This window comes from Sphaeramia orbicularis, chromosome 24 (assembly GCF_902148855.1).
Source record: "Sphaeramia orbicularis chromosome 24, fSphaOr1.1, whole genome shotgun sequence".
In the NCBI taxonomy this organism is placed as follows: domain Eukaryota; kingdom Metazoa; phylum Chordata; class Actinopteri; order Kurtiformes; family Apogonidae; genus Sphaeramia; species Sphaeramia orbicularis.
In genome coordinates, this window is record NC_043979.1 from 36,696,160 (window position 1) to 36,803,218 (window position 107,059).

Genomic DNA, 107,059 nt, shown 5'->3' on the forward strand with positions numbered 1-107,059 from the left:
TTTTTGATGACTTTTGGTGGTCTAATAATTTTTTCCGCGACTGTGTGTTATTATTGTTCCACTTGAGATCATATTGGTCTGTATGTGGCCCCTGATCTCAAATGAGATTTGGACTTTTCTCTTCTCAACTTGTCATCAATAAATCAATTGTTCTTAATAAGTTCAGTTTTATTCTCTTTTGCGCTCTTTATCAACATGTCCGGACGTATCCTCGTTTGTCGCACCGTGTACAGGTCCACGCTGTCCCTCCGTGGACTATCTGTCGTGTCTCTTTAAAAGGCGATCCTGCACAGGATCCAGGGGGCTGGCCTTGATCGACTTCCATGCGTGTGTGTGTGTGTGTGTGTGTGTGTGTGTGTGTGTGTGTGTGTGTGTGTGTGTGTGTGTGTGTATGTAAGTGTGTGTGTGTATGTATGTGTGAAGCGCTGCGTGGGGAGCAAATCGAGATACAGTAGTAACCCAGAGTGAGGTGGCAGTCTTATTCCACATCGACACTGACTTGCCCTGCATTCATCGTATCTGTGTCTTTATCGCAGAGCGCACCTGAGGAGTGGAAGAGAAAAGAGTCAAGATGGCATCTGGAAGAGGCTGTGGACAATCCGGGATCTAGACTCTTCTGGTTTTTAGAAACACGGAGCGCAAGTGACTGGTTGTGCAAGGTATTTCATTTAAAGTCTTCAGGGGGGTTTATGTTTGAGACAGAGATGGGCTTGAGGACTTTCTCCTATTTGAACCATTGATCTCCAGTTGGCGGATTCAGTTCCATTCACTCCACCAGTACGGGATTTTCTATGGCGCTCTCATTGATGCGCAAGAAGTGTTTGAATAGTTAAAATAAAAAAGCATGAATGTATTATTTTCCTGTTTAAACCACAGTTAACCCAAGTGTCTATTTACATATGTATGAACCTCATGTAGCATCGGTGTCCTGCAGTGCACCCTGTATGTTTATCAGATTAGACTGTATTTAAAGTGGCTTTAACCTAGTCTGCTGGATGTGTTTAGCCTTGTTTTATGTCTTCAACAGGCGTTTATAACTAAGTTGTCCGTGGCCCTGTTGGGACTTCGCTGGTGTGGAATAGCAACAAAGAACGGGAGCGCGCATTCATGGGACGCGACTTTGACAGCTCTTCATTTCTTGTCTTCTAACTTTATTACCTGGACCCGGGGTGAGATTGTGACTGGAGCAGGAGACAATGGCTGAGGCTGCGCTCCCAGACCCACTCCCGGACTTGGACGTGGTCATCGACCCGGACTTCGAGCCTCAGAAGCGGCCCAGGTCTTGCACCTGGCCGCTGCCAAGACCAGACTCGAACGCGGTGAAACCAGAGAGCAATGACACAGATATAATACCTGAAGAAGAGGATGATGAGGAGGACAGTGCCACCCCTACGGCCATCAGCATCAATGGCTCCGGCGTTGCGACAGAGGACCAGAGCAGCAACAGCCCCGTGGCCGATGGAGCGCTCTCCTCCCCCGGCCAGGAGAGCGGTGGCTCCCCGCTCTCTTCGCACTCTCCGACGGCCACCTCTGGCGCGTTGACACCCACCAGTTTGGCGACCCAGCAGACTCCGAGGAAAGCATCATCGCGCAGAAACGCCTGGGGAAATCTCTCCTATGCCGACCTGATTACCAAAGCCATTGAGAGCGCGCCGGACAAGAGACTGACACTGTCCCAAATTTATGACTGGATGGTGAGATCCATCCCCTACTTCAAAGACAAAGGAGACAGTAACAGCTCTGCAGGATGGAAGGTAAGAGTAGTCCCACCACCCACACAGCAAGCCCCCCTCCTTCCTCCATCAAAACAAAAACAAAAAGCATGTGGCTTGTAAACCCACTGGCGCACACACACACAGAGAGACAGAAAGGCGCGCACACAATTATTCAGCATACGCTTTTTTATGAGCGTCTGTTTGAGACGTGTGCTAGTCATTATACCTCTCATTATCATTTATATGGAAATGACAGATCCGACTGGTAATGCAGGAAAAATGTCATTTGGGGACTTTAGGATCATTCCCGTTTGAAGCGCAGAGGTTCAGCCATAGACACATTATTAAATCGACGCAAAGGTGACATTAAGAGAATGGTTTTAGAAGCGCATCACTGTGGAGGTCAATTACATCAGAAGCAGGTCTTTGTTCTTTTTTTCTGTATGTTTGCTTGTTTGACGCCTCTGATGAGTTATGTGCATAGTATCCTTCAGAGGCCACAGTCACATGGCTGGAATTAGTGCAAACAGAAACGTTGTAACCGGTTTGTCTGGAAACACAGTAGCCTATTTTGAGTGACGCAACCCACTTTAAGACTCAGAGAATGATACAATTACATAAGATAGTTTACTGAATAGCAGCTAATCCATTAATAGGACAAGGGATAACATAAACACAAGGACTTAACAATCAGTCTCTGTGGAAATGTGTGAACCCCCAGAAGATCTTGACTTCCCCTTGCAAAAAATCCACATATTACTAATATTGTCTACCTGTGGCTTCACTGATGTCACCAATCTGTTACTTCAGGTTTTTTGTGGTATGACTTTTTATTGAGTGTACTTTTCATCCTGTTACTGTAACCACAGTGGCATTGCTGTGTTTGCCGTTTGTTATGTAAACCTTGGCAGAGTTGTGTCAGTCTCCTGGGTCAGGTAGGCAACTGCCAAGGTTGCTGATCCCACCATGAGGGAATTACATAACGAGTGGGTTGCTGCAAGTTTGGATGAACTGTTAAAGGTAAAGCCTGTTTTAAAATGCTGCTCTGTCAGCCAAAAGACATATGGGGCCTGCAGAAAAGAGACTGAAAGAGAGGGAGGGGCAGAAGGTCAGAGAGCATAGATTAACACCCATCACAGGCTGAAGGAGTGGTCCTGTGGGGTGCAGTGCCTATAGGCCATATTTTGTCAGAGCTTCTCAAGTTATGCTATATGATATACTTGAGTAAAGAGCAAAGACAGAGGTTGTGCGCAACCCCCCCGAGTCAAGGCCGGGTCCACTGTCACCATGAAGAACTGTTACTCCTGGAATTTCGGGCATGAGGGCCAGGCTGTCAGAGGTCTAGTGTTACACATGGTCTGTCAGTAAATCTTGGCTCCAGCTCACAAGCAAGTCCTTTTATAGTTTTTCAATCCGTTGTTCCTATGTCAGACACTTACAAACAAGACTTATAAACGAGTATCGCATAGATGAAGCACACTGATCCTCAGTCTTTTTATAACTTTTCATAGGGTGATACCAGTGTCATACCGGCTAGCAGGATCTTTAGCATTAAGGCCTGAACATGTCACAAGCTGCAGTTCAGTTGTAGCGAGGAGCCTGTGAAATAAAAGATGACCCACAGAGCCAGGTGTTTAGAAGGCTACCTCTGTGTGAAGACTTTGTCCAAGCCCCTTCACTCTCCATTTCACTCTCATAAACTCTTAAGTTTCACCTCCACACAGAGCCGGGCTTGAACACCTACAGTTTCATGCAGCCAGGGCACCTTTGTTGAGGAGATTTGCTGAGCAAATCCTAGTAATCCCCATGGGTTTCTCTCCCAGGTTCCCACTTGCGTCATCCAGCTTCATATCTTTGTCAGTTAACCATTAGCTTTGGTTAAAGTAGGTTAAGACAGCCAAGCACAACACAAGGAAATCTTTTATCACATTAGACTGTCTTTAACCAAAAGAAGCCACTGGGTAGACTTTTAATGGTTTGGTCATTTACTTATTTTTACACAACAAAGACATTGAACAGTATGTCAACACCGACGTTGATGGGCATGAAAGCAATGGTCTTTCCTTTTTATGCTTGTGGTATTAAAGCTTAATAATATTATTTATGTTAAGCCGAATCTTAACAGGAATTGGATGTCTGGACAGATTCATATTTTTTGATTAGCTTTAACTCTTATCGCACAGTTTCTGATTCAAGTTAAAACATACATAACTATAGTTCAATATAGAATAAGTAATTTATTTGGTTTAATCTGTTTAAACAGCAAAAGCACATTTTACAAACTTACTGATATCGGCAGAGGCTGAGGTGGATATTAGGCCTCTCAATAGGCGTTACTGACTCTGAGGAAAAATACTAACAAGAATTATAGATTAATTTGAGTTTGATGTTTAGTGACACAGACTTCTTTATTAATTTCTTTGACTTAGATGCATCAGTTCAACAGGTGGCCAGTTTGTAATTATAGATTATTACTGAAACTCATGTTATTGCCACGGTAAAATATTTTTTAGGCTCCTTCCAGTCATCAACTGAGAATCCTTCTAGCTTTGTCAGCTAAGTGACAGAGCGGTCAGCCTTTTTTATTACCACAGATGATAACAGCCAAGAGTTTTCCAGCAAGTTCAGTCTTAGAGGGGCAGGTCTGATGAAATGTGTGCTAAGAGAAGCTTCGGAATGGTGGGGGAGTGACAGCCTCTATCTCAAAATAGCACCTGTAAACACGCCTGTAACACTGTGTGTGTGTGTCTTTCATCAGTGTGTCTTTGCATAAGCGAAAGATTAGGTGCACCTGTGCGTGTTAGTGTGCAAGTACACAGGCTGGTGTATTCATTTAATCATATATGTTTTGTGTGTGTGTGTGTGTGTGTGTGTGTGTGTGTGTGTGTGTGGGAGCTTGTACGTGCAAGTATTCTTGGATGCATGAACTTTGTGCTCCACTGTTACTTAACCCTGCTTTAACTGGCTTTCTGTTAACAACAGCTGCCCGTCACAGGCCAAGTCCCAGTTATGTCACAGTGAAACACCACCAAAATATACAGTATATGTCTATACACAACTGTGATATTCAGGTGAAGGGTTTTTTTAACAGCTGCACATTCTCACATACATAGTACATACAGTTCCCAATACGCAGGAGTTCTTAGGTTGCCATATTGCTTTAAACTTGACATACATTCCCACACAGACAGACATGCTCAGACATATACAGTACATTTGTCTGGTCATGTCTAAACTTATCACCAAGGTTCATGACTGTTAGTCTCTACTGCACATCTTAATTTAAACAGGAGCCTGAAAATAGTTTAACCCCCAGGTTTGACGCAAATCCTTTTTTTTTTTTTTTTTTAACATTTTGGTTAATTTTAGAAAGATGCATTTAAATCAGTATAAATGGTGAGCGAAGAACATTGTAAGCATATGCAAGTTAATACCAATACTATAACATGTAAAACAAAACAGCAGCCAATTTGATTACAGGTAGAAAATCGATGACTGGTTTTGTTGTAGATAGTATTAAGTGAGCAAATGCTTTGGTGGATGTGCATGTGTATAGTATGAAAGAAATGTAAGAGATAGGATTGTCTTGAAAAGGTAATGAATAGGTAATTAATGCCCTGATTAAACTAGAGCTATATTAATTAGTTGATTAATCAATCAATTGTCAACTATTAAATTAATCTCTAACTATTTTGATAGACAATTTATCGATTTGGGTAATTTTCAAAGAAAAAAAGTGACTTTCTCTGATCCCAGCTTCTTAGATTTTAATTTTTTTCAGTTTATTTACCTTCTCTGGCAGTAAAATGAATGTCTTTGATTTGTGAACCAAATAAGATGTCACCTTAGGAAATGTTGAAGACGAACCAATACTTTTCATAAATTTTGGACTATTTGTAACCAAACAGCTACTCATTCAATTGAGAAAATAATGAAGAGTTCAGTGAAAAATAAACTAAACTAAGGCAGCATGACCACAACACATGGATATTGTGGTTTGATGGACAGAGCACACGTTTTCTGTTGAGATCTGTCACCTCACATAGACAAAGAGCAGATGACGGTCATTGCTATTACCCTCATATACATAGACACAGGCCGTCGCCCCACCTTCCATACATTCCCCCATCTGACTTTGTCTGGAGGCGTATGGAAAACAGCCCTCATAAGGCCGCCGGGAATGTTGATTATCATTTTAATGGCCTAGCTCACCAAAAGTGTTGATTCTTTGGAGTCGAAATTATTTATTGTTCCTATCAGAGCAGACAGGGTTGACAAAAGGGACAGGGTTGACAGCAAGAAAGGAAAACAACATTAGTCTTTTCATTGGCTGTCCATCAATGCAGAGCAGGACAAGGCCTTTGTGTGCGATAAGTCTCATAAGGCAATCTAAGTGTTATTGTAGGACTAGTGGCTGGTTGACTAGTAGCTGGAATTTAAAGCTCAAACAGACATAAAGCGTGATCTGAAATTTACATGAGGTAACTAGCTGGTACAGAATTTGTAATTATATTCAGAAGAAAGTACAAAAGCTACCAAGATGGGACTGTGGATGTGTGCGAGTTTGTGTTTGCACTCAGGTACTCAGTACACAATCAGGAGGCCTCTCATGGAGCTGGCACGGTGCCACGCTGAAGGAACTGAAGCAAAAAAAGGCAATAAAAAGGGGAGTGGAGGGGGTCGAGGGCGTGAAGACAGTAGGAGGAGGAGAAGGGAGGGGGTTCTGAGGGAGTAAATTAACAAGCTTTGCTCCAAATTGGTGTATTACAACTACCCTCTGGCTGTGATTCCCAATGGAGGGGTTTGTGGGTGTGTGAGGCTAAAGGGGCACTGGGTTATGGGAACCCACCAGCTCTAGGCAAACCTCCAAATCTGAATAGTGCCACCCTGAGCAGTCAACCTCTACGCTGAGGAAAACCCCCAGGCTCTGTTCTTGTTCCATTTCCAATCAATTCACACATTTTTCTGTAGATGCCTGAGGAGCCTTACTCTAAAAAGAAAAAAAAATCATCTAAAAATCTGTGGTCGCTCGCATGTTTTAGCCATTTTATAAAATCACCAGTGAGTGGAAGTTCAGGCCTTTATTTGGCTGAATAAAAGTGGGCGTTGTATGTTTCTGTAAATCATCTATATAGATACATCAGAGCCATAATGTTTAATCCAGTCATAGCACATCGAAGAAACAGATTAAGACTGTAATAACAACCGTCTCCAAGACATGACAGCTTTGTTAAACTTTTTATAACTACGTTTAGGCATTTGAAAAATGACATAAGGAGCAAGAACTGCAGACTGTTCCTGTTGTTCTACAGTTTTATTAAACCATAAACAAACCACAAATTATGCATTACGTTTTCTTCCTTTTTGTCAGTGGATGCAATCGGTTAGATGAAAATGAAGAGTATAGAAACAAGGAAGTGAAAACAATCCAACCTGGCATGAAACACAAAATATGCTTCCTATCAATTTAAGTAGTTTTTAGTTTTTTTACAGACAGTATAGTGTAGTAGGGTGTTCTAGTTCTGTGGCTGCATGATAATGTTGCAATAGAATGAACCGTTCGCTCATATTTCTCAATGAGTTCTTTGCTTTTACCACAGTAACAAAGGTCTCAGTTTGAGTTCATCAGTCTGTGTCAGTAGGTGGTTAGTTTTTTCTTTTTAACTTGCTTGTGCCATTTAACATCCAAAGTTAGCCTGGGGGTAAATAAAGTGAGAATGCTTTCAGAATCCACCCATTTTTATGGATCTACTCCCAAATTTAAGGGGTTTGTCCTCCACTGTTCCACCAAGCTGCATGAAAATCAGTTCAGTAATCACTGTGTATTCCTGGTGACAGATAAATAAATTTAAATTATTACATAACCCCCTTGGTGGAGGTAATAAATTAAAACTGTTCGATAAATATGACTCATGATATATATATTTATTCATTTACTTTATGATTCCTACACTAATGAAATTACTCTTATTGCCTAAAATCTATGGGAGTCTGGGCATGTGAACTCCAGTCTCTAGGGGCAAAGTCCACCCCTTTCACTCCTCCTGTTGTGAAAAAAAAAGCAAATCCTTCAAATAACAAATGACAATCTAATACATATCAGTGGTTTGCATTAATACACAATGGCAACGCTTTATTGTGCTAACTGGGTTAGCAGGCCTTGGAAGGCCTTTTCCCCATCCCTCCATCTGTCTTTCACTGCCTTCAGATTTTTCTCACATTAGTACAGACTGTTAAACATGCAAAAAAATGTGTATTGCTTGTACTTGTATTTCTCCTCCTAATTGCAAATAACTGCCAAAAGGCCAGGCAAGAATGAAAGAAAGGAAACGTTAATTTTTGTTTCTCTCAGTTGGTTTCACATAATTTTCTGCATCCTCGCCATCTCAGCCATGTCACACTCTGCACGATCTGTTCTGCTCAGAGACACTTTTTCAATTATTCAATGCACTCGGGATGAATTCAGATCAGTGTATTAATTTTTAAGAGCCTGTTCTTGGCTAAAGGCTAACTCTTTCACAGTTTCTGTCTCTCTTTCATCGCTCTTAACTCTTCTTCTTTTTTTTGCTACCCTTTCCTTCTGTCTCTCAAACCATCCCTCATTATTTTCCTGCCAGCTGCCTCATTTGTCTGGATGTAAAATACTGTGGTAAGCATAAAAACAAGCCGTCCCCCTGTAGCCGGTTGCCATTTCTCTGAAGCAAATCTTTAGAAATCACTTGTGGTCTCTAATGAATGGAGACCAGTCTTGAGCCACTTCTCCCATTACGCGCCATACGCCTTTGACTCCTCGTTGTTTTGTGGCCATCATAGTAACACTACAGTGTTTTCTGAGACATTTGAGACAAATTGGCCATATTGTTGTTGAGAAGAAATTGAACATTGTAAAGGATATGAATAGTCATTAAGGCCCAGAGTTTTTTTTTGTGATAAATCAAAGTTCAAGACTGATTTATATGGTACATGTTTTAGAAAAAAAAACATTTATAATGTGGGAGATGGGAGACAGGATTTACATGTTGTGTGTGGCTGTATGTGTTGAACACACTGATTCTTGGGGTGGGCTGTGGCTTTATACTGGCATGTGCACTTTGGCTGTCAGCTGTTATGTCTCATGTACAGTCATTGAGAGCTCTTACAGCCTTATGTGCTCTTACTTAATCATATTTGTTATCTTCATTTTTGTTTTAAGGCAGCAGCAAAGAAGTAAGTCAACACACTAGCTGCTTTATTAGTCATCGTCCTTCTGTTCAACCCTAGTGTTGCAGAGAAAAAATAATATTCCACAGCTTGAACCTGACAGGTTTTACCGTTGTGTTATTTTCACAACTCACTTAATAACAAAGATGGAATTTTCCCAAAACATTTACTTTCATTTGTTCACCACTGTATAAAACGAGAGTTTCATTGTGTATCACAGTCTTTTCAGCACCTATTACATTTCTCATCCTGCTATCAAAGCACACTCACACTACAAAACAGTTGCTCAGCAGTTTATACAACATCAGATTACACTGATCTTTTGCAACGGTTCATGAAACTAGTGTTCCAGGCAGATAACCAAAGCAAAGTGTGCAACAGAACTTGCAGGAAGTCATTAGGAGCTGGTAAACTAAAATTCTGGTAAGCAGAAAATAACTACATAGTAATTCTGAAGTTTCTCAGAAAGTCTAAATGAAAAGGGGAACATTGGGAAATTTCAGTGCAGATCTTTTCTATTAGCCTAGATGAACACCCAACATATCAATTCAACATAAAGCAATAAAGTAAAGGGGCAGGGAGGTAGCCTTTAACTGCAGGACCATGTTTTAAGGTCCTTCCTGCAAAAATGCCCAATAAAAATGAGTCACTGACTTCATTCCAGTACACTCGAATAACTTTTAATAACTGTTACAGCTGTTGCTGTCCTGTTGTTAACTTTGACCTTTGACCTCCGTACAGAAAGATTAAGCAAAGGACACTTTTGTCTATGTAGGATCAATTATTAATTGGAGCAGAACGTTCTAGTTACAGTATGTCAAACAGAATAGGAAAAAACCAGTCCAACTGGAAAGTCGTCCTGTGGACATGTCGCTTCAAGATTTACCTACACCCCCTCGAGAAAGAAGAGATCAAGATTGAATAGAACAGTAAAGTGTATTTTCAAGTGTACATTTGCAAAAAAAAAGTGCTCATGAGCGAAAAAAAAAAAGGAGATTATTCCATTATGTGTCTGATAGCTGTGACTATACCAACAAAAGCCACCTATATTCATCATGCTCACAAATCAGTTTTTCACTTTCGCTGTGATATCAATCAAGTACTGTGTGTATCATGTGACTAAAACAGACAGAAAAGAAAACGTGGAATGCCTAAAAGCACTGTTTTTGTCAGTACAGTTCCATAGATATTGATGTAAGAACTTAAGTGATGTTGGTTATTATCAAGAAAACCATGGAAAATGGATAGATATCAGCTTGGAAATTAAACTCTTATGAGCTATTATTGTTGTTATCAATGTATTTGTCCAAACAAATGTACCTTTAGTTGTACCAGACATTAAAATGAACAAGAAATTGAAGAGAACAAGGGTGGTCTAATATTTTTTTCTGCCATTGTATATATCATTTACCCATTTAGCCGTCATCTATCCCAAGTTCACTGGAATGAATTAGTGGTTTCTCTATTCATTGCAGGTCATATTATTGCAATGTTGAACAATATTTTTGTAGATTGTAGAGTTTCCTTATTTCAAAGAGGCCTAGATGAGGCTCAACATGCTGAGTAAACAGTTCATATTTTCTATAGCATGCAGTCAGTTGGTTAATAATAATTTGTCACAATAAGCCTCACACAAGAACATTCTCTAAAATTTCAAGTTATTTTCGATTTTTCTTAAAACTAAAATAAGAGAGGTTGCCACCAGATGTGTGCTAATTGAATGAATGAATCCGACAAGCTACATTCTGTACTTAGGTATATGATATTCATGCATTTTTTAATATTTGCAAATCTAAGATGTATGTTTAATTGTGCTGGAGAGATAGAATGTGGACTGTGAAAACAAAATGTTTTTGTTATCCGCAAACAGTTCTCAACCACTCATAAAAATGTTCTCGTACCTAAGAAAAGAGCAAAAAAATACAACATAAAAACAAATCATAGATCCAAAAAGGCAGATTACATTTTAATTCATACATGATGGCCCATTGTCTCTGAAGTTAATATGTGCAGGCCTGAAAATGAATAATGATGAAAATATTTAGTTTATAGCAAACAGGAAATGGGCAGTTTAGCACAGGAAGTCCTACTGGGCAACAAAGAAATATGCTCTGGAGTACAGTTAATGAGTATTCCAATAACTGTGGGTGCACATAGGCATGTATCTTGTGTAGACTGTTAAGAGGTGGTGGGGTTACTGGTGTGTTTCCATAGCAACTGATAACTTGTCAAGCAGGTGGAGGGACGACCTGCAGTTTGGGTGACAACTGATAACAGAGTGACCTACTGAACGTATCTCCCCTCCCCCTCTCCTTAAACACATACACTTACACACAGTCAGTCTGCACATGCCTCACATTCTGGCGTTGCTTCTCAGTTTCTCCGATAACCACATTGCTGAAGTGGGCCCCTTCTTACCTCCTCCTCCTGCGTAATCAACTCGCCCATCTCCCCACCACCACCGCTAACACACACTGACACCAACATACCGTCCACATGCCCTCTGTTGTGTGTGTTGACCAGGAATCCAAGTGTGTCCGTCTCCTCTGTACCTCGCCATCTCTGTCAACAATTATCTGGCCGTAGATGACATGAAGTTGGCGTCTCTGAATTTGCCTCACCAGTGTGACTCTTAGCTTTTAAACATTAATTTGTTTTCATCTGAGCCTGTCTCTTTCAATTACACCACTCCACCTATCTGGCATCACTGAGTCTGCAAAGGACGGGTTGAGCTACTGTTACTGATTAACATTTAATTGACTACAATAAAGCTTTCTGTGGCAGAGGAGGGAGGCAGAAGAATGAGAAGAAGAAATGTTGGGGGTGAGAGCAACATTAGAGTGAAAGTGAGGCACCACTGGCATATCATGGGGGGGAAATCACTTTCATAAGTATCCACGTTTGCAGTTCAAACCGACATTATCTGCTTTTCCTGCACTATTTATTCACCCTCTCCCATCTCACACCCCTTGATCCACTTTTACTCCTCCTTTTCAGTCAGGGTTAGTCCAGATTGATGACAGCAGATTAAACCAGGATTACGTTAGATTAACTGTTTTGGAAGCTATAGCACATGCTAAATTAAGCTAACTCACCTTAGTCTGTCTGTCTGTCTGTGTGTGTGTGTGGTGTGTGTGTGTGTGTGTGTGTGTGTGTGTGTGTGTGTGTGTGTGTGTGTGTGTGTGTGTGTGCAAACATGTCATGCATTTCCAGATGTGTGAGTCACAGAATTTAATAGTTATTATCAAAAATCCTCAGGGATTATGATTAGTTGTATCAGTCAAGTGATAATGTGTTTCAGTGTTCTAGCCAGGAGGAAAACTAATTTTACTGCCACACTTTGACACATCAGAGGTTGCTTTTTTAAATTTTTTTTAAAGATGTATTCACACAAACACAAAGTAACTCCTACACTCTTATATTTTATTGGACTGCTATAATCTTAGTGACTTTGCTTCATTAAGATAATGCATTTATTTCCATCAATTTATGGACATTGCTGAACCAACTAAAGCAACCCCCGGATCCTAATACTGCCCCCATAGTCTTGTACAGTACACACTAGGCATGATGGGTAATTACTTCATCTGTCTCTGGAACAGGGTCTGTCTGGACTTATCGGACCACGTGACCTTTTTCCATTGAATCCACAGTCCAATCTTCATGTTATCAAACTGATGGCTGTTTAAGAAAGCTGCAGCAGTTAGGGTTAAAGAATGTGCTGCAGTTGAAGTATAAGCTACTGATCACTGCAGTAATTATGCAATGAAAGGCGTTCAAGTATTTGATCAGTTTGACCAGGTTGAGTGTATGTAATGTACAGGGGTTGGACAAAATAATGGAAACACCTTAAAAAATCAACGAAATATAATTTAATATGGTGTAGGTCCGCCTTTTGCGGCAATTACAGCCTCAATTCTCCGAGGTATTGATTCATACAACTTGTGAATTGTTTCCAAAGGAATTTTAAGCCATTCTTCAGTTAGAATACCCTCCAACTCTTTTAGAGACGATGGCGGTGGAAATCAACGTATTACTTTAATCTGTAAAACTGACCATAACTGCTCAATAATGTTGAGGTCTGGGGACTGTGCCGGCCATACGAGATGCTCAACTTCATTAGAATGTTCCTCATGCCATTCTTTAACAATTCTAGCTGTATGGATTGGGGCATTATCATCTTGAGGTGAAGGTGTTTCCATTATTTTGTCCAACCCCTGTATACTATGCAGTGTATATAAGAGGATTTTTCTATCTGCCATCTATTTCAAGATTGACTTAAACTTGGTTGAATTTCAGAACAGTTGCTGAATGTATGTAGGCGACATATTTCCATTTTCAGCTTTTTCACCAAATCCTCCAACTCCATCTGTCAGAATATGTTCACAACCGGTTCAGTTTTATACAGTGGCACACTATAACCAAAAAAAAAACATCTCAAGGCACTTTATAAGGTCAAGATCTTACAGTGTTATAGAGTAAACTCGTGATTCCAAGACTGTTTTTTGACTGATACCGGTACCAATACTGATATTATTTTCTGTTTCTTTCCTTTTATTTCAAGGCAATAAAGAAACCATCATGATGAAAAAGTAAATTAATATTCCAGAAGTGTTTCAGACCTTGAATTTAATCATACAAATTTATGAAACAACCTTTAATAACACACAACAAATAAACAATAGCCACTGCCATTCATATTTGATGTAAATGTGTTTCCGTAGAGTAAACTTAACAACTCACTGAAGGCAGAAAAGAACTGAAATGTTTTTTGAGCTATACTTTAAAAGTTAAATCATTAATGTGTTATCTTATAAAATTACAGGTAGACTGCAGTATTAGATAAGGCTTTCAAAGAATAATTCACTACACGGGGTGTGAGATGTTTTATATCACAGCCAGGAACAGCAGGAGGTTTTTATTAAACAGAAAAAGGACTTGATATGAGTCACGTTTCATAAACACAACTGCTTCACAGTAACATTTCACCTTCATCTAACTACCCTAACAAAGATTTTATGGCTGCTACCTTCAATTATTTGCATATAATTGATGCTTGAGCTCTAGACGCGGCTAAGACGAACATAATGAGCTAACATTTTGCCTAGGCTGAGTACAGTTTTACATACTCTGTAGGTTCCGAGTTATGGGTGGAAGCTTTCCAACCACAGAGGCAGCACTCCCAGATTTGATAAGCAAAGACTGAGAGTGCCATCAAGCAGCCATCCTGCCAGCCACCTGTTCAGCCCTGAACACACAGGATTCTCTTGTCTGTGTGAAATCCTATAGGTCAGAGTCACACATGCAAAGCGTGTCAGTTTCTGGTATGAATTACACAGCTCGAGATGTTGTTGCTGTACACATGCTGGGCTCCAATGTTCCACATCCTCCATGCTTCATTAAAACAAGGGAATGATGTTTTCAGTTCTTTCGGGGCATCTGATAATAGTTCCCATAAAGACCCCGCTGTGGTTCGTCGGCACAAAATTTCTCTTTTTGCGTGTTTGCCTTTCAAGGCCTGCTCGGATGTTCGAATGTGTGATTCAGAGTCCATTGTGTTGGTCAGCCTCGAGATCCCACACACACACACACACACACACACACCAGCCTCTTAGCACTAATCCCACTCTTCATGAAGTCACAACTACAGCCCAGGACTTCAGAGGTTATGTGAGTGAGTGTGGAGGCGGGTTACTCTGGGATGAAGGAAAGCCATTGTTGAGCCCGCTTTAGCCACTGAACACTGAAACAGAAAGACAAGGCGTATGGCGGCAGCTGAAGTTATGTCAGATAGTGAATGTGTTCATTTATGTTTGTGTATGATCTGTTGATGGAAATGTGCATGCACGTCATTTTCAATACATGAAAATGTCAAAGGTTGTTAAAAATAATAGAACCACAATGACTGCGTAAGTAATTATCAATTGCAGCTTCTTAAATTAAACTTTTATTCTTCTCTTTAATCTGATATTGAAACTGACATTTGGATAAAGGTTGAAGTTTAAGAAACAATTTAAACATGTTTTGCATTCATTTAACCACATAAATGCCTTATGAAGATCAAAATCTCTTTGAAAGCTACATAGATTTGTAGCAAGAATAAAACACAGTGCAAATGAACAAATTTTGTACAATGCAAATCAGTGAATACAGTATGTGGTTATGTGCCGAAAAGATTGAGGACTATTTAGGACTATATAAATTCAATAAGTATTCCAGTTTAATTTCTTAAGTGCCATAATGCCACAGAGACATATTTTCTTAATTCTTTAAAAGTGACATAAATCTCCCCCAAAGTATGCATGGAAATAATGCACACGTTAGCAATAATTAACATAAGCAGAAGTGACAGCTGGAGATGCATTTTATCACCTTTACAGCCTGTAATCTTTCTGATTACAAAGTAGATGTCAGATGATAGTTTTTATTAATTTAGTATCTTCAACTTATGACAGGGTGATGCAATACATTCATGCAGGAACTTCCAGTTTTCTGTTTCTTGTGACAGTTTACAGATATGGCTTCAACTAGGCCAAGTCAAAACCTAGATTACAAGGTCACTCTGGATCAGAGGAGCTGAGTCTCCTTTCTTTTCATTTCTGTCCTCCTGTCGTCTTATCTGTTATCATTTATGAGGCCTAGGTAAACCTTTGTGTTTGCACACCTGGGTTTTATAAGAGACAGTGGGGGAAGATGGGGGGTGGATAAGGGTCAGCAGATATGCCTGCAGAGCACAGCAGCAGATATGGGTCAGCCTAATAACTCTGCCCCTATGTTTGCTGACAGTGCACAAACGGGCTTGACCTTTGCCCAAATAATTTAGAGAAGTTTGTTTGATTGGGAAAAGTAAGACCTGAAGAGCTGACAGATGAATCTTGCAAAAGAATTTGGCCCTTTTAAGCTTGAAGTTGAGACTGTGGAGTTGGTGAAATCTGACTCCAAGCTTATGGGCAAGGGGCATACTGTATCTACCTTAAAGCTGACGAAGGGAAAGGTCAGAACTTGACTGCTGGCCCAGTAACCCAAAGAGAAAGGTTCTCTCTGACCTTTCACCCACAAACCAACGATAACTCGAGTTAAGCTTAGCAATGAACCGCTTCCACCTTCTCCCACATAGTCAGCAAGGTTGAAATTCAGCACGAATATGTGATGTTGAGGACTAAAACATAGATGGTAAATTGAGGATGTGAGAACAAGGTTACCAGGTCAAATCCTTGAACCATCTCCTTTTACACTTGTGAACCTACAGCTAGTTCTGGGCTGGTTCAGTCAGAGCTGATTCAACTTGAGAATTTTCTATAAACATTTCTTTAGAAGCTCAGATTTTTCTTCTTTATACACTGTCTCCCATAAATTGTGGATAAAATATTTGTGCCTTTTCTCATTAAATTAATGTGACAATGTGATTTATTCTTGATAGATGAAATATTACTGGGACTCAGTATGTAATCATTACACCTGGTCAAAGATTATTACGGATGTGTATGAATAGTAATACAAAGAGGATTGTGTCTGAAAGTAAAATTATTCCAACTTTATGGGCAGCAATGTGTTAGGCAGACTACACCAGCTCTTTAAACTGTGGTTACAAATTTCTAGTTGATCTTAATGGTCACAATAGTCTCACCACCAGCCCCTGATGTAAGTGGATGTCGGTTCTAGACCAGCAAATTGTTGGTGCTGCCTTGGAACCAATTTTACAGACCAGGAGCCAGTTCTTAGTTGGCACTGGTATGTGGATATACATTTATTGGTCAGTAACAGTGAAAGCAAGATGCTTCGTAAGTACTTAAGTGGTCTGCTTCAGTTTTTTTAAATGCTCATGGTCGCGATTTCTCTGTTTATTATATTTGCTCATCTGTCCTTCATCCTCTCTCAACACGTGCCATGCTTTTTTTTTTTTTTTTTTTCATGTGGGTAGCTGGGCAGAGAAAATGCCCAGTGTGTGTCTGGCTCTGTGCATTTCATTGCTTATGGGGGCATGAAATCGCTCCGAAGCCCTAAAGCACATCGGGCGTTGCTCTACCCAGACACAGAGCCTCCCTTTCTATTTCACACACACACACACACACACTCCTTCAGCCTTTCGTCTTCACCCTGTGTGGCGTTGTGTTTGTAGGCATTATGGGTGCGTGCATCTGAGATTCCTCTCTACTTGTAGTCCATCCCTTTGTTCCCACGGCGACCTTCATCCCAACCAGTGAGCCATCTGTCCATCAATCACTTAGTCCCTCTGTGTTGCCAAAGAGAGTAACTGATACCCAAAGCCACTGACCTCAAGACCTGTACGGACTTAAAATGGCTCCACAGCAAGGACAGAATGCAGAAAACACACATAAACACACACGCATACTGGCACAAACCAAAAAACACATACTATAAGTGGGACACAGTCAAGCAGACATTCCCAAGTGGAGATTTCTTATTTCCTTGCTCAGCTCCAGGCATTTGAATGTGGAGGGGGGCCCTGATATAGTGAGGGCTTTGTGTTCACTGTGAATATGTAGACACGTGTGTGAGTAGTACTGTACGCAGAGGGGGCTGGGCTAATGCAGGGGAAAGCCCTGGCCTCAGCTGTTGTTGTACATTTTCCCCCTGAGAGATCCTCACTTTCCCTGCATGGCCAACTTTCTCTGCTGCTTTCCTTTCTGAAGAAGCCTTCCAGGTTGCTGTGGCATGTGAGGCCCGCCAGCCTTGAGAGCTGAGGGAAAGAAAGTGGGCCTCATGTCTTTGGCTTCTCTCTTCCGCCATCTCCCTCCTTCTCTGAGTTCATTCTCTCAACGTACTGGAGGTGGGGGAGGGAAACGTACAGTGTTGGAGCTCATGTGATCTGGCTGGAGAGTCAAGAGAGTAGACAGTATGTGCTGTCCCACCCTGCTATGCTGTTACTATCTCTGCAACAGCCTCTACACACTATAGGCGACTGTAGCCAAGGATAATTAAAGGGAAAAGTGATCCACCCTCAAAAACTTTAACACAGTTTTAAATAAACAGCTGCTGGTAGTATATTTTACATCCTGTAGGCTATTTTTCATATTCCTTATATATATGAGGAACAGCTGAACAGGCTTTATGAAATGGTTTAATGCTGATGGAAGATAACACAGCTACCTCAAAATGTGTATGTGCAACAGTCATGCAGAAATTGACCCATTGTCACTTCTTATGTTACGAAGGTTAGGTCAACAAAATACATAGATTTTTCTCTGTAACTATCAATATTTTGGAAGTATCTGAACTAGACAAGTTCAGACACATTCTTCGTTGACTGTCAAAATCACGAGGAATAAAGGAAATCATTAACTAAAGTAGAAATACACAAGAAAGGAAAAAAATACGAAATTGTTGTGTCTAAGTATTCAAGTGTACTATTAAGCAACTTTTCTCGGGTAATAATGGCCGTTACAGTGGACCTAAAAGTAGCTTGTGCTACTTACATAAGTTAACCATGAACACCAGCCTGGATATCCTGCGGTAAACATGTTTGTGTGACCACATAAAAAGCAATTGTTTTTTTGCTTAACCCTTCTCATTAAGCAAATTTCAGGAGAGGTGAGACAAATTGTACTCAGACAGTTGTATAGAGGATGGGGTCCAGATGCTGTTTGACAATCCGACAAGTGTGGCCCCAACCTCCCGTTTCACCATGAGTGTATGGTCTGTAATCGTACATCATTCAGACTGGAGGGTCACACCAATCCTCCTCCCCTCTCACTTTTACAATACAGTATAATTATCCCCAAGCCCTCACTCTGGAGAGAGCTTAGCAGGTTGAGTGCTGCTCGTTTTTTGTTTCAAGTAGACGGGTCAATATTGGTCAGGAATCCATTTTCATATGAGCACTTGAGTCAATGTGTGCATTATTCATGAAGACCCATCGCCCCTGATCGGCTTAGCTGTCCAAGGAAAAAGAAGCGGGATGGTGGGGGGGAGGCGACATATATGGACCACCAGAGTGAGACAGACCCTCACTGACCACTGGGTCCTATGGGAGTGGATTGTTGAATATTGTTGTGCAGTGACATCACTGTGTGGTTGAAAGGCTTTTAGTCTGATTAATGTACAGTGACTGTTTGCATGTGTGTGCACCAGGATGTGTGAGGCAGATACACATCTGGTGTGTTTGCATATGAGTATACATAAGCAGCTACACCTACATCTTGTTCCATATTTTTGCATGTGTGCATGTTGAAATGTGTTTTGTGTCTGCACAGCCAATGATTCAAATCCCATCTTGTCCCCGGGCACCACATTATAGTGTTTTGTCTTTTCTCCTCTTCCTATAATCCATCATTTCCAGAGCGTTGGCTTAGTTGTGGGAGCTGTATAAGCCTCCATTTCTTTAAATATGGGTTAGTGTGCCTCACGCTGCTTCTCTGCACCTCGAAGCTGCCCCATTTTTTTCCTTCGCTTTGCATTATTCACTTTTTATTGTCTTGCTTTTGAGACTCTTTTTTCCTTCCTTCCCCCTTTTTTTGCTGCCACAGCAAAATGATAGCGGTGTGTTGTTTCGATCGCTTTTAAAACTGAACACAGTAGAACATAATTTTCTCTTAGAGAGTGGAGATAGTTTGGCTGGAGACTGATCTTTCCATCCTCCTCATTGCCAGGGATGCCCTCATCATTTCTGTCAAAGGTGTGGTGTCCGTGTGTGTGTGTGTGTGTGTGTGTGTGTGTGTGTGTGTGTGTGTGTGTGTGTGTGTGTGTGTGTGACTTATCGCAGTATCTGTGTCTTCAGGCTGTGCTGTGTTCAGATTAGCTCAGTGTCTCTGTTGTCCACAGCAACAGTAAATCTTTTACTTTTACTTTTATTGATTACTTTATCTTGCACAGTCCTTAACATGTACACTTATTCTCTCCATTTTCTGATAACACATAGCGTAGATACTGACTTCTAATAAACAATCATTTTACTTAAACGTCATAAAAATTGGTATTTTCTACTCTTTACTTTTTCCTACCATGCCTCTTTCTTGGCTTTTTGCTTTCCAAATAATTTTATCCTAAATGAATCTCACAGAAAAGGTGGTCCCCTGTTGCATCCTTAAGTGTGTATCATGCATACAACAAACACTGGCAAAAACTTTTGAAAGACATGAGATAAATCATGAAATAAATCATAACGTTTCAATTTAATTGGCTGACACTGAGAACTGATTAGTAATTTGGAGCTAAATCAAGGTTCATTTTTGTCCATCAATTGTTTACTTCTGTAGTTTCAGTATATTTTATAAAAATGTATCTTTTCACTCTTCACACAAGTATTTCTGCTTGAGTAGCAAGTATGTATTCTTTGGCTATCTTTGTTCCTAACTGTAAGTAAAGAACAAGACAGAGATTTCAGTGGTTTAGAAAGCTGCAAACTGTCAAAGTGGTGACATGTGAGGAGTGTTAGTTTCAGATGTATTACAGGGTTTCAGTAACATTCACACTTGTTGATCACCAAAGCTCAAGTTCAACATCAAGAAAGATATGCAAAACCTTGAGAGACAAATTTTTTTTTGCAATAAATCCAATCTTTTTTGTATCTTTTCAGTGGATGCTCATGGTGTTAAAGGCCCAATTCTGATGAAGGAAATGGAGCAGAGTTGTCAGGCTCAGGAAAACCCAGCATGAGCCGGGAAAGGAGCAAAGACAAATATGGGGGCACTAATCCAGTCTTTGACATTAGCCAGTATTAGCCTTCATCTGCCTGCAATTGTACAGCCATAAGACACAGAGGCCAAGAGCAAACGAGGAAGAAACAGCCAGTTTATTTTTGTCTGTCTGAGCCACGTTTTTTTTTCTCCTCAGTTTCTATTCATGCCTTCAGTCTCTGTCTCCCCCTCTCCCCCTTCTGTGTCTTTCTTTTGCTCATTTTCTGTGACTCTCATCTGTCAAGCTCACCCTTTCTCTCTCTGTCTGTCTCATTCTCTCTGCCCCTGTATGATTACTGAAAACTGTATGGAGACAGTGCAAGAGCTCCACGGAGAGCTGCTGATGCCATTGGCTGGCTGGCACTCCACCCCCACTCATGATTGGCCGCAGGCCTCAACGTAGGATTCAATCAGCTGGGTGGAAGTGTATGTAGGTCAGTGTGTAGCGATGTGAGCCATGTTTCTGTGTTCCCCTCCTCCACCACCTCGGTTTGGTGAACCGGCTGTTGTGTTAATTGGCTACGTTCCAACTTTCAAACCCGAGAGAATTGAGGGAAGAGAGGAAAGGGGGAATAAAGCAAGGAGGTTAAAAGAGGAAAGGAAGTTGAAAAGGCGAGGGGGGGAGGAGGAAGAGGGCAGAGGAGCGTTGGTGGGGGGAAGGGAATGATTTAACATGGGGTGCCCTGTTGCACTCAACAGTGCAATAGTACAGTGTGTTAGTCAGTCAAACACACACACTATCCAAACAGACAACTCCTGGCAAATATAGCAGTGCAGGGTATTTATTTTTTTCTCTGTTTGAATGTGGGAAGAGATGGGAGAGCAGAGCAAGGAGGGGGGTGCAGGATTATGAATAAAAAGTGGCATGAAAGGAGAAAAAAGGAAAAGAAGTTCGAGGTTTACTACTATTTCAGACCACGTATGCTAAAAGGTTTACCCTTTTGGCTTTTTACACAGACGCTGATCACAAGGCACAGCTTTGGACCACAAATGACTTAGATAGAGGGCCATTTGGTTATCTAATCTGCTTGGTTGTGACTTTATGGACACAGTAAACCCACTGAGTTGCAATGGATTTTGCCACAGCTATCCCACACATCCTCCCCCAGCTTTTAAAGTGAATACACCGCCCAAGGAGAAGCCTGCTGTACTCAGCTATACCAGTGAATAATTCACGCTAACCCAAATTCTTCTACAGTGCTTACTCCACTCCTAAGTGCTCCCACACACATATACACACCCAAGCACCCCCTGTAAGTGGTGGTCCCAAGGCGTTGCCCATAGTAGTCTAACCCAGACAAGCAGACTGTGAAAAGCAGACAAAATAAAGTCTTGTACACTTCACTTTACTACTCCCTCTGCACCCATGTCTGTCTACATACTTCACATTAAAAGCACCCCGCAGCAGTTTGTGTTCTCTGTTGCCCTCCCTTTCTAAGTCTGTCTGTCTCTATATCTGCACATCTCACCCTTTCACACCAGCCTGCATTTTCTTTTATTACGAACCCTTCATTTCATACCCTAGCACTCAGCACACATTGCATATTAGATGGAGCCCAGCCCAGATGAGGTAAAGCGCATTCTTGCCCGTCTGGCTGTCTGTATTTCCTTGTTTAAATCTTGTCTCCGTCTTGTTCTCGCCATGCCCTAGCTTTGAACTTATCACGGTGAGCGTTGGTGTCTCTGCCTCACCCACCCATGTTCATGCCCACATAGACACACAGTGGGTGACTTTAGCCTGACTTTACCCCCTTACTCAGCTAGCCACTGACCCAGTTAGCGTGGAATAGTGCACCAGACGGACAGCAAGCTTTTTACTCCAGGGCATGCTGGGAAAACTAAGCTAAAAACAACAAAAGATGCACATGCATACAAGCTTCCGAGAAAGCTTACTCAGAATCAGCTCTTGCAGACAATGGAGAGCGCAGTCTGCTTTTGTGTCATCAAGTCGCCCAATACTGGTTTGTCCAGTCATCACTCGGCATACAAACATACCTCGAAACATACACAGTCACGACTATACATATTTGTGTTTAATGTATCAGCACTAAGAGAAACACAAACCGTGAAAACATATAGAATGTGGAACACCTCAAGCCTTAAGCACATTTTAGACCAAATATTCGCAGTGAGACAAAACTATATCAGAATATTACAGTGTGAAGTGACCTATTTCAGCTTGACTCACGCTGATGCTGTCAAATGTGAGTCATTTATGGGCCGCACCTTATCTGTCATCAAAAATACAGTATTATTGTCAGTCACTGACCTGAAGAAATCCTATCTCAATAGTTAGGGGTTTTATTTACTTCTGTGATTTATAGGAGACACCAAACTGTAAATGACATAACTCCTCCATGAATAGACAGGAGTAATTAGATATGCAACTGAACCCAGTAACTCACTTTGAATATGTTTTTGTCATAAGGTACTACAATGCTGCAAGAAGACAACGGGACAAGTACAAAGAGTCATTATGGAAACAATACACTGCTTCATCTATAGTTGCACCGGTGTGAATTGTCCAGTTTCAGTTCATCTTATAGATCTGTGGTCTGAACTGGACTTTAGTGACAATCATGCAACAAATTGGCAAATTAGAAGAAAGATCTCATGAAGACAAACCAGCTTAATTATTCCACATTCAAAATGACATGTTTTTTTTTTATTTTATTTTATGTTTCACAGGTTGCATGACACTCATTTGTTATCATATAACAACAGAGAAGACTCAGGTTTTCAGGTTTTGACAAACAGGCACAGGTTTTTGTTCCTTCTTAATCTCGTGACAAGCCAAGCAAGTAGCAGACCTACCAACTAATGTAACACTACCACCACTTCCCTTTTCCTCTGGTTATTTCAGTCAGTTTTAGAGGCTGAGTGGGACTGGCCGCATGTGCCATACCGTAGTGACTGGAGCAAGGTCAGCATGTGAGTTCAGAGGGCTAAAAGTCACAAGGATTCCAGTCTGACGTTACACCCTGAACTCTTACTTACTATAAGCTCTGTGCCATTAGATTAGTGTTGGTCCTTATCTTCATCTCTGATGCAATCTGCGTCGTAGATTCAGTGTCTAGAGCTATGTACTGTTTGCCACTTGTTGCATGACAAGCGTTCATGAGCAGGCCTTTCATTATTGTCTGCATGTGAGTGTGGGTCAAAGCGCTGTCAGTTAACTCTGACAGGAGAAAAAAAAACCTTTCACACACTGTAATGTCAGTTTGGTCTGTGAGCACATGTGAGGTTTTTTATTAGCATGTGGAAGCTCTGGTGTTGAGCTTACAATCAGAAAGAGGCCCGTTCTGTTGAAAAGCCTGTCAGCGCTTTCTTTCCCTCTCATTTTTTCCCCCTTCCACTCTTCTTTCTTCTTTCCTTTTCCCCCTCTCCAGTTTACAAGGCCTTCGCACACAAGCTCCAAAGGATTACCAGACACACCCCTTTCAGAAGCACTGAGCCCTACAGCTCCACAGCCACCTCACAGCGTGTGTGTGTGTGTGTGTGTGTGTGTGTGTGTGTGTGTGTGTGCGTGTGTGTGTGTGTGTCTGAAAGCAAGCATTTGAGCATTGGAGACCTCACACTTTCGACTCATTCTGCCTCCTCACAGAAAAGAAGGTTGAGGAGGGAAAACAAAAGGAGAGGTTGAAAGAGGAGAGGAAGGAAAGGAGAGGCAGATTGAGTGATTGCTGCTCACTAATACAGAGGGAACAGTGCCAGAGAGCAAAGTTTTGGCCCGCAGCCAGCTTGTGCCACCATACAGCTTTTGTGCAGAGAGTTGACTTAGAAAGGACCTTTCAGAGGAGAAAGACTGAAGGGATGACAGAAAATACAGAAATGGGCAATGAGAGAACGCCAGAGCAAGAAGAGAAGGGGCTAAATAGGAGGAAAAAAATCATCACAAAAGGGAAGCTGTAAGGGAGAGGACGGACAAATAATGAGAAAGGAGAAAAATGAGCGATGGGAGGAGGGTTTAAACCAGATGATGAGAGGCATAAAGACTCATTCATGAGCTTGTACAGTAGATTAAAGAAATGGGGCTACAGCTACACCCTTTTTCCTGTCTACACTTCCTTTCCTTCAGACTCAAACCTATTACATTTTAATTAATTTACATACAGTACAGACACTTTGGCATGCTTAGGCCTGCTGCAGTTGTTACATAATTGTGTTATTATATTTATTTGAGTGAAGAACAATTATATTGCATTACTGTGATAATGCGCTCCATTCACCTGTCGCCAGCTGGGTGAAACTAATGTAAATGTCATATTTCATCAGCATTTGAGATTTGACTGACACTTTTATAATATCACTCTCTTTTTTCAACCTGTTTTTTGTACATTTCAATAATACTATTTAAATTACTCTTTACAAAGCCTCAGCTTTATATGTACTTCATGTGCATTAATCCAATCCAATTCAACTTTATTTGTAAAGCACTTTAAAACAACTGCAGTGGACTAAAGTGCTGTACAGAAGAAAAATTAAAACCAAAATAGAAGTATAAAATATAGAATAGATTTAAAGACATAGAAACTGTACAAAAAAAAATAAACAATAGTAAAGCATGCAAAGTTTGTTATAAAATGAAAAGAAGATAAATTGTTAATTAATTACATGCCAGCTAAAACTGGATTGTTGTGACAACACAATAAGCTCCACTTATGTAGTTTCTTTGTTTTCAGGTGAGGTCAGAGGAAGTGCACTGATGTCACTGTGGCAGTAGCTGGTAATTCTGGGTAATGCTGGCAGCCGCAGCTTAGATGAAGTGATTACCTGCTTCTGTGAGACAATTGTTTCCTGTCATGCCAACACATACCTCAAAATAGGAAACCATTAAAACAGAATTTAAACACAGTAGACAGTTAGGGCTAAAAGTGTAATTTCACTGCACATGCATGCAAAAAAAAACACACAGAAGACAGAAGGCGTGGCTGTATGGTTGCTACTGGTCTATTAATAGGGGGTAATATAAATACGAAGTGCTGCATGTGTTGAAAAGAGCTTGTCTGGAGGGAGAGGTGATGTTGGGTGACGGGTGGAATCAGGACTCTGCGATTCAGTACAAGCCCACTGTTCACCTGACCATGAGTATTTGTGTTTGCCTGTATGTGCACAACATGCAAGGAAACATCAGTCACCCTGTGAAGAGCACTAAGTGTGTTTGTGTGTGTGCATATTGTCATGTATGAAGCACTGCACTAAGCCGTGAGCGCCTGAGAGAGCTGGGACAAAAACAAGGGTGAAGGGAAGAACAGGAGGGCCTCTCGTGTCCCCAATGAACCCTCTCAGCTCTGGTGTAAACTGGGGCCCGTATGCCCATATGTGTACCCCGAATAACCCCCTATAGCAAAGGGGTATTTAAGTTCACGCCGCCTTGGAGCCTAAAATAGCTTCAGAAGTCTGATTATGGTAGCCTGGTTAGAGTTCGCTAATGAAATTCCATCAGAGTCACCATGGTATTGAACTTGGCTTCAAGCAGCGAAGATGGAGAGGAGGTGCATGCCAGACGATGTATAAAATGATAACTTTTATTATATTAGGATGAATAATGAGTTTAATTTGCAGTTCTTATCTGTATTGCATTGAATAATATAAAACCTGAAGAGTGGGCGATGAAGAAATTAGGAGTGGCGTCTCTTGGTGGACACATATTTCAAACTTCATTCCATATTTTCTGGCATATCGTCCTCATTCACCCACAGACTTCCTGTCACTCTGTGTTCATTTAATAGGATGTCACAAGAGGAAAGTAAACAAGAAATGTCGAATGTTTTTTTTAAAGAGGGCTGGGAGTAGGTTTGGGGTTCTTTTCAATTGTTCATAGAGATTTAAGTGAGAATTTGTGTTTTTCTTCTATACTCTCCTTCACATCCTCCTAGACTTGGTTTAATGTGTGAGTCATGTCTTCTGACAGACAACCACATAGGCAGATACAGTCAGGTTTTACTAGCTTAGAAGTTACTGGTTAATTTGAGGACATTGACATTTTTCTGATGTAATTTTGTTGTGGAAAAATGTTTAAATCTGTTAGGAAAGACAGAAAGAGAAAATTCACTGAAGCTATGTAATGCTAAATGCAGAGAAGATATAGAATAAGAACTAAACATTTGCAAAGACAGTGCTTGTAAACAGGAAACACACACACTCATGCATACACATACATGGATGACTAAATGAGTCCGAGGGGGACGTGCAGATTTAAGCTGACAAAGCAGTGCACAGTTTGGCACCGCAACTACGTCATCATCTCCTTTGGCAATGATTAATAAGCTTAACAGAAACGTGCTCCACACACACATGTAGACCTGTGTAAACAAAAGCTTGGCCACTGACATTCGCACACGCACACACATAGATGCACAACCTCCAACCTCCAATGCAGTGATGTGCATATGTAATAAGGCATAATCATGTTAGACACACAAACGCATGCATGCACAGACACTGTTGAACTGGGTTAGGCGGTCAGACAACAATGGCTTAGCTCTACAAACCCACATTGCACAGAATCCTCTAGATTTATCTGCACGGCAACTGAGATCAGTTTCACAGGAAGTGATGCAATATTACAAGAGTATGGACATAGGACAAAGGCAAATACTGCAAAGTGGTTAAAGAAGATGAAATGGGAAGTGAAAATGACTCTAGAAATTTTGTCCTTGTGATATGATGTCAGTGCAGTGATGAAATATTGTACAAAAGGTCTGAGTTACAACTAATCTCTGGTAGTACTGTCTGCAAATACCAAGTTAAAATGTGCAAACACAGGTTGGGGTTGTAGAACAGGGGCAGATAGTGAAGTCAAGCTGCTGCTGTCCTTCCTTTTTGTCTCAGGAAGTCATGTGGCTCGTCAAATGGGCCGGGCTTTGATGAGTCTGAGGAGGAGGCTCGCTGTTGCTGGGAGAAAAACTCCTCCAAGGTGTGTGTTTGTGCCGTTTGTGTGTATTTTAACAGCAAGTGTGTGTGTGTCTCTGCCATTGGGAGTTTGTCTTGCAAAGGTTAGGACCTCACCCTGTGCTAAAGCATACACAGAGAATACACACTCAGGACACAGGCATACTGCCCTAAGAGTTTGTGTTCATGTGTGTGTGTTTAAAAAGCACAACCTCCCCTTTCCCCTTCTCCAGCAGCTGCTCAGCTGGTGTGTAGGAGGAAGAGAACTGACAGGCCTGAAAGTACTGACATCAGCAGAGAGTGAGACACACAAAATACACATACAGACAAACACAAATGTTTTCAAGAGCAAAGGTGTGCTGGGCAGATCAGGTCATGCACGCTAAACTGACCTACAGACACTGAGTCTAACAGAATATAGGGTATATTTAGAGAAAACAAACCACAGTCTTTTAAAGTGCACTGTGAACGCTAATAGCCCAGGGTTAAATGAATAGATTCAGACGTCTACGTGGTATTCATCTGGAGATTAAAACATAAAGATGCAGCACAATGATTATTATTCGTTTGGAAAAAACAGCACCGACATACATTACAGCTTTGTCTCTCTGTCAATGAGGATAATAATATACTAGACAGAATAATATCTAGTGTGATATACAGTAAGCTTGGATGTTATGGGGAAAATATGAAATGTACAGTTATATGTGTCACTGAGATTAACAAACTAGATTCACAGTTTTCACTAAACTGACACCAATTAATGTGATTCATCAAATTTTATAAATAAAATGATTCATTGCATTTCCAGCAGTCTTTACAGTGATGACAAAAACACAATTTTTGGATCATGCACTAATGAACAGTACCATGAGGCATACAACTATAGTGTTGTATCACTGGACAGAAGAATATTGTATAACATTATCAGTTACCATTACTGTATTTGTATGTGTCTGAGTATTTCATTATTTTGATCAGTATTTTATACTATTTACTAAATGCTGCTGACACTCGGGGACCTGAGTACAATGTTTCATTTCTGTGTATTCTATATGCTGAAATGACAAAAAAAAGAATTTGAATCTTGAATCTTGATTTAATAAAAAAAATATGCAGTCACGGAAAAATTATTAGACCATCCTTGTTTTCTTCAATTTCTTGTTCATTTTACTGCCTGGTACAACTAAAGGTACATTTGTTTGGACAAATGTAATAATAGCAACAAAAATAGCTCATAAGAGTTTAATTTCAGAGCTGATATCTGTCCATTTTTCATGGTTTTCTTGATCATAACCAAAATCACTTCAGTTCTTACATCAATAGCTATGGCATTGTACTGCCAAAAACAGTGCTTTTAGGCATTCCATGTTTTCTTTTCTGTTTGTTTTAGTCACAGGATACACACAGGAGTTAGTACTTGATTCCATAACCATTGTTTTTGATGACTTTTGATGATCTAATATTTTTTTCCACAACTGTATTTAATAATCCCTCATTTGACCAATATACTGCTAAACCGTTCAGGCTGGGAAGTAGATTTTTACAGGAGTTTAGATAAAAACATTGCAGTTTGCCTTTGCTTTCAAGTACATTTCTCTCTCTGTCATCATCTGACCACTCATATCTCTACCAGATGTCGTTCTAGTGCATCATAGTGCTCACAGACTTGAAAAAAGGTCACTGCTTTTAATACAACATGTAATGATGAAAAAAGGAAAAAGTCGCACAGGAATTATCCTTTGTGTCATGGTACAACGTACAGTAAAAATCACTGGTGTGTGAGTGTGTACTGTGTCTGTTTTTAGCACCATTAGAGTGAAGAGCCCCATGAACACCAGTGAGGCCCCAACACTAATCCAGACCAGATGTGAGCTCCACTGCTGCACCAAAACTCAAACCGCATACACCCAACACACATAAAGACACACATGCAAACAAGAAACAGCATGTCACTGCTCCAACACAATCAAGCCCCAACTCGATTTGCATCCTACTGTTTAGTTAGCCGACATGATTATGTGTAATGCTATTATCACCGTAATCTGTCTCAATGAGATCATAGCTCACCTTCAACAAAGTTAATTGAAGGGTTGAGAGGTAATAAAGCCACATACGTCAACAAATAGAAAATGAGTCGGCTCTTCTTCAACCTAATTTAACTCCTCTGGGTGTGACTTGGATACAATTCTGAGACATAAAGCAGAGCATTAGCTTTGTGACTTTATGTAATATGAAATAGCAACAGAGGAGACTGGAAACAAGGGCAAAGATAGAAAAGGAATGTCGTGCAAGAACCAGGACTGGAGACGTTATGGGTCATGGTTGGAGCCCATTACCACTCAACTGCGGGTCATCCCAAAAAGTAGGGTTTGTTGTGAAAATATCCACCCAAAGAAGCAGGACACTTGAGTGTCACGCACACAAGAGCAAAGGTAGATCATGGAGACAAAAGCCGATAACAAATGCTTGTGGATAGAAATATGAAGAGAGTAAATGAGTGGCAACAGTGCCTGAGTGTTTGGATGTGCATTTAGTTTTCACCACAACAAAAATGTTACTGAAACACTTTTCTCCACTAACAGTTGAGGAAAAAAAGCAATAGGATTTATATAGTCGTGGAAAAAATTATTAGAACACCCTTGTTTTCTTCAGTTTCTTGTTCATTTTAATGCCTGGTACAATTAAAGGTACATTTGTTTGGACAAATATAATGATAACAACAAAAATAGCTCATAATAGTTTCATTTCAGAGCTGATATCTATCCATTTTCCATGTTTTCTTGATAATAACCAAAATCACTTCAGTTCTTACATCAATAGCTATGGTATTGTACTGACAAAAACAGTGCTTTCAGGCATTCTGTTTTCTTTTCTGTTTGTTTTAGTCACATGATACACACAGGAGTTAGTACTTGATTGCATAACCATTGATTTTCTGATGACTTTTGATGGTCTAATAATTTTTTCCGTGACTGTGGGTGCACTACTTTCTCTTAGGGGAAAAGTCATATAACTTGAAGGACAACTGATTGACTTTAATTCATTTACAATTGTCATAACACTGACACCATGCTGTGTTAGGAAGTTTTATATGTTGTGCCCCAAGGTCATACTTAAATAATTAAACCTGTTCTTCCACAGAAGAACTCATAAATCCCATACAGACCTTTGCAATGTAATCCTAAATCAATGTCCTAAATTCACCTTCTGTTGAAGATGATATTTTGTTATGTGTAGGGGTACAGGGCAATGTGGTGTTAACAGAGGTAATAAACCTCAATCAACCCTCGCCCCCTCCTTCCTCACACTATGCCTGCACTTCTCTCCCTCCCACTCTGACCTTTGGTTGTCTGTCTTTACTTACACTTGAAGAATGGGCATTGAATAAAACGTATTTGATCTGCATGGCCTTTGTTTACTGTTCCCTTCACCTAAAGCGGAGTCTCTTTTAAGCGTCAGCTGATTGTCTCATCCAGTATCCAGCATTTTCAGTATTCTATTATCCGATTGCAGATTGACAAGATAAATGAATCAAAACCGAACTACTTTGGCTCTAATCCAGCTGCTTGTCTCTGTCTGTTGTCACCACTCTGATTGGTTACTTGTCATGAGTAATAGCGAATCGACACTGAAGGCCCCACGCTAACTAAAATTAGGCAGGTTTGTTTCAGAGGTAGATGTCGCTCAAGTTGCAGTGAACGTAAAAATCCTCCAAAGACATTATGGAGAATTAGTCCATTTTGGTAAAGCATTTCTTTTTTAACAGGACTTTGTGTTGTTATTATTCTAAACCCTTTAAGTTTTTGTTCTCATTTATTACTAATAATTAGGATCGGTTTCAGCCCTACAGTCGACTTATACTATGTTTCACTCTCCACATAAAAACACTGGAATCTTCTTTACAATTAAACTATACTACAAGGTTATAGATTCCAGTAACTGAAACTTTTAATGCTTAAAATAAATCTGTCTTTTCTACCCTGTTGCCCTTGAAATAGGTCTATAAGGTGAGGTGTAGATTGCAGGTTCAATTTCCATATTTCTTGTCACCCGCATAATATCATCCCACAGGAATAGTAACAATCTCATTCCTGATAATTATGAATGATTCTGCCCCTCCCCCTCCCTCCTCTGCGCCGCTAGTCCTCTATACTGCTCCTATCATACAGGAATGTGATTAATCACACCCTGCTAGTTTTAATAGTAAGAGTGCCCTCCTTTCTCTATCTTCGTCTTCCACTTCTCTTTATCTAAATCTGTCTTCTTCGGTGTTTCTCAATTTCTATCTCTCTCATACAGTTTGAAGGTCTCATTAATCACCTGCTCACATAGAAAAGCTCTGATGCATACCACTGGGGTCTTTAGGTGTGGCCTCTTATGCCTTATTATCCTTTTACTGATTTGCTTCATACACCACTATGTTTTTTACCCTCTGTGTTTTGGTGTGTATTAGAGTGCGTCTGTCATCAACAAGCCCATACGCCAGGATAAATACGATAATCGTTGCTAGCAGACTTGCCCTCTGGTCCCTCTATTTTTAGACGTCAGATGTTGAAATAGCTGGAGTTCTTAAAAAGGGCAGGCTGAGAGTCACCGCAGCATTGTCATAATGCCAGGGCAACGGATCTGCCCACCCAACCCCATAGAAAAACCCAAACAGCATTCATTACATACGCCACATAAATTATTTCATCAGCAGCACTTTATTACCAAATATACCTCAAGTATGTCGCCCTGGTTGGATTTATTGACTTGCAGATGGCTCACATCTCTTTAAGAACGGGTGCATTTTTTAAATTTTCGTGACGTTGAAAGAGCTTCACAGATTAAAATGATATTTTACTATGACAGGAGCTAATGTTTGGCTGTATGTGATTTATGGAAGTTCCCAATAAACAAGATTTTGTTTATGTCAAGGAGGTAACTATCTCTTTAATACTTCTTGCTTTTTTCAGGAGCGACACAAGGTATTCATCAGGTATTTCATCTACACTGTTGCACATAGAGCTGATTTTTTTTTTTTTTTTTTTTAATTAATACACATATATATTTCTGCACATCATTAATCACTTTTGAGCAGATTCAATGATCACATACTGAGTTCACATTATCTATCAAGAATATAATTCATTGTCACAATCATTTCACAAGAAGAGGTCAAATATTTACTCCAGTTTTATGAGCAACAGTGTATTTATGCATTTATTTATTTCCACATGTGTACATTTATAGGGACAGTACATAATAATGAATGTGCCAGTTTAGCCAGTGTAATCATTTTCAACTATTATACTTGAGCAGATGTAATGGCAACCTCAAAATACACAAAAATATATCAATAATACTGTAAATAACAGGGCACACTCCATTAAAGCATTTAAAATGCATTACAATGTTGGCATAAAACACAAATACTAGATAGAAACAAGGAAAACAATTAAATAGGATGAAAGGACCTTGATTTGACTCGTATTTAATTCACTTGATAACCAGAACAATGGATTTTTCAGAATAGCTTTTTATCAGCATATGTTGTATTTAGGTGTGGGTTAACTTTATCTCAAAAATACAACAATGATAAAACTGTGTGTTTGCAGATATTCAAAACATTAAAAAAAAAAAAAACACTTTCTGCTGCTTTCTCTTCCAGATCTGCTCCTCCTTCTGTCCTACCATCTGAATAAGTCTTCTTTGTCTTAACATAGATGTGTCTGTTGTCAGTGTACTCGTGAGTGTGTGTGTTCTTGGCAGGCGCTTTTGCTGCGTAGCTTAAGGACGCCGTGTCCTGGAACTCGGGTTGATAAAGCCCAGCAGGGATGTCCTGTGTTGTCCCAAAGCAAACCATACACGTCCCGCACCGAGCTGTAACGAACAGTCTTTGAAAACGTACACTGTGTTCACTACGTAAGCTGGACGTTCAGCTTGGATGTCAGTAATTTGATATATAATAGTAGCTTTTTTTGAGACCATAAGCATGTGCAGTGATTGATTTTTCTGCTGTTTCATGTTTTTATATCCATGTTTAATGTTATTTGTATGTCACATGTGCCTGTAGAATCGAGGTGACCTACCAATACTGATCAAAACACACTGACCCAATGAGGGGTAATGTGACTAACCATGCCTTGGTCCCAACACATGGCGATTGGCTCTGTGAGGTGGGATGGGTCGGCCAACTCCCCCACCTCAGGCCAACTGATTGGAGGAAATGTAAGAGTAAACAAGCAGTTCTTTGAGCATGTGGCCTTACACAACATTGATGCAGGCTGGGTAGTGTGAAAACAGAGAGGAGGAGAAAAAGAAGGAGAAGACATATGTGACAGGTAGAGCATAAAGAAGAAATAGAGGCGTTGATGATATGAGCGAGTTTTGGTGATCTAACAAGGTCACGGCTCATGAAGCAGTATGGTGGGGTTCAGTCCACTTTTAATTTAATTGAAAGAAGAGAATGCTCATTGAACAATAATAATAAAATTTGGGGGTTTCATTTGATGGTTTTAGTTTGTTGTTTTCCAGAATTGAGTCTGAATTTAGGTGTGTTTCTCTGTTTGTCTATAATCCCACGATGACATTAACTTATAAACAAAAATGGGCGTGAAAGGGAAGTAAGAACAGAAATATAAGCAAAATGAGGTGTAACAGGATTCAGTCTGCCAAGCTCCAGATCCCTGTCCAACGTACACACTCACTCACACACACACACACACACACACTCATAAATACAACTTAAGCACACGCAAACTGGGAAAGACATCCAGCTGCTGGCTGGGAAATGAACATATGATTGAAGAGAATGGAATGTTCTGTCTGCCGTCCAGAGCTGGAACCTAGGCCCAGTGTGTGTCTGGGTGTGCGTCTTTATGTGTATGTGTGTATGTGTGTGTGTGTTATTCTGTGTTTGTGTACAGTCGCAGTATAAATAACCGTCTTCTCTCAACAGCCTTAGCGCAGGCCAGCCACTGTGGGTATTTATAAGCTGCTTTATACATGTCAAAGGTCTGCATGTTTTCTGTACCTCCACCTCACTGATCACCTCTTTGACGTAACGAGGAGAAGCACTCAAGTTACCAACACATCCCAAAATAAAGAGACACTTTATCAGCATCTGCCATAGGGCTTGATTAATATTTATTTATTTACTGTAACATTTGTTTTCATTGTAGTGCCATAGAATACAACACAGTGACAACATACAGACACAAAAATACTTTACATACTTCTTTGTTTCTTCTGAAAATGTCTTGTTATTGATTCCCAAAGCCTACAGAGGAAACAAAGAAGTATTCCCATTTAAGGAGCTGGAATCTGAATTATTACTGTTATTTTTTGTTAAATGACAAATTTATCCATGAAAATTAAGCAGTTGATCATTGCAGCTCTACTTTGGTCCTTTAGTAATTTTTTCATGTATTGTGTGTATAGTATTAGACATACTTATGTAATGTATGTGTTATTGAATAGCTTATTTCTCTAATTATTTTTTTTATAATTACTAACAATACTCCTTTGTTGCTCTTGCTATTACATTAGTGGTTATTGTTTTTCTGTCGATCATTTGCTACGTGCTACCTGTCGTTTGTTTGCGCTAAGTTAATGTTTTTTGCACAATGTCTAAAAGAAAGAACACTTCAGGGTTGGACAACCATTATTCCACAGCTCATTGTCAGTCCCTCTTCTTAAATGGTAACTAATGTTGCACAAGTAGTCCGCTTGACCCACCAGCAGTCACTGTTGACATTAGACTCAGATTAGTGCTGGTTTACATAATGGCTGATAAAGTGCGGTTATGTTTGGCAAAGACTCACACATACACATATATAGTGTGTCAGTGGGTTGTTAAGTACACCAGAGGTGTGAGGCTCTGGTTGCCCAGTTTGTCCAATCATAGCAGCCGCAGAATGGTTAAATGGGCGGAGCTAAGAAGTATGAAGTGAGACCTGCAAACCTAAAGCACTTTGACCTTTGACTCAGCGCTGTCTCCTGGCTCCATGACACCATAACCCTCTGACCTAACGCCTTCCTGAAGCACAACATGCAAAGAGTGTTTGCTGAGTTTTTTTTTCTTAGCTGTGTTTTTCTTTTAGCTGAAGACAGACAGTGTTATGTAGGGCTAAACCAGTGTAATGTTTCTTTCATGCTCGCACAAAATAGGATCTAGAGAAAGTGAAACTGACTCACTTCATATGTTTAGGTTTAGATACGTGCTGTAGCTGGGTGATGAAATACACTTGCAATACCATGCACACCCTCCCTTTTCTGCACTGCCTGGCTACGCAAAGCAATTTCAATCCACCAATCACTGTTTGAGCCTGTAGAGCGCCATCCAGTTAGAGAGCACTTCTTAAATCATGTCGACCAATCAGAGAAGTGTGTTTTCTCAGTGACCTCAGGGGTTTGAGGTACATTACAGACTGTATAATCCTTTGGTTGGCTTCCTTAAATTATTCATGTTTACACACCTTCTATTTCAGGCTAAGATGAATGCAAATGTCCATGTTCCCACCTACACACCTTCAAAAATTAAGTGTCATAATAATGAGGGAGAAAGGAGAGGAAGAGATTCCTAGCGTGGTTACTGACAGTGATTAATTGTTCCCACATGTTGCTGACGGACAAAAAACCTCTGTGTTCCTGAGCTCGGGCTGCAGCTGGTGCACACACACAGCTGGGGCCTCTCTCATGGACTAAGTTCAGCTTCAGAGGGCTGACTTCAGAGTTATTTGGCTTTAAGAATGTAACATTGGTGAACCTGGATAACCGGTCTCTTGAAGAGTTCACAGTTTTGACCTTGTACTATCTCGACTAGTTTGACAGACCTCCAGCAGCTCACATTACATCACATCGATCATAGAAAATCCACAAATAAAGCATTTGATTTGAGATCGGATTAATCAGAAGTAAAACAGTGGAATGATATGCATGCTACCACTTAAAAATCATAAATAATATATAATAAACTAAAATTATATAAATAATAAATGTCACTGTTCGAATCAAGTGTAATTTTGATTTGATGAACATTGAATATGAACAAAACTGTTAAAATACACAATGTTGTTACGTGTTCTCTTGTTTTATTGTAATCTAATGATAAAATATGCTTAATTAATATGAAACAGTGCATTTATTTATTTCTAACCTACCTCAGTAACTATGGTGATAACTCTCATTTCATCGATTTTGCATATTAACCTAGTTATCTCACTTTGAAAAGGTTGACATAAAGGTGATTATTTAATTCTGTGCGGTTCATATGACTATAGAAACAAAAACAGGTTAGAAAAAAGAAACCATGAAGTCAAATGGAGATAAATCTCAACGATTCTCTCAGTGGTGTCAACAACGTCATTGTTGTTGCTGTGAGCTGTGGTAGGGTATGTGTGTGTTATGTAGCTCTCGAAGCTGCATAGTAGGAGTTATGAATCAGATCTGCTGCCTCAGTAAGCTGTTTTTATTAATGGACTTTGGGAATACCCAAGAGGAGCTATGGTAGTAAGCATATCCCACTCACATAGTGATGTGCCATGTATGCACAGAGGCATACATTCTGCAAATCACAAAAATAGCTCTGTTTATTCTGTTGTACTTACAGTATGCCCTGGAAGAGCTGTACCACAACTTCATTATGATATAAAAACAAACCAGCGGACTCACATTTTTACTGTGTGACATATGAAACTTACAAGTGACAAGGAAATGTAGCCATAGGGGAGACAACAGGCAAAGCATATTTCTCAGGTCTGAATCTAGAAAGTATAACAGCAGTGGGACGTTCCCTTCAAGCAGCCGCCTTAGAAAGTGAAGAAAGTGATTTGTTAAATATTATTTTGTTTGTCATTACTACCACTGACATTGCCGTGAGAAAGGAGATGATGCCAAAGAGATGAACTTAACCCATACCTAAACCTAAATGCAGGTATTTACAGCAGAAATGGTGGAAATTATGTCAGAAATCCTCAATAAAATATTTGGCAGTTTTTTACAAGCAATCATCACACGCAGCATAATACTGATCTCTAGCATGCACGTTTTTCTGCCTTCCCTCTTGCATCTTGCATCATTTTCTCACCATCACTCACACAGTTTCACTTGCCACCCCATTTTTTTTTCCTTTTTTCACTTTCCATACTTCGGTTGCAGATGTCCCTCTTCCTTTTATTGCTGCTCCATCACACAGAGTTAGACATATTCCTCTTGACGTTTGATGAATACAAGCAGTGGCACAGAAAGAGAAACATTATACAAGAGGCTTTGTCAAAGGAGGGAGTGGATGGGGTGCAGCAGTATGGAGGTTTAGGATGAAGCATGGGAGAAGGATTGATGAAGTGTAAAGTACTGGCAGGTAAATGTTTACAGCAGCAAGGAAAGGAAGGAAACTCACATGCCATTCATTCTGATTTTGCATTCAAAAGTGTTTTCTTTTCCTGTTGCAAAGTCCATCTTCTGCTATCATGTGCATCTCCCTGACAGCTGGAAACATTCAGAGTGTGTATATTTGTGTGTGTTTGTAAAATGTTCTGTAATAAGGCAACATTACGTCATGGCTTGAGAGATGCTGGCAGAGGATAAACACTGGTCTCTCTGGTATCTGTTCTCATCTTACCTCATTGCATAGCTTGCAAACCTGCACTAGCACACACACTTGGGAAATAAGCATTTGCGCACACATACACATACACACCATTCATAAATAAATGCACCTTTCTGTGGATTTTCCAATGCACACAAGTGGTCACAAAAAGCTGCAACTGAAACAAATGCATCTCTAATTGCAAAGTGATTACCTGTAAATGAAAACTAGGTCACAAGCAAATGACAAATGCCTAAGGTCACAGGTTCAGGTTGAGCCCAGAGATCCAACTTTTTTTCCTTGCCAATGTAGCGTTCAAAAATGTAACTTAAGCCTGCTCTTTCTCCTCCCTGATTGAACTGCCTTGACCAGAATAACAATCCAGACCAAATTGCCTGTAAACTGTTGCCCAGGAAAGAAGGGCCTGCTTCATGGAAAACAATATTGTGATTCCCACAAAAACGAGAAAATGTTGGCCCTCGCCGTTCTGAACCCAGAAATCTGTTCTCTTTTAGAGAGTAAAAATATACATAGGAGGAAAACAGAGAAGGAAAAATGTGTGGATGTTGTGGATGGCGGTTGGGTTGTTTATATGGGAGGATATAGCATAGCCCCAGAGTCCCTCAGGGCCCATAAGAGCTATGTGTTTGTGAAACAACAGAAACTGCGGAAGAGGGAGGGGGTATGGAAAGAGACGGAGGCAAATAATGAATTTAACAAGGCCTTCAGTTGGTTGTGTGGCACGAGAAAAGAAACGAAATAAGAGGAAAGGAATCTTATTGACCAACTGGCAGCTTATGCATCTTTGCACTTCTTAAGTAACCAGAAGACTGAGCGTGTATGTTTGTGTAGTGCATTTATGTGAAAAGGTTTTGCTTTGTATGGACATGCAGATGAAGTGATGTCAGAATTTTGAAGTCTTAAGTAACTGCAAAGTTTTCATAAGTACAAATCAATCGGATAGAATATTTGCTGCACATGCTCAGTTCAGTTTTATTTTATTTTGCACACATTATTTTTTCTAATGTGGCCAGTATGTGATTCACAGTCCTAAATTGTGTGCATGTGCAAAAGAACAATAACAATGATGTCACATGCAGGACGCTGTTGTGCTGAAGTAAACATGGAGGCCTCTTCATTTAGAACTGTGAAGCGAGTGACTCTGGCCATCGCAGAACAACTGTAACAAATATCCATCAAAAGTGAAAAAAAGTGACGTGAATTCTGATAGGATCATTTAGACTGAGGTTGCACTGCAAAAAATCAGACCAGTAGCACATATTGAAGTGGCTAAAATTGGAATACATCAATAAAATGATCTGGTTATAAGTTATGTGTGGAAAAAATCAGCCACTTTTGCCTGCTGTCTGAATGTAGACGTTATCCTGCAGACAGCCAGAATACATACATACAACATACAATACAGAAGCTGGGATAGACTTATAGACTTTGCCTCCATTATGATGTTCCTGTTGATTTAGTAATGTTTACATCGAACCCTTATTGAGCTGATTCTGCTCTCAAAACTTTTTGTCCTGATGAACATTTCATTTATTATCTTAAGTAGAACAGGACCTCAGTTATAAAAGTTGCATAATTACACACTTCCAGAGTTTGATCACTTAGAATGTGGTCTTGTAATTCAAGTCAGAAGTGAGACAACAAGTTATTAAACAAGGTTGTCATGTTGCAGTTTAATGTGTACATATATCTCTTTGTTGTGTTGCTCATTAGCAGGGGCTGTCATGTGCACAAGCTGCCCCTCAATGAGCCTCTCGGGTCTTCCACAAGGAGGGAGCACAGAGCTGATCAATGCACACCAGAAGACACAAACCACCACAGATACCCATGATCTGACATAGAATGCACTTCTTACACAACACAGGGGCTCTTTGTATGTGCCATTGATAACTGAGGCGATGCTTGATTATAGCCCACTGTCTGTCTTTTCTTTTTTTATACCCACAACACAAAAGCTAAAGCGGGAACAATGTCGACATCAGTTCTAAACATTGCTACTAGTTAATGTGTTTTTGTCTATATTTAATAGAAGAACAATCAAAACAATAGGCCTTTTGCTTTTTTTGTCTACCCAGCAAGATGAACGGTTTACATTGCTGCAGAGTCAGTGGTAGTGGGTGGTTAATGGATTGGAATTGTTGAGTTTAATGAGGGGTTTTCACTGAATGTATTGGCAAAAGGAAAGAAGGAATACAATGCAAGTCGATATTAATGACAGTTGTTTGTTTTATTGTTGTACAGGATTTTGCACACTTTGCTTAATAGTCTTTTTCCCTCTTTTTGTTTCAGAACTCCATTCGGCACAACCTTTCCCTCCACAGTCGTTTCATCCGAGTCCAGAATGAGGGAACAGGAAAGAGCTCCTGGTGGATGATAAACCCGGAGGGAGGAAAGGGTGGGAAGGCTCCTCGCCGCCGTGCAGTTTCCATGGACAACAGCAACAAGTACACCAAGACTGCTCGTGGTCGTGCTGCCAAGAAGAAGGCTGCCCTTCAGGCTGCAGCTGCCGCAGCTGGAGAAGGTGGCGCAGACAGTCCTTCAGGTCTTTCTAAGTGGCCAGGGAGTCCAACATCACGCAGCACTGAGGAGCTGGATGCCTGGACAGACTTCCGCTCCCGCACTAACTCCAATGCCAGCACGCTGAGTGGCCGCCTGTCACCCATCCTGGCCAACCCTGAGCTCGATGAGGTGCCTGATGACGAGCCCCCTCTGTCACCTATGCTCTACTCCAGTCCCGGCAGAGCACTGTCACCTGGCAATGCCAACACAGTCAATGGGAAGGCCATGCCGACAGAACTGCCCCGTCTGGCAGATCTCGCAGGCACCATGAACCTGAACGATGGACTGACTGATGACCTGATGGATGAGTTGCTGGATAACATCAACCTGGTGCCAACCACTACTGGACAAGCCCTTTCAAATGGTTCCTCAGGGTTCAATTTTGGGTCCAAACCCAGTGGGCTAGGCTCACCTTCTTCCACATCTTCTCCTTCATCCAACACATCCTCAAATAGTGGAAGTAACAGCTACACTAACTCCATCTTTGGCCCCCACACGACGGGATCCTCTCTGCGTCCATCCCCCATGCAGACCATTCAGGAGAACAAGCAGACTTCCTTTATGTCCCGCTTTGGCAGCCAGACATTACAAGACCTACTCAGTTCTGACAGCCACAGTGATGTCATGATGACCCAATCTGACCCACTCATGTCACAGGCCAGCGCCGCCGCTGTCATTTCTCAGAACTGCCGCCGTGGCCTTATGCTCCGAAATGATCCTGTAATGACCTTCGGGACCACTGGAGGAATTCAGTGTAGTCAAGGGGAAATGCTGCAAAGTAACAACCACAACCAGAGCTCCCTGAGGTCCTTGAATGGAGGCCTGAGCCTCACCAATGAGGCTAACACTCTGGCAAATGCCAAGCAGCATCTTCTGCTTTCACCTCTTGGAGGAAATGGGTCCTCTTCCATGCAGATCGACACCTCAATCTTCATGAATGGAACAGTTAGCAACAGTGGAGGAATCTGCCAGGATCGTTTCCCCACAGATCTAGACCTGGACATATTCAATGGCACCCTGGAGTGTGATATGGAGTCCATCATTAGGAACGACCTGATGGACACAGATGGTCTGGACTTTAATTTTGAGCCTCTGGCCAGTATGAACGGAGTCAGCAACTTCACAAGCACCAAGCAAACCTCTCAGAGCTGGGTACCCGGCTGAGAGGCTGAAGCTGGGATGGAGCAGAGCAGGTATAATATGTGTGGCTTAGTCTGTGGACACAGACTGAGAAAGGGGGACATATTAAAGCTTCAGTAGGCAAATTGAGGCTCCTGTTTATGAAAAGACTTGACCTTGAATTATTCTATCAAAGTCTGGATTTTCTAAATCCTGATTTGAGAGGAGGTGCACAAACTACTCAGACCACATGAGTTACAATGTGTGGAATGGTTCATTTAGAATATTGCCTACAAAATCATCTACCTTACACCCCCTTAAACTGTTATTTTTCTCTAATTTGGAGATCTGCACCTTGTCACACATTTCCATCGTTTCTCAGAGAGACTCATGAAAGCCTGGTAATATGGCAAAGTTGCAAAGAAGTAGGCTGGTTTTCAAATTAACATTTATTTAAAGTGAAAGTTCTCAACATTAAAATGGCAAGTCATATTTTTATTCCACTTCCTACATCAAGGTTGTGAGCAGTGATTTACTCTTATTTAACCATGTACACAAAAAAATAAAACATAGGAAAAAGTTCATAGTAGTTTAATCCATATTTATACCATGAAGCAAAAAAAGAGGCTTCCCTGATTTGACCTCGTGTGCGACAGTATGATCACATTTTGGTAAAACTCATTAAAAGCAGGTATATGTAGGTTAATTTTCATGTTGGTGCCTCTGACCACACTGCTGATGAAGATCTGGAGTTGGTCCCTGAGCACCTATGTATAATGTGCTAAATCCTGTTGCGAAAGCTAGGTGCTGTGTGTAGTAGCATTGATAAGATGCAGAGACTGAACTTCCCTACAGGGATAGTAATGCGAGTTAACCTTTAACCTCTCAACTTTTAATTATGTATTTTTTTCACCTATCATTAATCCCTCCACTATTAATGAAAATGTTCTGTAAATTGTGATCATTGCTGTTACTGAACCTTTATGAATCTTGTGTGTTTGACATTAAAACATCATTCAACCATAATAATCTTCTATCTTTCCTTCCTCTAGGTCTGAACTGTGTAGTGCAAGAGAAGATCAGACACAACATCCTTTTTGCCAAACCTGCCATCAGCACAACGTAACATACAAACCCTGTGTTTACAGAAGAAACTTCCTCTTGAGAGCTCCAGAGATGCTAAACATCAGCCCTCAAACCTCCTGTGAAACAGCAACAAAAACACAATAACAGCAAACTATCACAACAAACTCACAAACCTTAGAATTATGCAATTTTCCTTTCAGTCCCAGTCTGTTGATATCAGAGACAGTGCTCATCAGAAGAGGCTTCAGGTGGAGGATAAAGACTGCAAAGATGGAAGGAGTACACAGTGCAGTTGTTCCCAATGAAGATTTATTAAAGAAAAGAAAAAAGACAAAGTTAAACCAAGAAGTGATGTGGTGTAAATCTGATCCAGTGGTTTCCTGGGATGTGTTATGTTGAAAAGAAACTTCCCTGTGTTTTCACTTAGTGATTTTAAATGTTCAGTGTTTGTTTTTGGAATTTTCTGTTTTATCATATTCATTTTCTGCATCCTACATGTCTGTACAAAATAATCAATGTTTTGATGAAAAGAAAAGCTGGAAACAGAGTAAGTTACTTGCTCATTGGTTACGCATTCAGTACATACAATACACACATTCAGACATACAGTGACTACAATTTTCCCAAGTTTGTAAAACCTTAGGATGTAAAATTAATGCCATGCACTTCCAGTTTTGTTCTTATAAACTGCTTGAATTGAACTTACTGCAGCATCCTGAGGTTATATTATAATTAGCCGAATACTACAAACATATTTTGTGTATAACTAACTGTAAAAAAAAAAAAAAAGAGAGAGAAAAATACTAGAGGAAGAAAACCTCCATCATGGATATTTGTACAGTGCAGGGCAGTGGAAAGTTCAAAAAGGTAGCGGAAAATATTTTGTCCGTCTTAGTTTTCTTAGCTTTTGGTGAGTTCTATTGAGGTTGTTTATCACAGCATATTATGTAGCCAAAACGAATACCTGTGTCCTAGGGTTGTGAACATTTCCACACCATAACAGGTGCTATATAAACAGTGTTGAATCCTGTCCTGAGAGCAAGCCGTGCATTTTGTGTTTTAATTTTGCTTCTGTTTTTTGTTTTTTTTTTACCTATGAACCTGCAGAAGCCCAAAGCTGCAGCCAGGTGTAGCATGGCCAGGTTGAACCTGTAGACAGCGGCGGTAGGGCCAGGGGTTTTAGGCTCATTCCTCTAGAAGCCATTTGTTTCTCGAGTAAAACAATAAGCTATCTCTGTATATTGCCAAATTACTTGAAATAAACAGTAGGATATGCTGGCAGCCAAATCACACATGCACACACTTACACCCGTAACACATGCACATAGAAAAAAATAATACCAGGGATCTGTGTTAAGCTCTGCTGTTTTCTTGTCATGAGCTTGTGGGGCTTGTTATGCATATATAGAATCACTCAGGGGGGAAAAGGGAGGCTTCCCATTTAAGTAACATCAAGTCATATTCTAATGGTATTTACATATAAAAAAAAAAAAAACATTTCTAAGTAAAAGGAGAAATGCTGTGTGTTGTGAACTTGTAACCTGTGAACTTTTGGCATCATGACAAAGACAAGGAAGGAAGACAACATCAGGATTAAGACTTCATGCGGCCTGTTATTTTTCCATTATAACTATTTCTCCTTTTGTCAGACTCGTGACACACATACACACATCCCTCATGGACACGTCTGGTGCTCCTGCAGGTGACATTCTGGATCTCCTGCATACATGTTAATATATGTGTGTGTGTGTGTGTCCGCGTGTTTGTGCTAGTTAAGTTTATTTCTGTTGAATTAATCCGTCAAGGATGTGTAATCCTTCACTCTCCCTTATGGTGCATACAGCACAGACTGTATGCATGTATGTATTTATGCATTATGGATTGTGTGAAATGCATACGTATATACTCGCTGTATGTCCTTATATATTCATATAGTACTTGACCCTTGGATTTTGAGATACCTCTTAAGGTAAAGTTGAAGATGAAATGAACAATGTTACACACCAGGTAGGAGGGAACACTGTTACCAGCTAATGAATAAGTGAAGAGGATTTTGAAAATGATGGAAAGCACCATTGTTGTAGCATCTGGAGACCCTGGTGCCCCTTTTCTGTCTGGGGTAATGGCATGAAGGGTTTGCCCCCGCTGTGTATAATAGTGTACAGATGTGTGTATATCATTTTGAGACCAGGCAGTAGGAGTGTGAGTGCATGGTTGGCAAGAATGATCTACTGTGCTATCTAAGGTTTAGTGCATGACCTAGCTGTATCCCCTCGACCTTTGCAACGGTGCCGTCCCTCAACAGAAATTGTAATTCAGAGAAGCTCTGTGTTTTTAGGAATCACACAAAACACACTTTGGTCCTAATATTAAAAATCAGGGCTTACAGATCTGTGCTAGCACCATTCTCACAAATTAAGGGGTTCATTATTATGTGTGTCTACTTCTGCAGGAGGTACAGGCAGGGAAAGCCTCCTAATGATCATTATTCTGCCTCACACTTCTTTTGTTTTATTCCGTGTGGAGTAGGTTTACATGCCCTTGCTCTTACTGAGCAGTTCGTTATACCTTTGACACAGTAAGTGTCATCTGACATGGAACATCTGACATTTCATTTGGCAGAGGGATACCTGAGCCATCACTTTAACTGTACTAAATATTAGGAGGGCTTTACTCTCTCTGTGAACATGACTGACAAGGTGAATCCAGGGAGCGCTATAATCCCTCTCTGTTTAAAGAGGGGTTACTGATCTCTGATAAACTGCATAGGGATCACAATCACAGAGGGCTGCTCCTAATGCTTTGTATATTCAGTGTAAAATGTTCGAGGGGATAGTTTACACTTCCACATAACCACTGCGTCAGTCAGGCACAAATTCACTATTTGAAGTCAGAAGACTCTTCTTGTGCCCAACACACACCTGCAGCACAACATATGCAAACTTAAAGCTAAGAAAAGAAAAAAAAAAAAAACAGAAGTGACATACCACTAGATACCTTAATCACCTCTTGGATATTTCCTTTTTGTCATATTTTCTTCCATCCTTGTACAGAGTCCCAGGCCAGCTTCCCTCCATACGCTGAACTGAACGTTGCCCTTTGAACTTCGCCCTTTATTAATCTTGCTTCTTCTTGACTTGATGTTAGTGGGTATTTTTCCTGTGTATTCCATTTTGAATTGTAATCTAGTTTGTATAAGAAATGGTGCGCATGTAAATAAAGCTTGGTGAGGCTCCACACCCTTTTTGGCTCCTTCTCTCCTTATTCTAGAGGTTCTTTTTTTATTGCTGTTAAATATAAAATGGTTGTGTTGTTGTGAAATACATTAAGTTCACGGGTGCGGTGGAAGCACAGAGCTGCTGTTAACAGCTCATATTGCAATGAAAGGAATTTTCAGCCCAGTAAGGAAAATGTTACAGCTTTCACTTGCTCTACATGTGCTGTTAATTCAGAAGTTAACTTGCCATTCTTTTTTTTTTTCTCCAGAGTGGTGTGTGTCTAAGCACACATTTGCATGAACATGTTTAACCTCGCACTCCCCCCTAGCAGATAAATCTCTTTCTCGTGTCAGTCTGGAGGGATCTAAACAGCAAAACAACTCCTTGTTCTTCTCAAGTTCCTGGAAGTCCTCTTGCTCAATGTTTGTTTTGTGGAAGGCTGTATTAAGTGAAAGCAGACGTACAGCAACCCTCTGATACCTGACACTGGCCTAAGCACTTTTTCCTGGTTGTTGCGAAACAAAGTGAAGAGACGAAGAACAGTCATACATGTATGTAAGTAATAACACACACCCTGACCAGGCCGTTCTGCTGACACTCGCCCTCTTCAGGACCAGTATAGAAGTCTATTTTATATTGTATTAGCCTGTAGGTATGAGTGGCTATAGGTGTGCAAGTATTTTATTGACAGAAAATGCTAAACTTATCCATAAAAGGCTCATGGACAGTGGGAAAAGTATTTTTAACTAATACAGTTAAGTACAAAGTTGAGATGCTTGCACTGTACTTGAGTGTTTCCATTTTATGCTACTTTACATATTTATCTCATAAAGTTTCAGAGGGAAATACTGGGCATTTTACTCCACAAAACTGTCTGCATTGTCTCGATACTCATAAAAAACATTACACAACTTGATGCAGCACTAATCTATGACTAACCACAATAAATGAATTTCATAATCTAATAATATATAAAATATATTAAGTCAGCTCCTCTTTAATAAACCACATTAAAATGCTCTTACATGTATATAATAGTGATAAAAAACAACCTCTCCCCCTTGAACTGCCACCTTACCGTGGTGGGGGAGTTTGAGCGCCCATATGATCCCAGGAACTATGTTGTCGGGGGCTTTATGCCGCTGGTAGGGTCTCCCAAGGCAAACAGGTCCTGGGTGACGGGCCAGACTAAGAGCAGTTCAAAAGCCCCTATGAAGAAGAAAGATCTGAAGAATGTGACATCGCCCGGCATGGCGCAGCCGGGGCCCCACGCTGGAGCCAGGGGTTAGGACTCGAAAGCAAGCACCTGGTGGCCAGGCCTATGCTCACGGGGCCTGGCCGGGCCCAGCCCGAAGGAGTGACGTGGGCCCACCCTCTGGAGGACTCACCACCCACCGAGGGACAGGTAGGGGCCAGGTGCAGTGTGGATTGGGTGGCAGTTGACGGCAGGGGGCTCAACGACCCAATCCCCGGACGCAGAGTCTAGCTCTTGGGAGATGGAATGTCACTTCACTGGGGGGGGGGGGGGGGGGGGGGGGCGGAGCTTGTGAAGGAGGTTGAGAGATACTGTCTAGATATAGTCGGGCTCACCTCCACACATGGCTTGGGCTCTGGAACCCAACCCCTCGAGAGGGGTTGGACTCTCCACTTCTCTGGCGTTGCCCGCGATGAGAGGCGGCGGGCTGGTGTGGGCTTTCTCATAGCCCCTCAGCTCAGCCGCCATGTGTTGGAGTTCACCCCGGTGAAAGAGAGGGTCGCGTTCCTGCACCTCCGGGTCGGGGACAAGTGGCTCACTGTTGTTTCGGCTTACGGGCCGAACAGCAGCGCAGAGTACCCGGGCTTCTTGGAGTCCCTGAGAGGGGTGCTAGATGGTGTGCTAGTCACAGTTTGTCCATAACGAATACCATGTTCGAACACAGGGATGTCCATAAGTGCACGTGGCACCAGGACACCCTAGGCCAGAGGTCGATGATCGACTTCATTGTCATGTCATCAGACCTCTGGCCACATGTTTTGGACAAGAGAGGGGCAGAGCTGTCAACTGATCACTACCTGGTGGTGAGTTGGATCCACTGGCGAAGGAGGAAGCCAGACAGACTCGGCAGGCCCAAACATGTTGTGAGGGTCTGTTGAGAATGTCTGGCAGAGACCAATGTCAGCATGGTCTTCAACTCCCACCCCTGGGAGAGCTTCTCCCAGATCCCGGGGGAGGCTGGGACACTGAGTCTGAGTGGACCATGTTCTCCACCTCCATTGTCGAAGTGGCTGCTCGGAGCTGTGGTCGCAGGGTCTCCAGTGCCTGTCGTGGCGGCAATCCCCGAACCCAGTGGTGGACCCTGGAAGTAAGGGATGCCGTCAAGCTGAAGGAGTCTTATCGAGCCTTGTTGGCTTGTGGGACTCACAAGGCAGCTGATGGGTACCAGCAGGCCAGGCGTGCCTCAGCCCGAGCGATTGTGGAGGCAAAAAGTCGGGTCTGGGTGGAGTTTGGAGAGGCCGTGGAGGGGGACTATTGGTCAGCCTCAAGGAAATTCTGGCAAACCGTCCGGCGCCTCAGGAAGGGAAAGCAGTGCACCACCAACACTGTTTAGAGTGGAAGTGGGGAGCTGCTGACCTCGACTGGGGATGTTGTCGGACGGTGGAAGGAATACTTCGAGAATCTCCTCAATCCCACTGTCATGTCTTCCATGGACGAAACAGAGGCTGAGGTCTCAGAGGTGGGCTCGTCCATCACCCAAGTGGAAGTCATCGAGATGGTTGGCAAGCTCCTCGGTGGCAGGACACCAGGGGTGGATGAGATTCGCCCTGAGTACCTTAAGTTTCTGGATGTGCAGGGACTGTCTTGGCTGACACGTCTCTGTAACATCGCGTGGCAGTCGGGGACAGTACCTCTGGATTGGCAGACCGGGGTGGTGGTCCCCCTTTTTAAGAAGGGGGACCAGAGGATGTGCTCCAACTACAGGGGGCTCACACTCCTCAGCCTCCTGCGGAAAGTCTATTCCAGGGTACTGGAGAGGAGGATCCAACCGATAGTTGAACCTCAGGTCCAGGAGGAACAATGCGGTTTTCATCCCGGTCGCGGAACACTGGACCAGCTCTACACTCTCCATCGGGTGCTCGAGGGTTCAGGGGAGTTCGCCCAACCGATCCACATGTGTTTTGTGGATCTGGAGAAGGCGTTCGACCGTGTCCCTCGTGGTATCCTGTGGAGGGTAGTTCGGGAGTATGGGGATCGAGGCCCTCTGCTTAGGGCAGTCCGGTCCTTGTATGACCGAAGCAGGAGCCTGGTTTGCATTGCCGGCAGTAAGTCAGACCTGTTCCAGGTGCATGTTGGACTCTGGCAGGGCTGCCCTTTGTCACCGGTTCTGTTCATAATTTTTATGGACAGAATTTCTAGGCGCAGCCAGGGGCCGGAGGAGGTCTGGTTTGGGGACCACAGGATTTCATCTCTACTTTTTGCAGATGATGTTGTCCTGTTGGCCTCATTGAACCTGGACCTTCAGCGTGCCCTGAGGCTGTTTGCAGCCAAGTGTGAAGCGAGTGGGATGAGGCTCAGCACCTCCAAATCCAAGGCCATGGTTCTTGACCGGAAAAAGGTGGTTTGCCCTCTCCAGGTTGGTGGAGAGTCTTTGCCCCTAGTGGAGGGGTTCAAGTATCTTGGGGTCTTGTTCACAAGTGAGGGAAGGATGGAACGTGAGATTGACAGACAGATCGGTGCAGCGTCTGCAGTGATGCAGTCGCTGTATCGGTCAGTTGTGGTGGAGAAGGAGCTGAGCCGAAAGGCGAAGCTCTCGATTTACCGGTCAGTCTACGATCCTACCCTCACCTATGGTCATGAGCTTTGGGTCATGACCGAAAGGACAAAATCCCGGATACAAGAGGTTGAAATGAGTTTCCTCCATAGGGTGGCTGGGCACACCCTTAGGGATAGGGTGAGGAGCTCAGTCACCAGGGAGGAGCTCGGAGTAGAACCACTGCTCCTCCACATCGAGAGGGGCCAGCTAAAGTGGCTCGGGCATCTGTTTTGGATGCCTCCCTGGGGAGGTGTTCCGGGCGAGTCTCACCACGGAAGGAGACCTTGGGACCTTAGGACACGCTGGAGAGACTATGTCCCTCAGTTGGCCTAGGAATGCCTCGGGGTCCCCCCAGAAGAGCTGGAGGAGGTGTCTGGGGAGAGGGAAGTCTGGGCATCCCTGCTTAGACTGTTGTCCCTGCGACCCAGCCCCAGATGAAGCAGAAGATAATGGATGGATGGAAAAAAACAACCTAACAGAGCCGTACTTCAAGCATATTAGAATGATTTTTTCATTAAGGTGTTCCTGACTCCTTTAAATAATTCTTATTTTCTCACAGATCCATGAAGTTGTTTTGAGAAACTGCCCTTATATGACTTTACTTGTTGTTGATGTTCAGGCTGACAGATTAGTAATAATCTGTGCCAAAGGGAAGGAATGGAAACCAGTTTTTTTTTTTTTATGTTAGTCAGGAAACAGGTGTTGTGAGAGAATCTCTGCACTGGTAATATGTTCTTCTAATTCTGACTCTTGGCCAGTTCTTTATTCGGTTCTTCTTCATAGATCTTTTATCTTAAGCATTGTTTTCTAATCAAAACACTGTGTCGACTGTTGAAAAGAGCCACTCTGCGTAATGACTGTTTTTATTCCAACTCTAAATACTTTTACCTGATGACATACTTAAAAATACTTTAACTTTTTCTTGAGTTCAGAATGTACTTTTTTTCCACCTCTGTTCTTTCAGAATGTTTGTCACAAATTATGACTGTGATGATGGGGCTTACAAAACTGAAATGTGTCATATATTGTTATGAAAGATGCATAAACATGTCTTCCTACAACCTGACCTTTACAGAGATGAGTCAAAGAACTTATATTTATACTTATACATTCTGAATGAGTGCAGCATCAGATGCATGCCTTCAAGTTTCAGCATTGAACAGAAAACTATAGAGAACAATACAATCACTTAATTACTTAATGCTAATTATATATTTTAGTATCTTATTTTATTTTACTTTAGGTGTGATTGTTTTTTATAAAATAGATTCAAGTGTCTGCATTTTAATTTTAATGGTACAAGAATATTTAACCAGACTCATTTACAATTTAGGAAGTACACTATTGTCCATGAAGTTGGAATAAAATGTATTTATCTCTTCTCATGAACTGATTGTGACAATGTGATTAATTCTTGATAGATAAAGTGTAACTGGGATCATTCCAACTAATCAAAGTTAATTGCTAATGTGTATAAATAGGAATAAAAAGGAGTGTGTCTGAAAGCAAAATTATTCCAACTTTATGGTCAACAGTGTATAACTACCTGCACTGGGAATGTTATAGTCAGAGGGGTAGATTTAAAGGGGTATGGGGTGGTATTTCCCCATCAATATGACCATGACATGCAGTGCGTGAACAGGCAGGATGAAAACAGGAGGAAAAAAGAGGAACACATCTGACATTTGGGCATTTTTGTCAAAAACTGCTAAAACCAAGTAAGTACTGAGTCACTAGCATTAATGCATTTCTGCTTCACTGTTAGAAATCTTGCTTGCTTGCTAACTATAGCAGTTTCCTTCCCATAAAACCTTGCTAACTGGTTGAGAGCGGCAGACAAATTGCTAGTAATACCTGCAGCAGCTGTGATTTATCAACAAAGTGAGACATTAGAGTTTGACTTTTGGAATTTCTTTAGGCTTTGTATGATCGTATAAGTGTATAAAATATCATCTAAAATATGCATCATGAAAATGTTTAAGCATAGTTTGAGACTTAGATCTAGAACTATGACATTTTTCAGATGAATCACTACTGTGTAAGCAGCTACAGACAGTAAGATCTGTTACTATGCTGCAATACAATATTATGTGTCAGCTTATTTACGCCTATCCATTACAACTTACAAATCACAGTGGATCTAAAAAGGTACAAAACATTTAGTAACTGGCATAATATTGTTAAAATTGCACTTAATTCTCTTAACACATTTCAGGTTCATATTTGTTCAAGTTATTCCATTTTTTGTGAAAGTATCGTTTTACTTTTTTACACTAAAAAAATTGGAGCCGTCATAATTCATAGTAGTGTTTTTGAACCTTGGGGTCGAGACCCCACATGGAGTCACCTGGAATTCAAATGGGGTCGCCTGAAATTTCTAGTAAGTGATTAAAAAAAAAAAAAAAGATATATATTTCATTATAATCAAAACACCACACACTTTTCCAAATAAAAATCAAGTTCAAATAAAATGCAGGATATAATAGCTGAGAGGACATATCTTGATTGACTTGATCATGTGACCGCATGTGTTACTACGCTTCAACCTGCCTGGACACAGTCACAGTCAGAAAACCGGACCGATCAGAGAATGGAAAGATTTCTTTGCCCGCCTGGCCCTGCTAAAACATCTCCAAGAGAAAAATGTCTCCGTTTTGAATGTCTGACGTCGCCAGAAATTTGACACATCACATCACAGAAAGAGATGTTCAAATGGGGTCATGAGCCAAAAAAGATAGGGAACCACTGATTTATAGGCTATTATGATCGTATTTGACTATTTTGAGCCTCTTGAGATCAAACTGATCTGTATGTGGCCCCTGAATTAAAATAATTTTGACATCCTTGACTGTTAACGCCTCAGTGTAATTTCTGCATTTCACAAATCCATCCCATGGACCGGACTGGATCCTTTGGTGGGCCGGTTTTGGGCCACGGACCATATGTTTGACAGCCCTGCATTGGAGACATATGAATCAAAGTCACCTACTGTGTAAGTAAATCACTTTTGAAATGTTTCATCGTTCACCCTCTAACTAAGTAGTCTGAATGTAACCGAAGCTGTGCTGTCATATACAGTCTGCAGCATTCATAACCACATGTGTTTGTCATTACTGCCAAACCCACGTTACGCATCAGGTACTGTACCTAATGTGGCCCTTTCATTCGCACTCAAATGTACAAAAGAACCACAAACAAACAGAAACTCCTTTCTGTTTGCTCTGTGTCTTCCAGCTCTCTTATGAAGACGAGACATTTTCGAAGGGATAAAAAAAGTTTGGCAGTAGGAAAGAAACCGCCTTTGCCCAGCTCAGGCTTGACTGCAAACTCCAAAATATTCAGACGTGCTTTATGGCCGAGAGAGCAGGCTCACCACAAATACCAAACTCACATTTCAATAGCAGCTCCCAGTCAGCTGGTCACTTGACTGACTGAATGTCTGGCCAGGCTGTAGTCACACCAGTCTGTGCGAGGTCAATGAGGTTACTGAATGGATGGAAACTCTCCTTCACTTATCTCTTTTCTACATTTGCTCTGCTCATATCCAGACTCATGAAATCCCCCTTGACACAAAACAACTAAAAATGACTTTCCTTTTTTTCCCTTCTTCTTGGGATTTGTTTTCTATAAAAGTAACAGTTATGGCTTTTCAGAGTTATGTATGAGTGACACTTGATATTACACCAAAGTAAATACCAATGTTTTTCCAGACTTTCTCGTTTTTGCTGGTTGTGTTGCTTGTTGGTTTCATGTCATGTCATAACCCAGTGACTGTGGCCTCTCCATCTCCGCCCACGTTTTTGTGTTTTATTCGCCTCTGCCTTGTTCCATGTCAGTGGGCTCATATTTGGTAAATGTCATTTTGGTTTTTCATACAAGAAGCAATTAACCTGTGCACTCAGAGCTTATTGTACACCACCAGAAATCATCATGTGAACAAGCGACAAAGTGTACACTGTGTGTTAATTAACCATGTGTTGGAGAACATGTCTTGTGGTTTACATCGTATATCACCAGCTCTTTTCTCCAGACAGTTAGTCACCCCCTGTCTTGTTCTTGTACTCCTGTGTGATTCATTTTAAAGGCATTTTGATTTTGCACAAAAAAAAATTATGATATTTGTGAATTATCACAAGTGTGTTTTATGGGAGTGTGTGTTTAGTAGAGAGGATGAATCATCAGAATCTTGTAAATGACATAAAATGTCCACTTTAAGAAATAAACTGTATTAATGACAATTCTCAATAAGATGTAACATTTTAAATAAGAACATCTAGAAGCTTTTAAAAATGATATTAAAAAGGAAAAAACACACATTTGCTATTCATATTAATATCATGTACAAAAAAGTGTCAAATTGTGGTTTGTGAAGAAAATAAGAGGTGGTTTAATAAATATAAATCATTCTTTCTTTATTTCATGCAACGCTGTCAGTAGTTTACGACATAATGGCAATAAGCTTAATTTTATTTATTTATCACAAGTCACAAACAAGGAGCTGAACTGATATGTCTCTTTTTGTACTAAAGGCTTATTATAGGTTGTTTTTATGTATTGTATTTTTGGTGAACCATTCAAGTCACATATTCTGATATTTTGTTAGACTGCCTTTAGCATTTAGTACTGTATTCATTTTTTGCCAAAGTCTTGAATAGCTGATGGGAGAGTCAGACTGTTGTGTAAAGGCGGCCTTACACTGTGCGAGTTTAGAGACGATTTCTCACCGTGCGACTATTTCTGGGATTGGGCCCGATGTGCCTCTAATCGTGTGTCGTGCTTCGTGCAGTGTACATGGGGTAAAGAGAAGCGATTAGCACCTCACGACCACCTCACGACCAGCAATCGTGTGTTCGCAAGGAAAACGGAGCTGTTTGAAATCCTGCTCGCTCCTCGTGAGTGTATCGTACTGTCAAAGCAGTGCCACGAACCGATGTGCCTCAAATTCTCACACTGAGCATGCGCGAACACAGACGCGCACAGTAGCGTACAAGCTGACAGTAGCTGGCTGTTGTCCTAGTGCAGTTTAGCTTTTGCAGCTTACCTCTAGTTCCTGCTGTAGGATGACAGCCCATACTGTCCACGTCTGGCCAACCAATTCCTGCACCAAACACATCGTTGTCTTTTCTTCTTTTTTGATTCCTCACAGATAATGGCACATATTACCAAAGCAGCTCGTTGGTTTTTGTTTAGCACTACCATTTCGTGACTCACGCCAATACACAATCGTCTATGCACTTTTACAGATTCCTTGGTATTTTAACGTTGTATTTCCGGATACAACACTCAAACGTGTCGTGCGTCCTGTGGCGTATGGTCCTACAGTGTGAGCAGTCAGGTCGTATACGAGCGTCGGTCCGTGCAGTGTGAGAACAGGAATCGTGAGTCTGACTGTACGACTGATTCGCACAGTTTGAGATGGAGCTGCGTGCAACGATCGAAATAATCGCACAGTGTATGGCCGCCTTTAAGTGTTCTCCAGCATATCTCAGAGTTTAAGGTCTGGACTGTAGTGGCCAATCCATCTGTGAAAATGATGTCTCATGCTCCCTGATCCACTCTTTCACAATCTGATCCTAATGAATCCTGGTTTTGTCATCTTGGAATATGTTTGTGTCATCAGCATAGGAACAAATCCACTGATGTTCAGACCTGGTCATTAATATATTAGGGTTCACTTGGCCTCATTTTATAGACACATAACGTTGATAAACCTAGGCCTGACCAACTGAAGCAACCCCAGATCATAACACTGCCCTCACAGGCATTTACTATAGGCACTAGGCATGATGGGTAATCACTTCATCCATCTCTCTTCTCACCCTAATGTGTCCATCACTTTGGATCATGGTCAAGCTGGACCAAATCATCATTTTCTTTTCTATTGGTCCATGGTCCAAGCTTTATTCTCCATAGAGAATTGATGGTTATTTGAGAAATGGCTTCTCACTGTTGTTAATTCAAACATATCAATCACTGCAGTAATTATCCAGTGGAAAGTGACTTTTTTGTGACAAGTGAGCATCATTCAACTCAATACAAAGATTCCCGCTTCTTTGTGTTACAAGAAAGAGAGAAAGAAAGAAAGAAAGAAAGAAAGAAAGAAAGAAAGAAAGAAAGAAAGAAAGAAAGAAAGAAAGAAAGAAAGAAAGAAAGAAAATGAATCATGTCTTTTTCTTCTCCCCTTAAATCCTGTCAAAACAAAATTCATGACCCATGACTACACTGTCTTTATAATCCTAGTGTCTTTACTGACAGGCAGCTCCTTGCTCCACCTTTCAGTTTATCCATTCATAATTGCTATGACCAAACAGTCTGTTTGATGTGGTCAGACAATCCACTTTGTCTGAACCATAACAAGTGCTTAAGCATTAATAACTTTGCAATTTGGCAAAGCCAAAAGACAGACTACAGCCAGACCAGGCTGACCACTAATGCGGCTTCCAGTGACATTAGTTATAACAGGATGGAGTACAGGTTGGTCCTGACAATTACAGAGTATAATAGGTGACATCTATCTATCTATCTATCTATCTATCTATCTATCTATCTATCTAGACTGTCAATGGTGTGCACACTGCATGACTTACTAATGAGTGGTGAGTCATCTGGATGTGGTATAGAGTTCAAAGTGTAAACAAGATGAGCATGTGATGGATCTGTTGCGATATAGCCATTAGTGGGCTTTTCACCCCCCCAGCAGTGACACTTCTCTGTTGATGGATGTGCCAGGGCTTCTCTTTATCTCCGTAGCTCACCTCATGCCAGATCTCTATACCTTATCTTAATCCTGCACACATACACGCAAACATGCACAAACACACATTAATTGCTGCCGGCCACATGAGGACAGATCCATGACAGTAGGAGACCTGAGAACTGAGCAGTCGTAAATGATACTGTGTGAGTCTATGTGTGTGTGTCTATCTGTGTGTGTGTGTGTGTGTGTGTGTGTGTGTGTGTGTGCGTGTGTGTGTGTGTACGTATATGTGTGTGTGTGTGTGATTGTCTGTTTGAGTGGCGTGCATGTGCGTGCTAAGTGCTGCAGTGGAATGATGTCATCTCTGTAATGGCACACTGGCACAGAGCGGTTAAGCATTGTCCCACAGCACCTCCATTCACAGGCTGTGATCAGCGTCATCAAGGCAGATTATAGCTCAGACTCACAGCCTGTGGTGGGACAACAGATCTCTTCACACTGTGCAGACTTTTGTAATTACAGATGTACATACTGTACACACAAATGCCATCTACCAGCAGAAGAAAAATTATCAGTAATGTAAGAAATGATCTAGGCCTGGGTGATAATTTGATTTTAGTTGCCAATTAATTATTCTAAACAATATTTCAGTTAAGAATGTAATTATCTTATATTTTAGATCACTAGTATAGTATAAACATATGATACATACAGTACACCTAATAAAGAATAAGAGCATTTATTGGCATTAACATGGAACACACAAATAAAAATTGCATTTCTTTCAGTATTTTATGCTTTGTAATATATTTCGCCTGAATCGAGATGATAAGATAATTAGATGCACCTCAAATAATTGCAGTAAATCAATTACATAAAAAATGTGACAGGTAGGAGTTTTATCCCCCCAAAAAAATTTAATTGATGGATAGAAATTTACTGCATCTCATCTTCTTATCTTTCCTTTCTTTTTCGTTTGGGAAATTACAACGCAGTGTATGTATCCATATGGGCACATCACAAGAAAGAATGTGTGAGGATGTGATGCACACTATTGGTGTGAAAACTGAGAGGCAGAGGTGAGGTGTGATGAAATGACAGAAATAGAGTTAGGAGAAGAAGTGAGAAAGAGTCAAGTTAGAACAGACAAAAACAGTCTGAGGCAGCAGAATGTTGAAACGGACAATAAAAAACCATATATGGTACATTTTAGTATTTTTTTTATTAATTATGAAAAGAAACTGCAACAGAAAATCTAGAAGAGGGACTATTTGTTACAAGAATAGCAACTGTAGTGACTTGTTCTTTGTTTTGTTTTTTTATATAATGGAGGAAAAACATAATTGCTTTACTAAAGTGACAACAATCCCTTCCAGACATGCATCCTCTTCCATTACCTGAGTTTCAACTTCATGTATGAATAAACAAAGCAATTTTATGTCACGACGACAATCTTGTAACAATGCTGATTTCAGCAGGATGTCATGACTTTCTTCTCCTTCAAAGGTCAATATCAGATGCTGACCCACCTTCCCAATAGCCGATGCATTCCTTTTTCAAGAAATAGTATGTTTCCTTTTTCTGTTTTCTTCTTTGTTTGTTTAAAAAAGAAGAAATGAAATTAAAAGATAGTAAAATAACATCTTTTGTCAGACTTTTCTCCAGTGCATTATTTATAGAAGCCAGAAGTCTGTTTTCTGTCTTTTTTTTTTTTTTTTTTTCCAAAAAGTTCAACAATTTCTAAAGTAAATATAACCTAACAAATCACAAGCAGGTTGAGAAAGTCTTGAAATGACTAAGTAAGTTTTATTTTCATGAGTTACTTTCAAAACTAGAACAATATTTTTGTCATAATGCGAGTGTTTTTTCAGGTAATATCCCACCACAAGTAGAAAAGCTTTCTAAGAACCTGTTAAAATGAATTATGATTAGTTTCACTCCTATGCAATATGTTTCCAACATCATCTTTTCTAGATCACTGTGGTTTTCTCATTTTTCCCATATGATGTAAAGGTGAAGAAAAACATCACAAGTGGATGTTGCAGACTCAGCTCTATTTCACTCTGCCAAGATGTTCTGAAATAAAATTTAAGAAAAATTGCATAGATGAAATCATCATCTTAAACGTGGACAAGGGAAAACAGATAAGAGGTTGTGTAGAGAAATAGCAGTGGAGGCTGATGGATGTTGCCGTATTTCTTGTTATCCACCTATGGTGAAGGTTTGCCATGGATTTGAAATGATTTTGCTCTTTCCTTCTCAATCGATGGGGGTTTGACAATTAATGGGATTGAACTTAGTAACCCCACACAGCAGCTGTGCAGGAGAGAACTGTTAGAAGAGGGAAATCATTGCGTTGATTGATGCTTTTCATTTGTCACATTGATTTGTTTTGGATTTGTGAGAGCTTGTGATGTAATGTGAGATACATATACATATATATATATATATATATATATATATACAGAGAGAGAGAGAGTTATTTCATTTATACATTGTGATGCATTTAGTAATAAAATCAAGTGATGAAAAATTTAATGAAATCATGCATATAACACACTGGAATGTTATTAGTTTCTCTTTCTCATAATAATTCCCCCAGTTGTGCCCCTACACCTTTTTCACGCCTTCCTTCCATTCTTTCTCACACCTCTTATATCATTCCCAGTATGTTTTTTCTCTTATTTCTCCACTGTCAGCCCCACTTGTCTTCAAAAGAAGACTCACAGAGAGACAGAGAGAGAGGGTGATGCTCGGTTAGATGCGAGGAGGGAGTGAGATGAGGTGGAATAATCTCACAGGCTGTCCAACCCTCATCTCCTTTTATCAAGACCACATATATATATGGAGTCCATCTCTTTCACACACCTTGGATATGTCATTTCCCCATGTGAGTAGGCATCATGCTCACTTGCACTCGCTGCTGTTGCTGTATAAGCTCACTAACCCCCATCTCATTCCCATCCCCCACCAGCCTGTGGGGTTAGAGTATTACCTCCCACTGTGGCATGTGGTTGCATGTGACTGTATAACGTGTGTGTAGTAGGTCATGGGGAGTAATATATTATAATGTACTGTACCGAGCTGCCTTTATATGGTGGAAGATTGTTCGTGAAGAGTCATGTCATGGAACAACCCTGGAGATGAAGCCACAGCGAAAAGTATCAGTATGTATGTGTCATGCAGTTACACATGTACCATCCTCCACTAACCTACATGTGGATGTGTGATGCTGCAGTGTGTATCCATTACTCTAGATTAAAACCAAACCTATCTTCATCCAGGGAGTTTTATAGCAGCAGTTTAACACATTACCCCCTTGTTTACATCCACTAAATGTCAGAAATGACGTCTACCTGATGATCTGATGAGCATCCACATTATCAACATAACACTGATGCAACAAAGAGTAGAAATAGAGATACCATACCTTAAATCAGGGGTATCAAATATACGGCCCATGGGCCAAAACTGGCCTACCGAAGGTTCAAATCTGGCCCACAGAATGAATTTGCATAGTTACACTGAAAAATTCCACTAAAGTGATTCGTATTGGAAATGTCTGATAATAAGTGCACAAGCCAACATAATATACAGTCGTGGAAAAAATTATTAGACCATCAAAAGTCATCAAAAACAATGGTTATGCAATCAAGTTCTAACTCCTGTGTGTATCGTGTGACTAAAACAGAAAACACGGAATGCCTAAAAGGACTGTTTTTGACAGTACAATGCCATAGCTATTGATTTAAGAACTGAAGTGATTTTGGTTATTATCAGGAAAAACACGGAAAATGGCTAGATATCAGCTCTTAAATTAAACTCTTATGAGCTATTTTTGTTGTTATCATTATATTTGTCCAAACAAATGTACCTTTAGTTGTACCAGGCAGTAAAATGAACAAGAAATTGAAGAAAACAAGGACGGTCTAATATTTTTTTCCATGACTCATAGTTTTTGATACTTGAATGTGAAAATGTTATGTTAGAACTTTGATATTATGTTAATCTCTAAAAATGCCACAATAATTTGTCATTGCAGTTACTAACAGAAGACGTGTTATTGTGATCTTAAGTTGTTAATGTTGATTTATACATTTGAAAAACGGGTGTACTGGTGCACCATAATAATGTTTTATGGATATATTGGTGCGCTGTCAGTATAGACCACTAACCCACCCCCATCACACACGCACTTAGACATACCTAGAATGTCAAGGTCACAGTGTATCACACATCCATATATCTTCTTTGCACTGGCCTAAATGGAGGGTAGGACACACAAAGACACAAAGAAGCAGTCAAAAGTATTGCTCTGGGCGTCTGTGTGTGTGTGTATGTGCACATGCATGTGAGTGTGTATTCATTTGTGCATGTGTGTGTGCCTTGAAGTGAATTATGGCCTGCACTCACCATTAAAACCACCAGGGAAAGCACATACATAGCTTCATTACTCCCTTTCTCCATCTTTCCCTCCCTCTGTCTGTCCATCCCCTGTTTTCTCCATGCGTTAAGTAATGATGGCAATGGAGTGTTGGCTGGCGAAACAAAGAAGAGCTAATCTACCATAAAAAATGAGGCTTTGGGGAGGTGAATCAGTGTCCAATCTGACATAAATTTAACATTGTAGGATCTTAGTTATTGCGACCAGAGGGCCTGCATCTCAACAGTCTCAAAAATGTGCTTCGAGATGCATAAAATCTGACTAAATCTTAGAAATCATGGAGATCTACACAAACAGGCTGAATGGTAACGTACCACATGTGACCCACACACCACTTTACAGACCAGACACTGCCTGGTTCTAATCAGTCTGGTCAAATATAGGAGGAGAGGACGCTTTGAGAAATGAGCCTTAATGAATTTAATAAGCAATTTATGTCTCTTTTATGTCCATATCCTCTACATATTTATGACAGCATGCACATATGTGTACACTTGCATATGTGTTTTTGTTTATGTGAGTGTGACAGTGAATAATTTCCACCCTTCTCTTAAAAGTCTCTCGCTCATCTGCGTTACATATGTGTTTATGTGCGTGTGTCCTGCTTGACGTGTACATCTGTGTGTTTAAATGTTTGTGCATGTGTGTGTGCATGTTTGTCCACTGACACTAAAATTTGTGGCTTCGGTCTGCAGCTTTGTTTAGGAAGACTGCAGAACCCCTCGCATGTGAGGAAAACACACCACAGATCAACAAAAATACCTCCGTGTTATGAGGTTCATATTATGTGAGTATGTATATTTCTGCACATTTATGAATGCTGCTGACGTACTCCAGTAAGGGATCTTAACAGTTTAAGATGTGGAGAGTTTTTTGTTTGTGTTTTTCTGTGTATATGCAGGATAAAACTGAGGGCAGGCAAAAAAAATGCACCGCCATTAATCACAGGAAGATCTTGAAAAGACAGACTGTAACAAAAAGGGGGATGCAAATGCAAACACACAGAAAATAAGGGAGGTTTCTTGCTGGGGAGGTGGACGGCCAGTTATGACAGTGTGGTCTTTCGCTGGCAAATATCACCCAAGAGGGATGGATGATCCTCACAGTGGAACAAAGGCGATCAGGTCTGGGGGATGGGTGATGGCAGGACAGAGAGGGCCATACAGATGGTGGTGATATAGTGTGTATGTGGCAGTTAATATAGTGCAGGTTAGTAAAGGGCTCCATAAAATGCTCTGCACAATACCTCACTATTTTGATACATCGGCTTGTCCTTTTACATGTGGTTTCAGCCTCTTTTTATATCTGTGAGATATTTTTACAGTTTTAACATTTGTTGACGCTGTTTACTGGACGTTTAGCTTTGGTTTTAGACATGTGGTTTGAGCTCAACTCATGTGGCTGAGATGGGAATGCTCTGTGTGAGCCAGGGACAACTGTGTCCTGTATTTTTTTTTTTTTCTGTTTTGTGTTCCACTGGGCAAAGTCTTCTTGTGTTTATCTGAAAGTACAGTGGAGGTCAAAGGGGTTGTTTCCATATTGATATGCAGAGGAAAAATGTTGCACAGTTCTTGCATGCTAAGCTTGATAATAAAGTAAGTCTATGAATTAGTAAAATGTATCATGATACTGGGGTATTCAGTGATACTAGAGGCAAAATCTAATTTCATGAAAAGATCCTTATTATGAAGAACACCTTATTGGATAAAATGGGTGAAATATTTGACTTTTTATGCGGAGCAGTGCAGTCTTCATTTGCTTGCTAATATCAAACGTGATAACATTACATTTTGTGCAATCTGAGCAAAGTAGATATTTACCTACGTGAGTAAAGAATAAAAAAGGTGATTGCAGGATTCTTTACGTAAAAAATGACAATGTTTTTAAAAATAAAAATATATTTGTGTATTATTTTTTCTTGCCTTATTAACAGCCCTAATACAGATTTGTGTATTGGCATTTCTCTACAATGTGATATTTTTTTCCACAGTAAACCACAGTTCAATCATCAAAAAGTCAAACACATTAATTCATTGGACTGCCCCTAGCTTTGGTTATACATTCGCATCGTTTATGCCACACAATGCTTGCCGCAATATTAATTTCTGTCCAGAGTGGAATTAATTTTCGACACAATCTTGTACTGATGATGAGAGAGTCAGATCACTGCTCGAAATCTTCTCCATTACATCCCAAATATTCTTATTGGAGTTGAGGTCTGGACTCTGGTGGTCAATCCATGTGCGAAAATGACATATCTTGCTCCTTGAATTAAGTCTTTCACAATCTGATCCTGATGAATTGTGGTATTGTTGTCTTGAAATATATTTGTATTATCTAGGAAGAAAAAAATCTACTGATGTTTAGATCTGATCCCTCAGTATATTCAGGTTCAGATGACCACATTTTATGGACACATAATGTTGTGAACTTAGACCTGACCAACTGAAGCAACCCCAGATCATAACACTGCACCCACAGGGTCGTACTCTAGGCACTCGGCATGATGGGTAACTATATCTGTCTCTCTTTTAACCCTGACGTAAGAAAGAAAGAAAGAAAGAAAGAAAGAAAGCAAGAAAGAAAGAAAGAAAGAAAGAAAGAATTACATCTATCTGGCCAAAAAAAAGCAGAGGCTGATCTTCTGTGTCATGAAATAGTTCAAACAAAAGCAAATAAAGTAAATTTAACTGAGTTTGACATGTCTTGAATTCACTCCAATGAACCTTTTTACCTCTAAATGACAAAAAAAAAAAAAAAAAAAAGATATATATCTTTACAGTTATGTGTTGGAAGGTTCTTCTATAATGAAGCAATTCCTATTTTCTTTCCTTCTAAGAAACAACAATAAAAAAAATATATATATATGTATATATTATTTGACCATTTTGTCACTCAAATGAGCAATGCACATTCAATCAATGGAGAGGGTTAGTTATTGTCAAACGTATGCAAAAAGACACACACAGGCCCTCAGCGGAGTGTGACCCTGATAAACACACCAAAGCCTGAAAAAGAACAGAATCTGTTAAAGAGTGAGGCAGGCACTGATGGCCTTCACCAGCTCCCATGTGTGTGCCTGTTGAGAAAAGCCTTTTGTGAAAGAGCAGACCTTGTTGTGCACTTATTAAACTGATTTTTTTTATGTTGGAGTGAGTCAGTAGCTCTGTGTGTTTGTGGATGTTAACAGTATGTGCAATCAGATGGCCTTGGTGAGAAGTGCTGAGAGGACTGCGGCAGAAAAGGAACACAGAGGCAGGTCAGCACCAACAGCCATCAGTTTGTGGAAACAGAAGTAAACTTCATCGAGATGAGGCCAAGTTGCCTGCATTTTGATTAGAAGGTAAAATAAGATGGACATGCGTCACCAGGATCTGTCACTCTTGGCAATCTGTGGCCTATTGTAACACTAAAAATACCCTTGTATTTTTAATGTTACATTATCATGTTCCTTTTATTCCTTTATTTTTAATTTCTGGAAAGTATTATTATTATTATTATTATTATTATTATTATTATTATTATTATTATTATTATTATTATACCCTACAGATTTTTTTTTATGTTGATGCCAAAAACTTACTTTTCTCCTGTTAATTTTTGGCACATTAGGCACACATTTGTGATGTCTTGCCGTAGCATGATTAACATCATGAATGACATCATATAGATACTTTTATTCATATTGTTACTTTTATTCATCACTTAATTTTATTTAGTATGTTTAGTGTCACTTGAGTGCACTTGCAGGCCCATATGTTTGACGGTTTGCGTGTGTCTGCTTTATGTCTGGGTGAGGCTCCTAAAAAGCTCATCTATGCGTAATATGAGCATGTGCGTGATAGATATTCATGTTTTCCATGCACACAAAGGGAGACGAGTGATAAGACGACGACTGTCTGCCTGGCACGTCTGCTTTATTTGGATGTCTCTGTACATTGTTGCTTTGCTCGACAAACTGCAGTAAAGTTACGTGCCTGAATGTTATGGAAATATGTTTCATCTTCTGTACACAAATATGGACAGCATTGCATAAGAAAACCACTGCTAAAAAAAAAAATGCTTAGATAAACAGTCCCGCCTGTCCTTCTATAACAAACTGTCAGCTAATCTAACCAGTCAAGTAAAAAGCACTGCACTGTCAAGCAAGTAATTGTGATATCTTTTTATCTGCACGAAATCTGCAGAACACAAAACTGCTGTCTTATTACCGAACCCTCTTTGAAGATTCTAATTCACCTTGGATTTTCTGAATAACGAGTACAAAAGCTGAATCACTAATAAAAAGTCGGGACATGAGATCGTTTTTTTTGTTGTTGTTATTGTAGTTGTTTTATGTCAAGGTACAGCATTTCTTTAACTGTCAGAATAAAGCAAGATGCTGAGTGAGAATAAAACTCAAGAATGGCTCACCACTAATTCCTGTCATGTTTTAACATCAACTTGCTGTCTCATAAAAAAAACTTTGCTTTGCTCAGATGGTTTCTTAGGTCACTGCTGGAAATGCTGACTTGAGAAAAATGTGTATGTCAGAAAAAACAAAGCGATAAGATGAGATGTAGAGCAGAACAGATGTACTGTATTTTATTTAAAAGGAAACAACTCTTGATTACTTGCATAAAAGGAAAAAATTCACCACAAAACAACAGTATTATTAACTTAAGAGCACTTATTGGCTTTTTCTGAATTTTTAATTACATCACATTGTCTTCATGAGCTTGCTTAGTTACCATGGTGATGGTTCAGTTGTCAACCCATGTATGCAAAAGAACAATCTCAAAGACGACTTCATCCACTAATGAAACTGTGATGCACAGTTGATAGATTTACAAAAACAGTGACCGTTGGATCAAGACTTTCCCCTTAACCAAACTACTATTTGTGTCAATTTCTTTGATGGTAAAAAGTATAAGAATGTACAATAATCAGTGTCATATTTACCACTGCAAAGTGTTAATTCCAATTTGATCACAAAAAAACATTGATCATGTCAGACTAATGTGTATGCCATGCAATTGATAATGGCTGATTATAAAGTATACACAGAGAGATGATGAGCTTTTGGGAGGGATAGTGAACAGATGATGCAATGATATGGCAAACAGGTTAAAGGAAAAAGATGAAGCAGGAACGGCAGATGGAGAAAGTGAAGGCAAATTCAAGAAGGGGTCAGAGTGTGACTGAGTGAGTAAGAGAAACCCCTGTCCTGCAGGTTCAGCGCTCTCTGTCAGTTTAAGCTGTGGCCAGAGATGATCCAGTTGCCAAGGATACACATCACCTTCAAGCAGGACGATGGCTCTCACAAATCAATCCATTCAGTGCTGTGACGTGAGCAGCAGTAATAACAGTGACGTGGGTGTACTATGTGCTTGTGTATGGGACTGTGTTGAGGGGAGTTTCATCCTGACACCCACTGAGTCTTTTTCCCTACGCCGTGGCATTCCTGATCTTGCTCCACAGGTTATCTGAAACATATACACTCTGACTATAACACAGTCTGCTGCTTAGCATGTTAGTGCCAACTGTCCTGGCAGTAGGTTTCCCCCTCCCTTAGTGACAATGAAATCACAGAGACCATCTTCCTCCTCCCATTGGCCGGTAAGCTCCATGGTGATGCCCTGTGATTGGGCATGCCCAGCATGCACTCTCGGCCAATCAGGTTCACTGTATCCAAGAGACTGAAGCATGTAAGGCTATTTAAATCCAACCAGAGCCACAAGATTGTTCAGATGTATATTTCACAGTGTAAAAAATAAAAAAGCTAGGAGGGAAAAGGTTTATGAGTGGACGAATGTGCAAATCCCGACAGACCTGATTGGTGTTAAAAGTGGTTGGCCCATCTTGACGTATTACAGAGACCCAGAGCGTCGCGTGAGTTGAATGAATGAACTTCTCATCATGTACTCCTGCTAAACTCTGAGTTTTTGATAAAATCCTACATCGTGTTGATGCTTGACCTGCTATAGATGTTGTTTGAACAGTACGGAGATGGCACAACTGAAGGTAAATGGACAGAAGAAGTAAAACCTGGAGGTCTTTTTTCCATAGTGTCAAAGGGACAGCCAGATATGGGTCATTTGTGGTGCACCAGAAGCCGGATTGTTGAGTCAAACACCAACTTGCAGCGGCGTCCAGCTAGAGAGCGAAACTCTCTGTGACGAACGTAGTGTAAGTTTGCGGCCATTTTGTGTCCACTCATTTTCTGAAACGTCATACTTTCTCTAACTACAAGATGGTGGACTAATCCAGTAGTCAGGTCGCCTGCAAAAAATCTTTTAAAAACCAAAACTTTGTGATTTTAACATGTTTAACGTGCTGTAAGTCATAAGTCTACTACATAACTGCTGATGTAAAACAGAATAGTTTACTATGAATGGTAAAGATTTATTTTGTGTTGAACTTCATTTCCAGAATTTGTCTGGGGCAGACAATACTTCCCCTCATTTCTAGATGTCTCATAGAAAAATATAATGTCAAGAGAACATATTTTGAGGCAACAAAGAATGGGGACAAGAGGTACAAAAAAAAAAAAAAGGACATCAACTGCAGCAAGAGTTCTGAGAACTTCTGAGGTGAAGAAATGAATAGATATATATTACATATTCTCTTTTCCATGTTTAATAATTTGCAGTTTCAAGACTTTCTTGGATCTGAAAAATTCACAGATGATTTTTGGTGACTGCACATTTTAAAGTGCAACTGAATATAAATGTAACATGACAAAACCCACATATATTTTCCTGATCTCGCTCAGTGGAGTTATCTGTCAGTGCTGTGACTTTTGTTAACCAGCTGTATCTGTGATGTTACATTGCCATCACATTGCCACCTTTCTGTAGCCATATATCTTATTTGATTGAAATATATGCTGCTATCTACAACAGAAATAAAAGACTAAGTTACTGTTGTTTTGTAAACTTGCAATGGGCAAGATGTAGGAACTCATGTACACATTGTAGAAACTCAGAACTAATAAACAGTTGCATTTTCTCTGTCAAATGTGTGTGTTTCACTGTGGAAGATTGTAAGAATTTATTTCATTTACAGTCATAAAATATCATTTTAACTCTCCTAGACCTAAACAGCTGCCAGTGACCAAACACATTTACTGATTTAAATTGTTAAATAACTTTTGAACCGGGTAAAAAGCAATTTGTCATTTTTTCAGTGACATCAGGCTTGTCTTATTAGAATGTCCACAGGCTCTGTAGTGAACATGGAAACAGAGTCACGTTCTGCAACATTGATTCACCAATAAAACCCACGTGGTGTAACTAATGACAGCAGTTGTAGACACTTGTTTTTATGATCAGGTAAAGATATATTTTGCTGAAAATGTCAATTTCTCTTTTTTTCTGAGTTTTTCTGAGTTCTGATACAATAACCTTTGAATTCACTCATTTATGAACATTTACACAGTAAATAAATTAAATATAGGAAAATAGTGATTTTCACTGGGAAAAATGCAAACTGCAGGAAATAATATTACAAGAAATTGTGATGAATTGGGAAAGGTACATGTAGAGAAAAATTGCATTTGAAGTTGCCACAATAATTCTAGGTATTTAAGGGTTAAAAGTCAGCTTACTTTAATTTGTTTAGAGTTTATAATTACCCATTATCAGTTGCATGGCCTCCTACACACACATTATGCTTCTTGACATACTTTTTACGTTACAAATTAGAACTCAGAATTAGTCAGGAAAATCGATCCTAACAAAATAATAATTTTTTTTCCCAAACGATACACTGTGATACACTTAATAAACCTACCTCTAAGCAGCTCTCGCCGGCGGTGACTTAATCCTGGTGATGATTGAACGCATAGCACTCTGTTAGTAGGTGCATAAATACATTTTCCATTAATTATAATCATTAACAGTAACTAAACGTGTTTCTATAACTAAACTTTCAAAATGCACCACTCAGGTTGATGGGTATATCTTAAGTTATCACATTATACATTATGATTTGTTGGTCAAATTTACCAACTCCCACAAACTCGTTCATGTGCGCCATTTAATCTCGCGAGACGTCTTCTTCTTCCGTCTCGTGCACGCGTCCTCCTCGAGTTAGCTTACCGCAACTCCGAAAAGTTTACGGTGTTGAATAAACTTTTTTTGTCATTATTTTACATTTTTTTGTGGAGACGATCTTTTTGAACTAGAATAACCCCTTCTCTGTCCAACCACACGGACTGAACTAGGGCTGACAGTAAGTTTTATCGTTTTCTACTCTGTTTTATACAAGATGTTCATTGATGGTGTTCATGTTTCTTCATCCTCTCACCACCAACATCTGTGATACCGTAAAATCAGGGTAAAGTATGTATAAAATATTAGTTATCCTTAAAGTGAGTCATAAGCACTTTAGGTGGCTTTGAATGAAAAGGTTCTTTTCTTTCTGCGGTTTGTTGTCTAAGCAGCCCACAGCGGCGTTTGGTCACCATGGAAACGGAGCGTGAACGCGCAGAGAACACTCATTCACATCGAAGTGATCAGATCAGCCATGATGAATGAGATATTTTCTGTAAAATGTGTAGTTTCAAGCAGTGATCTTTAACCAGCGGGTACTTCTGTATCTGTTAGAAGGAACTTGAAAAGAAAAAACAGCTATAATTCTACCAGCATAGGAAAAAATCGAACAACTTTAAAATTGATATTATGCTGAATCTTTTGTAAATACATCATTAGTACATGAAGTAATATTATTTCTATCATATTACAGCTGTCAGTACAAGAAATCAAAATTGAAATCAAAATGCAATAAATGTTTCCATAGATACTGAAGTTGCCTTTAGCCACGGCCATTTCTTATCACAAGCTATTACAGATACTCTGCATAAAATATCAAACTAATAGACTGCCAAATGTAAAATGATACAACTGTTATAAAAATAAATAAATAAATAACTATCATAATCATAATGTTACCAATTGTTACTAGTATAAAAAAGGAGCTGTAGAGTTTATAATCAATATGCAGGTAGATTTTAGTTTTTCAGTAATTTATATGAGCTTATTTTATTGCACACTAAAGATGCACCCTGCAAAAATAAGCAAAATCACTCTGACTTCAATGTGAGTAAGGAATTAAATTATTAACTGGATTTTTACTTTAGCCAGATGCTTCACTTTCAGACTACAGTCCATAGTATATGAAAGGTAACAGAGGATCCTGAGGATTTTATTTTCCCATCCCTGAAAATATCTCTTTCTTGTATTGCAGTGTTACAGTCATTACAGCTAATTTTGGATCACAGAGTGTGGTTAATGAAAAAAATGCTTGTTCCACTTCAAATGTTGTTAATTGCAACCAAGGAGTGAAAAATAGTAATTAAAAACTTTCTGTCACTGTATAATTTAGTCATCCAGTGCTCCAGTATTGCATTAATTCAGCCCTGCTCATTTTTGACTTTTCCAGGATCTCCAATCAGTGACAAACCTTGTACCTACTCACATAATGAAATCAAACCCCTGAAGCAATTTCAAGACTGTCGTAGCAAATGACACATGGGCCTAAATGGCCTCTGCAGAGGGGAACCAAGAGATTTGCAGCCCCTTCATCCCAACGCAGAATACTTTAAGGAAAACGAGTGCAGAGATAGTCAGTGAAGCCAGGCAGTTGCTGCGAGTCCAATCCACCCAGCGGCCATTTACTCCCAGAGATGGACATAGGGAACTTTTTGGGAAGAGCTCTGCTCGTGCTGACTGTGACAACAGGCCTCCATCCACCTTTAGGTTTGTTTTAAATTTGACTTCATCATCTTTTAGACTGCAGGTTCCCAGACTGGTTGGGGATTACTTGTAACCTGTAGAAATAATGAGATACTTTTTAACCTTGCAGTCTCCATGCTCAAAATTTTGATGCTCCTGACTCCAGACCAGGATCAGGGACTCGTCTCTCACCCCTGAACCATGTAAGTTTCTTGATGCTAATAATATAGGTTGACCAAGAGTGGATTTTGAAGTTGTTGATATAATAACAATGGATTGGCGCAGGAAAATGGCAATAGCTTCTTAGTATTTACACATACACACAATTTATAATGTTGAATTAACAGTTTTTCACTTTATTAGCAATAAACATCTAAGTCAATGTAATATAGAACATAAATTCAATGAATCTAAAGTAAAAGGGAGTAATACATTATTGAATTGTTTTTTGAGGGTTTTTTTTTTCTTCTCAAATTCAGTAACTCCATATAAGAAGCTAAACATTTGCCATCAGCCACTATCAGTCAGTTCTACCAGTAATGAGAGTTTTTTTTAAATGTCCTGTCAGCACGAATTAGTCCAACAAACTGACTAAACTGTCTATCTCTACTTGTGGTAATTAATAATTAGATTAAAATGGTATTAGCAATACACTCAGAAATGCATCTGTATCAAATGAAAATTAGGTTAAATGTCATAAACAGGATAGAAAGTAAACGCATATATGTCAGTTGGTGCATTTTATAACAGTTTGAAGGCCGGTCTGGTTTTGGTGAACAGGACTGTAATTTTGATATACAATACAAAACATTAATGAATGGGTAATTAAAATGGTATGTCCCCTTTGTGGACATGATTTTGTTGATGATTTTAAGGTCAGCCTCATTGCTCACACCATTGTATGATATTTATTTGTGCTGTGCTAGAAGCCGAAGTTTCCTGCCCCCTGTGATGCTGAGGATGCATTCAAGGTCTTTCCTAAACCTCCTACTGACCCTCTGGAAGGAAAGAGGGGACTGGCAGGGACACGGGCCCGCCTGCTCCGGGCTGGATCACTCCCCACTTTGCCTCCTGTTGAGGGACATGCAGATGGTGAGGAAGGGGAAGAAACATTTAATATTTGAATGCTGGATCATGGGAACAAAAATAGTATAAAAAGAAGGTGTCTGTATGACAACAAGTAGTGCAGATAAAATATCCCTTCCAGAATGTATTACACTGTATATTTGTTGAAAAAAAAGAACCCATCATTTATTTCACTCGTTTCACTGCTGTATATCCTCTCCGCAAATCACAGAGCAAGAGCAGTTTTCTCAAAGAGAAAATGAATGGAGCCATTCACATGTTGACATTATACCTGATTTACATTCTCTGCGCCTGGCCTGGGTGAAAAATTTACTGCTGCTGTTTTGAGTTGAAAAGGAGTGCTCTCTCTCTCTTTCTGTCTCCCTCTCTCTTAAGCATTAGCTTACAAATCTCTTCTGCTATTTCAACATTAAAACAGCTGATGGGGTTATTCAAAAGAATTTATTGAAATATGAAGTCTGTGATATGTTCGCAAGCACTTGAATAGTTGAGTACAAAGTGACACTTGTTCTTTATTGCAGTGGAGGTAGAAACATTACCACAGCGCATAGCAGCAATATGTAAATAACTACTTTCCATATCCTTTCAATGTGTCTAGTGAAAGAGAAACTAAATTCAAGGCCAGGACAAAAGCAGCCATCAGCTAAGCAGCTTCCCGTTACAGACCACACTGAGGTCTGCAGTGGTCTCCACAAACCCACTCCATGCAGGACAGCAAGTGAAAGGTATGCTTTCTGCCCCTCTCTTAGACTTGCATAACCCTTTCTCCTCTTTACTCTGCCCTCCTACCATCTCCTGCTCCCTCTCTATGACCACAGTGTCAGAACAACAATGAGTTGAAGATTTATTAGCACACAGAGGTTGCAGTGGCTGCCATTACTACATTCCATTTTTGTCTTTGCATTTTCTACTTACCTGTTTTTGTTGCCACACTGTGTTGAATTTAGAGAGCTTATTATGTCTATTTGTGTCTTGGTTTACATACTAACCTACCCTTACATAGAAACTGACATTTACAATAATAAGCACCTAAGTAAGCTGATTTATTTATGTAGTAATTTTAAGAGATTGGTTTTGCACTTAAATCTTTAATGTGAAAAAAGTGTCCTCTGTACTAAAAGTGAACTCTCTGGAATCTACTTTTGACTGGTTAGTAAATAAAACATGGACAAACATTAAAACTAAGTTTACACTTAATTATTAATGTTTTCTAGTGTTGATGGGGACATTTGTAAGCTCTGTGAATACTGCATTTATGGGTCCTGTAGTTTAAATATGGACCATTTGAAAAATACACAAATTTAAGGATTTCAATTTTTATTGCTAATAACTAGTGCTGTCAAATGATTAAAATTTTTAATCAGATTAATCACAGGGTTGCTGTGGATTAATTCCAATTAATCACGATTAAATATCATTCATTTTTAATCTATCTTAATCGTGTTTCATTTTGCAGGAGCAAACAGACTCAAGAAAGAAGGGAATATATATACACTTAACGTGTTTAATCAACACCTTCAACAAAACAACTTGAAACAATTGTTCCATCTGGGGTTTTTTGTACTCAGATTTCCCATCCAGAGGGCCAACGTGCTGTTTAGCATCTTCCATCTTTTGTTTGTTGGTTCTGCTGCCTGTCACTGCTGGATCAACTGCCCATTTGCACTAACTAACTCTACTTGGACAAACTGCCCCAAATGTGTTGGCAGAGACGTTCAGAGTCATTCTGCGCTGCAGATGGGTTAATTACGTTAAAATTTTTTATCAGGTTAATCATGATGATAGATTAATCCGCATTTACGCATTACTTTTGACAGCCCTACTGATAACAAAAGTCATTTAGTAACTACATAACCCATGAACATTTTAAAGCAAAAAACCTTCAAAGCAATAATTTACATGTTCCGCAACCAGTAGCCCTTACATATGTTCAGGTTATAGTGCCGAGTTAAATATATGAAGTCACTAGTTGCACTAAGTAATGGATAGAAGAAATTCCTCAACTTGAAACACTTGACCCCATTTTAAGACATTATACACTTTACTGTACTCTATATCTTGATCATGTTACAAATCCCACTTCTTGGCAAGCTTCATTCCAAGTGAAACTACCTCTATCTGTCACTACTATCATGTGTCAGCTTTTACACCTTCACAATGTAGAGAGGCTAAAAGCTCTGCTTTTTTCTGCCGACCTCATCAGCTGCATGTCAGTTGAATATAACTCTTGGCGTGAGGTCGGGGGCTGTCGTTAGAATCCATCCGCCTATTGATTGGGTGGAGCAGCCCGGGCTGTGGAGGGGGGACAGACCATAAAACACTTTTGCAGGAAATCTGGGCTATCACCCACAGTCCATACCTCCTTCCACACAAGCCAAGTTAACACGCAGTGTTTTTAGAACTTGTTGCTGACAATGGCTTCCCAAGAGATCAGACTGTGGTCAATGCATGAATAAGGAGAATACATTTAAACACTTTGCTTCTTGATAGGCGTGAGGTCAGAGTTTTTGATGCACTCATCTATAATGCTGCTACTCAAAAGGTGCGTTAGACTGAAAATCAGACATAGCCGAGCCAGAAGTACACTAACTGCGAGTGAAAATAGACACAGCATGACAGATTAATATGATGAGTTGGATGAGATAAAAAGATAGGGAAGATTAGACATCCACTAGATTCTTTTTCTCCAATAAGCTGGAGCTTTATAGCTCCAAATGGCTCTCTATTAGATTTGGGTACCCATCTGGGCAAGGCTGGCAGCAGCGTGTGTTGTGACTGCAGTGCACTGGCCAGGCTTAAGACAAGGATGAGGTCATGTCTCAGAGAATGCAGTATCACACAAAGAGGCCTTATTATCAGGCTCTTAATCCTATCATACAAAGCCAAGGCCCCCTCCCTGACATTCACTGCAACATGCCTTAGCCAGTGTTCCCTGCCGCATATGCCCTGTGTGCCAGTTTATACCAATCTCTAAATCTCCATCAGTGAAAGTGGGGGTACTGTATTCTTATATGCATATTATTTATAAGTATTGGTAGTTTATTCTTATTTTTCTCATTATTAAGCGCAAACACATTCATCTCTTACGACATCTGTCTATTTCCTGAAATAAATAAATAGGTATTTTGAAATAAAGCTGTTGAGGTTGAAAGCACAAAGAAATATTACATTTGGCCTTTTGTTCTAATTTCTCCACTTCATACAGTCTTAATGTTGTGTGTCTTTTGTGGGAATGATTGTACTTCATCATAATGAAATTTCATTTGACTCATTCTTTAATGTGAAGTTAGTGAACCAAACCTTTCACTGATTGAGATGAAACGAATGACTCACCATGGATCTTGTGTTTATCTCTTCATATTGAAATCAGGTTCTACTTTATTGGACAAATGTGTTGGACACAAGATTTTTTTTCAGTGTATTTTCAATAAACAGAATAGTTATATAAAAGCAGACATGCACTGCTCGTGGGGACAGGACAGTCAGACAATACAGGTAAGCAGACAAATGTAAAGGACAGCAGACTTGACAGTGACATGAAGAGAAAATGTAGCAGATGTACAGGCAGCAACCCACATCACACTGATAGCATGAGAAGGGTGTGTGTTTTTGAAGGGTTTTACAGTAATGCTGTGGAGACAGCTCACAGTGACAAAGCATGAGCAGCTGTAACCAAAGCCCACAAAGCTAACACATTAGTTCCTGTTGTCTGTTTGGTATTCCAGTTTGTGATGCTCATTGCATCACAATGCATGTGACAAACAGTAAATAGAGACAAACTTGCACATGTACCTGCGTAATGTTAGCCTCATAGCATAATTGCTGTCATATTTTTGGGCCAAAAATGTGGTATCTGCATAACTTGACTCTCCTAACACTGTTGCTTAATTTTTCATCACTGGAAATGACCTGAAAAAATATGATTTAAACAATTATGCTATGAGGCTAACGAGAAGCACAAATGTACCCTTACAAAACACACAGAGATAACGGCACCTGTACAGGCCTCAACCACTGTTGCAACAGTGACACCAAGTGGCGAAATAGGAAAGTGCATGTCCTAATCTCAGGAGAGTGTATAAATTGTATAGCTTTCTGTGAAGACGTTGTTGGGCACTTCAAACTTAAATACGTAATTGTTATCCCTCATTTTATATGTTGACTAATTATTTTAAAACCATATGAACTGATTTGATTTGTCATTTCAGTTAAACTTAACAAACCATTCTGTCTTTTTAAACATCTGCAATAACCAGGATATTTGTTGGTTTTTGTGTTTCTTTGTGCCAGCAGGAAAATAACTGAACCAGGTGTTCACCTCAGAGTTAAACCCACTGGGTGCAGAGATGGAGAGCGAAAAGGTTAGTTTAGCTATATTTGTTGAGCCCAAATTCAGAACTACTATAATTTCCATGTTATGTAGAAATAAAAATGTATTTACAATTTTGCCTGATGTGATATTACAATTTTTCTCCAATATAACCTATTTTCTAAGGCATCTATAGCAAAACTAAACCAGAATGTTAAATATCAAACCACAGTATACACTACTAAGTTTAGAAATGTTATTTCAGGATGAACGTAGACACTTTTTTCTGTATCTGGAAAAGACTCGCTATGTGTCAAACTTTGATTGGGGTGTTGTTGCTAAGGGCCTTTTTGCTCCACAAGAAGCAGCCAGCCAATAGCTGAGAGAGCTGTTGGTTCGGGCTACCACAGTTTCCTGCATCACACCAAGCAAAAGGGTATGCAGATTTTCTTCAAAAAAAGGTACACGGTGTGTGAGAGACTGAACACAGCTGCATGCATAAGCTTGCACGCACAAGTGTTTGATCACACACACACACTTGCTTGCCCACACTGAGTCAAGACAATGTCACATCAGCAGAGAAACAAATCAGAGGAAGTGAAGCTGTAGCTGGTGACCTTTCATTGTGGCATCAAACTTCCTGCTGCTTTATTTTAAGACAGTGAACTTATGAACCATGATTGCTGCTCATGTTCACTGTCTGTGAACAGGTGGTAATTGGCTAACTGCAAATGTCTCTGCACATTTCAGAGCAGAGGAATGGAGGCAAAAGCATAAGCACAGGGGAGGGTGCAGAATCACTGGTGTGGAATAATACGATTGCTCCTCTTCTCCAACAACTGGAGACGGCAGGTAAAGTGGGTAATGAAAAAAGGACTCTTATGATTGCAAACACATGCATCTTCTGAGACATATGTTATGTTTCATTTTATAGATTCATTCTATTGTCCCAAAGAATATATACATCAGTTTGGAACACATTCCATCCATGATTACTTACTTTCTATAGCACATTCTTTTTTCTGATTGAAGAGCTTTTCTTTTTAGCACCTCATCAGTATTTTTCTTATAGTATTCAAGCCATCAGACTGGAAATGTATTTTAGCTGTCCAGGATAACCATGCATAAAGTCTAAAAATGCATTGTCATTTCTACCACCGAAGAAATGCATACTAAAAATTGTTATGTTTGGCATCTGTACAGAACTGTCCTAGTCTAAAACTGTAGTCTGGCAGCCATGAAATGAAATCTATGGCTGTAAATATTTTAACACTCTACAAATTTAATGGAAAATTCATTTGAAAGATAAATATTAAATATTTATTGTACCAAGTGCCTTCTGCCTCATGCATAAAACACCTTTCGGATTCAGTGGGAAATTGCAGTGCAGTGTTGAGTGTGAGACTGTAGCCAACCTTTTTTAGACATGGCCAAACCCTGTTATTTATGCAGGGAAAACATTTATTTTACCTCAAAAACAAGGAAAAGACTCCACCCATTCTCTTCCTCTGCGTCAAGATTGTAGCTGCCTGTTGCAGAATTGTTTCCTTGCATCTGACCATTGAAACTCAAAGCTTCTTCTTAGAACAGGGAGGGGAATGTTGTTTTACTGCTGACCAATTATTCATGGTGAGGATTTAAGCTCCAGTTCTTTATACAAACAAAAGCTTCTTGTAGCATAATATAGTGTATTTTGCATTACACAGAATATGACTTATCTGATTTGCATAGAACATTATGTGTTAACATTCCCAAGTATGGGTTTTCATTTTACATTATTTGTTTTGCTTTGCCCTGAACTTGACATTATTTTTTTTGCAATTTCTGCTTTCTGGTGATGCCAGGCAGTCCTGAAGGTTCAGTGGATCGTCTGTGTGAGCTGTGTGTCCGTCTCCATGGCACCTTGGCAGAAGCAGACATGCTCGGCCGACGCTGTAAGAGGAGGTCAGGGATTCTGCGAGCACTGTTCCGCCTCATCGACCTCAACTCAGCCCAGCTCAACCTGCATATCGCCAAACTCTGCCTCGCTGTGAGTTTGAGTATCAGCAAGTCTTCCACTAAGTCTGTAATAGAAGGGCATCTGGGGCATTCAGTTTCTTAATACAAAAGTTGTGAAGTTTTGGTATTTTCCTCCACAGCTGTGTGTCAGTGGGAACAACCTTCTCAACATCTGTAAGCTTGTATTTAAGATCAGCCGCAGTGAAAGCAATGACATCCTCTTCCAGAACAACTCCATCTTAGGTAAACAACATTTTACCTAGCTCAATACCAAGCTCTTGGGTATAAAATAGTTCCTTAGAGACCATCTGCGTCTATCCAGTTGTATTTTGTTTTTAGTTTTCGAAGCCTCTATTCAGATACAAGGCTAATGCAGATGATTCAGTCACTACAAGGCATCAAAAGAGAACATGCACTTTCTTAGTTTAGGGGTCAAATGATACTCTATGGTGCAAATACTGCTTCTTTGTTGTTGCAGTATTTTGGGTGTAAAGATGGTAAGTGTGGTTCTGAATGAACTAAGAAGAAAACAAAGAATGATAAGGCCTTACATATAAAAGTAATATGTACTGTACCAAAAAGATGAATAGGTGCAAAGAAATGTTCCCAATTTCCGTTAACAATATTGTTCCTTGTCGTTACTGTTATCCTTCTCAATGCATCATAACATATATTTTCAATTCTAGATTCATTGCTGGACATTCTGTGTAATGAGGATGTGTCTACATGTGGAGAAGCTCTGCTGTACTGCATTGGAACTCTGAAGTTTCTCTCTGGAAACAGCGTGATCCTCAGACTCCTGTTGGACAAGAACTGTGTTGGTGTGGCACAGAAAGTCATCCAGAAGCTCCACATGGTAGAAGATGCCCACTTAACCATAGCAGGGCATATGCTCGTACAGGTGTGTCAGAGACTCCACTCTGGTGAGAAGGGTACAGCTTAGTCAGGATATATAGTGTTTATGGTGATTTGATTTGGTAAATTTAGAATCACCTTATACAAAAAACACAGAAGTCTCTTGGATGAGAGACTAAATGTTTTCAAAAGAGCTAAACCAGTCCAGTTGAACCAAGAAGAATAATGACCTAGACAAATGAGAACCTACACAGACAAAAAACACACATACATCACAGTACATACTGTGCAAATACAATGTGGTTTTTAAGAAAATGTTAATGTGAGAAGGAAGTTTTTAGTGAGGTTGGAGTGAGTGTAATATCACTAGCTAGCATTTTGATAGGTTAGGTCAGGGGTGTCCAATCCTAGTCCTCGAGGGCCGGTATCCTGCATGTTTTAGATGTATCCCTCTTCCAACACACCTGATTCAAATGATAAGCTTATCATCAAGCTCTGCAGAAGCCTGATAACGACCGTCAGGTGTGCTGGAAGAGGGAAACATCTAAAATATGCAGGATACCGGCCGTCAATGACCAGGATTGGACACCCCTGGTTTAGGTATGCAGATCCTATGAGAAATCTCAGTAGACTTTGTGTTGTGGCCGTAGGGAGGACATGTCCACCTTGTGTATATAAATGTTTTGACATGGGTTAAGTCTATTGTGTACCACAAGGACTTTCCCTGGATGTCACTACATCACAACAGTTGGTTCCACTGGGGATTGAATCCAGGACCTTCTGCATGTTAAGCAGATGTGATTACCACTACACTATAGAACCACATTAATCATTGCTTGGGATTGTGAAATGACATGTTTGAGATGTACAGTGGCACTAGCCCAGAGAGTGATATCATTAGTGTGTCAACGATAAGGAACACAATAATATTAAAAAAAAAAAAAAAGAATTGTATTTATTGATGAATGTGGAATTTCCAGCGGTTAGACAAAAATGTTTTTGTTTATGTCTAGCATGTAAGCTGCTCCAAGAGTAATGTTCTCTGCTGGCCTGGATACCTAAGTCTAAAGCACACCCTAATTCTCTCCAACAGAATGATTGCTGTTAACCACACAAAGGTGGTCCAAGCAAACACTGTGGCTGGCACTTTGCTTGATATCTAATGTAACTTATTATGCTGTTATAAGAGGAAAATAAGAACACTATGACTTTCCAGAAGGTTCATTACTGCCATGTGTCAGGAATTACAGTTTCCCTCTTGTGATAGAATGATTAATGTCCATGCTGAATAGTTTCCGGTCGCTCTGCTGCATGGCGTCCTGTATAGGCCAGTAGCCAACCTCACTGAGCATGACTGCCATTGTGTGCGGGATGCAATAGTACAACATCAAACAGGATATAGACAATACTGGCCTGAATGCAGACACTACTGTATGTATTCCTATTCTAAACTGTTTTCATCTCTCTGTTGGATACTGACCACCTTGTAGCTGACAGCAATACTGAGAAACCTTGCTGATCACCCTGAATCTCGCCCATCCTTCGTCGCCTTCTCTGTATTATCAGAACTCTGTGTGGTGTTGCACCGACACTACAAAGACCAGGATGTCTGTACCAACATTTCAAGAATATTCAGGTACCGCACATGCACTGGATTTCAGTTAAGGTTTATTTAGTTTCAAGACATGTTAAGTAGTTTTATAGTGAGAAATTGACTAGTTTAGTTTTTATTTCATTTTAGAGTTAGTTTTTCACATCATGATTTATAGAAGCTAAAGAAGGAAGGATGAAAGACTGCATGACATTTTATTTATGAACACCATGGACCAAATGAAAATCTTAGATTTTGATTTTACCTGAATTTATTTCATTTTTTTGTTTGTGAAAACTGCTAGGCTTTATTCTTTTATTTCAGTCATTGAAGCAATTTTTTTTTCACTGCTTGTAATACTTTTCATCTCAGTTTGTGTTATACATAACCCTGGATTCAATGCCTGACTTTTGGTTTGGATTTGCTCTTTAGTATTATAGATTTCTTACTCTGACATGACTTTTTCTGTGTCAAGCATTAAATGGGGTATTCAGGTCGCCATGTTATGAAATATATTTGTTATGTAGGGCAGATTGCAGGTTGTAGGACTAACAAAGCTTACGCAGTGTGAATAATATTACCAAAGGTGATAAAAGCAACAATATTAGGCTTCATTCCAGACCTACTTATGAATTGCCAGTGTTGATTTATATCTCCATATTTAGTCAGTGCAGTGAAGCAGTCAGTGAGTGGTTGCTGATATTTTTTGTTCACTCTGTCCCTCAGTAAACTCTCCTCTTACTCTGAGTGCCGCCTTGCTCTGGCCCAGACCCCCGGCTGTTACCAGCTATTTATAGAATTGCTGAGCAAACATCGCCAAAAACAGGTGAGCCACCTTTATGCGTGTGTGTGTGTTTTCTGTGTTTATTAGAAAGAGGTGAAAACGAGTTTTTCCAGTTCTGTGATCAAATTCTACTGAGCGTGTTTACCCTGAGAGCAAGTTGTTTATGCACATCAAGTCCAAGCACATCCATGGGACATTGTGAGCAGGTCAGGCTCGTGTCTCGCTCCATGCTCTGCTATGACTGAGTGTTTTGACATTTAATCATCCCAGGAGAGTCTGAGTAAATAGGGAGGAAGGAGAAAAAGACAAAAACAAAGGAGGTTAGATGGATTAGATGATAGAGCAGAAGTGGAGAAGAGGGACAGGCCCTCCTATATCACATATGACAGGTCTGTGTCCCCTCTCATATGGCCAATGAATACACACCTTCTAATACATACATACTAGCCTTCACACACACACACACACACGCACACACACACACACACACACACACACACACACTCCACAGGGTAAGACATGTAATGAGCACCTTGTCTTGGGACAGCCCGTTCTGTCCTCATATCAATGTCAGTGTACATTTGTGGGTAAAATGAGTGTGTTCTCTACATGTTATTTAATAAGTAGGGTCAGGGGACAGTAACACACACTGTAACACACACACACACACACACACACTTTGAAAATTCTTTAAAAAGATAGTTACATAAAAACATATCTACACAGCTATGAACTCTTAAGGGGAACTAAGTGACATTGACATTGGTGCTACTTGACAGGTCAGGCTCCCTCACTGCAGGTGAACAAGCTTTTTTTTATCAGTTACATCAACAGTGAAAAATTACCAACATGAAGGTGTTTGTTTTTTAGGATAATATTTACAACTGATGACTATAAACCCAAGAAATAGCCATGTAGTACATATGTTTGAAGAGGTATTAAGATCCTGTAGTAAATGTACAGTGAAAATACTCTATTATCAGAAAAATGCACTCAAGGTATGAAAAGTAGTCACTGTGCAATAAAATGGTTCCTGTTAATGTTTTAATGTTATGTGTAATGTCTTTTTTTATTCATGTTACTGCTGCATTAATATGCATGTTGCACTTCCTCATTTAAATTACTTAATATGCTGTTGATAGTTTGATCAACAGTTGAGTACCATATTCTATTTATACAGTCAACATATGTTTGTAGCGTCGATGTCTTATGAAAACCAACTATCTCTAAAACGTCAGCTGTTCATGAGCTCAGGAAAGCAGCCCTGTTTTCAGTAGTTGATTTTCCATTAAATCCAAGAGGGTTTTTCAAGAGTTTATTTAGCTTAAAAAGGAAGAGAATGTTCTCGACCAATACACAAGTACCCTAAATACTCAACATTAACTCATTTCGTATGTGGCTTTCACTGGACAGGAAATTGCCAAAATATGTAATTTTGATTATCAAATTGTATAACAGAAAAAGACATAACATGATCTCTAATCTCCATGCTCTTCTACAGGACCTGGTTGTCCGCCTACTTTTCACCCTCGGGAACCTCACGGCCAAAAGCAACGAGGCTCGGCACCATCTCTTCCTGTGTGAAGGCAGTGTGGACACACTCCTCCAGCTGTACGACAGCTATCAGCGAAGAGATGACACACTCCCACAGAAAGGCTCTGAGACCAGTATGAGGCCTCCCTCGACTGCGCAGGAGGACGATGATGTACTGGTGAAGCTGGTGAGGGTGCTGGCGAACATGTGTATCCATCCTGCTGTGGGTCCAGCGCTGGCTGACAACACCACCTTCATTCAGCTGCTCAAGGAGACACTGGGTAAGAAAAGACCTGGAACATGTAAAGATGAGTCATGAACCACTTCAAGCCCAGTCACCATGTAAAACCATAATGTATTAAACAACAACAGAGGGGTATCAGGTTTACAGCTGTAACTAACTCTGTCACAATTATTACGTTGTCACTTTTTTGCAAATATTTGAAGTAACTGTAGTTATTTTACATAATTCATCTGAAGCAGCTGGATGAAACTAACAAAAATATTTCCATTAGCAATGTATATTTATTGTAACAATACAGGCAATAGCCTGTGCTGATACTAATGTCATTTTCTGTCTGTTTAGTTTGATTTTATTATCCTTTTTTGCCGAAGGAACAAAGAAACTATCATTATAAAAACATAACTACCCTATTTAAAGTCTTATTTCTTCATCACACTATCTTCTTTTTTTTTTTTTTTTTTATTTATCTTTTTATGAGCAATGTAACAGAGCATACAAAGGATCATAAATATAATGCATTCATTATACATTGCCTTTTTATATCATTTTTCCCCATTCCCAATCCAACCCCAAGGCCCTCCGAGAAGGGGCAACAGCAGAAACAAGAATATCACAACAGTCTCTGAGCAGCAGAAAATCAAATAAGTACAAGCAGTATCAAATCTGTGGTGTACAAGAATATTAATTGAGCTAATGGAAATAAAAAAATAAAAAAAAATCATAGCTTGTAGATACCTGTGTTTACTTTTAAATATTAGACATTACCTACGTAGATGTATCAAATGTGACAATAATTAGTAGACAGAACAAATTACAACAAAAAAAAAAAAACAATACCTAAACAATAATAAAACAGAGTAGGGTGGAGGTGTGAAAGATCAATCTGAAGGCAACGTTTGTAAAGACTGAAAGTAATCTAAAAAAGATTGCCATTTATTAAAGAATTTAGTTGAGGAGCCTTGTAGTGAGAGTCTAATCTTTTCTAATTGAAGAAAAAACATAACATCTCTAAGCCAACATGAAATAGACGGGGGTTTAGGAGGCTTCCACAAAAATAAGATATGTCGTCTTGCAAGGAGGGATGTAAAAGCTATTATATCAGACTCTATTTGGTTAAGACAGGAGTCAACAGGGAGCCCAAATATCGCTATAAAAGGGTGAATATTGATATTTTTCCTAAGAATATTAGTCATGATCATAAAGTAATCACCCCAAAATTTCAGTAACTTGGGACAGGAAAAGAACATATGGGTTAAGTTGCAGGGAGATCCTTGACACTTATCACATTGGTCCACAATATTTGGATAGATTGCAGAGAGTCGAGATTTTAATAAATGGATTCTATGCAACACTTTAAACTGAATAAGTTGTAATCTAGCACATGGTGTGCTGGACCGTATACTAAGGATAGCTTTATCCCATAGCTGGTCTGTGAGGTTTAAGCCTAATTCACCTTCCCAAGAAATTCGAGCTTTAGTCATCAAATCATCATCAAATGAAATTAACTGTGTGTAAATTTTTGATATAAGAGATTTCTCTTTGGGTTTCAAAGTTAGAAGATCGTCCCATGGTTGTTTGGCTGGAAGAGAAGGGAAACCTGTAAAAAGAGTGGAGGCACAGTGTCGTAGTTGGAAATATCGAAACAAATGGTTAGCTGGTAAATTGAAATCTAACATCAGATCAGAATATGTAGAAAAGATACCATCTTTATAGAGGTCTCTGAAACATTTAATGCCTTGGTTCTGCCAAATCATAAAAGTGGAGTCCATAAGTGAAGGGGGGAATAGATGATTTTTAGTTATAGGTATGAAGGTGGAGGTCGACAAAAATTTAAAGTGGCGCCTAAACTGAAACCAAATCTTAAAGGTGGAAAACACCACTGGATTGTTTGTGAACTTGGAAGGATTCATTCATACTATCTTCTTAAAATAACACAACAGGTAAACAACCACCACTGCCATTTGAGGCTGATGCTGATGTTAAACTGATATATCTATAACGTTTATCATGTATTCCACTGTTTTAGATTTGACTGGCTCTCTTTTAATGACTTCTATTGACCTTATTCCACTCCACCCCCTTCTTCCTCCCCTTTAATGGCATCCGAATGGGTAATATTTGTATCTAGTTCCATTAGGCATATTTATATCACATCTGGTCTGAGCAGTCTCTGTTTGCAAAGCCTAAAATGCTAACACAAATTTAGTTTTTATTTATGTATTTCATTATTCATTGTCAATAAACAGCTCCTCTACTGCATTAGTTGAACTTCACATGTGTAAATAAAGCATTTTTCACCTTGTATTAAACTAGTGAGTCAATCACAATTAATTATTGACTTAATTTCATTATCATGATGGTCCTAGCTGTAACACTACCAGATTTTTCACATTTTCCCATGTTATAACATTGTACAAAAGGATCAGTGTGTGAAAACTGGAGTTTATAAATAGCTGTTGAGTGCATTTGGCAGTAAGCATCTGTTAGACAGTCAACCACTTCCCTTATGCTGGGAACAAGACATGACTTTGGGTGAAAACACAGTCCTTGTTTGTCTGTTTATTCCATCGCTCATCTTCCTTTCAGTGCTTTGTGTTCGTTACAGCACATCCTCTATGGTTTACCTGGGTTTTTTTGTAAGTATGACAAAGTGAAGCAGCAGGATGTTCTGTCACATCTCACTGCAGACCTAGGCTGGTTGTGAAATTCTCCTTTGTGGTTAGTTGGTTTCAGGACAGATTGAACTAATACACAGATTGGTGTGAAACTCTCAATCTCTCACATATGCTTCATGACAGCTGAAAGTGTAAAATTGAAGAAATAAAGAGAAGCAGGGGTTGATCACAATTTGAAAAAAAAAAAAAAAAAGTCAGATTTCAGAAAAGAGAGAGGCAATGCATGATAAAAGACAATGAGTAAGATGGGAAGTAAATTAGAAAACTGAAGACAGACGTACAAAGCAAGCATGTGGGGGTTAATATGGCGACCGAAAACAAGTCACAGCAGAGGATGAAAGTGCAAGCTTGGTTGATCGATGTCCTGTTTTGATCAAATTCAAGACAGCCTCTGCTGCTTCACATTATACAGCTTTGAGGGGAAGCACAACAAAGCAGCATTTCCAGTCAGAACCAGAAACAAAATTCAGTGTGACACAGGCACCGCTTGACAGTGCAACCGCAATATCCGCGATTTATAACCGCGCACACGACATCTGCTGCTATATCAGGAACAGACTCGGTTTCCAAGTCTCTCACAGTGCCATGGCTGCTTGGTTTGGGTCACATTGACCTTTGTATGCAGCTCATGATCAAGGCCACTCTATCAGACCGAACAGCTACTTTTATGATAATGTCACAGTGTCATATTGCTTTGGCAGAGCGTTAATATGCAAAAGAGGGTGCTCAATTTCTGCCTTCATAAGAGGACTGTGCATCTGCAGTCCACATGAAAATATGAAAAGTATCTCAAACATTCAACAGCTCCTTTTCAACAGTTTACAAGTTTATTGTTCAATTCATTCAAATATTGGGCTTAGAGTGCATGCCAGTATTAAGAGGTTAATAAAAGGCTTCTAATTGTAGCTGCTCATATGACTATGACACCAGTCATCAGTGTGAGGGTCTGTTTGCACAAACAAATCATATAAACAAGTTGTGTTGCAGCACTGATGCTCCCTCTGTTTCTGTTATATACGTTGTGGGTAGGGTGGGTTGTGGGTGTGGAACATAACAATATATACAGGGTTCCTGCAGAGTCTTAAAAAGTCTTAAATTTCTGCATTTAGTACCTTAAAAAAGACTTTAAAATGTATTAAATTTGATATGGGAGGTCTTCAGTTATGTTGCCATATATCTGTTTGCTGTATTGTGTTTAAATATGTCTGTTAAATGTCCAAGCTGCAAAGAAAGTAATGTGAGTCGACTCAGTTCCAACCCGAAAATTTATATTTAAATTAGGAACCAGTTGTTGCTAATTTTGCAGAAGTGATCACAGAACATTCAACCCAACACAGAAAGTCACAAATTTTTGAAATGGGCATCAAATTCTGTTCTAAGTAGTCTTAAAAAGATCTAAAAAAAAGTCTTCCATTTAACTTGTAGGAACCCTGATATAAGATACTATTAATGGTGGTGACTGATGATTTTCTTGTTTTGTCTTGTTGACGGATCACATAGAGCTGAGGTCTGTGCAGGAGAGCGAGGAGCTGATGGTGAATGTGGCAGCCACCATAAACAACCTTTCCTACTACCAGGAGCACAGCGTCACACTGACATGCAATCACCTCGACATCGCAAAGTGTAAGATGGAGAGTAGAATAATAAAACTGACAGTATGTGAATTATGGGTTATTAGCTATTGCACACCATGGTTTTCCTTTGTTTCTTTTTTTATTCCCTTACTCCATCAGTTCTCTTTTTTTCTCATCCTTCTTTCTTTTTAAGTGATGATGAAGTTGGTACTCAGCTCTAGCAATGACGCCGTGCATGAAGCCACAAGGGTGTATGGAAATCTGTCTCAGTCCGGTGATGTGAGAGACTTTATTATGCAGAATAACGGTATATAATCATGCACACAGAAACCACACCTACATCATACAAAATTAAAATGCATTGATTTAACCCTTTAAGACCTTGATCTTCTTTTGTTGTGACTTCTGAATGGCTTTTGCTATTTATTACATTATCTTTTGCATTTTTCAGTGAAAATCAGGTATCTTCCTATATTTAATTTATTGTAGATGTAGATGAGTAAATCCATAGGTTATTATATCAGGATGGAGAAAAGTGAAGCAAAAGTCACTTTTTCAATAATAACATTATTAAGCAAATGTAAAACCAAACATGTACAATTACTGTCATATGTCAAACTACATGGGTTTTATTGCTGAATGTGTTTCCACATTCACTACTGAGCCTCCGAACGTCCAAATGGTTCATATCTGATGACTAAGAAAAGCTGAAAAACTGCATTTTACCTGAATTATTACATATATTGATGGGACTAACGGTTCAAAAGTAGTTGAACTTTTTAGATCGGTGGATGCTTTTGGTCACCAGTGGCTTTTTAGGTTTTTGATGATTTTGAGTTGAATTCTGTTACCCTTCCATAGGTTGCTAGGTCTTTTCAACCTATCATGTGGTTTGGGAATTATTTCATTAAAAACTGTGCCTTCATTTTCAGATAACTTTAGACTATTATCGCATTTTCCCCGTTACATAATGTCAATAATGTAAAATCATTGTAGACTGTTATTAGTGCCATGTCTGCACAAAACAACATTCAAGAAGCTTAAAACAAAACTTGCCAAAGACGTCCAACCACAAATATGATTATTATTGTGAACAAGTTATTTAGATAGTTTTGATGCTCTTCACACTGCTGTCCAAAATGACTGTACAGTGGAATGGAAAACTTAGTAGCAGCCACAGTGTCCACAGTCCTATAAAATGAATACAATGAACATAGGCACATATGGTACAGTGCCATCCAAACGCATACTTTTATAGAGAACTGAGTGCTGAGGCAGAACATGCAGTACAGTCCACACCTCTTATGTTGTGTCATGTTTAGGCTGGACTTATCTGCAAGGCCAGCTCTAGTCAGTATAAACATGCCTGCTGACTCTGGTGATAGCAGTGTTCTTATCTTCACTCCGCTTTGTCCTCGTCCGCTCCCTGAATCCCTCATCTTTGTCCACTTTCTCCCACTTCTTTTATTAGTGCACCAGTTTTTGGTGGCGCTGCTGGACTCAAAGAGCACCGACGTGTGTTTTTCGGCCTGTGGGGTCCTCACTAACCTGGCGTTGGACCCCCTCAACAGGGCTAGTCTCTCACAGGAAGGGGCTGCTGCCAAGTAAGGACAAACGTACTGGGAGGACTTTGTGTGGATGTTGGTGCATCTGAGAGCAATTGCATATGGTCTTTATATGTAATTTTTATTATTTACATCCCCATCATCATTATCGTCATTACTGCTGCAACTATTCTTCCTGTGCAATATTTTTGTCATACATCATTTAATATCACAAAAACAAAACAAGACATGCAATCATTTCATTACAGACAATAACCAATAATAAATTAACTAACATTAGTAGTAGTTGAGTAGGCTATATATATTATATTATATATATAACTTAGTATCACATCAAAACAAGCTAAACTCAACATCATTAAAATATGTAAATGGTACCTTGACAATGAAGCTAGTTTATGGTGTTTAATTGATAAAAATCGCTTTTGCGTCACAGTCATATGCAGCCTTAACTGATTTCTTTGTTAATAAATGCTGTTCTTAAATTTTTCCTCATCTGAGTTGAGCTCCTGAGGCCCAGGAAAGCACAAGTTTCTACTTTTTGAAAAGAGTGAAAACAGAAACTTTTTCAGATCCATTTTTAAGCAGCTTTTTATCTATTTTTAAATAAAGCTATGAAAATTTGGGTCCCCAAAAACTCATTTGTGGGTCTTGGGAGGTTAAATATGGTGGTAGGTAAATCCAGGTTAGCACAGCCCAATATGGTAATTATCAGGATCAAATTTACAAAGTGATTTATAACACATTCAGCTGTCCATGAAGGTAGCACTGACATCATTAAAATTAGTGAAAACTTTATCTCCTGTGTTCAGGTATAAATAGTTGCATGGAGAATTTATGTAAATTACGAATTAAATATGTTAAATCTTTTGTGGTTACACTATTGCCCATAAAGTTGGTATAAAACATTTTTACCTCTACTCATGAAATGATTATGACATTGTGATTTAGAGTGTAACGGGGACTCAGTATGGTCAAAGGAGGTCAAAGGAGAGTACTAATATGTAAAAATATGTATAAAAAGAGGAATGTGTCTGAAAACAAAATTATTCCAATTTTTTAGGAGCAACAGTAGCATTAAAACCCAGTTAAACAGTCAAAGGGTTGGCAGTTTATAAACTTTATTTAATCTCTGACTCTATTGAGCTGAAGGCCTCATTTGCAATATAATGAAAAATAGTGATGATAATAACAGTTGATTCTGGATGACTGTGTAAGTTCTCATTTGCCTAGGCCATTGTTCATCCTTAGTTAGTAGGTTTCAAAGTTCAACTAAACTGGTTTTGGTCTTGGTTCTCATCCAAGAGACTTCATCAGTACGGTTTGCTGGTGGGGGGAAAGCAGATGTTTAAACCTGTGGTGGGAGTGGTCTGTGGAGGTTGTTTTTCTCTTATGACCTTAAGTGTCAGGTTCACAGAGGAATGATCCTGAGTTTCAGGCTCGTTAGTGTGCTTTTTAGGATCGTGGAGAAGGGGTGGGTCGTTGTCCCAGTCTGTCGGGGGGGGGGGGGGGGGGGCTTGATTCCTCTCGGGTGAGTCCAGGTGTGAAGGATTGTTTGTTGACAACAGTTTGGGAAGGCTGTTTTAAATAGTGTTGTAAGTTACGATGCAGAATTTTTCAACTTTATTACCTAATTCAACACATTTATTTTATTTTTACCCCGAACCCCTCCCCGAAAGGGAGGCAAGGGTATTGTTTTTGGTTCAGTTTGTTTCTTTATTTGTTTGTTAACACTCTAGCAGCAAAGCAATTGGTTGAATCCATACCAAATTGGGTTTATAGATCGCCAGTGGCCCAGAATAGATCTGATTACATTTTGGGAAAAGTAGGTCAAATTTAAAACTTTTTATGAATTTACTTATAATGGGCAAAATTTCAAACATCCGTAGCAGCAAAACTATTAGTTGAATTCATACCAAATTGAGTTTATAGATTGCCAGTGACCCAGAATAGATGTGATTACATGTTGAGAAAAGTAGGTCTTTTCCCCCTATTTACTTATAATGGGTGAAATTTCACATTTCTATAAAAATATAAATTTTGTTTCAATTTACTTCAAACTTGGCAGATATATAGAGGCAACTGATACACTGACATCACCACACGCATACACATGATGACATCAGCTGGATCAATGCACAAATAAGCTACAATACGTCCAAGGGGTGGGGTTTGTTGTGCCTTGTGCTTGTTATTTAATATTTTCAGATATAATATTTAAGGTATGTTACTTCTTGTTTCAGTGGTGCAGACTGTTTGACAAAATTTAACAAGAATAAGTATTTTGTTGTGGTGGGGGAAAAAAATGGGATGAGGGGTGTTACTTAAAGTACTCCCAACAGAGACTGAACAGAGATTTAGGAAATGTGGTCTTCATTTTGATACAAGACATGAGCTCAACAAATCGATTGGCATAAAAGAGCAGCACAAATCATCTAAATCTGATTCTGTGTTGTTTATTTACAGTAGTCATGGCATGTGTTTTGTCAAATTTGGATCCATTTGTAAACTTTTAACACATGAGAACATCAAGTGGGACAAATTCTGGCTGTAATGATAAGCTTCTCACTGCCAAAGTGCAAAGTATGTGAACAGTGATTATTTCCCTTTTACACACACAATCCTCTTTCATGTAGTCTCAATGATGTGGATCTAATGCTCACAAACGTGCAGGTCATGTGAAGCTCTCTCCCTCTAGTCATATGATGTGTTTCCATGTGTGTGTAGGCTGGTGGATTGTCTCCGAGACTTGGGGCCGGGGGATTGGCAGCTGGCGGGTCAGATTTGTCAGGTCTTGTGGAACGTGACGGGCAGCGGCTCGGAGACGCTGCTGGACAAACAGGACAGAGAATCTCTACTGGAGATCCTCAGCACATACTTGGGTCAGTGCATCATGTTATTTCTAATCCTTACATAACAAGGGAGGGGGTGTAATGGAGAGAACGCACTCCTTTTTTTATCATTTCAAGGGTGAGGGAGGCAGGACGTGCACCTATAATCACAAAGTTAAAACCTCCTTAGTCACAACCTGTCACTGATAAATATAGGAAAGAAGCTTCATGCTGCTTCCTCTCATCATCTGTTTCTTTGTTTCACTTCTCTTTCCAGACAAAGACGAGGCTCTGAAGTGGATTGAAAATGAAGACATAAGGGACTGCCACAGGGCATGTTGGGAAATGGAGTTCTTCCCTGTGGCTCAGAAGCTTATGAAGACACTTCAGTCTCTGGAGTTGACAACCTGACGTGAACTATTTAAGACTTCCTATAAAAACACCTATTGTTCTTCACTGTTTTCCATCCATGGCTAAAGCTTTTTATTTAAGATGATTAGATCGTCAGTTTGGATAAATAAAAGCAAATTTTTTCAGGGTAGATGAAACTGAAAATGTTTTAAGGTGTACAGGGGTGAGGATGTTCATGACAAAAAGACATTTAATAACTGATGAATGTACTTTTGGAAAATATTAGAAGCAGGTGCATTTGAAAATACAATCCATTTTATTTCCATCTGAACATAGTTTTATTGATTACTTTTTTCATACCGTCATCAAAACTAGAGCCATATTTTTTTAATTTATTGATTTTTTTGTAAATGCTGTTAGAAGTTATTTTTTACTTTCCATGCACTTTAACTGTTATTAATACCATCTTTGCTAAAATCTTGACTTTCAGGTATGTTAACACAGGAAGCTCTTTGCACATTTATGTAAGTCTGTTTCAGAGTTCACTGTGTTGTAAATTGTCTTTTATGATATTGACGTCTCTGAAATGCATTACTACCACTGAACTTACCTCATAATCTAAGCAGAAGAAACTTTTATTGTTGATACTTTCAACTGTGTGGCATTGGAACTTGTGCGTAATAAAGTACAGTAAAACACTGAAAAACTTTTTTTTTGCTTCTCAAAGCCTTTTATTATTACACAGATATGGGGCCAGGCAGTGCTTACAAGTTACACCAAGTAGCCTAAAGTACAGCATCTCAAAATCACATCGTTATTACATCGAAACAAATTAGAAACGGCACTTAATGTAAAAACCCCCGGTGTCACTTCCCTCAGTTTTCACACAATAGTGACCTTAAAAACAACCACAAGACAAGCCAATGTTTCAAAAACTAAACAACTCATTAGCCAGACCTAAAAACAAACGTTGTTCTCTACATAGATTTTCTCAGGTTGATATGAAAGACAGTTGGCTGGCTGATATCGAGGTTGTTTAATAAATGTTTCCTTCTCGTATACGGTCTGTGAAAGCCACTGAAATGTGAAGGCAGTTCGGTCAGTGGGGATAGCACTGAGTTTTCTGCTGGTGATTGTGTATTGATAGGCCTCTGCAGCCTTGGTGGGAAACACCCTGAAGTTCAGACTACCAGCCCCCAACTACTCATCTGGGAAAATGATTCCCAATGAGGTATGACGTGGAGGCAAACAGGAAAGAGAGGTAAGGTTTCCTACGAGAAATCCCCTTAGCTCAGTTCAACGATGGTCAGGCACAAAGCCTTATCTGTGAAACTTTGACCTTAACTGCACCACAGGAACAGGGACCATAACCTGGTTCCCACTGAGTCATAGTTCTCAAGCTTATACAGTAAATGAAATTCACATAAAAGTCCCTGGACCATATGACAAACTGAACTATTCCCCTGAGTTCAGCTTACTGTGGATGATGTCAGCCTCACTTTTATTATTGAACAGCTGAGTACTTTGGAAAATTAAGTCTTTTCATGACTCATAGTTTGCATAACAGCATGTGAAAATGCTTACTAATTAACACTGGTTATTTCATTTGCTATATTTGAGCAACTGAACAGTGGAAGTGAGTTCTGCTGATGGTGACTGATTGTGCTATGACTGTTTTTACCTCCTGAACTGAGTAGGCCTTTCTACATTGAATACAATCTCATTGATTAAACAAGGGAGAAAACTACGAATGATACACAACAATTCAATATCATGGTTTATTTTTTCATCTTTTTCATAAATTTCATATAAAAAAGTGTCAGTAACTGACATCAGAAAAACCTCTACTTCCTCTCAAACCACTTCCAAATGTACCATTCCATAATAATCACCCTCCTCCTCCTCATTGTCATCTGTAATCACTCATTCATCTGTCCAAATCTCTCAATCCACCCTCAGAAGAATGCAGTACTTTACTGGTTTTAGTAAACAAAAAACAAAATAACAGAGGAATCATACCTCTGATTAAAATAAAAAAGCTGCTTTTGCACTGGTTAGACTTCCCCAGCAGGGAAATAAGCACAGCTACAACCTTTTGCGTTCGACAGTTATCGACCGCAAGCGGCCCTGTGTGGGCTGACACAGTCCCCTAGCAATGGGAACATGGCCGCCCAGAAAAAGAGTCTCTGCTCAACCAAAGAGCACTTCTTATAAGTTTTATAGAGAAAACAGAAGAGGTATTCATTTACTGGTAAATTCACAATCTGAAGCTTTGAAAGTGTCGGGGTGACCAGGCAGCTGGGATAAGCGGAAGACAGATAGGTGTGGTTTGGGAAACCGGAAGCAAATCCCTCCTGCAAAACCTGGTTTTTAAACTTTCTTTTTGATTATTTTTTTCTTTTTTTCCCTATTACCAGAAAAAAACAAAGACATCATCATCATTATCATCAACAAATGATAAACAGTTTTCTCACAATAACAGCTACAGCAGAAGCAAGAAGTTTTTCCTTCAAAGTGCCTCGCTTTTTTTGACACATGAAATTCAAAGACGTACTTTTTATCTCCATCATTTCTGTGAAACACACGCACACACACACACACCTCAGTCATGGACATGGACTCATCCACTCATACACAGTCAAACTCAAAAGGGCTCAGACAGTGTTCTTTGAGTTTCTCTCCACACCTCTCTGATTTTCACACACTCCTTGGATTAGCTTACATTGACATTTGAGATTTGGATTGGGGGGTTTTGAGAAGTACAGGATCACAGGGATGGGGGTAATGCAGTGGACTTCTAATGGATAGGGGTGTAAGGGATAAAACAGGTTTGGGTAGGGGGTGATTTAGAGGTCAATATGACCCTGCTGAATACAACATGGGAGCAGCAGCATCAGCACGTATGACCACTGTGCTGGATAGTTCAGGCACACGTAAAAACACCGTCCAAAGTTATGCTTCTACCTCCAGTTACCACATCAACAACAACAACAACATCCACTTATCTTAATATAAAATGAAATAAAAAGATATTAAAGAAACTAAACAAATATAACAGTGACAACAGAATCAAAGTGCAGACTGGTTGTGGCTGCACAGCTTTCTGGGGATTTTCTGTGGGCCTTTACTCTTTTGAAGGAGGCAGAAGAGATTGGCAACCGATGTGTTGCAAGCTGGAATACTGAAAAGTCATTCTGTGTCTGTCCGGTGTCAATGCATAGGCCTGGCACATTCTCCCCAAGAGAGGAGTTTGCTCCAGGCTGCCCTCTCTTGGTCAGTTTTGGCACTGCAGGCAACACAAACAGTTTGTGCATCCACTGGTAGTTTGAGATGAGTTCAGTTCTTGCTTTCTTTTTTTCTTGCTTTCATTTGTTCTGATCCTCTTTTCAACATCCATAAACACCAGGACAAGCATCATCACAACACAGGTCTTCTCACATCTCTTGCACTGAATTTCCCCCGTTAATTTTCTTTTTTTTTCTTCTTGAAGTGTCCCATAACGAACAACAATGACAGTAAAAAGACAACAAGAAAAACGCCAAAAAGCACTTCATGTCATGTAGCGGGTGATCGCTCTCAGAGCGTATAACAGTTCTGCCTGCATTCGCGCTTCCATAAGAAGCAGATTAACGTGGACCTGCAGATGACAAAAAGAGAAAACACTTATAAAAACACCGAAATTTTCCGGGCACTTTAAAAACAGCTGCAATTCAGAACAGAATAGGTGAAGAGGATCGTACCTTCTCGGAGTGCTGAAACTGCCTCCAGAAACTCTCATACATTCGTTTGGTGGTCTTCTCAGGACTACACACCATGGTCTTTATATAGATCTTAAAGCTACGGTCCAGAAGCTGGTTTATCTCACCATAATCATAGTCATCATATCTGAGGATCATAGAAAAAAAAAAGGAAAAAAAACAGTGTAAGGAACAAAGTGGCACTGCCCACAACCTGGAAATAAAAATCTAGCTATATGATGTGTAAGTCAGCTGACCTGATGCCGAACATGCAGTGGATGTAGTTCCAGATGGCCCTGCGCAGCATACTGGTGTCCACATCCTTGTGAGTTGCCATGGTGTTGTAGGTCAGGTTGTAGGCCATCTGGAACTTCTCGTCCAGCATCTGTCCGACATCAGGATACAGTCGGTTGACCAGAGAGAAGCCGTGGTCTTCCCAGCTGTAATCCTGGAGAACATAGACAGAGGTTAATAACCAAAATTTTCCACAAATAAGACATCATTTGCAGGCACTGAGGCACTGTATGTTATTTCTACCTGGACTCTGAAGGTGGGCACATGCTCCCCACGCCTGGAGAAGTCCTTATAGCCATAGCTGGGGTCCTCAAAGTGGCGGGAGATGTCTCTGGAGGGGACACACTCCTCATCCTCAGCTGTGACCACAAGCATGCTCTCTGTCTTCTCCCTCTCAAAGCGAGTAGTCATTTCCTCCTGGCTGGCCTCCTCATCATCACGACACTCCTGCAGCTGCTTCATTCGCTCCATCAGCACCTCCACCTCGCCACACAACTCCTACGGAAACAAAGAACCAGAAAAAAAAAAGAGTAAGAAAAGCATAGATGACGCGTTAATCTCCATGCACCTGTCCACACACCATCCCAAACCACTCACCTGGTTGCCAAACAGATCGTCATGGTGATTAGCGTGACTGTTGCCATTGGCGATGTCACAGACGCAGTACTGGCTTAGGGATGGGGGTCTGAACGTGTGTCCACCGTCACAGTGAATCTCGGGTGAGATGCCACAGCCGAAGGTGAATGAAGCGAGGGAGTGGTAGTGTGTGAGGAGGACGACGGCATGAATCAGCTCTGCAAGGGACCAACTGTGTTCCTCAGCCTTCAGAAGGTGCTGGAAAAACAAAGCAAAAACTTATTAAAAGAATTCCAACTAAAGACAAGTAAAAGTGGAACATTGTTTTAAACCAGCTCATCCCAGTTGATGTCACTTTTTCTTCCTTAAGCCCTGCTTTACTATACCTCATTAGCCTTAATTTTCATCCAAGTTGCACAGCTGCAGCTATACAGTCATCAGCACACATGATCTCAGCCTGTTACATAAGGGCTTTCGTGTCTACATCCATGCTCCATTCCAGACAGCATCATTCTATCGACCTCTTACCTCAATGTGTTCCTTGGTGAGAAGCCAAGGTCGGTGGGCCAGGATTTTGTTGAGCTCGCCGAGCTGCTGGAGCTTCTGCGGAGCTTCATCCAGGCCGTTAAGCCACTTAGGATCACCACCGACCTGGAGGAAGTCATTCACATGCAGGTTGACCAGGTAGGAACACTGGTGTCTAGCTGCCGCCTGCAGAATCACAGACAATGAGGTTAAGCACCAGAAATGACAGTTTAACTCAGTGAATAGAACATTGAGCAGTTCAGAGTCTCCACATACCATGATGCCGATGTAGTGTCGGTAGTGCAAAGACAGGGGTCCATCCATCTGCAGCAGGTAATGCTGCGTCCGGAGAAAACTCTCCAGGTACTGTGGGTGGAAGCCCATCACGAGGGAAATGTTATCAAGGCGACCGAGGGCTGCAAACGCATCCTCAAATATCGACTGCGTTCTGGTGTCCACTTTACTGACTTGAAGAATCTGATTTAAAACAAAAAAAAGTGATAAAATTAATACATTTTCATCCAAAACTGAGGATTTAAAGCTTCAAACTGAAGGTGTAAAGGTTGCAGGATGAGTTTTACCTCTTTTTCGGGGATAAATCTGCTTGGTCCGTTACCAAGGGGTCTTGGGATCCTTACTCCCAAGTCCTGAAAGACAAAAACAAAGAAACATACATTTTTAAAACTACTATTAGAAAGAATAGGACGAGCATAGAACATACCATGCACTACATTCTATTGTGAGGCTTTTAATGTCACTCCAGTGCTGCAGGAGGAAGACAAATCAGTCTCTTTGTTTGTTTCACATTAGTAAACCTGACGGATTCTTTATGGTAAGACAGAATATTTAAAAACAAAAAGAAATGTAAATTTTTGTGCCAATTCAGTCGTTTCGCGTTGATTTTCGCCTTAAACCAGGATGTAACGTCTCCTAGAAAAGTCATTAACCATACGTACAAACAGACTATTTGCCCTAATACAAAATTAACGACAAAAGAAGCCAATAGATTGTTTGTTTGAGCTCGGGTAACTTTCCGCTGCTTGCCTTGACATGTCCAGGGGACGGTGACAGGCACAATGGACCAGATGAATGAATGACACTCGAACGCAATATTATTCACAAATGACACTGCTTTCACCGAACTGTATTGATATGTTATCTAAATATCAACTTCATCTGACGTAGAATTTACAAGAAATAAAAGCGATCTAAGAAGATCTTGTCCGATGGTCCCAAACTCTTGTGACTCGTAAACAAGCCTGGACAAAAGACTGCACTGCAGTTTGTTTGCTCAGAGGAAAAAGGTCGATTGGAAACACAAAAAAGTGAGCAGAATTTCCTGAAACCCTAAAGCAGCATTTAGTCACAAACACAGTGCACTGTTGTAGAAGTGTATTTCAACCCTGCAGCATTTTCTTTCTCCTACCTTTTTGCTTCGCCGTTCACAATGGGAACATATCTTCAATAGGCTTGTCACTGCAAAAGAATTATTTTCCACATTTTCAGCCGGTGCGACAGCGTGCCTCATGTCGTGTTCTCGCTGCACTTTAATTATTTTTGCGTTATAAAAAATTTAAAAACCTATTCTGATGGCTGTTTCCTCTTCTCTTTGTTCCTTGAGGCACTGGTTTAAGTGCTCAGTTGTCAGCTGTTGCAGCCCCACAGCAGAATACCGTCCTCTCTCTCGCATACATTCGGTAAATAAGACGAGGCTCGTGTGATTGACAGCCGTGCTGGCCAATCGCGTCGCGAAAACAGCCACCAGCCAGCCAATAGGAGCGGGAGAAACAAAACTGGGAGGGGCGACCCGTGAGGAGAGAGGGGGGTCCTAAACGTGAGCAGAGGGAACAATTCCCCCCTAAGAAAACATCATCACTTCTCTCTGCTTCTTTTGTTCGCAGCTGCCATTGATCATGATTGAATTTACTGTCATGCATTACACCGTATGTACTAAATTATCAGAGGAATCAATTCACACTGATTGCAGCTTCATTGTCCTCTACTATCACTGTAATGAGCAGTAAAATCAATCATTTTGGGGGGCCTGTGTCTTTGACAACCTTGTAGGATAATTGTAGTTTCTCCACTGTCTGTTGCAGATAAATATGCATATGTGTGTTATCTTTTATCTATGCAATGTGCATTCATCACCACCACTAACAACAACAACAACAACAACCCAAAAACAGCTTCAGCATGCAGCAGCAAGTACTGTTTTTTGTTGTTGCACAGGAGTTGTAAACAGAGCCTCAGTTCTCCTAAGAAGAAGACACAGTACAGGTCTAAAGATCAGCATCAGCGAGCTATGAAATGGATAACTGCAGGACTTGCTGCAACAACAACGGCCATTCAGTTAGTGGTTTTGCACTGCAGCCTATCAGACCACAGATAATGTCATTCCTCCACCAATCAGTCCGGACTGTAAGACTCCTTTAAAAGCCAGGAGGAAGCAGAGATAAGAAAGGCAGCTCTTATGGCTTTGTTTGTCCCCTCTTGACAATAACACATTCACTAGAACAGTGTATAACTGGTTTATCATACCAGGCTGGTTCCAAGGTCAATAATTACTCAAAATTTTATCATAGGAGATTTACTGAAAACAATAAACTGTACAGTACTGTAATTCATATATAACTGCAGGATATTCACCTTTTTATTGCAGTTGGTTCAGGAAATTATTTCAATCAGATATGGTATTCATTTCAAGCAACAAATAAACATTTCTGGCAACAGCATAAGTAAGTAAAGTGTTGTTTCCTTTGTGGATTGCCAGCAACCACATTACAAAAGCATCCTCGTATTGGTTACACAGTGGACAAACACACACATGCACACTTGTGGGTCATGTTTCTATGTGAGATTTCAAAATAGCATGCATCCTGAGCAAAACAAGAAATGCTATTTACCAAGATTTTATAAAGACTTGCTTTATGGAGAAAAATTACATAATAGCAGGAATTGTTTGGAAAAAAATGAATGAGATGAACTTTGTTTCAGTGTAACTCAACTCCAAAGTCACTGACAATCATTGATTTGGATAAAAACTGGACAAACAAATTAAATTTGGTGACTATCAGCCCCTGTGCACTTTGATGAAGAGCCAGGTTGGCAAACCAATGGTACGTCTCCAGCACCCATCGCTAGATAGATAGCACAGTATTCAGCACGTTCATTGTGTCAATCGAGTCGCCCCCTCCCTGGTCCATCTCCTGATGCCACAGGGTGGGGTGTGGGGCAGCAGTAAACATGTTCCCAGGGCTGGAGTCAGCACTCCCAGAGCTGCTGGGAGCCCCATGGCTCAGCAAAGCTGCAGAAGAGGCTGGTCAGCGTTAGGGCTTACGACACACCAAACCTTTTCACATAAAAGCGCTTAGGCTCGGGGGTCCGGCCTCAGGGACAGGGCCAAACACTATTGTCAGAGTGCACGCACTGACTACTCTATGGGGCTTAATGTACTCCCATCAGGAGCGTCTCTATGAACATGTCTCTGAACAGGCCTGAGCGCTCTTGTCCAGATTGTGTAAGGCTGAGATTTCACCTCAAGTTTTCATTGAAATTATCTGAATAATATATAGGTATAAATGAAGTCTAACATTTGGAGTTTGTTCACACGTGTATCAACACTTGAACTTATCAAATAGGAACATAAGTGACAGCAATGAAAGAAGTACCTTACTACAGTAAAACTATTAACACAACACTGTAAAAATAAAACACAAGTTCTGGATTCCAAAACCTTACAAAATCAGCAACACGTACTTTTAAGTATGAAAAGTAGAAGTAATTATGGTTTCAGTCAGTGTTTACCTATTATATATGACTTTTTTTTAAATTCATTTTGCTGCTGTGTTAATAGGTAAGAGCTCAAAAAACCTTAAACTTATTTCCCAACAGAATATTTGTAGTTTGAGAATGACAAGAACATTCTCAATTCATAAAAGAATACCTCATCTTTTTGTCACAAACAGTCAAAATCATTCAGAGTAGTCAAAGTAATACAGTTTAAAATGTAAAATACTCATCTAAGGTACCTCAAGAGCAGTACATGGTATCATTTGTCACTGGGACTCCTTTGTTAAAAACTATATACAGCAAGTTGGTACCTGGAGAGCACCACAAGAGCCTCTAAGAAATAAAATACTGTGTTTGGAGACTAAATGTAGTAAACTACACATCTAATAAGGCACAATAGTGTCACTTATATTTGCTTTTACATGCATGGTAAATCTGCACAAACAGTGACATCGCCATATTATACTTGTCAGTACAGAAGAACTTCATTCTCTGTAGCTTTTCAGTTATTTTCTGTGGCAACTAAGCTACCCTTCAGTCACTGTAAGACCTTGTATAGTTCATCTGTAGGTGGTTCATATCACACTGTGACATGAAGAAAACCACACTGACTGCAGGTGTCTTTTGGGAGGCTCAAGACCCAGACTGTTCGGTGTTATTTGGTTTTATCTTCAGGAAGTCGTGTTGTTCTTGTGCGACTAAATGCTCCAAACTACGTGATGCAGCCTTGTTTCTTAGGGGTGTACTGTCACAGTTTTGAGCATTTGATGGTTATCATGTCCTCATCTTTCTCCTTAATGTCTTTTCTCTACTTCACTTTAAAATATACCAGAAGTAGAAAACAAGACAGAACCTCGAACATGCCTACTGTGAATTTGCTGCAATGAATGAAAATGTTCTTTAAACTTCAACAGGTGCTATTGCTCATACATGTTGAGCTGTTTATGTCCACCTGAAGCCTTAGATATGGTTAAAAACAATGCAGTATAACAGAGACAGTGTTTTTAAAAGCTATACAGAAGACCAGAAGCTTGTAAAACTTACACTGTACCCAATTTAGATAAAAGTGAACACATCCGAGACAGACATCTGGACTGTAAAAACAGCCCAGTAAATGATCCTGTCCTGTCAGCTAAATATCATTTTAATTCTGCAAATAGCCATAAAAACACAGTGGTATGTACACTGGAGCATCGGTAAACGCTCAAGAGGCTCTCAGAAGTTTGTATGGATGTTTTATCAAAGTCAAACTTAAGTCAAACCTGTTTTCAGTCCACTGTGCTCACATTAAATTAAAGTTGACCACTTTATGTTTCACTGAAGAGTAACATGTGAAATTTTACAGCCACAAACCATCAGAGTATGACTGTTGTAGAAATGGTCAAATGATAGTGTCACTTTAAAACAGCATTGAATATCTGCTTGTGGAAAAAGTGAGACAAGAGGTGCAACTCAAAAAGTTTAAAGTTAAATAAGCGAGTTTTCATTCAGGAATTCACTTTTTTTAATGTAATGAAGCTATTTCATCAAAATCTGTCAGCTGTTGCAGATTAGCTCACAAAACACTTTTATCACTTGCACAGTATGAAAACGACCTTCTTAAATGTTCATAAATAGCTGTTGTTTTTCCTTCATGACTACATCAGAATAAACAACAGCCTTAAACCAATAAAGAGGATGATAAAAGTTAATGAGATTAAAAACACTGAGGAAGCCATGTCAGATATAAACTCTGCACATATGTGCCTCAGCTCTGTGGCTGCTGTTTTTTCTCATGCATCAAGGGAACCGCAAAAACTGTGGGGATGTTCAACAAGTGGCAGAAGTCCACCAGACCAGTTCAAACTCGACCTATCGCTGCACAGGGGGAGAGGAAGCAGAAAACTCTCGAACACTGACATAAGCCTAGCAACAGGCTTCCACCAATCAGAAGCAAGAACAACAGTTACAGCAACCAATCTTCTCTGCTCTCTCTCTCTACCCTCTCTTGTTTCTCTGAGGAAAAAAAGAAAGAGAAAACAAAAAAAAAAGTTTTGCCGAGGTATGAAGTTCACTACAACCTAATCTGGCCTGTTTCATCGAAAGTAATTCAGTTTTCGAGAGTGTTCCTACTTGTAGAGTTTAATCATTCAACTTTCACTCAGTAGCAAAACAACTATCTGCAAACTTCACAGCAAACACAAAACCACAAGGTTCAACATAGCCCAGAGGCTCACAACAGCAACTCTCATCTCTGAAAAACAAACTTTTTTCTTTTTCCATGTCAACAGATCACTCTTAACCAACCCCGAATGTTTGTAACAGCATTAGAACGAAAACCTTTTTCAAATACTTCACATTTACAGATGAGAAAAGCTTTAAAGTTGCTCACAGTAAAAGAGTGAAAACTGCAGCCTAAGAGGGTATCCCCCACCCCACTCTTCAAACACTGCACTAGGTTTGAGCATGTTCATCTATCACTGTGCATTTCAGAGAGTGGACTGGAGCTTAACCCTTGCCTGTCCAGAGGGCAAAAACTTCAAGACTTTTCCCTTATTCTATCAGTGGTGGAGTGTAACTATGGACTTTTACTCCAATCAATTTTCCATTCCATTCCTGTCCATGAAGAGACATTTATCCAAAACCCTGAGGTATAAGGTGGAAAGCACATTGTTACAAAGCTGTCTACTGATTTGTTTTTTGGATCTCATGAAAAGTTGACTTTTTTCTTGTCAGACAGCACCGCTACAAACATATGATAATATTAGAGCATGATGCATTTCAAAAGATTCAACTACCAACAATATATAAAGAAGCTGAGATAAACTAAACCTCAAACATCTACAGTAAAACGTAACAAACATATGAATGTAAAAGTAGCATGAATCCAACGACCCAATGAACATTATGCAGATAACTGAACACTCATTGGGAGCATTTTACACAGCTTTTCATACAATAGGACATTTTGCTGATAATACTTGGATACATAAGGTGTTAAATGCTGAGTTATTACTTATGGTGGAGTATTTTTACAATATAGTATTAGTGATTTTACTTTACTGGATCATCTGAATACTTATTGTAACACTGAACTTTACAAACTGCTGCAAAGTTGTGAAAAGATGTTCAGATAACAACGTGAAGCTTGATCTTGCGTAGTTTTAACCATAATCTTCATTTGATGTTAATGCTTCTGAGCCAGTGCTGGATCAGTTTGGGAATTAGGTGGACCAGTGTTGCCTTATGTCCCCCTTTGACGACTCTTGATCCCTTTTATTCTCATTTTTTTCCCAGTCGCCTCTTCTCTGATCTGTGTATATTCTGGCAGCCTTTCAGAGTGGAGTGGTCTCGCCAAGCGCCGGCTTTCCTGAGAGGAGAGGTGTGTCGTGTCCCCCAGATCGGCTTAGTCCAGGACCAGAGCACACCAACACTGGAAGGAAACAGCGTTCCCTGGATTCCATGAAATGCAGAGGAACTGGAGAGAACTCAGGGAGCACACGGGAAAGAGGAAAAAAAACCTACAGATTGAGGAAAATGAGGACCCTGGAACAAATAACCAGCAGTTCATGACTTGATACAGTCAGGAATAGACATGTATGTACACTTCCCTAAATAATATATACTGACTCCGGGATACAGTCCAGGGGAAAAGGCGTTGGCTTGCAACCCTGTATGCACGTGAGGAAGAGTGAGTTCCCCGGGATGTTATTCTAACAGGGAGAGGGCAGCTGTCACAATACAGCAAGCTCCAAGAGAAAAGATCCCATAGAAAAACAGAAAATACCAAACCCTCCCTTGCTATCTTTAGCCGATATGACACAGCGACTGCAAATCAATGAAACGCTCCTTGCTTTGGTTCGACTGTTCCACTTCTCCTTTTATTTGCACAATAACAAGCCTGGCTGTACTTTGACATGGGGCTGTGAGAACAACAAAAAAAAAAAACATGATGGTGATACTTTTTTGTATCAGTTAATGCTGATTTATAATGTGTATAATTTGACAATGTTACCAGTATCCAGATGGGCCCATGTTTCACATTTGACTTCATTCAAGTATAGATATCTGTATATGCAAGGTGTACTTGAATGCACCATGAAGTCCCCTTGTCCATCTATCCATATCTAGTAAAATCCCCAAAGATTCTAAAACCTCTAATCATGTTTTGAGGTCATTTCATCATCATCATCCTCGTTATTTGTACAGATGGCAACCCCATAAGACAAAAGACAAGAGCTTTGAGAAGTATCAGAATAAAAATTGTGCAGACAGATAACTAATAATTTCCTGAAACAAACTATGACAAAATAGCCAAACTCTTTTTTTGTCAAATCATGGTATGAAACCTCTATTGATTTGGTTATGTAAGTTGTTTTCTAGACATTTTATGTTGCAAGAGATGCATGAGAGGGTATTTTAATGGAAGCAAGGGAGAAAAACTTTACTCTCTTATAGATTTACCACTAGTAATAAAGATTTTTCTGTTACAATGTCTTATTAAATGTTTTTCTTTTATTGTTTGGCTCGTTCATGTACCATTTGTGCTAACTTAATTTATTTCATATGTTTATGGAGTTTTGGATCTTGGACTTGTACATATTAAATCCAAAAGACGCCCTTGCTAATATGCACACTTCAACATTTGCTCATTAATCACAAGTCACATCTTCCCTTCAATAATGAATGATAGCACATATTACAGATATTCCTCATATCGTGCAGGCTCAATAGTAAATGTTTGAAGACACACTGTCAAATCTAGGGCAAGCTTATTTCTTCTATGTATGCTATCCAAAAAACATGGGACTAACAAAGTGGACTGTTTCTGCAAAGGGACTCTTAACAGTCTAAAGAAAACAGCCCCTCTAGATCGACGCTGCTGTGCGCCTCCTCACATGCACAGCTGTTTTTTTCTCTCTCTTTCTCTGACAAGACCTCGGCTTTGCTGACTAAGCTAAAATGACTCATCTCGCTGGGACGGTGGCCAAAGCATTGTTGATCATCAGCCTATAATTCATAATGGGCACTGTTAAGTCTGCACAAAAGACCCGACCCTTCACCTGTGTGTGTGAGAATACAGAAAGGCGGTGATTCATTCCCAAAAATACCAATAAACAAGGTCGGAACAACACCAGAGACCATTCGGACCTGTAATCATAACCTGAGCTACTGCCTATCGAAGGCAGTAAAAGCTAGAAACCATGAAACTTTATGAAGCATTGAGGTTCTATCATTCCCATGTAGCTGCTTATACAAAACCAGTGTGTGGCTTCTTTTTATATAACAAAACAAAAAAGGGTTGGCAGTCTTGAAAGCAGTGATCCAGTGAGAGGTTTCCCAGCTAAGACAGTAGACAAAACAGGCACTGATAAGGTCTGATGTAACGCAGCAAAGACTAGAAACTACTGCACAATGCATTCATTTTTTTGTGTCTGTTTTTGACACCGGTTTTGCTTCTGCCCTTCTCTTTTTGCACCATCTATCCCCTCAATCTGTAACCTTTACCAAGATGTATTTTGATTGCAAAGGTGGAGAGGGGATGTGATACCGCTGTACTTTAAGAGGGGAGGAAGTGATAGGGCCTAATCGTTGCTCTCAGAACCATTTTGGTCAGGTCTTGTTACTTCATAAATAGGCAATGAGGCCCGGTACTGAATGGCAGAACAAAAAGCTGGCAGAACCTCATTTGAGTGCAACATCACGCCGACAACCCCATTAATGTTTAATCGTTTATGAAATGTCTGTTTGATTAGGTGGAAACTCAATCACCTTGGTGCCTGTCCGTTACGCCCATAGTCACTGACTCAATATTTCCAGTCATTTCAGAGACACGTAAATTTTTTGATGCTTCTTATGACATTGGACTGAAATGGAGAGGCAGAGAGAAGAAATTTTTAAAAAGACAGAGAGTACAGTTAAATGCCATTCAAGTCATATTTTTGCTACTTTTGTGTTTTATTTATTGTGTACGCTCAAGTAAAACCAAAAATGAGGTTTGGTTTGTGATTAATTGTTCTTTATATAGGGGCATTAGAGATCTTCATTACTGATGATTTCCTTTCGCTGGGTGATTTTGTAGTACATTTCA

The 107,059-nt window shown here is 39.9% G+C and overlaps 3 protein-coding genes and 1 non-coding gene across 6 annotated transcripts in view; 2 read left to right on the forward strand and 2 right to left on the reverse strand.

Moving 5' to 3' along the window:
• Positions 1-346: 346 nt before the first annotated feature.
• foxo3b (forkhead box O3b) lies at positions 347-46,042 on the forward strand. Its single transcript, XM_030129321.1, has 4 exons — positions 347-659; positions 1,028-1,754; positions 40,329-41,791; positions 42,770-46,042. The coding sequence occupies exons 2-3, from the start codon at positions 1,197-1,199 to the stop codon at positions 41,760-41,762; spliced, it is 1,992 nt and encodes a 663-aa protein (XP_029985181.1). The 5' UTR covers positions 347-659; positions 1,028-1,196; the 3' UTR covers positions 41,763-41,791; positions 42,770-46,042.
• A 20,537-nt stretch (positions 46,043-66,579) lies between these two features.
• armc2 (armadillo repeat containing 2) lies at positions 66,580-92,772 on the forward strand. 2 transcript variants are annotated; one of them, XM_030127918.1, is made up of 18 exons: positions 66,580-67,121; positions 70,377-70,693; positions 70,800-70,872; positions 71,596-71,761; positions 72,354-72,480; positions 76,049-76,116; positions 76,815-76,916; positions 77,909-78,093; positions 78,203-78,305; positions 78,749-78,963; positions 80,408-80,553; positions 81,235-81,334; positions 82,794-83,106; positions 87,245-87,367; positions 87,512-87,625; positions 88,790-88,922; positions 91,611-91,765; positions 91,992-92,772. In XM_030127918.1, the coding sequence occupies exons 2-18, from the start codon at positions 70,476-70,478 to the stop codon at positions 92,123-92,125; spliced, it is 2,475 nt and encodes an 824-aa protein (XP_029983778.1). In that variant the 5' UTR covers positions 66,580-67,121; positions 70,377-70,475; the 3' UTR covers positions 92,126-92,772. The 2 variants fall into 2 exon arrangements, with proteins under 2 accessions (XP_029983778.1, XP_029983777.1); XM_030127917.1 differs by lacking the exon at positions 66,580-67,121 and adding an exon at positions 68,396-69,167 and having other exon boundaries at positions 76,046-76,116.
• Positions 79,667-79,739, reverse strand: trnav-aac (transfer RNA valine (anticodon AAC)). Its single transcript has one exon. It is a non-coding gene; the product is annotated as a tRNA-Val (tRNA).
• Positions 92,773-93,829: 1,057 nt separating the features above from the next.
• Positions 93,830-107,059, reverse strand: part of sesn1 (sestrin 1) — a 62,079-nt gene continuing 48,849 nt past the window's right edge. Inside the window, exons 1-9 of one of the 2 annotated variants that reach the window (XM_030127920.1) lie at positions 98,624-98,876; positions 97,779-97,844; positions 97,474-97,674; positions 97,201-97,383; positions 96,694-96,930; positions 96,340-96,594; positions 96,060-96,250; positions 95,806-95,950; positions 93,830-95,702 (exon numbers count right to left, since the gene is read on the reverse strand). In XM_030127920.1, coding sequence (XP_029983780.1) covers positions 95,616-95,702; positions 95,806-95,950; positions 96,060-96,250; positions 96,340-96,594; positions 96,694-96,930; positions 97,201-97,383; positions 97,474-97,674; positions 97,779-97,844; positions 98,624-98,725 — 1,467 coding nt within the window. In that variant the 5' untranslated portion in view covers positions 98,726-98,876 and the 3' untranslated portion in view covers positions 93,830-95,615. Of the gene's footprint in view, positions 95,703-95,805; positions 95,951-96,059; positions 96,251-96,339; positions 96,595-96,693; positions 96,931-97,200; positions 97,384-97,473; positions 97,675-97,778; positions 97,845-98,623; positions 98,877-107,059 lie in introns of those variants that run through there. The other variant, XM_030127919.1, reaches the window with a different exon arrangement.

Bases quoted from the DNA above. Each gene is read 5' to 3' on its own strand.
- foxo3b (XM_030129321.1), top strand. From the start codon at position 1,197: ATGGCTGAGGCTGCGCTCCCAGACCCACTCCCGGACTTGGACGTGGTC. The intron at 1,755-40,328 runs GTAAGAGTAGTC...TTTTTGTTTCAG, and splicing joins ACAGCTCTGCAGGATGGAAG to AACTCCATTCGGCACAACCT.
- armc2 (XM_030127917.1), top strand. From the start codon at position 70,476: ATGGCCTCTGCAGAGGGGAACCAAGAGATTTGCAGCCCCTTCATCCCA. The intron at 83,107-87,244 runs GTAAGAAAAGAC...CGGATCACATAG, and splicing joins GCTGCTCAAGGAGACACTGG to AGCTGAGGTCTGTGCAGGAG. The intron at 87,626-88,789 runs GTATATAATCAT...TTCTTTTATTAG, and splicing joins CTTTATTATGCAGAATAACG to TGCACCAGTTTTTGGTGGCG.